General features: G+C 34.3%; 1 protein-coding gene across 1 annotated transcript; it reads right to left on the bottom strand.

The window, feature by feature from the left end:
* Positions 1 to 49,941: 49,941 nt before the first annotated feature.
* On the bottom strand, positions 49,942 to 138,429 carry LOC129233153 (mucin-19-like). The gene is made up of 5 exons (XM_054867222.1): positions 138,248 to 138,429; positions 132,385 to 132,610; positions 60,385 to 62,820; positions 59,169 to 59,906; positions 49,942 to 50,433 (listed from the first exon to the last, which is right to left on the bottom strand). The coding sequence occupies exons 1-5, from the start codon at positions 138,427 to 138,429 to the stop codon at positions 49,942 to 49,944; spliced, it is 4,074 nt and encodes a 1,357-aa protein (XP_054723197.1).
* Between the last annotated feature and the right edge of the window lie 5,750 nt (positions 138,430 to 144,179).

The raw sequence follows: 144,179 nt of genomic DNA, 5'->3' as shown, positions 1-144,179 counted from the left end.
GTCAACTCCATAATGCGAACATTGAAAATTACAAGAAACACACACACACCACATAACTTATTTTATAGAAATTTAATTACAAGATCCAATATTTTATCATATACATGTAAAACACTAAATATTTCCGTTGTAAAGGTGCTATCTTTTGTAGATACAATTTTCCGACTTCTTCCAAAAGTTGAAATGACGATGCCATGCCCAGAAAGTGAGCATGAATACACAAAATTATCTATCGTTAGAAGTCGCCTACAACTATTAACCAAAAATTGCCAAAATATTTGTTACGCCGTAAAAATGGAAGAATTTCGTAATTTAAAAGTTTCTACGAACCTTTTTGTACTATTATAATGTGGCTTGGTGCCCTCACCAAGACTTATCAAGACACCAGATACTTAAAAAAAAAAAAGAAAAGAAAAAGCAAAAATGGCACCCTTCCCAAGTCTCACATTGCCCAGAGAACAGTATCTAAAGTATCTAACGGGATGGTTGAGTTACTCTGTGTGATTAATTATTGATTTAACTGCTACACGTTTCTTTTAGTCTATAAATACAATTTACATAACAAGGCAGTCAAGATTTTTTTCGTCTGTGGATAAATGAAACATAAGAGGGCAGCCGCATTTTTCTTAGTACGTATTTATGCCCATTTGTAATTTCAAATAACCTAAAAAAATATAAAAGAATTATTTCTTACTCGTTGAAAATATTTGAATTACAAATACTAATTCTTCATTCTTAAGTTTCAAGTAAGTTATGTTAATCTTTCAAATCTTGCATGCACACTTAGTTAGCAATCAATATATTTTATTTTTTAATTTGATATTGTTCATATTGTTCAATATTTAAAAATTGGTAAAAAATTAGGAAAATTTCATTTTAAAGAAATCTTTTAGGCTTTTTTTTTTCTTTTTTACACTTATTTAAAAAATGTTTTTTGTTAAACAATTAAAATAATCCTCTCGAAAAATATGTGCATTCATTTTATATAGTTTTTAGAAAATATTCTGCGTTAATTGTGTAAAATATCGTAAAAATTTCTGTAAAAAAGTGTTTTTTAAGAGATAACATGTTCTAAACATTTTAGTAAATTATAAAATGCTTATCCAATGCATTGTTTTGTTACATATAATATTCTGATACCAAAAAAATTTACTTTAAAGCTGTATCATTAATTGAAAACAAAGTCTTAGGGATTTGTATAACATGAAAAAAAAAGATCATCGAGAAAAAGCAATTTTAATATTTTCTCTTGCATAAGAGCACATAGCGAGCATGGCCTAAAACCATTCAGAACGTTTTGAATATTTCAACTAAAGCTTTGAAACTTTTTTCCCAGTGTTTGGAATACGTTTTAGTTTAGAAATAAGCAATAAGAAATTGATTGTTTGGTCATTTTTGAAAAACTGTAACCCTTAACAAAAAAAAAAAAAAAAAAAAAATAAGAACTCATTCATTAAATTTTTCAAGGAAAAAAAAAGCGCCACAATCCTTCAACCTCTGAAAATCAATTTCAACATAACATGCTCCCACAACCGCGTAGACTGCCGTGTATATGTATCAAGTAACAAATTTCTAAATATTCATACACATCAATACACACAAAAAAGGCTTCATTGCTATACGACTAAAATAAGTACCGAAAGTTGTGGGAAGTCTAAGATTTATTTCTCTAAAAAAAAGTTTTAACTTTAAATGCAATAAAAATGAGTTGCGAATTATTAATACTTGGGGGAGATCGAGGATACTTGATCCCTGGGGGTACATAATCCAACAGCCAAAAATGTATCAAAATCATTAAGTATATATTTGAAACCTGACAATTATGTTAAAGTTATACTTGTACATAAAAACTGGCAACACTTAGTTTTTTTCAGCCATCTTGTTTTAGAGTTTTGGTTTTAGCTTGAAGAGCTTTTGCTTTAGCTCAAGAAATGATTGTCTGAATGTGTCAAGGGAAACTTTTTTTAGGAAAGCATTCTGAAGTATACCTTATCCGTTATATACAACTTAAAAAAATTCAAAGTGTAATAATAAAGTATGAGCAGTCTCGAGACATATTTTTAGTAAATTGCCACTGATTGTTGATAATAGAACAAGTATGTTTAAAAAAATCACATGTTAGGGATACTTGATCATTTCGTATAGAGGGATACATGATCCGAGAGATCAAGTATCCATATGACAATATAAAACGAATGAAAACAATATAAATGCCAAATAGGACTGCAATATTTTTCTGAATGGTGATTTTATCGAATCGTAAGAGTAAAATGGCCGATGAAGAAATTTGTTGCTGTGGAAGGTCACAGTGACCTCCCGTGAGAGCGCTTTAGGGCATGATGACATTAAAAGTCCGATCCTGCTGTTTACGCGGGATTTGCCATTGAGTTCCGCCCTAAGAATAGTTGCTTTAGTAGCATGCAATACGAAAAATAACCTACGAACTAATCACCAGATTCAGAAATAATTTGAAATATTCTTCCTTCAAGAAAAAATAGCATTATATCATTTTAATGTAATGATACTTCTAAATGAAAAGGACATATCCTGGCTGCGCATTATGTAGGCCCAACCACTCACAGTTGAGGCTAGAATCATGCGCGGAGCGAACTTTCCCAAAATTCTTCCTAAACCCTTGAAAAAAAAACTTGAATTACAAGGACTCTCTTCTTACAAAAATTGCGATCGCAAAAATTAACTCTTCGTTTAAAAATATGAGCATCACACATTTCTGTTCATAAATTTATTTATAACATTTTCCAACTTTTTTAAATGCTTAATTTTAAAAGAAAAAGAAAAGAACGTGGTAAAATACAGTCTCCCTCTTTTTTTTTTGAAAAGGGTAAGGTAAATTAGTTATCGAATTATATTAATATTTTCGCTCAAGGGGAATGAGAAGAAAAAGAGTGTATAGTCGTTTCTTCACTGAAATAGTCTCCGTTTTTTTTTTTTTTTTTACAAATTATTGCAAAACAGTTGTTTTTAGACGCCAGTGGTGGCCCAGTGTTTATTGAATAAATTTTGAGTCTTAACATTTGTTCAAGAAGAAACTGTTCAGCCAGAAAAACCCAACTCTGACTAAAAATAAGACGTTTAAAGGTTTTCATTTACTATCAAAGCATTTGATTTTCATTTGGTTAAAAAAAATATGAACCTATTTTTTAGGTTTCATGGAATATAGAAAAATGCCTTTTAAGTAAACTATGCAACCCAAGTTTACCTTCTTCTAAAATCTACCACTACATTAGTAATGAGAAAAAAAAGAAAGACCAACGTAAATAATGCATAAATTCTGAAGAAAATATGGCATATAGCTATTTCGTCAGAATTTGCTTTAGTTGGTTGGTTTTTCACTTTTATCATATAGTAGCACAGAGCTTATCTGATCCTTTCTCATTTATATTAGTAATAGCCAGGGTTCGTTGATTTAAATCAAGTGATTCAAAACAAAAATCATTGATTTAAATCAATTGATTTGAATCACGTATAAAAAAAATCATTAAATAAAATCAGTTCATTTTATTTTTATGATAGTTTTTTTAATTTTTAGAATGTGCTGCTCTAAATTTAACTACACTATCTTATACAATCTTAACTTCGACGGGCAAAACTACACTCTTTCTGTGTGAAAACAGATTTTCACTCTTTTAATCTTGCTTTTACTCCAGAATTAAACTTCAAATTAGTACAGAACCAAATAAAAATGTGCAGTTTTTTATACACCATTGTTAATACGGTAAAGAAATTTAATGACTCAACATACCATTTTACACTAAAATTTACATGATGACGGAAACTTTATTTTAAGCAAAGCATAAAACAAAATCACTTCTTATTTAAGTATTAAAACGTACTTATACATCATTCAAATGTATTCAAAAGAAATAACTTTTCTTAGTTTTAAAAATAAACTGAATGGTTTCATCTACTGTATGAAATATATTATGTGAAGATTTGGGTGTTGTGTAAATGTAAAGTAATTAATAACTACAATTTTTTGAAGATTTAAATAAAACTTTGATTTAAATCAAAAAATTTCCATTTAAATCAAAAGAATACGATTTAAATAAAAAGTCAACTTCTTACTTTTTTTTAGAAAAGTCACTAACCCTGGTTGAATAAAGTAGCATGAATAAACACATAAACTACTGTTACTTAATATACGCTTGAAATGAAGTTGCATTAAAAAAAAATCAGTAAGTAAATTTGTTTTAACCGAGAAATTTGTAACTGTAGGTAGGATATTCCTTCCACGGGTATAAACTAAGCGCTGTTTCACTGAATTTAGCTTTAATACTGAAAACATTTTCAAGTTCAGCGGGAAGAAATTAAGATTAAGGAGCTGGATGTGTTTTGAATCATTTTAAATTACAGGTAAAATGAAATTTCTGAAATTTGAAATTTCCATTTCTTTTCTAGAAATTCTTAAAGAAATTGTGATCTAAATGGAGAACATTCAATTGCATATTTACACGCAACACTGCGAGCACAAAACATTCATTTTGACTAGTTTTCGAATTTACTGAAGTCGTACTAAAGTAGTGTCGGAATTGCAAGCGTTTTTCGTAACGAAGCAGATCATTACTGTAAGCAGGGCTGTATTTACGTGTGGACTAATTCGGTTAAATTACTATGCCACAAGTTTGTAAATTAAGTGTTTCGCAATTACGAACTGCGATAGGACCCTACTCGTTGAGTTTGTTTCTACAAATGGAATGGACAAGAAAAATTTTCAGTCGTCCTTTTATGACTGACAATCTTCTAGAATAGGTAATACGAGGGATATCCATAAAAACGAAAATAAGACGAGAATAAAAAAATAATATATTTAATGGCCGATATTTATCAGTATACTTGTCATAAAGACTATTTGCAGCATATAACGTTGTGTATTTTTGTATCTTATAAATTTTAAATAATGGGAGATAGTAAATTGTAAATTTTGTATTGAGATAAAGTTTTGGTGTTTAAGTTAGGGATTTAGGGTTTTTTTCGGGACAAAAATTATTTTAGGCAATAACTTTTTTTTGTGTTACGTCTGCTTCAGTTAAGCATTGGTTTCGATACAAATCAAACCGCAGACAATCTGTAACAATGACGACGAAAATTCCGCTCCCTAAATAGATACTTATGACAACCGTCGTCATGGTAATCTGAAAAATCAGAGCAACATCAACTTTGCTCAGGTGAAAATAAGCCATTTGTGATTTCCGACTTTTTAAATTAAACGATCAATTAAAAAATAGAGCCCCGCTTTTCAATAATTTTCTTTTCTCTTAACTGTTTCGAATGAATGACTCATACAGTCAGCAAGGTAGATTGTACCGGTCAAAAAGTGACGAAATTCGAAATCAAATCACGAAAAGGAGAGAAATTACACCGGATTTGTTTTCACAGAATGCCTTTTCCGATTACTTATCCTATCCCACTTTTTTCTTACTGGTAGCACTGCTTTGTTTGGAAGGGACGAGCTATAAGTATATCAGAGAGCTATAAATCCATTGCAAATACTTAACTACTCGAATGGAACCCAAAATTTCGCCAAATGAATGGGTGGCGGGGAAAACCTAAATTGAAAGCAATAACTTTTCACTACAGCCAAAAAACGAATCTGCTTAGTGCAATGTACTAAACGGGCCACGGAGAGAAACATACAACGTTTTCCCATTCAATTATCTACTTTTGCCTATTGCAAGGAAGCCCCAAACCAGGTTTGGAGCATACAACGTTCGTCCATAAATTTTACTTTATTTACAAGGTCAATTCCAGTTAGCGAATTCTCGGACCATGTAAACGAATTAAAAACACAGGTTATTCATTTTCTAGACTATATTCAACGTTTTTATTCTGCAGAAAGGAAACATACAGCAACATACAATTTTTTCCCTCACCCATTCAAATGATGAAAATTTTGCCGAACAATTATCATTTTGCCGAATCGAACAAAATTCGTCGAGTAAGGAAATTTTTCGAAGGTGACAGTGACCTCCCATTCGGGCGCCCTTGGCGTTTGCCCCTTCATTTGCTTAAACGCAGTTCAAAAAAAAACATATTTTTAAAAACCTGCTTATTTAACGTTTCAGATTTTATCATAAATTATTTAATTCAGATATTATGTTATAATTCTTAGCAAAGAAAACGATCATTTTCAGCATTTCACGTTTCACATATTGACATAATTAGCTCACGCCTTTGATAATGATGTAAATTTGATGCAACTTTGATAAAGATAGTTTGTACTATCAATTTTTTTAGTAGATTGTAGAGAGTTTTTTTTAAAGTACATTTAACAATTTACTCGACTGAATTTGAAACTAATATTCCCGTTGTGTAAATATTAGTAATAACTTGTTGATGCTTTAATCAATATTTTTGTCTCGCTTCTACGTGGGAAAACTAAACTGAAGTTTTGAAAAAACCAATGCACCAGCGGGAAACTTTTGCTTGTATTCCGTGAAAAATGAATAAAAATATAGTTTAACAAACTGAAAATATATGCTAAATATAACTTCACCCATTAAGTTGTGATATGAGAAAAAGATGTCTCCCCAGTTTTGCGGACACGAAATTCCCGCTCCGCCCTATATTTTAGTTGCTATCATACATTTTGAAAATTTGAGGAGGGGGGGGGGATTGGGAATGTAGACGAAACTGGGGATAAACCAAGAAAAATAATTTAACATGCATCTCATTAAAGTTGAAGAATTTGTTTGAATATGCTGTTAGAAGAATTTTAATAAACTTAAAAATCGTCTTTATTATTACAAATAAACAATTTCCAGAACTGCATATTCAAGCTATACAATTCATGAAAAGACAGGGTTCCAGGAAAAACTAGATATTTAAAAAGGTTCCAAGTGTCAAAAAAATAGAGAAATACAGCCCTAGATTTTCAAATTTGGAAAGAAAATTATGAAATTCTAATTCTCTTGCCTTTTTACAGCGACCTCCGCGCGATCCCGACCACACACCGTAACTTTCGTGCATTACAAACTCGGGCGCTTGGGGAAGCAGAGGGCCGCTCAACTGCCACGACAGCCATCAGAGTCACCAATTTTTCTTTAAAAGGTGAATTGATATGTTTGCTCTTTGTGTTACGAAAAAATAACGATCTAAATGAATCCATTTAAATTTAAGGAAATTTCTTAATAGTTCGAAATTCGTATTTAGAATTACTAATGATTTTGACTGTTTCAAAATGTTTCGTTTCAAGCGAAAAGAGAAATAAATCTTCTGCAGTTAATGATTTCAATGGGTCTTACGATTTCAACTTCGTTTTCCCTCCCGTGTGATAGAAATACTTCAAACCAAATAAAAACACTTTTTATTGCGATACATCCGATATGTTCGAGCAGTTTATGTGTTCCTCCCCTTGGCCGTTAGTAAAACTCCCCCTCCCCCCCCCCAAATTAAAAAAGGGGGGATGCTTTTCTACTAAAATCGGTACGTTTAGGAGGAAAACGGAGATCATATTCGGATTCAGGGGGTCAATTAGCAGAAGAATCAGCCGAAATATCCTCAGAAGCATTTGAGAGTTTTTTTGCTGCACAGTGGGCTCGTAGTGGGGGGGGGGGGGTGCCACCCATGGTTCTCCTTTTTGCTAAATATGCACAAGATTTTGAGCTCTAGTCAATCAGAATAATCTTTAAGGTTATTGTAATGCCCTTTTCCCCCTCTGAATGAAACAAATGGCTTTGAATCAGATGAGAGAGGGGGGAGGTTCTAAAAAGAGAACGCAATAGCCAAACTAATGAAAGTCCAAAAATTGCGATCTTCCGTTTGTTAGTGCATTGTATGAAGAATCCTATTTCTCATTTAGACATGTGAACGTAACCCTGGAAAAAAAATACATTGCAGTTATTTATAAGCGTTAAAAGAGCCCAAGTCTCATTACTTATTCACCTGTAAAGTAGCAATTACGTAATTACGTTAGTCCGGCTCTGACGTACAGAATTTTAGTGAAGAATACAACCTCAACGTTTCTTCTGGTAGATATGGAGGCTTTATGTATAGAACTTGGCCGTGGTAGCCTGATCGGTAAGGCATTGGAATAGGGGCCGGAGGGTCTCGGGTTCGATCCTCGCTGGTCGAAGACCCACCGTCGTCATTAAAGGGGACTGGGCGACGTTAAATATGCTCGTGGTCTCAATGTCCTCCAAGTGAAACGATACCTCTGGGGGTGCTAGCACCAGGTAGCTATTAGCTCTTGGACTAGTTCTAAATTCTCATTAACTGTTCGATCCGGTGATGGTGCTGCCATCTATCGGTATATAAAATAATGGAGGCAAGGCACTTAGTATGCAGTCCTCGACATAATTACAGTTGAAGTCAGTTGTGACTCTGAATAGGAATAAAATAGAATGTATATAACTTAACAATATGCACAAACAAATAAACTGCGGAGGCTGTATAAAGAATCTGTTTAAAAATGAAGCCATACTCGATCACAATTTTCTATTCTATTCAAGAGTCACAACTGACTACAACTGCATTTATGTCGAGGACTGCATACTAAGTGCCTTGCCTCCATTGTTTTTTATATACCGATAGATGGCAGCACCATCACCGGATCGAGCAGTTAATGAGAATTTAGAACTAGTCCAAGAGCTAATAGCTACCTGGTTGTCACAATTTTAGATTTCATTCTGGAAGACATTCTCACTCAATGTTTAAGATGGCTGCGTGATGAGTGCTTCGCATCCGCTTATACATGTGATAACGACGACCATTTACGTTTATTAATGACAGGAAAGATAATGCAAGACAGATTTAGATCACAAACGAAGGAAACCACACTCAATGCACTTTTGGGAACCGAACCCACGACCTCCTGCTTCGCACTCTGGCAAACAGGATCGCTCGGCTGCGAATGAACTTTGTTATACACGAATCACACTATTCTGCAGCGATAGGCACTTAATCATAAACAGTTTTTCCTGCCGGACGTGTAATGAGGTCAGGCAAAACTTTGATGACACGGTAAGATCTTTGAACAAACATGACGCATATGAACATTTATGTGTCCTGAAATCTTACTCTAAGAAAAATATATATGGTTCAGTATATTCTGTCCATCAGATCCAGAGGGACGTAATTCCAAAAACTGCTATTTTTTTTTAATAGTGCATTGAATGTAGAAGCCTTTTCCGCATCGAGCTATGTAACGCAATTCTTAAAAAAAAATAAAAAAAAAATTCTTTTCAATTTTTTACAAGTGTTAAAAGAGCTTTGCATTCACCGGCAAAAACTTCCTCCCCTCCTGTAAGATTATCACAGTGTCATTTACGTCCCTCTGGCTCTGAGGTACACAATTGTGGTTTACAATCACATAAGTTGATGAAATTAACGTCCTACGCGTCAAAAGTTGTACTTTGAACTTGTTTATCATGAAATTTCACACAAAAGTTCAGGACAAAATAGAATGAGAAGTCGAATGCGAGTGCAATATCACAAAATGTTCAGAATCAGGAAACGGTTCTAAAAGTAAGGACAGTCCTAACAATTCAGGACAGTTGGGCTCCTAATTCCTAAGTATCGAAGAGGAGAGGCTTTCAAACTCATGTCTCTCGTTTTTTCTGCGCAACTGCGCAAAATCTAATAGAATGATATAAAAGGAGGCAAGCCGGAAATTTGCGCCACCTTTGAACGGTAGTTCTGTGGTACTCTATGATAGAGATTTTTCTTTTGTGCTTTTGGATAATATTTCTAGGAGGATTCGGTACGTAACTTTTAATTTATGAAGCCATTTTGAAATGCTTTGTATTTGTAATTTTGCCATAAGATTTAAAGTAAACTATAGTATCAATCTGCATTTCAAACTTAAAAATATTGTTCCTTTCAGTTGCTCTGTTATTTTAATAACTAGTGGTACTCACATGGTTTGGCCGTAGTAGAGAACTTAAGTCATTTGATTCGCCGGCATATTTACAAACAATGGATGGTGAATTTCGCACCAATTTCTGTGTTAATTTGGTCTCACATGTTACGGTTCCACTTTATGATAATTTGGTAATTTACTCGTCCACGTTATGATAATTTGCTCCGTAAAATGTTATTAAAATTAGAATATAAAAAGAACAAAATCAAATTTTCGAGAAATCGCGTTCAGGTGCACACCCCCATGCTACAAACTCATTTTGTGCCTAATTTCATGAAAATCGGCCGAACGGTCTAGGCGCTATCCGCGCCACAGAGATCCAGATTGACAGAGAGAGATCCGGATATCCAGACAGAGAGACTTTTAGCTTCATTATTAGTAAAGATTAATCGCTATCATAAATATGTTTTGTTTGATTTCATCTTAATACTATAATGTATGCGAAAGTTTGTGAGGATTTTTGTTATTCCTTCACGCAAAAACTGAATGGTTTTTAATGAAATTTTACAATAATATGGCTTATACTTTAGAGTAACACATTGGGAACTTTTCGTCCAAATATGGGGTAAAACCCCTCCCATAGGGGGCAGTTTTCATTAGTATAGGGTGAAAAAATACTTGCATTTATTTAACATTATATGTCCATGGAAAGATCTGGTTTTTCTGATGAAGATGGCACTGTTCGAAGTTTTTTAGTAAAATAATAAACAAGTTATAAACTCTTTAATTCCATGTTCGAAGGCTTTTCTTAATCTAATACAGTATTTAGTGTATGACCTCCCTGGCGATAGCTACACTTGTTTTACAGCTACTTTTTTTATTCGACATAAAAATTGAACTTTTAGAACATCCCTCGCTATCCCACGAGATTGGCTCCTCAAAATCCCGAAGTACCACGGGACTGAGATTGATGCGGGATTGGAAACCCTAGTGCGTGTTTGTGCATGTGTTTTCCTAGATACGGAGACCAGTGGACAGTGCGTTCGCAGCTTTCAGTTTAATGCTTGATTTAATCTCGAATGAAAGCAAACTTTTTATAACCATGATGACGGAAATTTGTTCTCGTTGTTGTCTAAATTGCTGTCCCAAATCAGTTGCTGCATTGGAGTAATTTTGAAATAAGTTTTGGAACTAAAAATTTTATTTAAATATTTTTCCGATTTCGAATTGTTATGCCATTTCAATCAACGTTTGCTTAGCAAGCCCTATGGGTACGAATCATGTTTCAAAAATGCAGGTGCTGCACAACCTAAAGTCACGTTAGAACATTTCCACCAGTAATAGCTAATCTTTCGTACAGCTTAAGAAATTTCCCTGTCATGAAGGGCATAAGGGTTGGTTAAATTAACAGGCTAAGTGTATGAAACTGTTAACTTAAGGGAATTTTCCAAAAGCGCAGTTCCAGGTTTGTTGATGTACGGAGTCTAAGTATGATGGGATTGCTAGGGATAACCTGCATCTAAGATCTGAAAGGGCAAAAATGGCTAGGACTTTTTTTTTTCGGGGTGGGGGGGGGGGGCTTCGTCAAATTTTAAAGGCTTTTAGCCCATTCTGATCATTGGATCGACACGAAAAAAACTTTTAACACTGCGAGAACATTTTATTTATCATGTAAGCAATATTCTAATTGAATATTGCTTTTAAGATTGGTATAAAAAATGATAATGTATTTTAAAAAGCTTTTGAACAGTTTTTAACTAAAGGAAAATATTTTGCCTGTTTTTATTTCCTGAAAGTATTATCTAACATTTAATAGTAGACAAACTACAAAAGAATGAAAAAAAAATAAATATTTAACAATTATAACAGGTGACAAATTCACAAACTGATTAGAGAAAAATCATTATAAATAAACAAACGCATTTTCAAACACTTATAATTAGTTGCACTAATATTAACAATTACGGAGAGGCTGTGAGGACAGTTCACATGTGCCCCTAGGTGTTTTGTTCATTGTCCCATCATCTACCTTAAAATAACTTCGCAAAAAAGAAAAATCTCAATTGAATAGACAAGTTTAAACATAATGATAAATTTACTTGAATGTTCATGTAATGGGTTGCAATAATGGAATCGGTCGTTTTGAAAAGGAGTCAACTCCATATTTTTTCTAAACTCACTTAATGGCGCTTTCTCACCTTCAGCACAGCCGTGGTTAACTTCAGCACACCAGTTCCACGTGAAAACAACTCAAATCAATTTTTCCGATGTAGTCATTCATTTTGAAAGGGAGTCATATTTGGGAGATGACCCTTTTTCGTAAAGGAACTCCTCCACGTTTTCGCCGTGAAGGCCGGATTTACACACCTCAACAGTACGAAGATTGTATTGTATCCTCCTTAAATTCTAAAAAGTTCAATGTAAAGCACGTGGCTCATCAGGATGTAGCCGATTTTAAAAATTGGAGACCAGATTCTTTTTAAAAAGAAAGTCCAGTCTAGTAGAAGTTCCGAAAAATGGATTCACAAGAAGCAAAGATTTTTTTTTTTTTTGCTGTAAACAACTATTACGAGTTTATGTTTACAAATCTTGCAACTGGTGTTGCAAGGGCTAAACCATTCATTAATTAAGATAAATAAATACCTTTTGTGCTGAAAAGAATAAAAATAACGTCAAAAAGCACAAATTAGAGTTTACTTGTCGGATGTCTTTTTATCCATAAGCTAATTACATTTTGCATTGAAAAAGCCGTTCCTTGAAAAGGCGAAACACGTGTCTGCAGTAATCGGATATTTATGCTTTTTGACTTTATTTCTCACCTTACATTCGTTGATTGCTTAGATGAAATGTTTTGCATATTAAAAGATGGATAAAAACCTTATTCGTTTCTATTAGACCCAGCAAACAATCCCGCTTATCAGGACAAAATTCCAATAAATGAAAAAAAAAGATTCAAAAAAAAAAAAAACTTCAATATCACAAGATGCTCATCAAAATTTCTACCAGGAAATTTACGATTGGCCCACTACATCCACCGAAGAAGCAGCTGAAGAATTTTAATTAAAATTATGTTTTATTTTATTTTTTGTCATTTAAATTCCTCCTTTCCGTTTTCACATTAAAATTCAATATTTTGTAAGAAAAAACAATGTTCAATATTTTGCAATAACGTTTATTCTGAAAAGCCTATGTTCATTTTGAAAACGGGTCACCTCCCGTAAAAAAAAAATTGTTTTTAGACAATTATTGGAGCAAAATTTTAGGATCATACAAATTTCAAATACGTTGCATCACACCTTAAAAGAAAAAATAAAGTTAAAAAAAGGATACCTATACATTTTTCTTTTCCCCAGAAAATTTAAAAAAAAGAGGAGTTGACCTCTTTTCAAAATGCCGGATTCAATTAAATTTGCTTAACAATTAGTTTAAGAGCCAATGTCTGTAAGAATCAGGCAGTTTACGGCATTTGTGATTGTTGACATTTTTAATTTTCTTTATTTTCACATCTGTTGTTCCTTATCATGAATGTAATGTTTGTACACAATATGAGCTTTGTCTGCCGTACCGTTTTTGGGAAATTAAATTTTTAAATTTAGGGGGCGTGGCACATTTTTGCGTGTTTTTCAATTTTGCAGATATTAAAGTTCTTGCTGCTTTAAGCGCCCCTATAATGACATGGAATTTTAAATTCTATACTATTATATGGTCTTCTTGGATACTATTACAGCTGTCAAATCAGTGTCACTACGAGGGCGACGGCCACAAACTCCGTTTAAAAATGACCGAAAATGAATTTTTTACTACATTCAATGCCAATTTTCTCAAAGCGCCTTCATGATGACACCAACGTTTTTACATAAATTCCTAGCTACACTTGCATACATCAAAAATACGTAATAAAATTGGTGCCACTATAAGGGCGCCAGAAGATATTGGAACTTTTATGTGATAAATTTCACAAAAATGCAAATGTTTAAAATCTAACTACTATTCTCGCCCTCATAGCAGTTCGTCAACATGTTCGTCTAACATATGAAATAAAAAAATCGGTGTCACTCCTATTACTTTCGGAAATATAATCATTCGAAATTAGCATGTTATAGTTATTTAAAAAAAGACTTTTGTAATTCGAACGGCTTTTTTCATGGTTCGTTTTAAACTTTAATATAAAGTTATAGTAGTGACACCTAAAATAATACGTTTCTAATGCTTTATATAAAAAAAAGCTTTATAAAAAGCATTAGAAACACAGTAAATCGATATAGGTACAGATGGACGTTTTGTTTAATGTGCATTATGGCTAAAATAGTCGTACTAATATTCATATTTTTCCAACCATACTAATTTTTTATCTGTTACTTATATTAAAAATGCAACTATTTATAAGATAATGTCTTAAATAGTAACGAACATAATGTATTATACAGCGAGCATTCAGACTCTGAAACATAATTTGAGGGTGACGTAGACGAAAACAAAGAAAACACAAAAAATCAAATCACCCAGTTTCAGAAAGACGGTCATCTCTTATTGATATCTGGTAATTTTGTAGCACTAAAAGTTGGGAAAACATGGAATCCTGGACCAGAAGTTGACCATTTGCTAATCTGATTACAGCTAGCCCTCTAATAGCAGAGATCTGAAACTAATTAAGTTTGATAACCAACACGTTTGTCTAACATTTGAACTAATAAAACTAGTGTCACTCCTACTACTTAAGGAAATATAATCATTCGAAGTTATTATGTTGTGGTACATTTTTTTCATTTATTATTTTTAATTTATTTTATTTGTTTATTTATGTATTTTGTTAATTTAATCTTATCACACCCAGATAGCGTTTTGACCATATTTTTAATTCATTACAAAGAAGCAACGTTTAACATAAACAGCTTTGGGCAGTAAGAGCGTCTTTATGTTGAATAGAAAATGCTAGTTTTGATATAGGTACAGGTGGATCTATTGTGCATAATATGTTTGGATTATCATACCAATACTCGCCTTTTTTCTGATCAAATAAATTTATTTATTCCTATCCTTCTTGACATGCATTTGACCTTTACTTGCAAATGGTCAACTTCTACTATTTCTCCGGGATACCATGTTTTCCTAAGCTTTAGTGCTACAAAATTACCAGATATAAAATAAAAATGACCGTCTTTCTGAAACTGGGTGATTTGATTTTTTATGTTTTCTTTGTTTTAGTCTACGTCATCCTCAAATTATGTTTCAGATTCTGAATGCTCGCTATATAATACATTATGTTCATCACATTTAAGACATTATGTTATAAATAGTTGAATTTTTAATATAAATAACAGATAAAAAATAGTATGGTTGGAAAAATATGAATATTAGTGCGACTATTTTAGCCATAATGCACATTACACAATACGTCCATCTGTACCTACACTCAAGAGCCAAAACATTATGACCACCCCTAACTTTTTCAAAGAATTCGTCTGGATGACGTGAAGACTACATGATGAAGTGGGGTTGGTATATAACTGAGGCTGGAGAAGGTCATGCTTCATACGAGCACTTTCTTTTGAGAATTATGGGAAAGGATAACGATCTTAGCGAATTTGATCGAGGGCTGATTGTGATGGCCCGAAGACTCAAAACGAGCATCTCAGAAACTGCAAGACTGGTAGGTTGTTCATGATCTGTTGTTGTTAGTATTTATGCGAAGTGGAAAGAAGACGGTGAGAAACCAACAGTAAGCGTAAAAGTGTTGGATGGCAACGCGTCCTCAAAGATAAGGGACGTCGGAAGCTAGGCCGCTTGGTAAAGCAAAATCGGAGGCAGACAGTTGATCAATTGACAGCTCAATTCAATGCAGTTGCGAGTGAAAGTGTTTCCAAACACACAGTTCAGCGGACACTGTTGGATATGGGACTGCGCAGCAGACGTCCTACTCGTGTGCCTCTATTGACCAATCGTCATCGCCAACTACGCCTACAGTGGGACCAAGAGCACAGAGATTGGTCTTCGGATGATTGGAAAAAAGTTGTCCGGTCTGACGAATCACGATTTCTGGTTCATCACATGGATGGTTTTGTCAGGGTTCGCCGTCTTACAGGTGAACAGTTACTCCCGTCTTGTACAGTTGGTCGTAAACAGGCTGATGGTGGCATTATTATGGTCTGGGGGACTTTTTCTGGCAGGCTCTGGGACCCTTAATTGTGGTAGAACATACCGTGAAGGCTGTGGATTGTTTGAACATCGTGGCAGATCAGGTGCTCCCGTACATGGCGTCGGTCTTCACTACTGGAAATGGCATCTTCCAGCATGATAATGCCATATGTCACAGGGCTATAATTGGGTTGAAGTGGACCCAACAGCATGAAGAAGTATTCCAATTAATGCCTTGGCCACAAAATTCACCAGATTTAAATCAAACTTAATTAGTTTCAGATCTCTGCTATGAGGGCGAGAGTAGTAGTTAGATTTTAAACATTTGCATTTTTGTGAAATTTATCACATAAAAGTTCCATTATCTTCTGGCACTCTTATAGTGGCACCAATTTTATTACATATTTTTGATGCATGCAAGTGTAGCTAGGAATTTATGTAAAAACGTTGGCGTCATCATGAAGGCGCTTTGAGAAAATTGCCATTGAATGTAGTAAAAAAATTCATTTTCGGTCATTTTTAAACGGAGTTTGTGGCCGTCGCCCTCGTAGTGACACCGATTTGACAGCTGTAATAGTATCGAAGAAGACCATATAATAGTATAGAATTTAAAAATCCAATGTCATTATAGGGGCGCTTAAAGCAACAAGAACTTGAAAATCTGCAAATTTGAAAAACACGCAAATGTGCCACGCCCCCTAAATTTAAAAATTTAATTTCCCAAAAACGGTAAGGCAGACAAATCTCATATTTTGCACAAACATTACATTCATGATAAGGAACAACCTCTGTGAAAATAAAATTAAAAATGTCATTAATCACAACCTGTCTGATCCTTACAGACAATGGCTCTTAAAATGTGTTTATGAGTAAAAACAGTTATAAAATTACATGCAACAACTGCTCAAAACAGTTTCCACCACAATACATTAAATGAGGAGTTTACTTTCAAAACGGATTCTATCCATATTTAGAAAAATGTTTTTTTTTTTTTCGTTTTCAGAACCTTAAACGTAAGCCCTACAGAGACCCATGAATTTCTTTCTTCTCAAAGTGGTTTATTTCGACTGTTGAAAAATGCGTAAACATTGATTTTACCACCTTAACGATGTCTATTCATCCCCATATTTATCGCCAGGTCTTTCACAGCAAAGTGGAACTTATTCCTTATTTGCCTGTATCCACTCATTCTCTTTCGTATCAAAAGGGCACATATCCAAATTTGAATTTGCCGCTTCTCATTCAAAAATAATTGACAAATAAAATAGCGGAGCGAAGCACTGGCTGAGCATTTCCAATCAAGCAGGATACCTGTCCGTATTACGAGATCGCAGCACCTTGTGCAAGTCTGTTGTCAGTTAGGCTAGTGTGACCTTAAAATGTGATTACTAAATTAATATTACTACTAAACTGTTATTTATTGATTAAACTGTGATTAGTTGTGATAAAAATTGTGATTGTGGTAAAAATTTGAGATTTCTTAATATTAATGCCTACAACGTTGTTATTTGAATTGGCTTGGGTGGTTTCATTGTTCATACTTAATTGGATCGAAGGTCTTTTTTTTATATAGTAATGTTCAATGAAAATATTCACGCAAGTAGGAATGAATAAAGTAGAGTGAATGAAAAAAGAATGTATTAAAAAATGTTAAATATTTTCTTCCAATCGAATAAAGTTTATTTCTGAATAAAATGTGATTTTTTGCAAAAAGGATGATACCCACTGTTTTACACCAAAAGGGAGTAGATCCAAAATAAAGTTACTAAATTAGGTCTGGTTGAATTGAGGAAAAATTCCTAGACTTATGCCAATCGTCACTTGTTATTCTGCCAAATTATTGCAAAAAATTCGAAATTCTAATTGTTTCTGCGTAAAACGGTTTTTTCGTTTTGCCAAAAAATATACAACTGCATGTAATCAGTTTTGAAAGTAAACTCCTCAAGTGTCTAATTGCTCTATAATTGTGGCCAAGAGGTAGAACTGGTACTGCCGATATTTTGCTTGAAATTATCTCAGTAAAACAAACCATGGTCACAAGTGCTGCATGCTCACCTGTGCAAGTCTTCAGCCAACGTCTATTGTTAGCGGAGTTTTGAACGAAGGACTCGTGTATACCAGCATTAGCTTAGTAATTGTCAAAATAACATTTAAATAACCTCATCGAAATTTCTTCACTCCCGTTCCGTAATCTTTAAGTTATGTCATTAAATATGATTGTGCCACTATCATTTGCAAAGAACAACTATGGACATCTTCATCGTATTGAGGGGGAGGAAAAATTAGGAATTTTTACATTATTTCGCAGATTGACACTTAAGGTGGAAATCTCTATACAGGTTATTTTCACGTGCTATTGAGTAATTTTTTTAAAGCTGGACACTTTTGATAGTTGATGTCTTCAATTTTTGTAAAAAATTCAGGATGTGGTAGTGGTGCTATAAGAAAAAATGAAGTTCATTTTTCTAAAAAACTGATTTGTTTGACCTTGAGTAGAGTTCAAAGTTTAAGATTAAATTTGTAAAATTGTAAATTTTAGAATTGCAAATTGTAATTTATGTTTCACAATTAGTGTCATGTAACTCGTGATAAAAGTCGCATGTTTCTTCACACGGCCTCACTACAGATGAAGATTAAAAATTCCAATAGAATGGATTTTGTTTGCTTCAGAGAATCCTTAATTCAAAATTTTCATTATCATTACTCTTAATTATATCTATTTTTAGTACATTCTTTAAGTATAGGTAAAGAAAGTATAAACCTTTGTTTTATGGCCTTTGTTTATCAATGGGTTTTATATTTAATCGTTTGTGAGGGAAATTGCATTAAATTTATTGTTTTACCCTTACCTTTTCCCTAAAGAACAAAGAGGGTAAATCAGATTTGGAATCTAAGTTAGACCACCCCTAAACAAACCACCACTAAACAAAAAAAAAAGCATAAAAACCGGTTCACTAAGACGATATACAAAGTTAATAAAGTATAAATCGATTTAAATCAGAGTATGATATTTGAAGAGTTCTCTCAATTTCGTCAAACCTGACCTTGATTAACATTAGACCGCCGAGGAACTATGCTGTTTCAAACAAAGCCTTTTTCTTATCGGTACAGGCAGGGGTGTGCACAGAAATTTTGGAGCCCATCACAAATGACTTTTTCGGGCCCCTCTCCATATTGTTTACCCCTATATTTCACCGTTAGTTACAAGAATATTGGGCCCCTCCAGGCTCGGGCCGAGCCAACAGGTGTCCCTCTCTCCTCCCTGTGCACGCCCCTAGGTGCAGGTGTTTTCGAGTATTTATGGAACATTGTACAAAGGAAAAACAACTCCGACGAGTTCAGAACCTCTTCCTCCTTTTGTTTGAAGCCTGCTAAATAATATAACCCTAATTTCAAATTGAACTGGCGGCATCGTGAAATAGTAAATCCAAAATATTTGTCAAACTTCAGAAATCATACACAGTTATAATGTATATTATTGAAGAATATAAATTAAATCATGGGGGAGGGGTGTTCTGTATTCAATTCCCCCTCAATTGAACACTTAATACATTTAAAAATTGAAATATTAAATAAAGAGCTTTATATTTTAGTGCCTAAATAAATTTATTTATTAGTAAATAAAATATTAAGGTAATTTATTCAACTGTTAAAGTAGCAAAATATATTTAATTTACTGCTTTGCTACTTAGTAATAAATACATTAGTAACACCTATAATAACAAATTACCATGCAGCGCAGCGTTGAAAAAATGAATCATCCATGTGCCGCGAGAATTAAATATCGTTCAAGAGAAAGCCAAAACCTTAGGTTTGAAAATACACCGATCACAGCAACCCACGTGACCATGACATATTAAATTCTTGGATTTTCTCCGGGATCTCTTATCAGGTCTAGACCAAATTACAATGGGACCATCTGAGAAGTATACCCTTCCAAACAAAAAAAAATCAAATCGGTCCAGTGGTGTTGGAATAATTCGAAAACACATAAAAAGCCGCAATACGAAATCATAACCTCCTTTTTTTAAAGTCTGATAAAAAAAAAATAATTTGACTTCAAGAAGGCCAAGTTAAAATGGATGCTCGAAGCCAGATTCTGTTTTTTTCTTGAATTCAATAGAGATCTTTATTCTTAAGATTCAAATAGTTAGTTCAATCTGAATTTTTTTAGCAGCACAACTAATAGTCAAATTACCTACTTCAGGAGCTGCGAGGGGATATAGCTATCGTTGATCATACCTTTCCATTCTTTCGTAAAGGCTAAAATACAAATTTAAATTCCAAGTCAAAGATTGGGAAAATTTTATTAAATTCTTTTAGCATTGTCATTAAGCGACGATCAAAACTCTAAGCTGATAACGTACAAAATATTCACGGATAATCCTCTTGATTTTGGCTTCAAGTTCTTCAAACCTGGGCGCAGGAAAATATTGGAGACTCTTTAACCTTTCATAATCGAAATTTTACATTGATAAAAGATTGAAAAGATGTTTAAGAATTATTGTTGGATACTGCTCATGAAAATAATCAAAATAAAGGGATTAGGTCTAAATTCGAATTTTTGAGTTGCCCCAACTCGAGATGAAAGAGTGTAGAATAGGTTTCTAACATGTGCTTTAGGGAATGAAACAAGTACTTAGAAAGATTTATTTATTACTAAGCTCGTTTTGGTATAAGATAATTTGAGTTTCAAAATTTCAACGTGCAACAACAAAAGTGTTACACAACATAAACAACAATGAATTGTTATTCCACTAGAGTTAAGGGAAAAAAATAAAACACTATAATTCACCTTTTTGTTAAGTCGTTAGATTATGAATGTGTTTGAAAAAGAAATAATAAACGTGCAGGGAGCATTAAAGTATTCTGGGCCCCCAACAAGTTTTCGCACATTTAACGTTTACCATTTCTATGGACTTCAAAATCGGAGATAAATTTCCTGGAAAATTAAAAATATTGCAAGGTCAGTCGAACCGCAAATGTTGTTTCATGTTCGAGTTTTCACATTTGAACAGAACATTCTGAAACTGTTTAAGTTACCAAAATTCCTACCAATGCATTACCATCCCCCCCCCCAAAAAAAAAAAAAAAAATATGCGCCACGGGACGCTCGGCAGAAATGATAACTTTCATAGGATTAAATTTTTATCATTACTTAATCCTATGAAAGTAACAATTGGCTTATAGTAGCTATAATAAGCAACGAAATTTTTGCGTTGTATGTTATCTAAATATCTTGCAAAGACTGCATCAAGTACAGTTCCGTGACTTGTAGTGGCTTCTTCTGGCTTATTAATCATTTGTAATTGTAATTTGGATTGTAGAAAAGGTAAGATTTTTATTTAAAAATTGAAAAAAAAAAAAAAAAAGAATAGTCTTCAAAATTGCTCTAAATGAAAAAAAATCTTTAATCACCATTCAGACTGCTTTTAGACATAAGTTTTGATGTCGGCGCAAAAACAATAGTTTAAATGACCCGTCGTTTCTAAATATTTCGTTTATCAGAAAAAACACTAAACTTACGAAGAATTTCAGATTTTCCCCTGTGAATAACAAATTAAATGCTTATTTATTTTTGTTTTCTTTGCCGTTCCCTACCCTCGCATTGCGGAGTCTGCGGGGATGTACCGTATTACCCCACATTAGCCGACATGCCGGAAAAAAAAAGGTTGCCCAGTGTACCGGGAAATTCGAATTTACTGTCATGCTTGGATAATTCAAGGTTCATTTTGAAACCACACAAAAGTAAATACTTCCCTGTTTCAACCGCAAATCAAACTCTACAGAGAAAAAATAATAAATTCCCAAGGTGAACTCCTTTTCAAAAATGAACCATTAAATTTCAGGTCGTCGAGACGAAAAAAATTCGTAGTAGTTTGATGCATTATCTTACTATAGATAATACATATTTATACAAAATAAAACTGTTTATTATTACTAATAAACTGATTTGTATTGTCGGGCTAAGCACAAAAATCGAATCTGCAGCTGAGCTCAAAATGAGAAATCTGAAATCACTTTAAATTTTTATGCCTCCATGTATTTTATTTAGATGCTACTTTTTCAGGAATTTTATTTTAATATTTCACATTTACAAATATTCATTAAAAAATGCATTTAGGTAGTATATGTTACAAAGAATCACCTAGTGATAATAATTTGGATAAAAGTGTAGATACGAATTATATTCATGTGCTTAGCACACCAGTATAGAACTTACATTATTTTTTTTAAAAAGTTGAATATATATTTGTTATAGTATTAAATTGTAAGGTTATTTTTAACCTTGTTTTTTTCCGGCATGCCGGAAAGGACCAGAAAAGGTTTGTTAAAAATCTGGCGCGACCCTGCCCCAGACGGAACATTGTAGTGGAAACATACATTTTCAATTGCCATAAACAAGAACGTGATGAGAAATGTAATGAATTTATAACAGATTTACGAAAATTAATCAAGCATTGTGAATATGGAACTTTAGCGGACAGTATATTACGCGACCGTATTGTTTTGGGAATAGCCGATAGAAGCATTCAGGAAAGATTGCTGCGAGAAACTGATTTATCCCTGCAAAAAGCTATAGAGATATGCAGAGCTGCAGAACTAAGCAAACAGCAGTCTGATATTATACAGCGGAATGAAGAAATTAATCTCCTAACGAGAAAAGACTGTACAGAAAAGGAAGGAAGAAATACGAAATTTCAATCCTCACACGCAGTGCTTCGCGAAATAAACGAATCGGCAAAATCTGACTTGCTGAGTAAAATGAGTGACCTTAGTTATTTGTGCAAGAAATGTGGCCCCCAACATTCAAAAGGACAGTGCTTTGCGTAAGGGAAACAGTGTAATTTGTGTAAGGGAGTAAATCATTTCGTGATATGCTGTAAATACGAGTTAAAAGGTATGAATTCGATTCTAGAGAATTTCATTGTTGATGCTGTTTTTATTGAATGTACTCGAAATTCATGTTGGATGCAGGAAATAGAGGTAGGAAATAAAATTTTTATACGTAAGTTAGATACAGGATCTAGTGTAAACGTCATCCAACATGTTTTTAATACTTTGAATTTTACTAATTATGTTACTTACTAATTTTATGTTGGAGGCATTAGGTAGAAGTCAAATTAAGCCAGAGGGCATTGTTAATTTAGAATGTAAAAAGTAGGAAATATCGTTAAATATTTCGAGTTCGTTATTGTGAACGAAGTTCTTGAAAGATGCTTGGGTTGTCCGGCTGTGAGGAATTTGGTTTTGTTAAGACATAATATTAATAGCATTGAATTAAGGAAAAAAAATCCTTTGTTGAAAAAAATAAAGATGGTTTTGAAAGTTTAGGAAAATTCGACTTGTGCAATAAAAATAGATGAAAATGCACAACCTGTAGCTAGACCGCCAAGAAGAGTTCCAGAATCAGTTAAGTTAAAATTAAAGATAAAATAAATGTGCTTGAAAAAGAAGGTATAAGAAGTAAAGTTAAATCCAGATGGTTGGATAAATTTAGTAATTGTTGAAAAAACAGATGGTACTATTAGGGTATGTTTAGTCAGGACTTAAATAAAGTAATAAAAAGAGATAATCACACACACATTTAATATTGACCGTTGAAGAATTAATTTCTAAGTTGTGTAACAAAGCTGTTCATAGTGTACTTGACTTAAAAGATGGGTCTTAACTAATAAAACTTGAAAGCGCATCCAGTACACTTTGTTAGTTTAGTACTCCATTTTGTTGTGTTTATAAATTTAATCGATTACCCTTCGGGATTTCCGTAGCCCTCGAACTGCCTCAAAAATGTAATGAAATTAACGTTGGTGACATTCCAGGTATATTAATATATTTTGATTTGCTAATTTATGCGGAAAATGACGAAATTTTTAGCAGTTATTGCAAGAGCTAGAAAGTTAATTAAATTTAATAAAAAAAATTGCAATTTGGACTAAATGAGGTTAAGTACCTTGGGCATGTGTTTAATAAGTTTGGTAGGAAATCTGATCCCGAACAGGTAAAAGCCGTATTGAATTTGCAAATACCCACTAATAACAGTTACAGCGAATTTAAGGTATGATTGATTACTTAAGAAAATTTATTCCTAATATGTCTAAAACTACTGCCCCTTTAGGAGAATTATTAAAAACAGACAGGTATGTTGCAACGGGCATTTGTCATTGAGTTTGAAAGTGTACACATCTTCCAAGTCCATTCAAAAAGAAAAATAATTGGTGTTGAGTTAATACTGCTATCATTTTAGAGTTACATTGCTTCCAAACCTTGGAGGGAGGGGGGCTGAAAGACAGTCCCCAAATTGTCCAAATTATGGCTCTGCCCAGGAGGACACTGCACTTAAATCTTTGGGAGGAAAAAAAGTCTTCAATTATTTGCCGAATGGAATGCCACAAATATTGTCGCTGAATGAGGATAATTTTACGTAATAGAACTCCTAATTTTGCTGAATCGGCAAAAAAATTTGTCGAATAAGGACAATTTTGGGAGGTCACAACGACTTTGCATTGGGACTGCCCTGGGACTGCCCTCCCCTTCCATGTTGAGATGGTGACACCCTTGTCTGGCCCTGATCAAGGATTGGGCCCACCAGGCTCTGATCTATAAATTTTGGCCCCCCCCCCCAGGCAAAAAGTTAGCAGAGCCCAACTGCCTACTGGAGTTCTATGCCACTGAAAGCCGGGGGCCCCTTTAGTATAGTGAGCCGCCCCGCGCTGCAGGTAAATAGATCTGGGGCTAATTGAGCCCAGGCCCGAGGAGTTTAGAAACCCATCTCTCTTTCAATATCCAATGAATGAAATTTAATTTGTATTTATTAGGCTTTACATATGCAATTACGAAAAGAAAAATAATTGCTAAAATGTTTTTTTCGTGAATTTCTTTCTATTTGTAGTTTGAAAATTAAAACATCATTCAGAACAATTTGCATAACAGATTATCTAATAGTCGATAATATTAATTTCTGTGACTGCCTGTCCCTAACCGCATCTCCTCTGAACTGGAAATGTCTGCCAAATCAATACTGGTACTGTTTAATACATCACACTCTAGGATTTCCCGTACCTACCATTTTTGTTCTAAACTGTTGGATGGAGACCTGAAGACAGCTGTTTTTTTTCTCCAGATCAGAAGACGAGTAATCTCTGGTCTAGCACTCCCAGAGGTATTAATTCTTTGAAGGACTTTGACTGTGACATATTTAACTTGCCCCAGTACCATTAACAAACATGGAAGATCTTTGACTGGCTGGCATCGGACCTGGAACCCTTCGGGTAAGCAGGGGTCCTCCCCCAAGAACAAAACCCTCCCCCAAAAAAATTCCTCTATTTTCTCCCCCTCCCCCCTTTCCCTTAGAAATTCTATTTGCGCAGTCTGTACCATGACCCCTGAGGTGGGCACCCCTGAGTTAAGAGTCTGACACCATACCAATCTCGCCAACACACCCCACCTTTGGATACGGGTTGTTAATCTCTGTATTTATTGCACCCTGTCTCACCCCTCTGAACCTTGAGGGGCCAAATATGCAGTACTGATTATGTCTTCAGGATATCCAAGGATGTCATAATACCCTAAAAAGCATAAAATCTTTGAGGCGGATGGCAAACGGGTTGGCGTGCAAAGCGAGCAGGGGGAGAGGCTCCCTAGTCTAAACTATTTCTGTGTCTATCTTCTCCGGATTGGCCGTGTCTACCTTTACCATTGGATACAGGGCAACTAGGGAAGCCATTTCCACTCTTTAACATCCCTCTAAACCTTTAGGGGGCCTCCATTCCTGAGGATATCCAGGGATGTCTCTACACCCCTAAAATCATTAATAGTCACCTGCTGCAAGTTGTTTTGAGCCCCCACAGGTGGCAACCAGGGGTTGGCTAGCCAAACGAGCAGGGAGCAGAGCTTTCAAAAATTTAATTACAATTATACTGCAGTTTGTACAGAATATGTTTTAATATTCTTTCTTATAATAAAATGACAGCTTAAGTAAAGAATTTTTTTTTTAAATCAGCCGAAGGAATACAAAGTGCATGTTGAAGAAACAATGAACAATAATGTAAATTTGCAATTATTGGTTCCGCAACTGTGTAAAATTTTGTGCGTATTACGGGAATGATGAGATGTATAGTGAAGGAAATGAATTTCAGATCCATCAATTGGGTGGTAAGGGGGACCCTCTGGATTTCAGAATAAATCAAATTTGGCATTATTGTGTACGCATTTTATTGTTTTCTCCATATAAAATGCATCGAGCACAAATCTTTAGCCCCCCCCCCCTTCCATGGAAAATTGTGAAATGAGACCCTATTGTACCTTGAGGGGGTCCTACGGAAGTATAACATGTGTACCTGAGCTTACAGCTATTATGTTACAGCTATCATGTGCAAAGTCTATGATAGCTGCTGAGTGCTGAATTTGCTCCTTTGAGTGTTCAACAAGAAGCAGAAATATTGGAATGCATCAAAAGACAAGTATTTCAGGAGTCTCATACAATGTGCTGAATAGTTTAAATGCAACAAAGTTTGTCACTTTTTTTTTCTGACCAAAAATTTTCAGATTAACCTCACAGCAATGAAACATTGCTTTCCATCAGCAATATTACCAGCTCATTTGCTCCTTCATCATTATGTGATTACCAACTAATTTACCTTATCATTGGGCAAACACATCATTTTTAATTCCTAGCATTCATTTATATTGATTGATAGGAGTGAAGTAAAAGGTATTGCAGGTTGGCCCTAGAAACATTGTTGTTTATTTTATTTGCAAAATTTAATATTATTCGACATGCAAATGGACCATATCAAATCTATAAATAAAATTCTCAACCTGACCATCTCAGATTTTCATGAAAGTTTCGGAAGCCCTACTCTCTGACAACTTAAATGTAACAGTAAAATCCCTCCTAACAGCCACCACTCAGATGTGGACAATGTTTTATTCTCCGATTGCAAGGAAAATAACATTATTAAACCTTTGTCCTGCGGACACCCCTCTTTTGCCGACAAAACTTTTTCTCGGTTAGTGTCCGTATTAGAGGGGTTTTACTGCATATAATTAAAAAAAACTTTCATACTTGATTAGTAATTAGTTTCTGAAAGTTGTTGAAAAGCACTTTTTAACTTGCTGGCAGTGCTTAAAATTTTATAATTCAAGCTTTAAGAGAACTACAGAGCTGTATTATAGCTCACTTAAAGAGAAAGACATGTAATTTAGTTAAATGTGCAATTTAAATACTTTTCGGGAAAAAATTCTCTTTCCCAAAATTTAAAAAAAAAAAAGATAATAGTGTCATTTTATAAAAACGAGTATGATTTTTACTGTATTTTAGTGTATAGGGCCAAAAATTCTCAGAGTGGGACTACAACAAAATTTTAAAAAGTGCCTTTTTTTTTAAATTATTGGAATAAAAAAAATGTTTAACTTGCAAGTAAGAGATGAAAGATCATGAATTATCTTTAAAATGCTCTATTGTACAGCTCTGTAGCTCAAAAGAAAAAAAAAATATAACTAGTGATATGCCGGATCGTTATAAGTTCAGATCTGCGGATAAGGATCACTAGTGTCTAGATCCGTGAGAACTTCTTGTGGGTCGGCACACGCTAGAAACTGAGAGCAGATAAATTTTAAATCGTGGAGCAACAAAGAAATTCTTATTACTCGCAAGCATAAAGATGCAACATTGTACTCAAAATTAACTTTTATGTAAACAAGCTTATAACCCCCACTTGAACATTCCTAACAAATATTAAACGCAGAAAATTTCATTTTTTTTCACCTAGTGCCAATATTTAAACAAACATATAAGATCTCACTATTAAAACTGCGAAAAACACTAAGTTGGTTTTTAATTAATATCGTCATTAATTCATCGGTTTCCACCGAGGGAAGGTCAGACTACGGCATTGAAAATTTTAGGAGGGTTGTTTTCAGGGGTATTTTTCCCTGTTGCATTTGGGGAAGAAGTGGACGCCCCTGGGTAATTAGTGTTACAAAGACACTTTCTAAGCTAAGAACACTTTCGATCAAGTCACCTTTTAAGCGTAAAAAAAAAAAAAATTAACAAAATCGTTTCATCTGTTCGGGGGCTGCGATTCCACAAACACACACAAATATGCATGTCGAACTTATCTCTTTCCTAATAGAGTCGGGGTTTAAAAATTAACTTTTTTAATTTCTGAAATGATTCCTTATTTAACCAAATCAAAACACCTAAATTACATAGAATTTAAGAGTGTTTCATACCTATCTATATTTAGAATTCAAATATGTGTTGAAATTAAAGAATGAGAGATTTGTTTAAGATCCGTAAAAAACAGATAAGGATACAAATCTTTATCTTCTCTCGGATATCCGGCATATCTCTTGTCAGGATTTTTTAAAGCCATTTTTTTGCAAAAATTATCCTGCAATATTTGTTGCAACTGTTCCGAGCCCACTCTGAACATTTGGGATGCATTCATTATAATAAATTACGGAAAAAAAACCTGAATTTTTGAGACAATGTCAAAATTTAAAATTGTGAAAAAATATTTTTACTTGAAATATTTGTGTTACATATCAAAGCAAGGCACATGCAGTTATTTTTTAATGAGCTATTATGCAACTCTGAAGCTCCCATAGAACTTGAGTTAGGTATAAAATATTTCAAAACACTGCCGGGAAAATAGTGTTCAACAAATTCAGACATTAATTACTTATCAATGGTGTACTACGATAGATTTTCAAAAAAAATTATATACATTTGAGGTGTCAGAGATTAGTAGGGTTTCGAAAAGTTTCTTGAAAATCTGAAACGATCAGCTTCAGAATTTTGTTTATTTTATTGCTTGGTTTATGACCCACTTACCTGTCAAAATAATAAATCTGTACGAACAAAATTAACAGCAGATTTCGTAGGGCCATAGTGCAAGATCTTTTACAATCAATAAATATAAATGAACGCTAAGAATAAAAAATGATGTTGTGTTTGTAGAATGACGAAGAATGTACTCGCAAATTAGCTGGTAATCCTCTATACAGGAGGGAAAGCAATGTTTCACTTCTGTGGCGTTAATCACTTAACTTTTGATCTATTTATAAAGTTTAACTAACCCTGCATCAAAAATATCCAACGCGTGTGATGATCCGTCTACACTTACCTTTCGATGAGTTCCAATAGTTCAGAAAGGTTTACAAAACTCAATGCGCGGCGAATACAGCAGCCATCTTTGTTTTGACTGGTTAACGTATGTACGAAAGGTTTACGCCAGAAAAATCATGGCGTTAATTTACCGCACGTTCGCGTTTTGGCAACTGCCTTTTGCGTCCGGTAAGAAAGGGCAGAGACTAGCGAGTTTTGTTGCTTACGTAAAAGTGAAGTCATGGGTGGGCGTTGCATGCGTTAAATTTTTACGTATTGGGCAGAGACTAGGCCTCTAAAACAGCTGTCAACATAAATCTCTATAGGGAAAGTTTACGCATTTTTTCAATAACTTGAAAAGTATTTTGCGTATGGTAATAAATAAGATATGAAATTGTTCAGAATTTATGCATAACATATTTTTTTCCAAAAAGCCAAAGTTCAAAGGTTAAGGGTCCTTAGACCCCTTAAGTATCGTATTTGTGACTAAAAAGTTCAATAATTTTATATATGGTAGGAAAAAAATGTGCATAATAATCATAAACCTCTTGTATCAATTCATAATAAAAAACATTATTAATGTATTATGTAGACTGCAACAAATTAAAAACTAAAATTGCTTAGATATGATCTTGATGTAAAATATGTACCAGACAAATTTATACGTTGCCGATTTATTATCTAGATCTTACATTAATCAGATTGATAATGAGTTCCTAAAAGAGATATTGCATTGTATTAAAGCTACTAGACATTTGCAGGTTAGTGAAAGAAGACGAAAAGAATTTCGAGAATGTACTTTTAAAGATCCAACTTTAAGTAATTTGGTGTCCTTGTGTAAAGATGGCTAGCCTCATAATAAAAATAATGTTCCTGAAAATGTTGGATTTCATTTCAAGTTGAGGCAGGATCTTTTTGAGAAGGACGGGATAGTGTTTTTAAATAACATTATTGTTTCGAATGAGCTTCGAAAAGAAATGCTTGGGAAAATTCACGAAGGACATTTTGGTATGGATAAAAGTAATTCAAGAGCAAGACTTGTTTTATTGGCCAGGTATGAATAATGATAATGAAAACTTAGTTGCTAAATGTTCTATTTGTGAAAAATATAGGTAGAGTAATTGTAAAGAACCTACAGTTGGCAAAAAAAGTAATAGAACAATGTGAAATTTGTAGTTTACAAGGTAATAAAATTAAATATATCTAAAAATTAATTAATACCGGTTAGTATTTATTTTAATAGTGCACTACGTAAGCATAAAAAGAGTTCGAAATAAATACAGTATTTTTAAAATAAAAAAATAACACTATTCACACCGCAAAAAAAGTATTAGGACAAAAAACGAAACTAGCAAATTACAACGTGACGTCATTTGACTTTCAAGGTTTTTCTCACGCATGTCAAGGGCACGTAAAAACAGCTCGTTTCCTTTGCTGGCATTCAGTTCAAAATCGGTTCTGTGAAATTTTCTTGGCATAGCACCGAAAATAAAAGAGGTTCCAATTGCGAAAAGAGAACAGACAGTTTATCTGTATAGAAGTGGGAAAACATTCCGTGAAATAAGAAGCATGTTGAATGTCTTTGTGTGCAATTCATCACATTCTTAAAAAGAAAAAAGAGAATGGTGGTGTTGATATCAAAGACAGATCAGGAAGACCAACCAAGTTGACTGTAAGAGAAAGGCGTCAAGTGGTCAAAGATGCTATAAAAAATCCAACAGGAAGTGCAAAGATGTTATCCGCTGATATTGAATCAACATCAGGAAAGATTGTAACAGCTCAGTCAGTAAGAAATGTTTTGCATAGCGCTGGTATAAAAGGACGACGCCCAAGGAAGAAACCATTTATTTCAGAAATCAACAAAATCAAATGACTCGAGTTTCCTAAAAAAGTATAAAAGTAAAACAATGGATTTCTAGAAAAGTGGTTTTTTCTCCCCGACGAAAGTAAGTTTGAAATTTTCAAACCAAAGAACATGTTCACTGTTTGGAGAAAAAAAAGGTGCTGCTTTAGAATCGCAAAACTTACTGAAAACTGTAAAGCATGGAGGAGGTAATGTCATGGTCTGGGGTGTATGGCGCACAATGGGGTTCGAAATATCCATTTCATTGATGAGAAAATGACAGCTCTGTCATACATCAATGTATTATGACGTAATTTGAAAAGACGTGCCAGAAAATTAGGACTAGAGATTACATTCCTCTTTCAACAAGATCAAGATCCCAAGCATACCGCCAGAAAAAGAGTGGCTATTACATAATGCACCCGAAGACTAATAATTCCACCACAATCACCAGATCTGAACCCAATAGAACATCTGTGGCATTTATTAGATATTAAAATTCAAAAAACTCGATTACAAGCAAATTACAGTTTGAAACAGGCTTTGCAGAAGGCGTGGAACGAAATGTCTTTAAAAGTCACAAATGATTTTGCAGAATCTATTCCGAGACGCTTAGAAGCAGTAATTGCAGCTAAGGGACTCTGCATACTAAGCACTAACTATAAGTTTCAATTAGTTATTTTTTCTATTTGATTAACCATGCAACAAATTGCTGTTCTAATACTTATTTTGCAATAGAAACTTGGTTATTGTAATTTTTAAAAAGTTCCATTTATGTTAAACTTTTATTTGTTACCGAATAGGATATTTTTGTAAGAATTTCACGTAATATAATTTTTTCTATTTTTGTGAATTCATTTTATTACTTTATAAAGTACAAATTTTATATTGTTCTTATATTTTTTGTCACCTGTATATGTCATATCTCAAGAGATTTTGTTATTACCTTTTGAAAAAGTAGGGTGTGACCTTTGTGAATTTGGCAAAAAAGATTACTTAGTGCTTATAGATTATCTAACAAAATGGTAAGAAATCGTTCCAATTGCTAATAAACAAGCGACTGAATTATTAGCTTGAAAGTTTAATTTAGTACTCATGGCATTCGTAGATTCATTGTTGCAGATAATATGCCTTTTGTTTCTAAGAAATTAGAAAAAAAAAATGCATTAGCTTGGGATTTTGAAGTAATCCATAGCTGTATAAGGTATTCTAAATCTAATGGCCAAGCGGAAATTGGAGTTAAGATTGCTAAAAGTATACTTAAAAAATGTTACTAGTCGAATCGGGATATATACATCGCGCTCATGGAATACAGAAATACACCTATTAAAGGTTTAGATTTTTTTCCCCTATCAAGCCCTAATGAGTAGAAGAAATCATACTAAACTGCCAATAAGTAGATAGTTGTTAAATCCAGAATTACAATTTAACGTTCGGGTATTAATAAGCAACAAATAAGTAAGTTATATTATGATAAAACTTCCAAGACACTTGAGGATCTTCATAAAGGTCAAAACGTGTTAATTCATAATGGTAACGTATGGGAAAGAAGTAAATTAGAGCAGATAAAATTCCTCGTAGTTACCGGATGAAACAAGAAAATCGTGTAGTAAGGCGAAATAGGTGCCATTTAAGATCTTCCTATAATGAGCCCAGCTTTTAATTTGATTACGATGTAGATGGTTCTATAAATGCTAAAAATATGGCATGTGATTCAAATATCGATTCAGGTGCTAAAAATGCAAACAATTGCTCTAGAATGAACTCAACACATTATGTAACAAGATGTGAAAGAACTGATAGACCACCAGATAGGCATGATGAACCGGTAAAACAGTTTCAACTGTAAATACTTCAGTTGGTATATTGCTTGTGTGTATAGTTTTAGTGTTTAAATTCTGAAAAAGGAAGGTGTTTTATGCGATTTGATTATCAGTCTTATCTGTAATTTGATGATTGTGTGTAATGTATTAATAGTATCTCCTATGGTTTAACTGCGGATTCTTGCTAAGACTTGTATTTTTTTATGTTGTGCTTTTAATAAACGTTCATAGAATAAAACAGAAATCCGGATTCCTTTTACCCTGACTGTATGAAAAAGTCATTAAAATAGCTTTGTATTGACTATCTTTTAATATGTTCTTTTTGCAATGAAAGCAGTTAATTTTGAGCTCCAAAAGATGCTAGTGCAACGATAGTAACATGCCTATTTTAAACGCTTTAGTTGTTAATTGATATTATCATGCATAGCAGTCCATTTTTCTAGGAAGTTACTGATGTTGTAGACATGAAGTATTTCGGTATGGCTGAATTCTGCAAAAAATCAAACTAATGTGTCTCTCCTGATGTTTTGCTCTACAAACTATGTATGCTTAAAATTGCAATGCAAATTCAAACTTGGGAAACCTTGTAGAAAATAGCTATTGATGCTACGAAAATCGCCTATTCTTAAAGTTAGTTTATTTAAATATTCGGATGCGTTTACTGCACCTTACCCTGTATTAAAAGAACAAGAATTATCGTCATAAGATTTTCAGTGCTCTTTTACCGAATTTTACGAAGATTTGGCTCCAGTTTCTCTTTTAAGTCAGTGTTAATTCTACGTGAAAGGTTTTGCTAGAAGCTCAGTCAAGTCCATCAGCATGCAAATGCTTTGAATTAAACGCTTAGTGGTGCCACGGAGAGATGGTGAATAACCCGGGAGAGGGAACATAATACTTCATTTTGTAGATAAAGGGTTCAGCCCCTGCTCCCTTGTCTCCCCAACCCCCTTTGCCAGCTGTGACGGCTTGCCGCCTGCGGTGGGTGACAGTTGATAATTTTCATGCTTTTACCACGATTACAAATATTCAATAATCAAAATTATTCAAAATAGATTGTAAAAAGGTCTATTTCTGTATATACCGAATACATGACATAAAATATTTTTTGAACAACTAATTAGTAATTCCTGAAAAAACATTCAGTACCCATTAGAAGCATTTTATATGGCCTTTATTAATCCCTTATTGACTTAGAAATATTTTCCAACATCTTTTTCTGTAGAGGAGAGTTGGAGGAAATGACACTGCTGCATTCATGCCGAAATAAAATGTGAAAAAAATATTTCAAGCTCTTCCAGCAAAAGTACCAGCTTCAGGCTTTCACTTCTACAGTTACTGGATAGGCTGGAAAAGCTTTTGCACATTTTGTTTTGGAATGTCACACTCCTCCCGACTCTCATGTTCTATCATTTCCCAACGGAACTTTTATTGGAGTTTCTTATCCTTAATTTCTAATGAAACAAAAAACATAAAATGTAATGATTTTTAAATTATAAGTTTAAAAGACATATTCAACTCTAACAAAATTCAATACGATCACTGATGTCTACCAATAGCGCAGGCAGAAATCGCCTTCATTCCACCTAGAAATTAAATTCTCGGAACGCTTTTGGTTAAAGGAATTTCATTGAATGGAACACTATCGAGTAGAAAATGACCCTTAGATACAGTAATTTAATTACACAATGGTACTAAACATTTAAACTATTGATATTACATGTTTCCTAATATGGGTGAAAATTGGACATTCGCAGAATATAAATACATACATTGTCATAGTGAACTTAAACATACCCTGTAGTATTTGTTTTATTAAAAAAGTTAGCCAGTTGTCGCCGGCCACATTTTATATTCTCGCGGGCCATAGTTTGGAGATTCTTGATATAGGCGATTAAAATGTAGAACAAACTCTACAAACTTAAAATAACCTTCTCAGTTCAGAAATGTTTTATTAATGAAATTGTCAATGGCTTTAACGGAATGGCAAATTCAACTATAAGTAGTTTGAGAAAAGCAATTTGACAAATTTTAAATATGATATATAATTCAGAATGGTATCAATTTCTGAGTGTTTTAAGAAGCATAATTCAACACAAAACTATGCACCTGTAGGCCTTCTGAAGGAGTTAAATTCGAACTGTGGAATGAAAAAACCCTACCTTGAATTCGCAATCTGTATTCGCAGCGACTTATATCTAAATAAACAGCTATAAAACCTCATGGGTATTCACACTGTAATTTTTATTCTTTATCTTCTTCGAAACTGTTTTTGGTTCGAAAAATGCAATTGGACTTATTATCTATATATATAAAATTAAAACATAACCGATTCTTTTTCCAGACAGTATGGCGACCATAGAAGACGCTTTAAATCAAATCGCTGAATTCAACAGATGGAGGACTGTTCACACCAGAAAAGTGACAATTCTGGAGAACAATGAGAGGATTTATAAGGAGAGGATAAAGACTCTGGAGTACAAGGTGCTCTGCCTCGAGCACAGTAAGTATTCAACGTTTTTGTAATAAGTGTTACAATTACTAACAGAATTACGTAAATTCTTTAACTATATTATCCAATTTCGTTTTGCTGAAAATTAAATAGCGATACAATCAAAAGTGTCGCGTAGTGGTTGGGCGCTGGTATCTTACATATTTGGTCGTGGGCTCTGAAAACGTTGTACATGCTCCGACGTGTCCAAAATATGTCGGTGCTTTTTTGACATGAACAAAATCCTCATCAATCCATGTCACGTAACTATGTGACGTGTTCAAGATCCCTCGAACCGTTGTTTGGCAGAGGCAATTTTTGTCCAATTGAAGCTCATAGAGCCAATTATCGTAAATAATCGAAAAAAAAACAAGAATGAGAAAAAAGTAAAACATTATGTAATCTAAATTTTTTCGAAGATTTACGAACAAATAAGAATAGCCTTTTATTTTCACTCTTTTAAAATAGAAACTCTGTTATTGAACCGCGTGACATTTTCAAAACATAATGTAAAAATCAAGTTGCATATTTACTAAGATAAAACTTTTAAATGGGATACATAGCCATCAGTGTCGCTTCTTAAAATCTTTTTCCGGAATATTGGAACTTCCATGTAGCAAGCAGTCTCTTGACCGAAAACCTGTTTTAATTGCCAATAGTTCACGTGATAACTGCGATTTGGTGGACATTTTCATACAGGAGAGCATAAACTAGACTAAATTGCTGAACTTTTCGAAAGAGCAAAGAACAGTGATACACTAGTGCTTCGGTACTAGTTTGATCTACCTTGGCGAAACTTAAAAAATATTGTACACACCACAATATTTTTTAATGTTGTGTAATCCAGTCTGCCTCTCATGCTTTAAAAATTTCAAACACAAATATTTTTTAATGAATTTACATAGTATAGGAATAAATTTGCCTTTTAAAAGAACTGTTTAGTATTTTATTTGGTTGATACATTCATATGCATTTTAACCCCATTTCTGACTCTGGCGTATATGGGAAACTAGGGAGACTTGACCCATGAGGATTTTTTCCACGAAAATGATATTTAGGGACAATTTTAGTCCTATCATTGGTTGACCAGTCGCACAAAAGTATTTTGCAGAGCTAAGCTATTTCAGAATTATGATCGGTTTTTAAGAACTTCAGTGTTAAATGATACTACCCCCCCCCCCCCCAAAAAAAAAAAAAATTTGAAGATTTTGTCATTCTTTTATATTATTTTTCGAAATGAATTTTAAAAGTATATATGTTTTAGTCACTTTTCTAGCATCTATCGATGTACAGTAGTTTTATATAACATTAATCTAAGTTGCTAAAAATTTAAAGTAAACAAAAGAAAGCTAGCTAGGGAGCTTTGACCCAAAGCTAATGAGGAAATCTTGACCCTAAGACAAATTTGATATTTTTCAATGTACTTTCGTTTATGAATATAGAAAATACTAGCTGTACCCGACGCGCGTTGCTACGCCAACAAAAAAATACATCATTATACTGTTTTTCATGACAATCGGTTGAACGGGGCAGAAGTTGCTACTCTACAGTGCCACCTGGTGGCGAGTGGCTTCAATGAGCATATTATGCACTTTCTCCGGGGAAAAACACATATATATAGCAATTTTTATAATAATCGGTCCAGGTATCAAGTGAAGCCGTGACTATACTCAAACTTTGTAGTCACGCAGTTTGCAAGATCAATCCATCGCTAAAAATATCAAATAGAAAAAGTTTTATATCCCCCCGTTGCATGAAAAGCCATAAAACAATAAGGAAAGAATTTATTTGTTCAGACTCGAGAAAAATGGCAACAGCTCACTTCTTATCAATGAGATCTTTCACGCGAATTAATTTCTGCAGCCGATCATTTTATTCGTATTTATCCAATGAATTGTGACTTAAATTGGAATAAAAAAAGAACTATCGATCGGATTTTGTTCGAACTGGTCTATAAACATTCCCAGTACCAAAAATAACAAACGGTGAAAGTTTCAGCCAAATCTGCCGTTTAGTTTTTGAGTTCATGGATGACATACAAACATTCATTTTTATTTATAAAGATTGTGTATTAAACCTTAATGATTTGCTTTTACTTAAGCAACAACTTTGACATTTTGAATGCGAAGGGGGATTTTAAGGTTTAACTAAAATATTTTGGTGTAATTTGCATTTATATTGCTTTGACAAATAACTAAAATACTAATGATCTTTAAGCCCCCTTATTTATTTCTTAATAGAATAACTGAAATACTATTTCGGTCTTAGCTGATAAAGTTTTGATTTAGACTTCTGCTTTTTCTTCCAATGTGCAATAAGATTAATTTTTATAAAATCTATAACACTTCACCTAAAGATTGTACATTCACTTTCCAAGTATCACTTATCAAAGCAAAAACACCATCAAACCTTCGTTTTTGATTTCAATATCCAATGAGTCTTCTTACATTCATGAAGGGGGTCATGGCTCCCGAGGTGTTGGAAAGTCTCCCCAGCTCTAGGGACGCTTGGCCCATTTACATACGTGATGAATATAATTTTTTTTACCATTTCTATTTAGAAGTATGCTATTATTTTCAGCCATATTAATGGGCAAAATGGCTTTTTATTTCGTTCGAACTATTCTACAAAACAAACAGGAAATAAAAACCAAAAATTGGGTCAAGTCTCCATAGTTTGCCTACGCATTTTCGAAATACTGTAATATGCATCGCGGTTATGACAGTAAAATTACTCTCAAAACAATACAATACTTTGTAGTTTAATGTTTATTTTTTCTGCGAAAGTATAGATTAGAATTTTGACAGTACTACCATAGAATGGAAAATTGCAGTAGTTGCAGAAATGAGTTTTCCAGATATTTGAAAGAAACAAGTTTTGTATTCCACACCAACAATTGGGAAATGCTGAAACTTGAAGTTCATTTCGTGCTTAATTTTCGTCGGAAACTAATTAAACTAGCTTGCACATTACAGCTTAAGTACAATACATGTCTAAGAGTGAAAGCACTAAATATGAACGTTTAAAGGAATTAATTTTTTACCGCCCATGCGAGAAAGATTTAAAGTTATGAAGCTTAAAAGTTGCAAAGACAAATAAATTTCAAAAATCACAAAGACCATTCATTTGAATAAAAAAAAAAAAAAAAAAAAAAAAAAATTAGAGATATCAGCGATCTAATGAGCTGTATTTTTATTCCTCTTTAAAACGCACTGAATCACAGTGGACTATTTTCAAATATTGTTTTACTATGAGTAGCACTATTGAAACTCTACGTTGTATTACCCTAAACCCTTCAAATAAAATTCCGTTTTTTATAAATGCTTATACCTTTGTGAATGTAACACTTTTATGAAAACAGGTAAAATGTATGCTCATTAGGGTGTTTCGAAAAAAAGTTGGAATCTCAATTTGCAATACCCCCCCCCCCCCCCAAAAAAAAAAGTTGTGTATTTATGGTACAAAGTAGATATAAACTTATCCATTTAGAACAACTCCTTGGGGGTTCCAACGAGGCTTGAATCTGAAAAAAATAATAAATTTTAAATCTTTTATGAAAATTAAAATTTTTTTAGTACCATTCAATTGCTTCTTTTTACCTTTTTTTACGTATCTTTGAAATTGTTGACTCTTTACAGTTTTTATCTCGTACGTAAGCCTTAAAATTTTGCGAAATGAAAAAAAATGACATTTTAAAGGGTTTTTTTTCACATTGACATTTCTTTTATAGTCCAGTTGTTTTTTTTTTTTTTCAAGGAATGTACACATGTTTGAAATTACTATATGGTTTCACTTTTGAATTAAGGTTAAAAAATTGGACTTGTGACTCAGTTTTGGTGATCGCAAGTATGTTTCCTTATCAAGTCATATCTAGCGTATACCTTAAATACTAATCTATACTCATTAACCTGTGGGAAAATCCTTTCACCTGTCAGATAGTGAAGGAAAATTTTTTTATTAATTATCGTTAAACTTTTAACTGTTTTTGAAAAATCTAACACTATTAACTGTGCCAGAAGTTTTAAAACCTAACTTAAACATAAAGAAAACGTAATTGATGCATATTGTCTATGTAATTCAGAAACGAAAATGTGACCCTGAACTTGTCGTCAAGGATAAGACCTTTCAGTCATTGTTGTTCTGTAATGTGTGCTAATGGTGCTGTTGAGTTGTATATTTTTTCAAGCTGAACTACTACAAATGATATGAAGATACTCTTTAGTCATAGCTTAAAAAAAAATGCGTCAGTGTGATTTCAAGAATAAAAATTTTAAAACAGAAAATAAAAACATGCTAGTTGCTCTCATAATGTTCTAAACCTCGTGGATCCAGTGATTCAATGAAATACCTTCTTTGTCGATTTTGAGAACTTGTTATTGGCCATTGCTGTGGATGAAAGTCGAAATACAAATAAGTTGAATTACAGAAGGGCATACTAGGCGAAATAATATCAATCGGAAACTGCTTCTGTAACTTTTAAAGAATTCCTTCCTCCATATTAAGTTGTAACGTTTTTAACTAAAAGTTAAATGACCGGTCAGTGTTTGCTTTTCTCTGTTTTCATGGCTAAAAGAGGGGGATGGTTTTTCATTTCTAAAAGCCATACAACGTTCTTGAAATGCACAAAATATCTCTATTTTATTTGTATTTTTTATTCTATTTAAATCTCTTTTCTGAAACCTAAGTGAAACATTTTTTAAAGATATAACTTGAGTTTCTTCAAGTTATAGCAGTTCAGTTTAAAAAACATAGTTCCATGACTCAATTAGCACAAACGCTAAATAACGAACGCTAATGACTGAAAGTTCATGGATTTTTGATAGCAAACTCACGCACATTTTACTTTTTGTATAACATTTACTATATGCATCAAATACTTTTTATCACTTTGAAAGTCAGTTTTTAAAACTTCGGTATCCTCCGATCAATTTCTGGCAAAGTTAACAGTTTATTTTCAAAAACAGTGTGATATTTACCAATAATGCCTTAAACTTTCCTCTTTCACAGTTCAGCTGCGGAAAGTGTTATAAAACAAGTGAGTGAGTCATTAGATTAGTATTAATAGAAAAAGCAAGTTATGGACTTATTAGAAAACTTATACTCGCGATCATCAGTGGCAAAACTGAGTCTTAACTTCAACTTCAAACCTTGATTTAAAAATTTAAATCTGTTTAAAATCATTTAGAAGTATATCTCATCAAAAACAACCCTGTTGTAAAAATTTCCCCGCCAAGAAAACCTTTAACTTTTTCGAACAGAAAAAAAGGACTTCATCCTAAACCCCAAAACCCTCCGTCTTAAAGTTTTGATATCTAGTTTGCCCGCTAAGTATCTGCCAAACTATCATCCTCCTTGTTCTCCTCTTTCATCACATCTACTTCCATTAGAACCTCCCACCTTCAATTTTTAAGAAATATGAATAGATCCTTTAAATTGTTTATCCTGTTTGGCGGGAAGCTTTTCAAAGTGAAGTGGTTGCTTGATGAGCAAAAAGCTTCTCGCCAAACAGGTTAAACAATTTATAGGATCTATCACTTTTTCGGAAGAGTTGAAGGTGGGAGGAGGTTCTAACGGAAGTAGATGTGATGAAAGAGAACAGGGAGGATGATAGTTTGGCAGATACTTGGCGGGCAAACTAGATATCATAACTTTTTAAGGCTGAGGGTTTTTGAGTTTAGGATGCAGGTTTTATTTTTTGTGCGGAAAAGGTTTTCTTCGCTGGGAAATTTTTACAACAGGGTTGTTTTTGATGAGATATCACATCTTTTTGCATTGATATTATTACTTTGTCTGTATTTTTAGAATTCAGAACGTCAAGTCAGAAAATGTTCAATTCAAACAACCCTGTTTTTTGTTTTTAAGGAACAATAATGGCAAGCCTAATTTTACGTCAAGTTGTTTTCTGACCATTTAGATTCTATGTTCGTTTTGCGAGAATTGGGCTGTTAAAATTTTATTGCAATAATTGTATCCTCTCTGTTGCACAGAATTTCTTGGATAATAAAATACTATATTTTAAAGTATATTGTTTTCGAGTAATTTACAACTTTACAATAAATTCCATTAGTTTCTTTATTTGACGGATTATTCAGCATTTTTATGAAGGTTTTTTTAAATGTTTTACAGCTTGCAGGCTATTTTAATCTAGCTTTTCACCTTCTATTTTATTTTTTTTTTTCTTAAATCGAATTTACGTTTTAAGAAAAAACGTCGTATTTACGTTTTAAGTTCTTTTACGTGTTTTGGGATAATTTTAATTGTTTGGAGATTATCTTTCTTTTGATGAAGGTCTTTGTCTTGTTTAGAGCCTAGTTTTGTTTAAAAGTTCATTAAGAAGACGAAATAACGCATGGTATTACCAAGCAAAAAAAAAAAAAAAAAAAACCAAGCCATTACTGCAAAATACGCAAATCCACACGCGTATTTCATATATTTTCAGTTCTTAATGTGTTACATTTGTGAAAAATGCATTAATTTAGAAAATAAGCAAACCAATAAAGAGCTATTTTTAGCTTTCGATTATAAAGTTAGATGTATCATATTCATATGCGTATAGTTTCATATAATATATCACGTAAAATATTCTAATGGCTTAAACCTAGTTTCGCACCGACATTTAACCCCCCCCCCCCTTAAATATATCATAACTCAAAAACATGGGAAAGGAAACTTCGTACCGGCAAAACTTGGGGGAGAGGGGAACAGCATTCTAATCGCATTTATTAATTTGTTTCTCTGCTTAAATATAAACAAACATGGACTCTTAGCTCATTGGGCTTTCTGTTTTTAGTCCGCGCGCATGTGCAGTCGCTGTGGCAAATTTGAGATATCCGCGATTTAAAGTCTAGTTGCAACTGTTGGATCTGTTTTATTAGTTTTGATTGGGAGAATTTCCTTTCCAAAGTCAACTTTTGAATAATTGTAAGATCTTAGATCTGTTCTAGCCTTGCATTTGCAGTCGGAGATTAACAAACCCTATAAGCTGAGAGTAAGTATACAAGAATCTAGGGAAAATTAGTGATTTTCAAACTTTAATTACTGCGGCCCATGATGTCCCTGGGGGCTAAATTTTCCTATATGTACTCAATGCTCCCCTCCACAAGAATATGTATACCAAAAATCGCTACCATAGCCCCCCGGGGGGCTGTAACAGAGCCCCAGGAAAGTACAATTTGGGGGGTAAAACGATAGGGGAGGGGGGTAAAAAGGCACATCAGTAGGGCACAAGGAATGTGTGTGAGAAATTTCAGCTTGATTCGTCTGGGCAGTAGCCCTGTTAAAGAAAGCGAAAACTTTTTTGAACAGCGATTTTCTAACTTAAATTCCACCTCCCCCTGATTGTCCTGGGGATTGTATTTTGGTTTCTGTCGTCAGGGGCCACTAGAGATTGAGTATACCAAAATCTACTCCGGGATTCTTCATGAGACTGAGATACAGAGGCGCGAAAACCCCAACTTCTGTCGTGTAAACTGTTCCTTAGTCACATTTCTTTCGTCTTTCTTGGCGGTGGATTTGCTTTTGTTGGCTGCTGACGTTTGGTTCTCTTGGCAACCGGGACGCTCCAGCGTCCCGTGATATTTTAATAACGTGGCTTAGTGGGTAGGAAGGACAAAATGGAACACAAATTGCAGCCACTTTTTGTGCTAAGTGCTGGACTGTTTCCTTGATAAATTTTAATTGCATTTTAACTAAAAACTGCACTGTTCACATTCATTGCAAAAAGTAAAGAATAACTGGAGTACAAAGGAAGTAATATGGCAATGTGCAAAAAAGCTGTAAAAAGGTCGCTTTTTGGTTAATTTCGCGAAATATTAAGGCCTACGTGCGAATTAGACTTTAAAGAACATAAATAATTTTAAAGATATGCGAAAAGAGTTAAAAGGAAGCATTTGAATGGTATTCTTTACTAATAATAAAGCTGAAAGTCTCTCTGTCCGGAGGATGTCTGGATGTCTGTAGGATGTCTGTGACGCGCATAGCGCGTAGACCGTTCGGCCGATTTTCATGAAATTTGGCACAAAGTTAGTATGTAGCATGGGGGTGTGCATCTCGAAGCGATTTTTAAAAAATTCTATTTTGTTCTTTTTCTATTCCAATTTTAAGAAAAAATATCATAAGATGGACGAATAAATTACGAAATTATCATGACGTGGAACCGTAACATGGGCACAAGCCAATTGGCGAGATACGAAATTATCATAACGTGGAACCGTAACGTGGGCACAAGCCAATTGGCGAGAAAATTCACTACACATCATTTGTAAATATACAGGCGAACCAAAAGACCTTTTAATTTGCTATTACGGGCGAAGCCGTGCGGGTACCACTAGTAGAAAAATAATTAAATATTTATTATAAAATTGTTTTGAAAATTGCCCATTTTTCCCTGTTGTTGGAGAAATTCTAGCTTGGGTAGAACCCCAAGGAGTTGTTCAAACTAGATATTTTATATAGGTTTTGTACTAATAAATACGCAACTTTTGGGGGGTATTGCAAATAGAGATTCGAATCTTTTTTTCGGGACACCCTAATGCACATAGTACGTAAACTTGTATTGATCTTTATAACTTAGGCTTAGCTTTTTAGAATGAAAGATGATCAAAAACCTTTTTCCTTCCCTTAATTCGTAACTGGTCACCTAAATGTATGGATGGTTTTATTTTTTCTTGAAAATGACTGTAGTATGATACATTTTATGCGGAAAACGTTACAGCACATCTGGTCTCTTATTACTCGAGAAATAAAAAAATCTACACATTTTTGAAGCTTTCTCACTATTTTTGGTTATATAGTGTGTAAAGACCTAAAGTCTGAAATTCTAAGAAAACTCCATACTCTTCAAGACTTTGCAAGAAATTCATGGTAGGACATGATTCCACCATCTGCATGTGGTAGGACATTCATGTTCAAAGCGAGTGAAATGTCTTCCGGGGTCAAAACTCTCAAACTTGAGGGAGTTTTCTTAAAGATTTTGCCGAGTTTGAAACCTTATTTTTCGTATGCGCGGACGCGAGGGCAAAATGAGTTTTTCTTCCAGAAACATATTTTACTATGCTCGTCCAGCTACTTTTAACTGCTTTTAATTCATTACTGTGTTGTAGTAAGGCTTCCTAGAAAGCTTTAAAACTAAAATGCCGTAAAATTGAATCCTCAATTTGCAGCATTAAAGATTATTTTTAAATTATATTTTAAGTGAAGCAATGTATAGCGGATCTAGTCGATGTGTTTGAAAAAGGCTTTTTGTTTGGGGGCTTTAGACCGATATCTGACGCCGTCGCCATTTTGTTCAATGACTAATTTTAAAAAAAACTGCATTTTGTCATTTCATCTTTTTGATTCCTTTTCCCCTTACACTTCTCGTAACATTTAGTTAAATACGAAGAGTTTTCTGTTGAAAGAGATTACAAAGCAACGGAATGTAAAAGATATCCCAAATACCTCAAAATCAATCAGGCCTCAAAATGAGGAAATACTTCTTTACCCTCAACTCAAAAGCACTGCTTATAACTGAAATTTATTTTTTTTTTCTTGATTTTCTCATAACAACGTTTTTTAAAGTTTTTATATACTCCAACAGCTCTAGCGAAAAAAATATTTACTTCAAAGATTTGAATCTTTGCAAAAAAGGTAATTGTAAAACTGCAATCGACATTTCGAATATACATAAGGTTTTGAAATAATGATCAATTATGTTTTTCGGGGAAATTATTTCCAAATTGGAGGGTCATATCATTCTCTGGTATATAACAAAGGGATACAAAACAAATTTTTAAAAATGATGAAAAAATGATTGCATTGGAGGTGTTAAGAAAATAAGTTTTATGCTGAAAATGTGGCTTTTTTGTTAAACCTGTAGGAAAGTTTTTAAACAAATTAAACTGTCAAAATGTGTTATTTATGTGATTTAATAATCGTATCAAGTTTTAGACAAGCACAATGAATATTGAAGAAAAAAATGTGTTCGCCTACCTTAAGGATTTTTAACGACGATATTTCTTTCTCGAATTCAAACTATGCAAACTAAATATTTGCGTTATCGTTCTACTCCCTGCTGATCTTATAATTAATAGTTCAGATTAGTTTTTTTAATCAGACAAAAAATTAAATTTAATACGTACATTCAAGTACCATTCTAAAATTTAACACAAATGAAACAACGTCAAGTATGTGATTTTGTCAGCAACGAAACCCATTCATAGGAAGAAATTTAAACTTTTCTTCTGATTAAAAATTGTGTTAAAAGTTGCAATAAGTATTCTTTTGTGTATCGAAACAGACTTTATCTTTTTTTTTTTTTGCAGAAACTGAATACGTAGGTGAGGTAGCGGCTTCGACTCATCGGGCGGTCTTTGATGCAGGTTAGTATTCAAGTACTTTAATTACGGCGGAAGATGACCTTCTGGCTATCGGTCCAATTTTTCTTCACCTTTCAAGTTGCATTTAGCTTGAGAGCCAGTTTTTATAATAACCAGGCAGAAGTGGAGTGTTACGATATACACCATCTTTGATTTCGCTCATATTTTTATGGTGGATTCTTTTAAAGATTTTAGAAGATACATATTTTTCCTTTCGTCCGAAAAATTTTGGAGACCTAAAAATTCAGAAGGTGGAGCCCGAGTAGAGGTTTTTCCGAATCAGTGTCTTTATAATTCGAGTATTTCTGTGTATTGAGCATCAACCAAAAAAAAAATCTTTTGTTGACAATATAACATTTAGTAATTAAATTTAAATGCATCTTAAATTTTGTGGTTGACCTTCAGTACAGCCTTTCAAGGTCAGCCAGGGTAGTCAAACTTTGTAGGATCAACCACGGTTTTTGCCCGTAATTTGTGTAATAATATATATATAAATTATTCCAAACCCTCATTAGTTGCATGGCTCGCCCTCTGCGCTGCCAAAAAATGGTAGTTTTTGTGTTGGAAAAATGCTAAAAAGTGCAGTATTCGTAAGCCTTTATCTCGGTGCACTGAGGGTCAGTGTAAAACTGGATACTTTCATTTCAGATTGGAGTACGTGTATTTTCACAAACAAGTGATAGAACTGTGGTCAAATTCTTTTCAAAAAAACAATACTTATCTCAAAACAGTAAAATGAACTATTCAGCTTTCAGTTCAATCAACATATCTGGGTTTAAACTTTCCCCCAGGGTTTGCACTATGGTGATTATTGAGATTTAATTTGTGTATTTTATTATAACCCTCTCAAAGTTCATTTAAATTTGATTTTTTAAATTTTATTTTATTTCAGAAGTGGTTGTACAAGTCGTTGATTAGACTTATTTTATACAATTTTTCAGTTAGTCAGTTTTTCATTCCTTATTAGCAGATTTTGTGATCTTATAAGTAAATTAAAACAAGAAAAAAGACTGATTCAATATTTAAAAAAATGCTCCGTGTAAACCCCCGGGTCTGAAGTACTTTTGAACTGACTTTCATGGTTGTAGTTACTGTTGGCTAATGAAACTCTTTGTCGAAATAGCGTTAAATAGGCACTCAGTTTTTCAACATTTTCCCTTAATCCATTGAGATTAAACAAAATAATTTCTAACAGAACCGAAGGTAGTGTTCACTCATGAGTTCTTTAGACACCACAACCTAGTTAATTGCTTTATGCCTAAAACTGCAAATATTAAATGTCAGTGCAAATAACATGCCGAGATTTCAACGTTAGTTCATTTGATTTTATGTAAATGGATCGGATATATGCGTAAACGGTTCAGATAGAGATGTAACACTGCAATAATTTTCCAAAATTAGTTTTATTTATTACTAAGTGAAATCGGTACCCTGTATTATTCAATCATTAAACTTTGTTCCTTTTCTTAAATTTTTATTAATAGAAATTTAAAATGTTCGGTGTTTTTAAGAGATGTGCCTAAAAAAGTGGAATTTTAAGACAAATATGTTTATTTCATAAATGTTTTCAAATTTTAACCAAAAGAATCTTTTCAAATGAAAAAAAAAATAGTTTGGGGGTAGTGAGTGATAAGGCAAAATGTTCCCCTTTTTAACTAACATGTTGAAATTTTCACCACATTCTATATACATAATGTTAAGTACTTTGTTTAGCAAAAAAGACATGGGTTTAAAAATTGAAGTTTTGAGAAAATCGCTAATGAAATTAAAATTCTACGTACACTTTAAAGCATTGCTGCAATATTAATATTTAAACTGAGTTGATTATATTCCACATAGAATCATAAGTTCAGTATCGCTTGAAAATTCTAGATTTAAATATGTAGAATATATTATAAAAACTGAAATTTTTTAAAGAGTTTATTCCCCTTAACTCAAATTTTTAGATAACGATTGCAGTGTTTTCAAAATTAGTGCTCTTTTTAAACTCTTTTTTATTTTCGCTAATGTTTAAATTTTGATATCTCGATAACATGAAAAAAATAATGTATTTTTATTTCAAAATTTATTAAAATTCTTGAATTTTGGATAAATGTCCTATGATCCTTAAAAAAAAAAAAAAAAAAAAAAAAAACTGATAGAACCTGTAATTACCCATTTGAAGTGCATTTTACACAAAACCTGTTCTTGTGCACTCATAAGATGAACATTTTCTACACCCTAACCCAAGTGACGCTGCTGATAGGATCCCTACGTATTAGTATTCGAAAAAAGACGTGAGAAATTTCTTTACATAGTTAATAACGCTTTTTCCTCTTGCATATCTCTTGAAAATTTTATTAATTGCTTGTGGTCATCACATCTATTGAATTCCATTTTTATGCTTCGAGCTTTTGTGTGTATGAAATATGTGTAAGTGAAATGTGGTAAAGCATTGTTTTATCAAGTTATTAAAATATATATATAAATTTGTAGATACACTGTATATTGTAATGAAAACATTGCATTTTATTCGGGTCAAACTATCCCGCGCACAGTAAAGTGGTTGAAAATTCTGCAAGTGCAGACCGCCCTATATAACGCAGCCGGAGCAAGTTTATTTGCTCATGAATTATCTGTTTTTTGGTCCAAATAAAGGACGACGATCTAGGAAAGTTCTACTGCATGTTAAAAATGCACTTCCAAAAAAGAATATAGGGGAGTTTGGGGCAAAGTGAAATGATTAAGATGACTGGGTTTATTTATAATAAACAAATCGGAAATTTGTTTTGAAAATTTCAGTACATAAAGAAGATTGTATTTTAAAATAATACTTGCGTTTTTTTATTGTTGGAAGTAAATTTGAGAATCAAAAAAGGGAAATTTTCATTTTTTAAGGGGCAAAGTGAAATACGATATATTTTTCTAATGAAATATTTTCAGTTAGATTATGACACTTATTTTTGATCAGAAGAGTCGGTAAAAAAAAGGTTGAATAAATAAATGAAAAAACAATGAGACAGCATAATTGCATGAATAAATCAATATATGAAGAAATAAATGAGCGAGTAAAACAATGAATACATAAGAAAATAAGTCAATGAATAAGTAAGTGAATTATTAAATGAAGGAATGTAAATGAACTAATAAATGAAAACATAAGTGATTTATATTATATGATTGAATGAGTAAACGAAGCAAACTATTTCACTTTGCCCTGTATGCACTTGACTAATTGTAAAATTTATTTAAAGTACAAATAAGTCTCATATCAACTAAATGTATATTGCATTGAATATTAGGAGGTAACAAGAACTTGATCATTTGACAGTAACAAATAAATTTTGACCTACAACAAAATATTATAATAAGGTTATCATTTTTTTAGAACTGCCTGTATTACCAAATGCTTCAATCTTTGACGGTACTTTTTTTCCTTACTGGAATACTCACATTGTTAAAATCTATACTAAAAATATCAAGCTGTAGAGTTTGTTTGAACGCGTTTGTTTTCAGTTGCGATTGTTCTTTATAACGTTCTTATATCATTGCTTATTTGACAAAACACTTTAAATTGCATGGGAAAAACCACTTCACTCGCTAAAGGGAACTGTTACGGTAGCATGGTTGCTTGGCGCGTAAAGGGATGAACTATGTAGATGAAGGATTATTTAAAGTTTTAGAGATACTTTTTTTTTTGTTTTGGCGAATAGTTTTAAATTCCAAAGATACTGTAATAAATCTTTTGAAAAGGTGTGTGGGCATTTTAGTTAAAGAAAAATGATCATTTCACATCAGAAAGGGGGGGGGGTTGTTCAACGGGCTTCCTTCGACTTAGCACGGGCATCGCCGAGCGGGAACTGCTACTCATACTATATAGGTAAAGCTAAAAGCAAATTAAATATTTAACCATTTAACTTTGCCCTCTGCTATTTCACTTTTACCCATGTTCCCCTACTTTGTAAAGGGTGTTGACTTTTTAAGTATTTCATTTTCGGCAAATGTCTTTATTGCACAAATCTTCAAAATGCACAAGTAATTCTTTCTTATCGTAAGTGAGCACAAAGATAGTTTCATTTTTTAATAAGTTTCTGTAATTATTTCATGCGCAACAACTTACAACTAAATTTACTTCGACAGACCCGGAAGCATACGAAGCGCCTGCACTTCCACCTAGAGTTGACCCTGACGTGGTCAACATCAGAAGCAGAAGGCAGAGGGCCAGGGCTGCCGCTCGTCGAAGGAGTGACGAGCGGTTGGAGCAATTGAGGACGGCCACGAATGGGGCCCAAGTGGTAACGACCGAAGTCCGAGCGGCCACTACTGAAGCGAGAGAGGCGAAGGTGGAGCTAGTTAAGGCCACCTCTGATGGGCAGGCAACAAAAACTCAGATGGAAGCTGCCGCAACTAATCTTCGAGATTTGATGGAACGCATTCCAGTCAGGGAGGAAGTCGCTGAGTCGGCTCCATACGTAGATCCGACTCCTCCTGGAGAGGCCAACATCGATGCCACCAGGAGGCGACTACAGTTCGGGGATCCATCGGTGTCGGGGGAGTCCGTGGCACCGTCAGACACAGACTCGACGCCGAAAGACGACACAACTCCCGCAGCGACAGCATCAATCCTCCCCTCGAGTGGCTCCCTGGTTCCATCCGACACAGATTCGACGCCAATTGCCTGCTCATCGTTTGCGGCAACCGCCTCCACCACGTTAGTAACTGCACCGATGCTCTCCATCAGTGGCTCAGCCGTGTTGTCGGTCATGGATTCAACTCCATCGGTCAGCAGCACATCGGCTTCGGATCTTCTAGTGATGTCTCCAAGAGTCGGCTCGGGCTCCCAAGGTATGCCCTTTCCCTTATTTTTCAAATATTCTTTCTAAAGTCACATCCACATTACTTTAGTTTCAAATTATTCCACCCAAACTCTACTATATTCGTGTTTGATATTTTTTGACAAATGGATTTTTTTCCTCGACCGAACATAATCTAATGAAATTTAGAAATTGACTGGGTTCGAATAAGTAGAGAATATTTCAAATGCAATTTCCGCTCGACTTCTGACAAATTGTGCATTCATTCAGCGACGCACAGTGATTCAAGGGCGGAAAAATAGCCATTTTTAAGTTTTAAGATAAAAAATATTTCATGCCGTAGTTACTTACTCCAAAAGTTTTTTTGGAGAAAAAAATCGTTTCTACAAAAATATGCCGAGATCATTGAACAAATGTGTTTGCTTTTTTCGAACGTACGCCTTATACTTCAGTTTTAATTTATTCGTTCAATAAGGAAGACTAAAATTTAATAAAAGTCATTTCTGATTAGTTTTTCACTTATAGGATGCATTTAAAAATTAAAAATTCATCAAAATTGAAAACTACCTGAAATTAAAAAAACATTATTTTCTTAAATATAATGAAAATTAGTGTGGAATATACTTTTATCGGCGGCTTCCGGTGGGCTAAAATTTACATATATCAATCCTTCCTGTAAATAAACATTTTAGCTGCGACTGCAGTCATGGCAGATGTTTTTGTTTTATTTTCGCTATTTACGAATACCAATATAGTAAGTTGGAAAATAGCTCGTAACGGTATGACGTTGGTAAATTGCTTTTTTATCAAAGAAATTGGTCATCAAATTTGACATGCTCCAGACTAGCGTATGGTCACAGCTTCACTACTTTGTAGGAGAGCCTAAAAACATTTGTTTACTGTTTCCGAAAGTTGGGGCTTTTCAAACATTCATCAATAAAAAAAGAGGATTTTTTAAAAGCACATTTACGTTGCTATGGCTTAATGCGGAGCATTATTCTACATGCAATGCAATAGTAACCTGAAAATAGCAATTTTCGAACCCGTTTGGCTTTAAAAAAGATACATATGAGAAAGAAATTTTTAAATCTCATAGAGAATTCTATATAAAAAGTTAAATAGTAATTCTGTTCATAAAACAATGAAATTAGAAAATCATTAAATGTTTGAAATTTCTGATTTCCTTTTCGAAATCATTCTAGTATAAAACTGTTCTCAGTTTGTCAAAATTGCCAGAAAATATTGTTCGAGGGTACCAATTGCAATAAATAAACAGTGCGTGTGTCATACGACTGATTAAATTTATATTTTTTACTAAAAACGGAAACGAATTTGAACTACAGAGAAAACCCGATTTCACGTTTCTCAGAGGCCTAAATCAAACATAAAATACATAAAATATGCGAAAACGTAAATTCAAATCCAAAGACATAAAATATGGGAAAACGTAAAATACGAGAAATGTATAAAAAGCAAAAATCACATAATGCAACAAAAATAGTAATATAGGTTGCTACGATGACGCTTATAAAATGTAAAAATGCGATATTTTACGAAAATAACATTATTTTACGCACCAGTTTAAATCATTCTAACACATTAAGTAACGAATTCGGGCGTTTAGGTTGAAAAAAGTCAGTAATAAAAAGTTACTGAATCCGAAGTAAATACAGCATCTTCCAGGATTGGGACACTTTGCAAAGTTTTTTTCTGGTTTTTATGATAAAAACATAGTCTTTCACTATTACTAAGCTATTAAATGCAGTACTAAAAGAAGAGAAGAGTGGTTTCCTCTTGCTCATCTTCATTGGGATCCGGAAAGTCCATAAGGTCAGCTACGGATGGAGCAGAAGCGTTTTTGTTTTCATGGATTAACTTTCAACAGAGTGGATTATGTTTAAAAATGCACAGAGGGAAACACTTTTCTTAACTTTAAAGCATTTTTTTCTCTTTTTTTTAACTGCCAAGAGAACGTAAAATGTGGAAAATTCACAAATAACAAACTTTTCATCCGGGTTAAATAAATATTAGTGTACGGAAAAACTGGGAACTGATGATAAAAAACGTAAAATGTGGGGAAAACGTTGATACGAGGGACGTAAAATCGGGGTTTCGGAGAGAATACGATCATCAAGCATGAAGATAAATATTATGTAAAAATTTTCCAAAGCACTTTTTGAGAATATTCAAAGTTATTGAATTTTTTCCGCTTTTTTGTCCTTTTGAACCACTGCGACGGTTGAACTGAGCAAGTTTCCTGTTAAGTAAATATTAAAAAAAATTACTTTTCTCGTAGTATATAGTAATATACTTGTAGAACTGTTCAATATTTACTCGTAGATTTCCAGAAATTTAACGTAGTTTTTTTTTTCTTTTTTTTCAAACTACAATACTTTTGTTTACTATTTAAAAGGAAGTAAAAACAGTATGGTTGAATTACTATTTGTTCTTTTGATTATTATAAAACTTCTTAATTGCTTGTTCTGTCGATCATAGTTTGATTCATAATGCCTATTGTTCCACCTCGTTTCTTTTTTTTTTAAATTTTAATAACTCCGAAACACGTCATATTTTATGTTGAAATTAAGAGACAATATTGTTTCAGCGACTTCTGAGCATTCAATATACGTTTTAGAATACTATGAACATTTTAATCACTACGGTGGAGACTGGAATTGAGTTTGCAGTACTGAAATCAATGTTATTCATTTCTACTGCTTCTTAATTTAATAAATCTCATGTATTTTTTCCCCCTCTAGCAGGTGGTTCTGCTTCTCCACGCAGATCTCCAAGATTAAGAGAAAAAGCGGCTAAGTCGCCTGAAGTGACTCCTATCAAATCTCCCGCAGGAAGGAGAAAAAGCCAAGACGTAAGTTGTTTTAGCGAACGTACTCCTATGCATTTTGTACTCGTGATCCAATTAGAACTTTTGAAGTCTGTAACATCTGGGGCTTATACCGACCACCTTTAGGAATATGTAACGCTTAAGTAATTCCTTTAATAAAACATAACCAACTCTTAATTCCGTCCCATAGATGTATGTGCTGTTGCCCCAAATTTATTTATTGTTCTGGTTTGTCTTTAGTAAATCCCAAAATGCAGTTTCTTGTAAATAAGCTTTTTACGTTGTAAGCAGTATACGAAGGCACCAAATAAGTGATTAAGCTTTTCAGTATACATATTAAGTATAAATGAACGCAATCGCGAGAATTTTCAGCTTTCAGTTCGGATTGTTTCTATATAACTGGGTCTCATTTGCAAATTATAGTAAAAGGAAATAGCTGTTAGCTTGTAGAAGTTAAAAGTGTTTCGTAAAAGAATAATATAGCACCTTTGTGGTTTTATTCTCAAATCGCTCTAAGTGTATTTTATCTTCCTTTCTGCGGCACTCGGTTAGCAAATTGCTCACAAAGATCTCAGCTAAGAACTTAATGTGGTTTCATTTTCTTCTAAATGACATCTTTGAGCACTATGACTTTGTTAGAGACACCAAGAAAAAACATAACTCGCACTAGAAATCACAAAGTCACTCTGAAAGGCATAATTTAGTTATTAAGCTTAGTTTTCTGTAATTTTGTTCAGTTATTTTAGGAAAATCGCAAAGGTGTATCCGTAGCTTAAAGCAGCTGAATCTTGTTGCATTTCTATTACTGCTTTCTGCTGTTAAAAAACAGTGATATAATTTAAAAAAATATTACGTACTATCAGGAATTTGTAACGAATTTTCAGTAGATAAATTCCACGAAGTTTTAAAGAAAATAAGAATTACCAGCCGTTTAGTAAAATATAAAATTACAGTGAGGTGGATTTAAAATTTGACAGCTACTTTAAAGCAGAAGTTCAGAAACTTCTACTGTTCCATTAATTGGAGTTAATGCGTCCTAAATTAAGAAACACAAGTTTTAAAATTCATGCAATAGAAGGAGAAATTTAGGCGGTTTTATTTTTTGACTTGATTTTTTTTATATATTAAAGTAGGTCTCAAATTTTATGCCTTCTAAAATGTTTTGTTTGCTCTGTATAATTTCCCAAAGTTTTGAGGTTTTGCAGCTCCGTTTTGGCAAAACGGTTAAAAGGGAAATTACAGAGCGCTATTAATTTTCTTCAGCACTGCTCTTAATGCTGAGCTCTCTTATTAACTAACTTTGAATGTGGATTATAAGTATACGTGTGTAGCTTTTGGTGGTCTTCTCGATATTTAGGGGTTGTTCTGCCTTTGTGCACCCCCTAAATATCCCAAATGTATTAATCAATATTTGTCGTATCTCAAATTTTGAATAAATGATCCTCTGAAGCAAAACAGGATTTGCTATTGCTCGAGTAGTGTTTTGATCTTTATGTATGCAACATCACAGTAGATAGATACTATGTTTCTAGAGTGGTGTTGATCTTTAATGGGCAAAGTAAAGATAAATGTGACTTTTAATAAGAGTTACGTGACACGTTTTATTGTGAAATGTAAATTAGCCGAGGAAACATTTAAGATTTAAACGGTTCTAATTAAATTAGCACTCAAATGAATCCTAGATCGGAAAAAGAGTTAGTTTTTAGTGCCAAGAAATTTTAGTTTAGAAAATTTTAGTAAGTCAAGGAAAAATTGTTTTTTAGTGCCAAATGTATAAAATTTTATGCGCATTCAGAATTTCTTTTTTTAACCGACTTCAAAGAATTACGTTCTCAGTTCGTCGGAATCTGTGTCTCTCCGATAACTTGAACACGCGTAGACCAATTTGGAAAATTCTTTTATTTTCTGAAAGGCATACTTCCCAGGTGATCCCATGGTCATCAAGTCACTATCTGAAGATGGAATTTTTGAAAAATCAACGGAACTCTTCAAAATTCTATGGCAAAGTTAAAGCGATTTCTGTTGTTTTTTAGTGACTTATGCATTTGCTTTCGGAAAGCATACTTTAAATAAAGTCGAACTGATTATTGACAATTTTCTTAGTAAATAATAATTCATTTGAAACATCCCTTCGGTCCTCAGAAATCTCTGAGAAGCTCCGCACTATTTCTCCATTTTGCTTTAACAATAGCGGTAATAATTTTTTATTTCTAGGGAGGCTCGGATAAGGAGGGCTCTCCAAAGAAAAGGAGAAAAACCTAAAGGTTTTTTTTCCAAGGTAAGCTTCCATTCATTTCCTTGTCACTGTTTCGTAAGGAAAACACACTGGTTAAATACATGTCCCGATTGTGACTTACTAGTTACATATTTTAAGATTTAAGTAGATATGGTTACTACCCATAATCTAGTGAAAAATTAATTGGCGATTCACAGCGCACCTCCAAAAAGACCAAAAGACCAAAAAGTCTCACAAATTACGGGTAGTCTACTCTCTACACCATGCATGGGTTTTGTACATATGAAACTAATCGTGTCGGAAAAATACCGTAAGCATTATGCATTTATTGCTTTTGGCCTTTCTTAGAGCTCAGCATTATCCCATAGAGAGCCGAATATAAAGCATGTCTTGTCTATGCGTAACATTTATATCAATTCATGAAATGTTTAAATCGAAGCTTGAAATGAGCTTGAGTAAAATCTAGCAGTCATATAAATGCAACAACTAAAATTACTCAAAAGGTATGGAAACTGAAAACGTGACTGCACACTTAGGTTTGAACTAATGGATTCATCTAGGATACTAACTGGCTTAAGTTCTCCTGACAGGTTTTAAAAAACGGATTTTTATTTGTAGTTTTGAAAATATTATTCCTTGTATCAGCCTTTTTCCTCATTAGTTACAATTGAAGTAGTTATTTTACTTAAAGCTGCTCTAAGAGTTAATTTCATACTTTACTACTTTTGAAACTAGTTTTTAAGGTTGGCTTGAAAGTATAAATTACACACAGCTGTTAATATATTGGCAAGCTGTTCGTAACTGATAACAAGTGTATGCTGCGTAGTTTCAGAACTAGTTGTTGCTGTATTTGTAGATACTTCTCAGTTTATGTGCATTATTGCCACCAATGCATTTAAGCAATTAATTTCGTATGTAAAAGTGCATACAATATAAAAAATCTTTCTGACGGAGAAAACAAATTAAATTTTGAGTCATAATTTAGTTCAAAGGAACAAACAAGTTTAAAGGAGTGAAGCCTATGTTAGATCCCCCACGATCAACTAAAAATATCATAAATGTCAATTTACGCAATAAGAGTTTTTTTTTTTTTTGTCTAAAAGATAAACAAAAATTCGGTATCGCTATTTAATTTTCCTAGTGAAAAGACATATTGACTACGAGGACCTGCAGAATGCGCTTAAAATAACGCCTTTTCAATATGAAACTCGCATAGAAAAAAAGAAACGGAGAACCTAGATGTAATTGGGTGAAGGTTTTGTTAAAATTTGGATTATTTTTGAACTGTGGTGTTGTGTTTCTAGTTCATGGGGGAAATGTTTTTTTACGGTATTATAAAATAAAAATTGCAATTTTATAGTTGTAATCTTTCCATCATTAATTTTTAACTGATTTATATATTTTTTTCACATAAAATGAATACTCTGATATGACCAGTTATGGTCTCAATTGCTTTGTTATGACACATATTAAACACTATTAACAGTCTTGCTAGTTAAATTCAGCGGTTTTCAAAACATATTCAAGAGAAAGTATTTAACCGCATTGAAACGCTCTTTTTATTATAATATAAGAGACGTTTAATTTACCAATTCCAGCATCATTAAATTACAAAATCGATACGTAAGAAATCGTCTTTGAAAGATTCATGTAAACAAAAATAGTAAAAATAAATATAATTATTCTGCTGATTTTTTTAAGTTATCGTCAGCCAAATACAGCTTATGTTTTGTCATCAATTAAAAATCACCAATTGAAATTTTTAAAATTAGATACATGCTCTAAAGCTTTACCACGTATAGATGGCGGATGACCATGAAGCAAAAACATTTTGTATCATTTGAAATAAGTAGAATTAGCCAGAAAGCGCAGATTAGTCACAGACTATCTCGCTTATCCTATCTATTATAAAATAACAAACAACTTACTACTAATGCAACAAATTGTTTCACGTTTAAGATCATCCGCCTTCTCTCCGTGGTCAAGCTGTAGATGAATATATTTTTTTCCCCATGGGTGCGTGTCTCGTAATTTCCTTCCGCTAATTTTTAAATGTATATACTACTCAAATTCAAAATAATAGAATACTTCCCACGTTTTGGAAAAAAGTTTATTCTATCCAAATACAAGTGCAAATTAGGTATTTAAATGAACGTGCCTCCTTTCTTAGGCCTTAAAGTGTGCATTTCATTTCAAATATACCCAATTAAAAATAATCTCAGACAGAATAATCCAAAAGTTTATAGTGATGAAGATTTTCATTAAGTCAAAAAATTAGAATATTCAAATTAAAGGGGGAAAAACACTTTCAAAAGAAAAAATATCAATACTAGAATGCGTCCTTTTTTGCTGAATTCAATGCGTTAACCCTTTCTCACTCGGATTCTTCCACATGTTTACATTAATCGCTTCTGACACTGTTTCCATACTCTCTTAAATGCTGCATTGAGCTGAACTTTGTTGGCGGGCACCAGGTCCCGAACCGCTTTCTTTAGATTTGACGGTACCACAAATTCTTGATCGTATTGAGATTGGTAGATTTGCTTCATCAGTTTAAAACTGAAATTCCTCTTTCTGTTTAAAATCTGAGTCGTTTTAGAGATGTGACACTTGCTGAAAGATAAAATATCACTAAATTTGTAACTACTGTGCCTCAGATGAAGCATCATGCAATATTATTGATAAACAGCGGAAGTCGCGCATTGTTTTAAGATATATATAATTTCCGAATTCCAGCAGCCCTCATGCACGCACAAACTAAGAAGGAGGAAAAAGATTTATCACTGAATAAAATATTTTTCCAACCTTGTTGCCCCTGTTAGAGCTTCTCTTTGCTCCAGAGAGTTGTGCACGTTTCTGCTTCATGTTTATGTTTGGTCTTCGTAGATCCGCAATTTCAACTGCAGTTTATACAACCGTCCTAGTGTAGTTGGCGTGGATAAGAAACAGTAACTACATTCTATCCTAAACTTATGGACGTAAGAAGCATTTTAAACGATTATTTTGGACATTTTACTTTAATCTGGGTTCCTCTCTGCCATGTGTTACAATTTTTCTACCTCGTTCACTTCAATTACTGTTTAGATGGCCATTCCTCCTATTTTCCTTTAAAATCCTACATACCAGAAATTGAAAAACGTTCATTTGACTTTAGTTGGACAGTTTTTGTTTTCTAACTTAAATGATACAATATGTAACTTTGTTATTTCTCTATTTATCGTCTCGAAGACCATTTTGAGCAATAAGACCTTTAAAAGAGCGTAAAACTATCAGAGCCCCAACCTCCGTACTTGTGACAAACGTAAGGGTAACAGGTATGCAAATATTTTCGCTACCTTTTAAAATTCACATTGAATGAATAAATTATTCTAATCTTTTTACTCATATGAAAAATCTCTTTTTCCAATGTGTTAGTGATACATCAAGTGTTAAAATAATATATGAAAAGTTGTTTCAATTGATTTACCCATTCATGAATAACGAGATAGTCTTCTTAACTTGCATACGTTCATTTTTCTCGAATCGGACAAGTTTTGTTCAAACAGTTCTGATATTCTATTTTGAATTTCGGTTGCATTTTTCAAAAATTGAATTATTAAATGTTCACAAATTGTGTTTTCGCACTTTTCATAGCGTTGACTTGAGTGGAGTTCGCCTGGATCTCGGGCGTTGACTGTGTATCGCCTGCACCTGGGGCGTTGACTGTGTATCGCCTGCACCTGGGGCGTTGACTGTGTATCGCCTGCACCTGGGGCGTTCGTTGACTGGAGATCGCCTGCACCTGGGGCGTTCGTTGACTGGAGATCGCCTGCACCTGGGGCGTTCGTTGACTGGAGATCGCCTGCACCTGGGGCGTTCGTTGACTGGAGATCGCCTGCACCTGGGGCGTTCGTTGACTGGAGATCGCCTGCACCTGGGGCGTTCGTTGACTGGAGATCGCCTGCACCTGGGGCGTTCGTTGACTGGAGATCGCCTGCACCTGGGGCGTTCGTTGACTGGAGATCGCCTGCACCTGGGGCGTTCGTTGACTGGAGATCGCCTGCACCTGGGGCGTTCGTTGACTGGAGATCGCCTGCACCTGGGGCGTTCGTTGACTGGAGATCGCCTGCACCTGGGGCGTTCGTTGACTGGAGATCGCCTGCACCTGGGGCGTTCGTTGACTGGAGATCGCCTGCACCTGGGGCGTTCGTTGACTGGAGATCGCCTGCACCTGGGGCGTTCGTTGACTGGAGATCGCCTGCACCTGGGGCGTTCGTTGACTGGAGATCGCCTGCACCTGGGGCGTTCGTTGACTGGAGATCGCCTGCACCTGGGGCGTTCGTTGACTGGAGATCGCCTGCACCTGGGGCGTTCGTTGACTGGAGATCGCCTGCACCTGGGGCGTTCGTTGACTGGAGATCGCCTGCACCTGGGGCGTTCGTTGACTGGAGATCGCCTGCACCTGGGGCGTTCGTTGACTGGAGATCGCCTGGGGCGTTCGTTGACTGGAGATCGCCTGGGGCGTTCGTTGACTGGAGATCGCCTGGGGCGTTCGTTGACTGGAGATCGCCTGGGGCGTTCGTTGACTGGAGATCGCCTGGGGCGTTCGTTGACTGGAGATCGCCTGGGGCGTTCGTTGACTGGAGATCGCCTGGGGCGTTCGTTGACTGGAGATCGCCTGGGGCGTTCGTTGACTGGAGATCGCCTGGGGCGTTCGTTGACTGGAGATCGCCTGGGGCGTTCGTTGACTGGAGATCGCCTGGGGCGTTCGTTGACTGGAGATCGCCTGGGGCGTTCGTTGACTGGAGATCGCCTGGGGCGTTCGTTGACTGGAGATCGCCTGGGGCGTTCGTTGACTGGAGATCGCCTGGGGCGTTCGTTGACTGGAGATCGCCTGGGGCGTTCGTTGACTGGAGATCGCCTGCACCTGGGGCGTTGACTGGAGAGCGCCTGCACCTGGGGCGTTGACTGGAGAGCGCCTGCACCTGGGGCGTTGACTGGAGAGCGCCTGCACCTGGGGCGTTGACTGGAGAGCGCCTGCACCTGGGGCGTTGACTGGAGAGCGCCTGCACCTGGGGCGTTGACTGGAGAGCGCCTGCACCTGGGGCGTTGACTGGAGAGCGCCTGCACCTGGGGCGTTGACTGGAGAGCGCCTGCACCTGGGGCGTTGACTGGAGAGCGCCTGCACCTGGGGCGTTGACTGGAGAGCGCCTGCACCTGGGGAGTTGACTGGAGAGCGCCTGCACCTGGGGCGTTGACTGGAGAGCGCCTGCACCTGGGGCGTTGACTGGAGAGCGCCTGCACCTGGGGCGTTGACTGGAGAGCGCCTGCACCTGGGGCGTTGACTGGAGAGCGCCTGCACCTGGGGCGTTGACTGGAGAGCGCCTGCACCTGGGGCGTTGACTGGAGAGCGCCTGCACCTGGGGCGTTGACTGGAGAGCGCCTGCACCTGGGGCGTTGACTGGAGAGCGCCTGCACCTGGGGCGTTGACTGGAGAGCGCCTGCACCTGGGGCGTTGACTGGAGAGCGCCTGCACCTGGGGCGTTGACTGGAGAGCGCCTGCACCTGGGGCGTTGACTGGAGAGCGCCTGCACCTGGGGCGTTGACTGGAGAGCGCCTGCACCTGGGGCGTTGACTGGAGAGCGCCTGCACCTGGGGCGTTGACTGGAGAGCGCCTGCACCTGGGGCGTTGACTGGAGAGCGCCTGCACCTGGGGCGTTGACTGGAGAGCGCCTGCACCTGGGGCGTTGACTGGAGAGCGCCTGCACCTGGGGCGTTGACTGGAGAGCGCCTGCACCTGGGGCGTTGACTGGAGAGCGCCTGCACCTGGGGCGTTGACTGGAGAGCGCCTGCACCTGGGGCGTTGACTGGAGAGCGCCTGCAACTGGGGCGTTGACTGGAGAGCGCCTGCAACTGGGGCGTTGACTGGAGAGCGCCTGCAACTGGGGCGTTGACTGGAGAGCGCCTGCAACTGGGGCGTTGACTGGAGAGCGCCTGCAACTGGGGCGTTGACTGGAGAGCGCCTGCAACTGGGGCGTTGACTGGAGAGCGCCTGCAACTGGGGCGTTGACTGGAGAGCGCCTGCAACTGGGGCGTTGACTGGAGAGCGCCTGCAACTGGTGCGTTCGTTGACTGGAGAGCGCCTGCGCCGGGGCGTTCGTTGACTGGGGAGCGCCTGCGCCGGGGCGTTCGTTGACTGGGGAGCGCCTGCGCCGGGGCGTTCGTTGACTGGAGAGCGCCTGCGCCGGGGCGTTCGTTGACTGGAGAGCGCCTGCGCCGGGGCGTTCGTTGACTGGAGATCGCCTGCGCCGGGGCGTTCGTTGACTGGAGATCGCCTGCGCCGGGGCGTTCGTTGACTGGAGATCGCCTGCGCCGGGGCGTTCGTTGACTGGAGAGCGCCTGCGCCGGGGCGTTCGTTGACTGGAGAGCGCCTGCGCCGGGGCGTTCGTTGACTGGAGAGCGCCTGCGCCGGGGCGTTCGTTGACTGGAGAGCGCCTGCGCCGGGGCGTTCGTTGACTGGAGAGCGCCTGCGCCGGGGCGTTCGTTGACTGGAGAGCGCCTGCGCCGGGGCGTTCGTTGACTGGAGAGCGCCTGCGCCGGGGCGTTCGTTGACTGGAGAGCGCCTGCGCCGGGGCGTTCGTTGACTGGAGAGCGCCTGCGCCGGGGCGTTCGTTGACTGGAGAGCGCCTGCGCCGGGGCGTTCGTTGACTGGAGAGCGCCTGCGCCGGGGCGTTCGTTGACTGGAGAGCGCCTGCGCCGGGGCGTTCGTTGACTGGAGAGCGCCTGCGCCGGGGCGTTCGTTGACTGGAGAGCGCCTGCGCCGGGGCGTTCGTTGACTGGAGAGCGCCTGCGCCGGGGCGTTCGTTGACTGGAGAGCGCCTGCGCCGGGGCGTTCGTTGACTGGAGAGCGCCTGCGCCGGGGCGTTCGTTGACTGGAGAGCGCCTGCGCCGGGGCGTTCGTTGACTGGAGAGCGCCTGCGCCGGGGCGTTCGTTGACTGGAGAGCGCCTGCGCCTGGGGCGTTCGCTGACTGGAGAGCGCCTGCGCCTGGGGCGTTCGCTGACTGGAGAGCGCCTGCACCTGGGGCGTTCGCTGACTGGAGAGCGCCTGCACCTGGGGCGTTCGCTGACTGGAGAGCGCCTGCACCTGGGGCGTTCGCTGACTGGAGAGCGCCTGCACCTGGGGCGTTCGCTGACTGGAGAGCGCCTGCACCTGGGGCGTTCGCTGACTGGAGAGCGCCTGCACCTGGGGCGTTCGCTGACTGGAGAGCGCCTGCACCTGGGGCGTTCGCTGACTGGAGAGCGCCTGCACCCGGGGCGTTCGCTGACTGGAGAGCGCCTGCACCCGGGGCGTTCGCTGACTGGAGAGCGCCTGCACCCGGGGCGTTCGTTGACTGGAGATTGCTTGCACTGGAAGGAGGACGCTTTCTAACCGCAGTGCAGCAATGTTTATCACAGGTGATGGCAATGATATATTAATAATAAAATTTTTGTAATTTTTTAAGAATTTTGACAGGCACTACAAAACTTTTAATTGCATAAATGAATAATACTTATATAGTATATTTTCCTCTTTCAATTTAAATTTATAAAGACTGCCCACTGGAATGCCACCTTGTAGATCTAGCAGTCTATGTGTGCTGACTCAAAAGGAAGCATTTTCAAGCATTACAACTTGTGCTTGTTCTTTGTTCAGGTTTTACTTTCAATATAAATATTAAGGAATAAAAATGAGTTAGATTGTTTTTCTTGGCATTAAAAACTTAGTTCTTAGTTCATTTCAAAAGTCTAATCAGTTAAGCTATTTTGTTAAAAATCAAAACTTATTTCACTCATATAAGCAACACTAAACAATTTACCTTTTAAGCAGATTGTTTTAACTTTTTACTTGAAACTGAACGAGAATTAAATATTATTACCTGATTCTGGTATAAAGCTGATATTTATTCCGGTTTGCTCCGAAAACATTTTCTTAACAATATTTACCTTACTGTGCAAATTAATTGAAAAAATAGTATAGTTCGTTTCATCTATTGGCATAAAGCAAACTCCTACAGAATTATGCAGTAATTAAATGTCGGTTTAATTTATATTTATATCTTAAACTGTGTCAAAATTAGCCTGACATCCAGCATAACTGAGCCACGTGAAAAAATGCGCAGAAAAAAAAAACATGCTGCGGATCAAATGATTTATAAAAAATACAAAATCTCCATTTTTGTCCATAAAATATTAAATGAATGAAAATGATTAAACTCAACGCTGAACCTCAAATTAATCAGCTCTATACTATTAATCTAAATATATCCATTACTTGCGTTACACATAGTTACGGTTGAATTTTTCAATGAGTTAAAGTTTTGTAATCCTAAATGTTCGTTTGGGTGAAGAATATATCCATAATAGGTTAGCTATAAATAAGGAAGCATGGAATAATGCTCAAAATTAGTCTGAAACCAAAAGTATGTCATAATTTTTGTCATTTCACTGAATATTTCTAAAACTCTTAGATACTAAACAATTCAGCATGTATGGGAAATGAATACCTGATAAGTTAATTTAAAAGATAAATAGGATTTTAATTATTTTCAAATAGACATTCCAAAATAGTTTTTAAACACTAGCAGCGTATTTATTGCGTTTTACAGTTTGTTGTACACAGTTCTGCGAACATTTTTCCTAAAATAAAAAATAAGAAGCTAATTTTATAACATAAACAGCCAACTACAGCAGTTCTCTGTCCAACGTTCTACTCGTTTCATTTTGTTGTATCAGTTTGTCTGTTATGCTATTTTGTAAATGAGAACTGTTTTCTGAGTCACCCTTCAAGAGGGTATAATATATAATAAGCTATCCATTTAATCTTTCCCCCATTTCCTTTGAAATGTGTGGGACATGATGTGAAGGCTGCTTTAACCGCTTTGATATGTTTTCCGAGCTAATTGGTCAGCAAGTAATTGTATGGTAAAATCTAAAGCAACTAAAATTCCTTAGCTTAAAATAAACGATTACACATAAATGATCGGTTTCTTTTGCTACCGGAACTGACTTTACAACTTACTGAAATAAATGTTTTCTGCTTTTATTTTTTGCTAGTGATGAGTTTTGATTTGAAATTATATTTTGAATTACTGTATAGCACTTGTAGATTTTCCGAGTCAAAACTATAGTTTCTTTTCAGTTTTTTTTTGGCTGCAGTGTTTTCTTTCTTATTCACTTGTCCGCATACTATACAGTTCACTCAACTAACTGTTTTAAAGTTGACTGTTGTTGCTTGATCGAGAACGTTGCTAGACTTGCTACATAATTGATCACAGATCAATTATTGCAACCTTTTCAATATAAATTCCTTGAAATGGAGTAACAAAATAAAAATCCTTCAAATTTAGAAAAAGAAAATTAATACAATCACACTAAATACTAATGTCTGTGTACTATCGATGAAGTAATTTGATTGGAACTAACTATCTGAGGTAATCTAGTAATTGATTCAAAGCTCAGCGAGAACAAATTTAAAAATATTGATGTAGGGCTGCGTGCTTTTTCAGAAAACGAAATACGTCGATGAAATTATCTCGTTGTTTCTCGGTCAAGTGCAGCTTTAACTTAAAGTTCTTAAAATCAAACATTTACTAAAATGTAACAGATTTCTAATTCCTCGCGTAAGACTTTTATTTTACTACACGTTTTCTTCAGGTAACTTTTAACTGTTATCAAGCACAGCTTGATCTACTTTTATTGCTTTCAAGATAGTGTTGTTTTTTATTAGATTTATAGAGAAAGTTTCATACAAAAGTTTTTCTGAACTTTACGCAAGTTTCGTTGTTTGCTTATATACCAGCGCACTAACTTCTGAGAGGTAGAGAGCTTGAGAAATATTGATAGTGACATGTATTCAGTTCTGTGGAGACTACTTTGAAAGTTGCAGGCATTCTTTATTTCAAAATGGTTTCAAGAGTTCCTTATTTAAGAGATACTTTTTTTGAAAGGAAACTATGTGTATTCAATCGTTAATAATATAAAAATGGCGTTTTAAATCATTATGCTTTAAATTAAATTGCTGTAAATATTATTTTCCTAGCGTTTTTAAGCATTTCTTTTTTCTAGTGCCCAAATGTATGTTTTAAAAAGCGTTCTTAAAGATTACTTCCTTTCAAAATTTGGTTCCTGAAAATGTCGTGTAAGAGCCCCACAAATAAAACAAATCTATATTTATGATCCTTTGTTTGGTGTTTTAAATATGAGAATACATTTATTTAACAACATAATGCTTAGAATTCTTAGATATATTTATATTTGAATTTCTGCATGTTTAAAACTTCATTTCTTTAGAAAAAAAAAAGCTGCAGCAAAACTTATTTGCTGAGGCAAAAAACGGGGTAGAATGATTGCGGTTGAGTTAAAATCGCCTTTCTTTGGCTCTGATCTTTGTTTAAAAAAATAAAAAAAAAAAAAAAAACTTAAAATGAGGTTGTGTCGGGGTGAACTCCGAAACTACCGGATGGAAGATTTGTGGAAATTTTATTAAAAAAAAAATAAAAATTTACTAAATAGTGTTTTTTCCCAACTTGAGAAAATGTTCACGTATATTCCCCATTGTGCAAGTAATTTTTCACATCCATAATATAATATTATATAATTATTAAAATAACAGAAAATTTGGCAAGAGGTGGAATTGTTCTAACTCTCGAAACTAATTACGACGGATGTTAATCACTGATTTTACCAAAGAGAAAATGTGTTTGCTTGCATGGTCCCTGCTAAAATCTAGTTTACTTTGCATCTTGACCGAATTTGAATCGAAGGTACTTTTGAATCCGGAAAGTTTCAAAATGTTTTTTTTTCTGTAATTCCTAAAACTACTGAAGCAATGTAACTTTAATTTTTAGACTGAAAAACGTTACTAAATGATTTTGATACTCGAAATAGTTATCGTATCAAAATATATTTTTGTCTCATTAGAAAGTTCGCAAAAAAAAATCCCTTAGCGTATTAAATTTGATATTTATAGCCTGTTTATTACAAACTAGCATAAAGAAATCGTAGAGAAGAAATAGCTAAAAAAATATCTGCCATTTTTTTCTTCAATGTTAAGAAATAAAATTCTTCTTTCACGCATCTTCTATTGCGAGTATTTAAATTTTTCCCATTTTGCTCAGTTTTTGGTGAGAGTTTTAAGGACTATTATCAAGGAGTTTTCGGGGACTAATGTCAAGATTCTACTGGGGATTTTCGGATATAAATTGTCCTAATTTCAGTGAGGATTTAGAGAGTATGTTGACACGATTCTGGAACTGTTGCTTTGATTAAAATTAACATTTTATTCAATGTATCTAGCATATCTAATGCACCTTCCAAAAAACACATTTTATTAGGAGAAAACGACTTGCCTTATGGTTCATTTATCCTCAGTTGTTTTTCTTACCCGAGATCGATGCAACAATAAAAGTACGTATCTCACGAAACGCCAGACATAATCTGATTGGAATTCAGAGTTTTAGGGAAGTACCAGTTTTATTAGCGGAGTTTTCATATTCAAATAGGATTTGTTGGTGACTCATGTCCAAATTTTGGCAGTAATGTTTTGGAATTGTTGTCATTATTCTGATGTGAAATCTTGAGCTATATTTTCTGCATTTTGAGCCTAAATTCTAAACATGTGCAACTCCTATTTTCGAAGTAGACCATGTAACGACTAGAGACAGAGTTAGTTCTGAATAAAAAAAAAAGAAAAGCATTGTCTAATTCAACGTGCTGAAAAATCCACGGCAAAATTTCTTAGTTTCTAGATTTTATGATGTAGCTGTTAGTTAATTCGAGCATGCTCATTTACTTGTATTTAGCTTGTAGACATTGTCGTGTTTTCTTCAGCATTTCGAACTTCAGCATTTCGAATAGAGAAAACAGTTGGTATGGCATTAGTGATTTAATGTGTTTTGCCGCATTCTCGTGGTAGTTGTATAATACATAACAATTAATGTATCATTTTTTTTCATAACTAACAACCCCTACTGCAGGAATGCAGCAAACTTTTGAAAAAGCTTTGTTTTCTAAATTATTTGGTCTTCCTCGAAAATTAAAGCAGTGTCAATCGACACACAATCAGTAATAATGCTTGAATGAAACGGAACAAAGGTGTAAAATTTCTGATCAGAATAACAAGTCCTTAAAAAATCTATAAATTAAAAGTAGATTACTAATCCTATTTGAATAATAAAACTTCGTGACTAAAGATAACACGCCCTTAAAAATCCTAATTTCCGATCGATTATTTTGAATATTGCGTGAGCTAACTCAATTGCTGCATGGATACCTGACGAGAAGACCTGAGAGTACGTGAGCCATGATGCATGCCTTTTTCTCCTGAATAAATCATAAAACAGAAAGGATTATTAAAATAAAGGCAACAGTTCCTAAATAGCGAAACACTCTTTAAATAGTCACTAGAATTAGAAATCCCAAAAGTCCCTAATAGTGTTGGCTCGAGTTCAAGAGTAGTTTTAAATCCATATCAGAGTGAAAATTGCATTTAACTCATCAATTGAAAAAGCTTCAAAAAGTTTCATTTCATCCAGTTTAATAATTTGAGTCCCTATTTCAGTAACTACGTCAGTCCCTTAAAATCCACATCTGCATATTTCAGTAGTGGGAAACCTAAAATTCCTAAATAGCTTCAAGTCGAGTGTAACAACCACCATTAATGTTATCAACTGACTCCTCGCGTGTATTCGTAGGTTGTGCCTCGAGAATGTACTCCATTGTTTTTGAGACTGACAGTGGTACGTGGACGTGATACATTACGCAGGGGAAGGTCCTGCACTGGGCGCCAGTCATATTTGGAGTTAACCCCTTAAACTGTTAAACTGACGCATCGGGAATTATGTTACGGACCATACCTTGCTGTTGTGCAGTGGTTTTCTTTCCATTAATAAAAATCGAATCCATTGAAAAGAACTGCCAGCAGTACAAAAAATAGTCACCAAATAAGCAAAAGGGGAAGTTTTAAACCCCTCGTTGCAGAAAAAATCTGAAAAAAACATGTTTATTTACTCCTAGGCAGAAACTTCCTGCAATTACCTTTACTGGAGCAAACGATAAATATTCAATTTACAGATAAACAAAAAAAAAAAAAAAACAGCCTTTTTAATTTAGGGCGTTAGTACTTCCAAACTGTAGGAAAAAAAAAAATCAGTGTTTTTGAGTGCTTCTCAATAAGACTAAAATAGAAACCATACGATAACTATTTCGAGTAGCAAGAGATGTTATACAATTTTTAGGTCTTAAAATTAAAATTCGAATGGTTCAGAACGTTTTTAGTGTTTGGAAAACCCCACTATGAACCTTTCCGGGTGCAAAAGTACCTACGGGGCAAACTTGGTCTAGATCTGACATATATTGTGCATTTAATAGTATCATACTCTTATATTCTCTATCTGCTGAAAACGCTTTTAACTTCCGTCGAAAGGAGTTTTGAGAACTGGGACAAAATCGATCTTTTGCGGAAATGTTGGTTCTTTTGTGTGATTTCTATGCAATTGAAATAGTATAGGATTAAAATTCTGTGCACTTCTCGGTATGTCTCACATCTTTGCCTCCAAACTGTTGATATCTGCTGGGGGTTAGCAAGCAGGAGGTTGGACCCCCTAGTAAAATATTCTTGTTGTGAGAGCAATTTATCACCTTCATATTAGCGAACATATGTGAAAAAATTAAATTGAAATAATTTTTTTTTTCCGAAAAGGTCTCAACCTCAACAGAGCTAACCAACGCAATCTGAATATTTTAGCGAATTTGATCCGGTAGTTTTCCAAGTTCATCACGAACACACGGACAACGAACATTTATTCATGTTGAGAAATGAATTAGTGTGTGTAAAAGCATTTGACCACTTCTCGTGACAGTTTTTTTTTTGTTAAATATGTGTATTTAGACTTTTTAATTTGAGTAAATTTTGTAAAAGAAGTAAGCTTTTGCTTGAACAAGGAGCATTTAACTCATTGATTCAGTTATTTTAATACATTTCATGGTTTTACTTTGAAATGGAATGTCCCAGTGCACAAATCATTTTTGCAAAAATATTTATCGTTAATCTTACGCCAGAGGTTACGGTAATATATCCCCTAGTATTAAAGGCTTTTAAACCAATCTGCTTTTGGAAGAGAAAATACAATTACGATGTCATATTCTTTTGCAAATAAAAAAAATTAAAACGAAATTTCTGAGAAGAATTAAATTCAAGGGTGGAAATCAGCACGTTCGTGATATATTACGAAAAAATATAACATATCGAAACATGCAGCTGCTCATTGGCAGTATAATTTAAGATGTTTCTGCTATACTTTGGTTAATAATAATCCTTGAAACGGATCAACTAACTTTATAATTAACCTATTTCTTAAAAAAAAAAAAAAAAAAAAACGGAAAATAAAAGTGCTGGTATTGAAAATGTGTATAAGTGCAAGTATTGAATACTTGATAAGTTTTGGCTGCAGATTAAAAGTATTCGTTGGTTTGAATTCAAAATTGTCCATCAAGTTAACTTTCTTCACAATATAAAAGGAAAAAACACTGAAGTGTTCCGATGCACTTTTGCATAATCCCTTTGGTAATTGTTGCTGTAGAGTCACTAAATTACATAACTGTTTGAAAGGCAAGTCTCGTAAGTCTGGATAAAATAATATCGCCTCAAAAAATGAATTTCTATTTATTTTATACTCAAAAATGGAATTCTCTAGTTAGAGTAAACATAGCTAGACAGCGTCGTAATACTGTGATTAGGATCTGCGTAGCCTTTACGGTACCAGGTTAGATTCGACCCAATTTCAGTTGTCTTTATTGAGTCTTTGAATTTTCTTGTGTTTTCTGTTCTTGCTGCTGAAGAAAAACATAATTTACTTTGGCCATCCAATGCTTTGTGCAAAGCTCCTGGTATATTGAGCTTTAGTTCAAGTCAACCAAAAAAGGGAATGCCCTGGATTCTTTGAAACACACCTGTGCTAGTTGCAGTAATGTATACTATATTGGAAGAAGCTGTATCACGTGTTTCCCTCATAAACATACATGATGGAACTGGCAGTAAGATTTATTTTACTTGATTCTGATTTTTTACTTTGGCTTTTTATGTTTTACAGCTGTCAATATCTTTGTTATTCATTTTGTTCCCACAATTTTTTTTTAAATGATCCAAAAATTTCCTAAATTTAGCTTTATCTCGGATGATCGAAGTAAAGATTTTTGTACTTTATTAATTTTTAATACATAACTTTTAACTGCTAGGTTAAAGGTAGTTTTTATTTTACAAATGCCAAAAATTGGCACTGAAGCCATTACAATTCACACGTTCTGCAACATTTTTTGACAATGTCCTTATATTGAGATAATACAAAACTACTTTCCACTTGTTCAAAAGTCACAGGTTGTTTGGAATCGCATATGAAACGATCTTTAAATGCCATCACTCTTATTTTACAGAAATTTTCTCTTAAACAGTCATTTCCAGTGAGACACCTAATGCGTCACTGTCTTCTTTCTTGGATAAATGGGAATCGTTTTCAATCAGAACATTCCATCATATCTTGTTTGAGAATTTTTATGAGAGGCAGGTTAACGAATAATTTAGTTGGATGGATGGCATGTGGACAATCCATGAGTTGGTCTACCAAATATCTTTCTTTGAAGGTTGTCTCGGCTTTTTCATTGTCCACGATTTCGCAGTCGTCGGGAACCCAAAGCCCTACCTCTTAAATGCTTTGGGAACTGTTTTTGCTATTCTAAAAGGTCTGTAGCCTGACTCATAGAATCTAACGCTAGTGAGTTTGATCGACAGTTGTTGTCTGGTTTTCATGAGAAATTCCACCGGTATTCAACTGGAGGATTCTCAATCGTTGGATGCCCATAAAATGGCAGTTTGTATTAGTGTTTGGCACCGTCATCAAAAATAAGTTAGGAAACCAAGTGGAGCGGTAGCAGCTTTTGCGTAACTCGAGGTGCAACACGAAGAGGCCTCATATACATTTTAAAATTGTTTCCTCTAAACGATAGTATTTGGAGCAGACCTTGGACTAAGGAGCATAATTTTTAATTTTGCATTGACAAAGTTAAATTTTTCAGTGATATAAAACAGCTCTATGCATAAAAATGACTAGTTATGAAGACTAATATTTTCATCACATGAGTTTAGGTCCGAGTTTTTTATTCAGAATCTTAATAAAAAAATAAAACAAAATTGAAATTTTAAAAGTGGAAACTAGTCTTAAAATGCTTTTCATAAGTCAAAATCTATAAGCATCAGTTGCAGTCAGTTTCTGCGTGATTTTTGCAGTTACTTTACTTTAGCTAAATTTAATAATTCAGATTGAAGACATGAAATCAGTAACGTCATTTAATAAGTTACGATACAGTATCTTTTTCACGCACACACATCGTTATAAATTTGCCTAGAATGTTAAGAAAATAAAAACTACAAAATTGGACGATATAATCTAAAAATTTGAATTTTTGTGAAAAATATTTATGGCATTTTTTTTCTTTTGTAAAAATTGAAAACTATATTTTAGACAGGGCTCAAAAGTTAAATTCTAAAGTGAAGTTGACACTCTTTTTTTTTTTTTTGACAATATTTAACAATATATTAAAATTGACATTAACTATTTTTCTAAATGGTAATTTTCTGATGAAAACATTAAAATCATGTAAAAATATTTTCGATTCCTTTTGAGTCACAAAATATGAGATTTAGTAAATTGCTGTATAAATTATGTATAATTGTCGTTTCACGACAGTACTGGTTGATTTGCTTTTTAACATATTTCCCTTTCTTGTTAACTAGGGACAATGTTTTACTGTATCTTGAATCACTTTTTGAAGTTTCCTAATCTAAACCTCACATAGGCTTGCATGGTTTACTAATGTGTTACGTATGTAGAAAAAGCATTTGTTTTTTGTTTTTAGGTACTGTTTTTCTAAAAGATTCCCTTATGAAGTATATCATTAACTCGTAATTTATGTACACAAATCTACTCCATGTTCTATCCCACTTAAGCTCTAAACATGACATTTATGGTCGCTTTTGAAACTTGTTTATGTGTTAGATATGTAGAAACAGCAATTCGTTATGTTTCTAGGTATTCCTTATGTTCTTGGATTGTCTTATGAATTTATCTACGAAATGTCATTTGTTTGTCCTACTTGTCATTCTAAGTTGTCATATGCAAATATTTAGGTTATACGTATTGTGAAATAAACTCATTTTTAGTTTGAGTAGAAATTTAAAAAAATGCATTTTTGAAACTTTTTTTCTGTGTATAATAATGCAAGTTTTAATGTTTAGAAATATGTTTAGGTTTAAAATATTTTGAAAAGAAAAAAAAATTGGATTTTAGATTTTGAACTATCGTCTCATCTTTTGCTCTGAATACTATGTAATATATTTTGGTGACCGGAAAAACAGCTTTAATGTGAAAAATTATTTGGAGTACCTTCATTGAACATTTTGTCAGTTAAATCTTAAACTTTGGCACAAAAACTTAGTAGAATAAAGCATTACAGTTATGTTTGCTTAATGTGGTCACGTTCGAGATAATATTTGAAAAAGAAATTGACAATTTTTAATTTTGTATTCTTTCGAAATTTTCGTCAGTTGAAATGTTTTTAGTTCATTTAAGACTGAAAATTTATCACAAAGCATTTCTGGTCCAGGATACTCGTAAACGTTTAAAGCAAATTCCGACTTTTTACTCGAATTGTCATTGTAAAAAATAATTTTGTATCACTGTCAAATTTTGTTTCAACAAAGTTACAAAGAGTTTTTTTTATTTTAAAGCTCCAAAGTGTAATCCAAATATTTTAGATCTAAAAACTATTTACGCACGTATTTCTCGAAGTCGATCTGATTTAATTTATTTGAAAAGAAATCTGATTTGTTCACGGTGTGAACCTTTGAAATCCACCTTCAAATGTATTTATTCGTGTTGTTGTTCATAAAATGACTCGGTTTTTGAATCCATTTTACTCGAAATGCAATTCCAGAACTATTCCCATGAATTAATTCATTTTTCACAAATAGTATATATTCTGCAAAAGTATGTACCTTTAACGATGTACGGAAAATGTCATTAAATGATTGACATGTTGCATCAAATACAAGCTGTTACCTAGCTGCAAATTTAGGTTTATATCTCAATGAGGGGAGAAAGTTTTTCCCGCTTATCGTTTTTTCCTCTTGATGTGGTGCAAAGTTTTGCGTAACTCAAGCAAGCTTTATCAGAAACGCTAACAATTCATACAACTAGCTTATTTAATTTTGTTTGGATTGCGTTTAATAACTTAAACATCCTAATTATAGAAACAAATTTTGTGTTAATCTCGAACTGTCTTTTGTTTTCAGTTTAGTAGTTTCCACTGCATTCAGCTAACACATTCCGCCTTCGGTTTTAAAAATAATAAAACCTAGAAGCGCAATTTCAAAGTTATTTCGTGAATACAGAAACTTTTAAAATATAAATTTCCTGGATAAATGCTGTATGCATTAAAGGAACTCAAAATTGGGTAATTATGATAATGATAAAACGCCATTAATAGCAATTTTCTGGTTCCGATAGAAAGCCCTCTTCCTTAGAAGTTTCAGACAGTATGCCCGTTGTGTAGGATTTAAAGCGAACGTTACAGATGTGTTTTCGTGAGTAGTCCAAAGGAAAATTCTATGTTTATCTGAAAGGTGTTGGCCGCTCCTCTTAGATAACCATGGTTGTGGAACTGAGAAAATCTGGCCAATTTTCTCAGTTTCACATTTTTTTTCAGGACTGAGTCAGTAACCACACAAAATCTGAACTACTTTACTCTTAAAGAAAATTTAGACAAAAATGATAATTTAAGTGCTTTTTCTCCCTCCCTCCACCCTCCTTAATATTATTTAAAAGTTTCTGTATTGCGTAGAAATTGTCTCCTGTGTCAGTCGTACAAATTAAGTAATGTAACCAAATGCGATAAATTTGTTGGATTAATTCTTTAAGCTTACGAAATACCATGTGTAGGTAAAAAAAACTTAGTAGCACACCGTAATGCAAAAACCTTTTTAATTGCGTTTTGGGTTTATTTTCTTTCACTTCTAATGCAATGCTTCTTCAGAAGAACAGCCTTTTGCATGCAAATACTGACTCGCTGATCCACCTCCAGTTGACCCTATTTGTCAATACAGCCCTCCATTGGTTGACTCCAATTTGCTTCAGTTCCTTTTTAAAATCGTCCAACCATCGTGTAAGTGGTTTTCTACGTGTAATTCCTTCAATATACGACAAAGTCGCTCTGTTTTGTAGAGAAAATATCGCAGTATCTATACAGATGGCCTTGCCACCTAATAATTGAGGCTTTTTTCTTTGTAAACTTCATGGTTGTAAAAAACTCTCCAACTATTGCTTCTTGAATAGGTCCAAAAAACGTCAAACTTTTTCTTTCAAACATTAGCAGCTCAAACATTTGCAAAATAATAACAATAACAACAATTGTGTTTAACCAAGAGTCTCGAAGCTATGTTAGACAGTCAACGAGAAAGGGAACACCCCCGTCGAAAGATTTTTACTGAAAAAAAAGTTCTGGGTGATTAAAAAAAATTCTAATTTTAAAGGAAACTCTTTTCAGAGTCATTCTTGCGAAATTGACAAGCTTCTTAGGGATGTTAAATTCGAAAAAAGCTTCCAAAAATTTTTCGTGGTTGGCAGTCATAGTTCGATTTAAAGTCAATAAAAAGGTGGTAGTTATTAATATTATGCTCTTTGGTTTTTCTCAGTCTTCTAAACGGTTCATTAAAGATAATGGAGAATAACTTGTGAGCAGTGTTTAAGTAATAAAAATCCCCTGTAATTACCACATTGTAACTTGTCGCTCTTCTTGTAAATAGGGCAATCAGATCCTTCTTCCCACTCAGTGGTCTTTTGTTCAAGTGTCCAAATACAGCAAATCAAATCTCGGAATGCCTTGTTCAGAGTCCTTTCATTAGCTTTTGAGTTTAGCCTTGATGTTGTTGTGTCCAGTCGACCTATTGCTGTTAAGCTTCTCCATTTCTTCGTAAGTTGGAGTTCTGCTGCAACGACCTTTAGTTTTATCTAACCTACAAAAAATGGTGGAACAAATGGCAAACTGAAGTGGTTTGCGCACTTTCACTTGAAATCTATATTTTCGTGGTTAAAAAACGGTATTTGAATGTGATCACATCAAGCTTATCACTAAAAGTTTTTAGAGAGTTATCAATCTTTTAAAAAAAAGAGGACATTTTGCATTTATTCTGAGGGAAAAAAATAGGATTAAGAAAGTTTTGTAAATGTTAAAATTACCATGAAAGTGGCTGTCTGCATTATGTTTGTGATATATAAGTTGTCCTTGTAATGATGCACTATGGTTATTTGGTATACATCAAATTTATGCAGAATAATGAGTTTGTGCTTTAAAGTATCCTTTTCGTACGCAAAAAGAAAGTGTTTACAGTAAAAATATTAAATGTGACATGTTTAGTGTATAAAAAGTTACTGTGAAATGACAGTTTTTGCAATCCTGAAATGATCCTGGTAATTTTCAGCAGTTTTTATGCTATAGTAAAACTGGTTTAAAATTTTTGACATGGCAGATGCAATTTTTAAAATGTCGTAAGTATGTGCAAGATAAGCCATGTATAATTATGTCAAGATAACTTAAAATGTACAGTTAATTTATGTTTGAATTGTTTTATATTTTCATCATACATTTATGTCTATGCAATATACTAGCCGTACTGGTGTGTTTAATAGTTATCGCATCAATTCATTATGTGTGTTGGATTGTATTCGTTACCCCTTAGAAATTAAACTGTATCATCCAGCATTGTTTAAATATTTTAGTTTCTAATGGATTTCATTTTTCTTTGGCTATTACGAACTCCACAGCGACTCAAATTTTCTGAAATAGCCGTGGTTTTTGGGTACTAAAATATAATTTTTTAAAAAAATATTTGTTTATCCTGTTAGAACACTAGTTGAAACTGCTTATCAAAACACAGAATTATCCACGAAAAATGAATTTCGCAAGCAGGTACTAAAAATTTTTGAATGGAGCTCGGAATAGATAAGTAGTCTGAAAACAAAATTTTATTATCACTTGATAAAAATGCATTTTCTTCACATTGAACTTTGATGCAAATGAGTCCACGTGTTGGCAATGTACCTTTTAAAGAAATCCTGTTTCGACTGAGTGAAATAAATATGAAAAACACTGTATTCAGCCAACATATGAAAGCGTTGAGTGCATTGGTAATTCAAAGTCTATGCAAAATTAAGTTTACATAATTTTCCATGATGCCCTGACTAATTATTGAAGTTACGTTAATTTTAAAAACTACCGCAAAACTGGCTATTATATTGGATATAAAAGTTGTCCATGGAATGATGCACTATGCTGATTCTGTCAATTTTTACTCTTGTGAAAAAGTGAAATAATATTTTGAAATATTCTTTAGTACACTACGGAACTGTTAAATGTACAATGATTAAAAAATGTGACATTTATACTGCAATATAAGTTGCGTTGAAGTGAAAGTTTTTACAATTTAGAAATGACCCAAGTAATTTCCTATTTTTATGTTATAGCAAAAACTGCTTTGAAATTTTTGACACTGGAAATGCAATTTAGAACTTTTTAACTTTGTAAGCTATGTCTAAGATAAGTCATGTATGATAATATGCACCATAACTTAAAATGTACAGTTAATGTATGTTTAAATTGTTTTAGATTTTCATTGTACAATTAGTATCATACACTTATGTCCATGCAATATACTAGATGTTTTAAACGTCAAATTAGAGTGTTTAGTATTTATCTCATCATTTAAATAATTATGTACGGTGTCTTGTATTCCTCACCTCTTAAAAATTAAAACTGTTTCATCAAACATTTTTAACTGGTCCGATTTCTCTTGGACTGTTCTGAACTCCACAGCTTCTCAAAATGTTCGAAAAAGCCATGTTTTTTAGGTACTGAAATATATGTAAAAAATATTTTTAAAAAAGTTATCCCGTTAGAAATCTCTAGATGAAACTACTCATCAAAACAAAGAAATGTCAACGAAAAATGGATTTTTCCTCACTGAAATAAAATTTTGCGAACAGGCACTAAAATTTATGAATGGAGCACAGACTAGATAAGTGATCTAAAAACAAAATTAAAATATCACTTAATGTAAATACATTTTGTTCACTTTATCCTATGCTGCAAATGAGTCCACGCGTTAGCAATGTGCGTGTTAAGAAGATTCTAATGCGCGTGTGAGAAATAAGTCTGAAAACTATATTTAGCCAACATATGAAAGCGTTGAGTGGTTTAATAATTCAATATCAGAGCAAAATTAAGAGTAAGATATTGTCCATGATGTTGCCTGACTATGAGTTACGTAAATTTTATTTCAATGAAAATGCCTGTTCAGATTGTTTGAGATATAAAAATTGTCCTTGGTGATGATGCAATAAGATTTTATAAATTTTAACCCATGTGTAAAAATGATATAATATTTTAAAATATCATTTATGTACACAAAGGAACTGTTCAATGTACGATGATTAAAAATGTGACATTTTTACTGTACTAAAAATTACGGTAAAGTGAAATTATAACAATTTGGAAATGGGCGGAGTTATATGCTGCTGTTTAGCTATTATAAAATGGTCCTAAAATCAGATGACCAACTCATAGTTGTAAGAAGCTTTTTAAGGTTTTATGTGGTGGGGGTTTAAACTATCTGACATGCAAACATTTCAATACATTTTGTCAAATTTAATCTGTGTTGAAAAACAAATCTACTTGTTAAAATTGTACGTGTTAGAAAAATTCTAATGTGTACAAGTTTTAAATATGACAGCAAATCTCTAGAATAAATGCTAATATTACACATGCAGCTAGGACATTAAAAGGTTTTTTTTTTTTTAATTCAAACTCGAAACAAAATTTAAGAAGGCGTAGTCGATTATGTTGACTGATTGTGAAAACTTTAAATTTTAAAGTTCATGCGAAACTTGCTGTCCGACTATGTTTGGGATAATTAAATTGTCCTCGTAATGATGGACGTACTATGATTTTGTACATTTGAACCCATGTTAAAAATTAAGTTGTGTTTCAAAATGCATTTTACGTACACAAAGACTTTATAGAAGTATTTAAAATGTGAAAATGTTATTGTGTTAAATGTTGCCGCAAAAAGTAAATATTTACAATCCAGAAACGATCGTAGTTAATTATCGCTGAAGTTTTGCTGTAGTAAAAATGCCTTGTAATTTGACATTGGTGAATTCTGTTACGTGCTAAGCTAAGTCATGTATGATAACATGGACGATAACTCTATGTACAGTTATTTTCCGTTTTATTTTTCAGTATTTTTATTATACATTTATGTTTATGTAATGTACGAGATGGTATAATCTCCATACCTCAGTGTTTCATACCAATCACATCATTTAAAGCCTATTGTGCGTTGAATTGTATTACGTATGCTTTAGAAATTAAAATGTATCCTCCAGACATTGTTAAATATATTTGTCTCTAATTGATTCGCTTTTCTTGGACTATATTCAAACGTCACATAGATTCAAAATTTCTGAAATAAATACGTCCTTTAGAAACTGAAAATGTGTTAAATATTTAAACTGATTTCTCCCATTGGAACAGTTTTCTCGAAAACTGCCAACCAAAAAACAGCATTGTAATGAAATATAGAAGGTTAGACCAGAATCAAAATATCATTCCGCTTTTAAAGTGATTTATCTCCAATTTGAACTTTTTAGCACTACATGCCAGCTACCTTGTTATGGATGGCATCCATTTAGCTGTGAGTTGTTTGTTTCGCAGGGAAGGGAATAGTTTGCACTGGTGGTACACATGGTGGCAATAAAGAGTCGTGCATTGTAATATTCGGTCGGTTAAGCCGTATTGAAAGGTAATTCGAGAATGTAAAAATTTATTCTAAAATTGGATACCCGATAAATAGCTGTAAGTTATTTTTTGAAGTCTTAATTTGATGGGGAATATAAACTATTTGAAATGCAAATGTACCGTATGTTTTGCTCTCGACTTTATCATGATTGTTGGGGATTCTTTGAAGTAGTAACTGGCCATGATGACTGAAGGTATGATAAAATGTAAATCAACTGCCTTAGTATCTAAATACATTTTGATTGTGTCAGATATCTAATAAAATAATGCAAACTTGTTCACAAAGCTGTGTTAAGACTATAGAGTAAAAATGGTCTTGTTTCACGAACTGTAAATGAAATATATGGCCTCAGGTGGTTGCTATGTGATTTTTTTTTAACTGTTAGTATTTGACACTTGTTTTGCAACGCATGTCCATGTTATTTGAATTTAATTATCTGCGCTATTTAAACTCCATATCACAGTGTTTAATAAATATTCATATTGTTTTAAATCATATGTGTTGGATTGTATTTCTTATGCTTTAGAAATTAAAATTTATTTTCCTAACATTGTAAAAATCTTTTTGGTTCTCATTGGTTTGCTTCTTCATGTAAATCATGGCTCTTAGGCTCTGAAATATGTGCTTGTTATTTGTAAGTAACTGGTTTGTTCTAATGGAGAAGTTTTCGTTAAAACATTCAAAGCAAAAGCGGTTACGATTATGCAGTCTAAAACATTGAACTCTTATCAAAAGTCCCTTTTGCTTTTAAATTGATTAAGCTACAAGTTGAGTTCTCTACATCGCATGTTATGTGCATTAAAAATTTAGGCACTATAGAAATATCCTGGTTGGTGCAGACTTACTGAAAGGTAATTCGTGAATGTAATTTTATTTAAAGTATGTCCTGGTGAAATAATTTTATGGCATTATTTGAAGGGGATGTAAATTGCGTTTACAATTCTAAAATATCTCATTTTGCGTTTGACTTTATCATGATTGTCCGTGGCTCTTTGATGCAGCTGCTGACATGTTGATTGAAACGGAGATGTTTTTAAATACATTTGTATCTATATTAAAGCACTAGAATTACGGCGGTCTTCGTATAACTAGAAATACAGCGGGCATCATTTTGACCCCTGAAAAAGAATCTAGTTCACTACCTAATGCTATAACTTCAGTAAGTTATCACTATATGGCTGGTAACTTACTGAATATACCTGCCTTGCCTTCAATATTAGAGTTGAACCAAACTATTTTTTCGGTCACTCGTCTGGTCAGTGCTAATTCTGCCTTAGTTAACAGTTTGTTTGGCACTCCAGGTTTTCGCCTCCAGCTCAGTCACTCCTATGCCGGGCTGATGAGTGCTAATACGCACGAAACTGCAGTCCTCGGCTGGAATTGACTGAACTGGCGTTGTATTTCATAATGCTTTACACTAGTAAAACTAGCTAAAATAACATTTATATTAAATGCAGTTTATTTCAAGGACTCAAGAGCTTTTTAAGGGGTCTAAGGACCTTTAAACTTCAAAATTTTCGATTTTCTGGAAAAAATATGTTATGCACAGTTTAATTCTGAACAATTTGATACCTTATTTATTACTATACGCCAAAAACTTTTCGAGTTATTGCAAAAATGCCTAAACTTTCCCCATAGAGATTTATGTTAACAGTAGCTGTTTTAGCCTCTTTTTCTCAGGTGCCTGTTTCTTCGGTTTTCTCGTTTTGCGCGCATGATATCTCAGAAAGTTTGTTATATATGTCCATAAAACTTTTAATGTATGTTTACCTTGTTTATATTTATGACCTGAACCTAAATTTATTTATTTTTTTAAATTATTTATTTATTTTTTTGAAATTTGGTAAGTTAATATCGAAAATTTCCAAAATTTTGGGTAAAAAAAATATTTATTTTTAAATGTTAACTTTAATTTTTTAGTTGAAATTTAGGTTCAGATCGTTAAGATGTATCAGACAAACATGCATGAAAAGTTTTACGGAGATATCTAAGAAACCTTGTGAAATATCATGCGCGCAAAACGAGAAAACCGAAGAAATCGGCACCTGAGAAAAAGAGGCTTAAACAGCTGCTATTAACATAAATCTCTACGGGGAAAGTTTACGCATTTTTACAATAACTCGAAAAGTTTTTGGCGTATGGTAATAAATAAGGTATCAAATTGTTCAGAATAAAATTATGCATAACATACATTTTTTCCAGAAAATCGAAAATTCTGAAGATTAAAGGTCCTTAGACCCCTTAAGTATGCATAGTGATGCGTTTTAAAGAAGTTTCAATTACTCTTAAAATAACCAGCACTGCTTCAGTTGCATTTCTGAAACTAGCAACTGATGCCCTATTTCATTTACAAAACCTCTATAAACACTTCAAATTCTTGCAATGCTATGTTCAAAGAGGCATTTTTGAATTTCTGACGTGTTTCAGCAACAGTAAATGTATTTTCATTTATTTTCTCAAAGGGGTTAAAAGGACACCTGCCCACACTTCTTTTTACAACCCTTTTGTTTGGGTTAAAACCAAAATACTATTCTTGAAAAATTTATATTATTACAATTCACTATGGTTTAGGAAAAGTCAAGGAAGTATTAAGATTTTTATAAATATGCAGAGGAGTGGTTAGCAAAAACAGTTTGCTGGATGGGGTCAAAACAACTCCTCCCGTAATTCTAGCGTTATTGAGTTTTTATTAGATTTACGACACATTGATGCTTAAATTGTTTTCTGAATCAAATGGTTCACGAAACGTTGATGAAACATGTTTCTTTTGCTGACCTAAAAATGAAATTTGTGGCCTCAGGTGGTTGCCGAGTGCGATTTTTTAAAGCTATGTAAATATTTAATTCGCAAAGCATGAACGTCGTAAAATCAAGGATCTGCTTAATTTTGTAAAGTTTTTGAACTTTTCAGTTTCAATACCATGCATAGTTTTTTTTTTCTGTCTGTGACATAATGTTTCTACAAATAATTTTTTTTTTATCTCTCTGTATTTATCTGGACTGTTTATGTTTTAATTTTTCTTAAATAACGGTTTGCACTAGTTTAATTGTTTTTTTTTTTTCGAAGTCGGATCGAAAACATGTTTTGTTTTCCTCTCTAAGAGACAAATGGGGACAGTTTTAATTGCAAGTCTCTAAGAATAAAAGTAAATGACTAGTGAGCTTTTGTGTTATTTCATCATGTCAACCCTTCTTGAGGTAAAATACCCTTATTTTTAGTATTAATACTAAGTGAAAGTTTTTAATTTAAGAGTTTTCAATTTAACTTAATATATACATGTTGTTATAAGTATAATTAGTTTTTGATGCGACATTAAAAAAAAAGTGATCTACTGATACAAAAATTTGGCTTCAAACGTTTCAATTATTAGAATATCAATAAATAAAAAAGCTGCAGAAATACACAATGATGCTTTTATCAGTTGGTGTAATAAATTGCATTTTCATGCATTTATGTGCACCATGCTTTTAATTCTTCCACTTCCTTCGTCACTCACTGAGATTTTTGTAAAAAATGATTGATAGTATCGATTATAAATGTTATCAAGCTATGCTTTATTCCAATCATCAATTGCAGAAACACTTAGTTGTTTTTCAAACATGGCTCTCAACTCTACTGAATTTCAAGACAAACTTTTTCTATTAGTATAACCAGTATAATTTTGTTTTCACCGGTATTTGTGTATTGTCCTGTCTTGTTACATAGTTGCATACTTGGCGAAATTATATTTAGCATTTACCTTGTGGTTGAAGCTTTTTATAGTGTTGTGAAACTATACCATAGTGAACTATAGAATGTTTTCAGGTGCTAAACATGATTATGACTAGTTCTAAAAGAAAATGGAACAAAACAAATAGGCTAAATTTTTGTATTTGTTGGTTTATTGTAATCCTCAAACCAAAGTGGTCATAAAAAGCAATTGCAAACCTATCATCGTAAAAATCAATCGTCCTATCATCGTAGTTGAAAATTATGTTCATGTTTTGAAAAAAAAATCGTCATTCGAAGAGAAATTACAAATAGATTTAAATACAAAAAATCTAAACAGTATTTCGGAATATTGGAAATTCATGCACTAAGGAGTTATGTTAAAAATCATTTATATATTGTATATACGTATGAAAATATAAGTAGTTCGATGGCTAAGTATATGTTCTAGTATATGTTCAAACTTTGTATCTTAGTCCAGTCACATTAGACTTTAAAATCGCGAAACAAGATGTAGTTCTGATGTTTTAATATGCTGTTTGGTCAGTTAGGATAGTGTAAATCTAAGTTTGTAGTTTTCAAAAACCTTTGCTTGCTGCCTAATTCTCGAAAAACTGAAAAATTTTCGGATTTTTTTTTTTTTTTTAGTTTTTTCTTTAACTCCTAAACTATCCAACTTTTGATGCTAAATGTTATTACCAGTTTTAAAGCACATTCAAGTTTGAACAATCACTGGCTCGTACGACCAATTGTTTAGGAGACATCATACTTCAAAAACTGGCCATTTTTGGCGAAAATGGAAAAAATTTCATCTAACATAATATAAAATTTCCTATTAAAAAATAAGAAAATTGCTTAAGACAGGTACGAGTTAGGAAAATTAAATCCTCAATTTCCGTATTAGTGAAATTAAATTCAGAAAGTCTTCAACGAAGGCATAATAATGAACCCTCGATGAGAACGTTCGTAAATAAAGTGTTCACAACGAAAGAAACCATAAAAGAATTATTTGGAACGAAACTATGAATTTTTTTAAGAAACTCAACAGAATTTTTAGTGGTAAATAAATTGCGACTCCTAAGAGGAGAAAACACCGAGACCTTTCAGGCCGATTGTTTCCAATATCGGTACGGCTTCGTATAAACTTGCAAAATTATTAGTCTCTGTGTTTTCTCCTCTTAGGAGTCACAATTTATTTACTAAATAAAATTATGTTGATTTAGTTGAAAAAATTCATAGTTTCGTTCCAAATCATTCTTTTATGGCTTCTTTCGATGTTAACTTTTTATTTACGAACGTTGCCGTCGAGGGTTCATTGTTACGCCTTCGTAGAAGACTTTTAGAATTTCATTTCACTAATACGGAAATTGAGGATTTAATTTTCCTATCTCGTACCTGTCTTAAGGAATGTTTTTTTTTTTTAAATGAGAAATTTTATATTATGTTAGATGGTCAGGCTAAAGAAACCCACTTAGCTCCATTCTTTGTGATATTTTACATGCATTATTTTGAAGTTAAGCTATTCCAAAAACTGCAGTTTCAATTTTATGTTCGGTATGTTGATGATTGTTTTGTTCTAATAAACCAGAATGAGTTTGAGAGTGATGAGGTTTTATCTACTTTTAACTCCATTGATCCTCATATTCAGTATTCTTGTGAGAAAGAACGGAATTATTTCATTTCTTGATGTACTTGTTTCTCGTGATGAAATTGCTTTTGAAACTACTGTTTATCGCAAACCTTTTGCTGTTTCTTTACCTGCTCATAGACTATCGTCTCATCTCCAAATCAAAAATATTCTGCTTTTAATTCTTCTGTGTATCGTGCAATTAATATTTGTTCTTCATCGGAACTTCTTAAAGTGGAACTTAATTATCTTAAAGCTGTGGCAATTGATAGACTATCCGCCAACTTCGATTCCATTAAAAAAAACTTTCAAATAAATCCCAAACTAATGTTCTTAACCGAACCTTCAGCAGAAAGAATTTTGGTTGTTTTGCCATTCTTTCCAACTGTAAGCTATCAGGTTACTAAGATTCTAAAACGGTTCCAATTCCAGGTGGTGTTCTCTCCTATTAATAAACTTTCCTTCTCTCCTCTTAAAGATCCCATTCACCATCTTAATTGTTGTGGAATTTATAAATTAATTGTAGTTGTAAACTTGCCTACATTGCACTGACTGGGCATGCTTTAAAATTTCGCTTGAAAGTGCATCAAAATTACGTGAAAAAAGGAAATAACTCTAGTATTGCTCAACATTGTTGTGATTCGAACCACTGTTTTGATATTAATTCTTATCAGATAATCCAAAAAATGCCCCAATTCATCAGATCTTGACTTTTGGGAATCTTTCCATATTTTGAGGAACAGTTCTAATTTAATGATTTTAAAGCAGTTCCGTATTTTTCCAATGTCTGGCTCCCATATCTTTAACACTGTCCTATCCCCATCCATTTTTTTCCATTCATTTTTATCTATCTTGCTTTTTTTATTAACTTTTTTTTGCCTTGGTTGACATTTTCCCTCCTTTTCGTACACATGTTGTGTCTATGAATAGTAAATTTAGCGTATGTATATGTTTATTGGATGGCATTTTCCGATAAATTACCCTTCTTTATCCCCCGAAAACTCAAAAGTTTTAAAAGATCGGCTGTAGCCTTGGTTGGAGAGACATTTTTAAGATCTCTCATTTCTTTCGCTGAATATCACTTTAAGTATTATTATTATAATTTGAGTTGTTCGCAAATGATGTGTAGCTTTTAGGAGGGAGAGTGTGACATCCCACATTTTAGTTGAAATAAATCTCTTTTGTAACAATATGATTTTGAAATGCAGTGACATGTGACAGATGAGGGGGGGGGGGGGGTAAGGTGAAGTATGAAAATGTGTTAAAGGCGTTAGGGGGCCAAAAATAAAAGGCCTCAATATGAGGGTGTGCTTTTACTTTAAAGATAAGATTACTATTAAAGGCATTCTTATTTTCTTCCAGACAATAGTTGCTTATATTTAGTCAAACGCAGGGACGGATTGTTTAGCAGTCATTGGTTGTTTTTTCTACTGGTAGTATGTTTTTCTATTGTAAATATGTTTTTTCTATTGTATTGTCGATAAGACCCGCTTACATGCCAAACCTGTAGTTCACCAATTCCACTTTCAAGCGCTCTTTCCCCTGTTAGAAGTTGGTTAAAAATAATCCTTTTTTTATTGGACGTAAGTTTTTTTTTTTTTTTTAATGAGTTTTGAAATGACTTTTAGCTCAATGTAAATGATCCCTAGAATTATTGAGAACTTAGAAATGAAAATGCGGCAGAGAGCTTGTCGACAGAGGCTAGGAGGTAACACCTGTAGTTACGTCATGGCTGACTAACTCCAGCTGAATATAATAGAACATTTGTTTTTTTATCCGGAGAGGTTATTCCAGAGCCCCCCCCCCCCCAAAGGGCGATGACGTGCACCGCTGAAATCCAATGTAACACTCAGCGTAGAATGCGTGTTTCCCCGAAATCAGAAAACTATGAAATCCCCCCCCCCCCGCCCGCCCCGCAAATATCAATGACACAGCTGCGCCATAGACCTCCTCTATTTGTGGGCACCCCTCAAAATTCTAGGGCATTTTATTTCTGTTCTCAATGCTCAGCTGCGTGGTTTTGAGAATTTTCAGTCTTTGGTTCAAAACAATCTTGTGATCTGAAGTATTGAATAATTTCAAATCTAATTACTTCACTTACTGTAAAAGTTACTTATCTTAGAGCGTAGTATTTGAGTTTAACAAAATAAAATATTAGTAAACATAAAGAAATTAAATTAGTAGTAAGCAGTAGTTACTACATCTCGCTTGCATAGAACTGTGTTTTTCAAGAAGTCTACTAATGTGAAATTTAGGGTGTAGGATTTAGTCAAAAAATTACTGGGCAACTAAGTCAGCCGCTTAGTCTGATAGAACTGCTAGGCATCAAATAAATTAAAAAGCATTTGAAGGTTATAACTTAATAAAACCAACATAGCTGGTTGATACAATCAAAAAAGTTCAGTCTGCAGAAGAGTGCATTTTATTTGACCATGCTTACCAGAAAACAGTTTTAAATAACTAGCTGGCCATATACGTATGCTGGCTAGCATACGTGCTTGATAGTGGCATTTAAAAATCTGTTTTTTTTAGAGGCAAATTTTTGAGAAACAATTAAAAATGAATTGTTTTTTTTTTTTTACCGATCGTGGTGAAAAGAAAATTAAAAACGAATCCAATCTCCACCCTGAAAAAACCAGGTCGGTCTTTTAGATTTGTTTGGTCATGAACGGCACAACTCAAGAATCGAAAGCAACCAAGTTTACGCAAAATGTCGAACACAAAGAAAAACTTTTTTCTGGTATTCTAATACCAAGCACTATGGAAGTAAAAACTGAGGCATATCAACTCTACTGGCTAAATTCCACATAGAAGCAAAAGTAAATGCATTGGATAATTATAACAGTTTCGATGCGGATGAATAATTTTAGTTAGTGGGGATGAAAAGGGGTGGGGAATTTCAGTTTCGATAGTTAAGTCGGAATTAAAACTTAATTCTAAATTGGCATTCGAATGTCGCCAAGAGAGCGATAAAAAGTTTGAGTCTCGGTGGCGAATTTGGAAAAATAAGAAATAAATGTGGTGTTAGAAAGGATTCTTTTAAATTTTTCGATGCTGTAGATTCGAAAACGGAGTTATAAACGATCTTTCATAGTGTTACTAAGAAGAGAGGATCGAGGACTTTCACCCGGTAAATAATCGAAACTTCGGAAAGAGAAATTAGAGGAGTAATATTTAATGCGGAAAGATGAGGTTAGTGGACAATGGAAGATGTAAAGGTCTGGTGTACCTGTGAGTCCATGACCCCATGACGTGGACTTTTACATGATACAGAATCTGAAAGAGAGAAACGAAGTAGATCGATAGGGAAAGAACTATGGCCAGTTTACAAAAATTGCTTGGTGTGTAGTGTTTAGATTTAAATTTGAGGTTTTAATTTACTTTTTGGAAATAGGTCAAAAAATCTCGTATCAGGATGTTATGGAAAAAGTGGGGATTTTGGGATTTCCTCCCCTTTTTTTTTTGAAATTGAAGCCCAAAAAAGACAATTTTAGAAGATTTTCGATGATATTATAGGAAGGAGATGCTTAAGGTGCCCCCCAATTTTTTTCGACACTGACTTCTGACGCTCTTTAATGATGGGGTGGAGAAGTTTCTAAGTCGATTGTGGCGGAAATACTCTCCTCGAAGTTTTTCGAAGCTGAAATAACAAATATGCTGGTGTAGGCCATCTTTAATGATGTTAAACTAAGGAATGGGGTTCGGGAGTTTTTCACAAGAATTCCTTAAAAAGCTATAAGTTTCAAAAACGAACTTTAGGCAAGCTTTGGTGACTAAAAAGGAATCTTTTGGGTACATAAGCTTTTGGATTCTCTCTTCCCCCTTTTGGCTACGTCCCAATCTTCTTTTATTTATTTTATTGATAAAAAATATGAAACACCCTCCAACAGTGTTCTCCTTCCAAACCATTTACATTTAGATTTTCCATAATAAAATTTTCAATTTGCAGCCTAGTATTTTTATTTACTTGAAATGCAAGCTATCTGAGGCCCCAGGTAAAAAAAAAAAAAACTTTTCTTGAACTGATCTGGTGCTTTGGTGACCTTAAATAACTTTAATGTGGTCTTTGGTCTTTTTTTTTTCACTCTATTTTATTTTAAATTTCATTCCTTCTTTACCTCTTCGTAAAGTTTTGTTTCAATTTTCAATTCATACACGAGTTTTACATTCAAACACTTAGAACTACTAGTGTGATTATTATTTTCAATCTCTCTCGCTTTATTTTAATTTTTCTCGTAGTGAAACCATATTTCTGGGGCCTGTACATTTTTCTATATACATTTTTCTGATTTTCAGGATGATATTTTTCATTTTAAAAAATATGAAAGGTAAATGGTAGAAAAAGTCGGTGTGTTGGCAGCCCCTGAGAATCAAAGTTTTTGATATAATCATTTTTAAACTTAAGGGTCATCAACCGTGGGTTTGAACCTTTCGAGAGATATTGAGTGAGAGAAACGAAATATTTTATTTTTTACAAAAAAAAAAAAAAAAAATGTTAGAAACGCACATTTAGAAGGTCTTTACTTAAATAATCTTTATAATACAGAATTTTGGATGCTCTAAATTGTGTTTTAAGATTATACTTTCTGTTATTGAAAAAATACTTTTTGTCACTTTTATTGCAATTGTTATGAACTACAATTCACAACAATTGTGAATTGTCATTCATAAGTGAAGTAAATGTGAATTGCAATTCATAGATGAGACTGAAAAATCGACAAAAGTATTTTAACTTTTAAATACTGCCCTTGTTTTTCTGTTTTTTATTGCATTACTAAAATGAAATTGGCGGCCCCATTTCTGAAAAACTGGGCTGGTGTAGCACCCCCACGGCCCCCTTAGCGACGGCCTTGCACCCTCCATTCGCGGGCTTGAGCCTATGCGCAAAGAGGGATTGAGGCTAGAGAATTTACGTAGCGGTATTTACATTTTACTGTTTGTAGACAGGGCAACTGATCGGCCCGAAACATAACCGGCCCACCGGGTGTATCCGCCACTGTCCTCGTCAAGCATACGGAAGAATCAGAATTATAAGAAAGATATAGAAAAAAATTTCGTGATGACCACAACATACTAGTTTAAAGTAGGGCGTGATTCGGATTCATAGAACGTAAGTTTTACAGAATAGCGTTCATTTACAAGAATCTTGTAAGCAAATATTCTTAAATTGATATTTGATTTATAATTTCAAAGCAGCATTGACGTTTTTATTCTTGCTGCAGTTCAAAATATACTTTTCGGGATTTTTTTATAAAGACATATTGCCGTAACGTCAATTCACGGCTGTACTCGAAGTTATTGTTTTGACAAATTTATCATAGGACGTTTTCTTTCTATTCTCAATGCTCAGCACATGTTTTTTAGAGTTGTCAGTCCTTGAGTCAAATGAATATTGATCTTTCGTATTTAATAAACTTAAATTTATTTAATTCACTAACTATTTGTTTCAGAGCGTTATTTTTTAATTTGACCAAGCAAAATCGTAGTAAGCATAAAAGAAAACACATTACTATTGAGCATTAGTTAAAATTTCGCTACTCTTGAGGTGTACTTTTTGAGTAATGTTTTTTTATCTGAAATTTACAGTTTCTCCTGCGCTCAGTAAAATTACTGGGTAACAAAATCAGCCGCTTAGTTTGACAGAACAGCTAGGTATGAAATCAATAGGAAAACGTTTGAAAGTTGCTGCTTAAGAAAATCAACATGGCTGGTTAATACAATCAAAAAAGTTCAATGTGCAGAAATGTGCGTTTTATTCGACCACGCATGCTAAAAAATGATTTCACAGGACTAGGTGACCCGTGTGAAAATTTGCCCTTGATAGTGGTAATTTAAATTTCTGATTTTTTTACAGCAACAAATTATTGAAAAATAGTTGAAGCTTGACCACGGAGAGATGGCTGATGACCTTGAAGAGGAAACATCATTTGTAATAGGTTGTTTGTTATTATTTTGCCATGGATACAATCAGAGAGAACGCGCCGCGAACGACTAGGCATTTTCTCACCGATTTTACCGATTACAAGTCTTGCAAATGATGTTTCCGCTCTAAAGTCATCCGCCATCTTTCCGTGGTCAATGATCCAGTTTTACAATGTAAAGTATTGAAATAAGCGAGCTTGTACAGTAAAGCAAATGTACAACAAATGAAAAAAATGCAAAAAAAAAAAAAGAAAAAGAAAAAGTGAAAAATTTGCTGTTACTGCCCTTTACCTGTCCCCGGCAGAAGTTATAACTTAATCCTTAATTGGCATTCGTAATTTTCTAAGGAAATGTTAAGGAAATATTATTTTACGGACGTATTTGAAGTAATTGTTTAAGTAATGGGGGAAAACCTGTAAAACATTAAAAAGAAGTATAAGTTAAAGTAGCCGTGAAAACTAAAGCGTAGTTTTTTTTTTTTTTTTTTTTTTTTTTATTAAGCAATCGCGAATTGTTTATTTTCACCTGTCCAGAGTTGATGTTTCTCTGATTTTTCAGATTGTCATAACGACGAGAATAAGCTAACTCGTTGCTCAGATATTTATTAATACAAATTTTCGTCGCCATGGTTACAAATCGAGTGCTTACAGGCTTAACTTAAGCACATCTTACTTAGGGGCGGAGGTGTAACATTACATTTTTTCAGAAAAAATCAAAAACAAAAACGTAGATGAACTTATGAATTAACAATGCATCGAAATACAAAATTTCCAGAACTGCTAGCCATCATTAAAGTTCGATAAAAAATAAAAATACATAACACTATACGCTATTAATAATCTTTATGACAAGTGATATCGGCCATGAAATCTTTATTTTCGCATCCTAATCACCTTTTTTTTTTCCTGATATGCATCATACTACCTAATCCAGAAAATCCCCCGTCATAATATGACGGGTGCAAATTTTTGGCCATTTCCATTCCATTCTATTTGCAAAATGAAGAAACTCGACGAGGAGGGTCTTACCGCAATTCGAGATTGCAAAAAACATAAGTTGCATTCAAAACGCCAAAATTCAAATGAATGCTGAGTGCAAATCATTTTTGATTGACGGATGTTCATTTTTTGCAGCTACTGTGTTTTAGCTTTATTATGCAAGTTTGCTTAGTATGCTTACGTCGGATATAAAGTATGAAAAAAGTTACAATTCCAACATTTTTCCATTGTTAGAATTGAATACAAAACGCGTTTCTTAAAACAGCTCGAAAACCCATTTCTGCAGATACTGCGCTTTACTTTCCCTCGGTAGTACTAGTCTCATCCCTCATACACTGAAAAGCGTTACGCGTTTCGTTTGAAATGAATGTTGTGTTGGAGCAGTTTTAATTTCAAGCAAATAAGAAAGTTCTAAAGCGTTTTTCCTTTTTGAACTACCTTCTAACATCCATAAATAGTTTCTAGAAGATGTGACCTCTTGCATGAAATGTTTTAAACTTTTTTGTAAATATAACACCAAATAACGTTATTCCAAACATGACGTATGATAAAGTGATACTTTCGGCCTACAGCAGCTGTGTTAATTCACGAACAGCGTTTGGTATGATAGTTTTGTTGCGCTATTTTGAATTTGAGACACAGTGGACAAGCAGTTCACTCTCCGCTGGTCTTCTGAGATTTAAAAAAAAAAAAAAAACCGCTCCTTCCGTGGTTGCATTTTATTTGAAGTTTCATTGCCATTCGCTGTCGTTTTTCCTCTTGATACAGGAAACGACCATTGATAGTTTATTTTAATTGAACAGCAAAGCAAAATTTCGCAGAAGTCACAAAACACTGACTTTGTGTCGAACTATTCGAATGATTTAAGTAGTTTTTTTTTTTTTGTAACTTTATCGAAAATAGTGTACGCATTAACGGAGTAAAATAGTACATTTGAAGGAAAATTTGAGACGAAAAATGATCATTATAGTTTTTTTACACGAGTCCTCGAAATTCATTTAAAATGTGCTTGATTTTAGTTCAAGAACGGCAATATTTTACGTCGAACGTTTTGAAATGGAACAAAAATGCAGGTTTTCTTTTACCTTTCACTATTTTGTTACTCATTGAGATTAAATGGTTATACAAAAGCACAAAAATATCCCCCCGCCCCGTTTACTGTTTTCATTAAAAATCTTCCATGTCAATCTATGATGCCCTAACTGGCGATCACGGCAAGATGCCTTCATGGAAGACTTCAAAAGTCTCATGTGGATGATATAAGACCTTTCGAAAAAAATTCCAGAAGGTCTATTGTTTTAGGTTTAGGTTAGGTCTTAGGTGTTTTATCAAAATGGAAACCGTCTAACAATCTTTCTCGTTAAAAAACTATAGAGACCAATATGAGTAAATAAAGAAAAGTGGGGAAAAGTAGGTCGAATATTCTTGAGACTGACTCTTTTCGCATTCAGTTGTCCGATGATTGAAAACTGAGAATGGCGTCTTGCAAGAAAAAAAAGAAAAAAAAAAAAAAAAACAGGGGCGCAACGAGAAGAAGCGGGTTCAAGTGTTATTCCCCAGACCTTTGGTTTTAACACATATTGCTAATACTGTTAAAATTGCGTATCTGAATAGGGACTTTGATTCCGAAATCTCACCCAGAAGTTAATTTTGGGCTGGGCTAGTGACTGGAACGGAGTTCGTCTAAAAGCGGAAAATCGTCTAAAACTTCTCAAAACTAGGATAAGTGCACAATCAAAAGTCTATTAACATTGTGAAAAAAGCGAATTGAAATGAGGATAAAAAAATCAAAATAAAAGAGTCATGATAAACCAGCCATTCACCGACCCCCGTGTAAGGGTACGTAAGATTTTTCACGCCCCCCCCCCCAATTCTTACGTTCAATTTCATTTTGTTTTCCAAAACAATAAAATGTTACACAAGGCTAAGTTACACTAAAACTCCCAGTTTTACGTAAATCAAAGATTTTTTGTTTCAACAGATAAGTTATGTTATTTTACTACTATCAACTATAAATTACCATTATATTATTAGACACAGTCTTTGGAATACCATTTATTAGTAGTTATAAGTAAGTTTTTAAATAATCTTAGACATAAATGAGTTAAACAATGTTCAAGCAAATAACAATTTTAAAATAATGATCAACTAGTTTTTAGGACTCGACCGATGCATCGGCCTGGCCGATGCATCGGCGCCGATGGTTCAACAATTTAGCCATCGGCATCGGCATCAGCGGCCGATGCTAACTTGCAGGAAACATCGGTCCATCGGCCTTAAAAAACATCGAAAAGCCGATGGAACTGGCCGATGTTTTCGAAAAAAAAAAGACCTTTGCTGATTTACTTTTTAACACGAAGTAAAGGGAGTTACTGCTTTTATATAAAATTATTTACTTAAATTTCAGTATGAATTTCTATTTTATTTACCCTTGAAAGAGTTTTCAATACTGCATTCAGGTACCAAACAAGTTAATTATTGCGTTGCTTCTTGCGGCTGGATGTACGTATATATCTCTCATAAGTCATAACTGAAAAATGTTAAGCTGTTGAAGGTTAAATTTTCGCATGTGGGATGTGAGTACGTTCCTGTTGTGCACTTCCCTTTTTGTTTTCGATCGGGTGTTCTAAAATGCCCATTTGCTCATTTTTTGTGGCTATTAATTACTTCTTTCAATGCAAAACTAATATAGCGAATGAGACTTACGATGATTTGGTGATATATTGCCGAAATAGAGGCTATGGAAACAAATATGAGATGGCAAAACCGGTTTTTGTGTCATTTTGTTAGATTCCAGTTGAATTGGAGGTAATTTTTAAATTTCCGATATTTGTAATATGAATCACAGTAATACAGTCTTTTCTGTATCGCTTCGGCGGAGTTACAAGTTTAAGGTGTCGAAATACATTTTGGGGTCCTATTTCTCTATCACGGAAGTTGTAAAACATTTATCATAAGCATTTTTGTAACTCCTACGGTGCCCCTATGGTTATGGGGCCTCTCGCACAATGGGGTGGTTTCCTTCAGTCAAAAGTACTACTTTTAGTCATTGAAATGGATAGAATGCACAAATAAATAAATAAATAAAATAAAATAAATAAAATGGACCCAGAAAATGCGTTCATTTTCCCAGCAGTTTTTTTTTTTTTTTCAATTAATTTTTTTAAATGTTCGATTTTTCAAACAAGGTGTTGATGATGTCACTAATGATGCACTTTGGCGCATCTTTCTACCACGTTTCCACGTTATGATAATCAAGAAGCGAATTAAATATTGCGCTCTACGCTTGCTATCAACCATATCGTTGCCAATACACGTGAGTAAAGATGTGAATTAAATATTTTGCACTGTGAATGGCAACACAGAAAGGCATTTCATCATTTGTGATGTCATCGGCAGAAGCCGTAAGCAATGAAAGCACTGCGATTTAAGTATTTAAAAAAAAAAAAAAAACTTAAACAAATCATTTAAAAAATGGTCAGATTCTATGTTTTTAAGCATGCTCTTTCAGAAAAAAATACTTTTAAAATTTTGGAAACGGCCCCTTTGCAACATTAACTATATTTTAAATCCGCCACTGCACATCAAAGCAAACTCGGATGCAAGTTTTAAAAGGGTTTTTCTGCTCAATGTTTATGATTATTTTGAACTCAATTTTGTACGGCTATTTTTAATATTTCCGAGAACACTTGCGTGCCCCCCCTTCCCCTCCCCGTATTTCTGAAATTAAACTCTACTTGTACTTCCGAGTTGTTTAAAACCAACACCATTCATAAAATTAGAGGGTTTTTTTTCAAACTTTTATCTATTGTTTAGGAAGAATTTAGAGCATTGATGTAATAAATTGATTAAAGACATTTTGAATGGTGACATAATTCGGAAATCAAAGGGACTTTTGAATTTTTTCTTCGGAAGTGCTGCGGTAGACTCAGAAACTCTTCTGAGGCGTTGGTGGTAGCGATTCTGTATTAAAAAAAATGAGGCCGAAGTTGGGGGCGAAGTTTAATGTTGTGAGTTACTCCAAAATCAGAAGGTGACCCCTCGCGCCTCCCTCGTCCTTTCAAGCATTTCTTAAATATTTAGCGATTATTTATTTTGCTCAAGAAATATCATTTTGCGTATTTCTCATACTTGTTTCACCTATATTTCGTAATGCGCCATCTTTTTTGCATCATTTATAGCGATCGATTGTTTTCTATTGTAAGTAACTACTTATTTTTATGTATGTTTATAAAATCAACGTGAACAAGTTATTTTCGTTTTCATCATTCTTAATAATATGTTATAGAAAAATATCATGGATTTTGTATTAAGCATTTTTTTAAACTTCCTAAAATTATCATTAAATTGAAAAAATTAATTTGAACGTGTTTGTAGTGCTTCATAAAAGATTAAACAATCAAATTGTTCAATATTATGAGTGCAAACATCAGATCAAGTAGTATATGTATTCAGTTATTATTAACTTGGAGTAAATATCGAGTTTGATTATTGTAGCTGCGTTTTAAGAACCTCACTCTTTTCATGGCTATTTCTTTTTTGAGCAAAATTTATGTCACTGTTTTAACTTTTATGAAAAATGTAAAATTTTCTATACATAAATTTTAAATCAGTATAAAAATAGTCCTAGTATGATTTAATATTGTAGTTTATCTGGTACCTTTTTTGTTCAATTTTAATGACTAAAAAATGTCTACGTGCAATCTTTCCACTTTAATTGCGTAATTTGTTGACAGTTTCATATCTTTATTCTTAAATTATTATTTTTTTTTTCTTTGGAGTGATTAAACAACATAATTTAAAGTTTTTTAACTATGTATAGTGTGCCTAAAGCCATACATTATTACAATGTTACTGAAATCTTAGTTATATGTTCAATTAAAAAACAAATCAATTGGTTATTAAAGAGTGTCTTTGTTTTTCTTCCTTTCTTTTTTACTTTCTTCTATATCTAATATATAGAAGAAAATATTGGATTCGTGCAAATTTTCGAATTTCGAATTTTGACGGATTCGAACGTTTTGAGGTGTGCTGAGTCCATTTCGACCATTTTTGGAAAATGTCTGTCTGTGTGTGTGTGTGTGTGTGTGTGTATGTATGTATGTGTGTGTGTGTATGTATGTGTGTCACGTCTGTGTGTGACCAGTTTTTTGTGGTCGCTCTACAACAAAAACTACCGCATGAAATCGAACGAAATTTAGTACACATATGTGCCCCTATGTGAACTTGTGCCCATTAGTTTTTGGCGCGAATTCCTCCAAGGGGGGTGGAGCAATGGGACGTTTTTCGAGTTACGCGTGCTTGCTATTCCTCAGGAAGTAACTGGCGAAATCAAACAAAATTTGGTCCATATGTTGGTATTAACAGGAACAGGTGCTGATTCAATTTTGGTGTCAATAACTCAAACGGGGGTTGAGCTATAGAACGTTTCTTGTCGTCAATGAAGACTGCTGTATCTCAAAAAATAATGAACGGAATGAAAGAAAAATTTATCGGCAAGTAGCCCTTAGTGGGTATAAGAACTGATTTTATTTTTGTGTCAACAGCTAAAAAGGGGGTAGCGCAATCACCCGTTCTTTTTTTCTATTTTGAGTGGCCTATCTCAAGAAGTAATGCTACGTTCTGGTTGAAATTTGGAATATATGTGAATCCATATGTAAACAGGCTTTGGTTCAATTTTGACGCCGATCGCTCCAAGAGGTGTTGATTTTTTTTTTTTTTTTTTTTTTTTTTTTTTTGCGAATAAAAATGTTTTTATTAATGCAACAATAAGAAAGATAAATCGTAATAGATTGTCGTCTGCGTATTTCTCGTGATTTTAATTGTATGGAAATGATAGGAAATTCAGAACTCCAGCGCTCGAATACGCTACCTTGCGGTGATTTATAAAACTGCGAATGCAACTAAAACATTGCCACGTTGCGCTCCACGTGTATCTGTTGACGTAAACGCGGTCAGTTTGTTCTGAGTAACGCATTCAACATGTCTAAGAACGCCTTCAACAACAGAAATTAATTCGTCCCTTAGTAGTATTCTCGAGCTTCTCAAAATAATGTTAGTTTTCCTTATTTCTTTCAAAAAAGTATTAAATGGTGGAAGCGTAAACAAGAAAACTCTGGATTAACAAAATTGGATAACGTTATACCAGGTAAAATTTTTTATTGTTTTGTATGAATTTGTAAGAATATGAGTTTTTTTTAATCTTAAATTAATTTAACTAATCATATTTTACAGCAGCATTTAGTTGGAATGGACAGTATGCAAAATATTTTCTTGAATTTATTATCGTAGAACAAAATGAATAATGTTTAACCGAGAAAGAATTTACTTTATTCCTTTTATTCTCAGCTGAAAGGTTTCGCCAAATTTGTTTAGGGTTATAGTTTTGGAATTGTGCGAGCAAAGTAGCCTTGGCGAGATTTCGCGTTTTTAGTTAAACCATTTTTAATTTTTATCATGAGTGGAATAAAATGATAGTAAGATTACAGAATTCGATAAGTAAAAAGAAATAATGGTCAATCAACTGAAAAGAAAACTACCACCATATATAAACTGTGAGTACACATTTTATTTATTTTGTTCTGAGTGAATTTGAATAAATATCAGTTTTCCAATTCGATGAAGAAAAAAAAAAACGAACTTAACAACATTGACTGGACACTTTTCCTTAACCTAATTCCACATAAATGATTTAAATAACCTTTGTTACTACAGTATCCTACTGAAATAGAAAGTATGCAAATAAATTTTCTTGAAAATATTTATCGCACAACAGATTGAAAAATCCAGAAAGAACGTTAAGAATTTGAACAATAAAAAATAAAAGTTCGCCAAAAATCTGTTTATAAGGTTATGGTTTCAAAGTTGTGTGAAAGAATAATGTATCTTGACAAGATTTCGCATATCAGGTAAATCATTTCCATGACGAATGAATTAAATGCATGATTTCTTTAGATATCCAATCATATAGTCACAGAAATAAATTATCTAGAGTTAAACGTTACTCTTGACAGTCTGCCACGTATGTGCACTGTGACAAAAATGTCAACAAATGCCGGAAATGTCACGAAACTGAACTTAATATGTACTAATGTATAGAAAAAACGATACAAGATGAAAATGCCGTTCGAAGCGAACCAAAAATTTATGAATTCCGAATTCAACATCGTGAAAATGGCTGCTTCAGAACAACTTACTGTGTGTTCTGCATTAATTGTCTACTTTCGTAATATTTTTTGGTTTCTAATCGCTTTCTATATGGGTCAGAATAACCAAAAGACTTTGAAAAATCTTTTCAAATGAATAAAGCGAAAAAATCATACATAACAACAAAAATCACAACACTTTTAGCATTTTCTTCGTTACCACATGCGTTTGTTTTAGTTTTTAATTCCGCCATTAGACAGTGATTGCAGTGCCCCCTATAGTTTGTTGGAGTTGCGAATATTATCTCAATGATTTAAAATTTTTAACTGTTGCCATCTTATGTTTGTTAACAAATAAAATATTTGTACTTAATTCAAGCAAGGCTTTTAAAATAACTTTCAATTTTCGCTCTTTGCTTTGCTTTTGCAATGATGCAGACATTGGGATGGTCGTCAAGTTTTTTCATGTGTAATTTTGTTTTTGTTGGGAATATTGCTTCCTCGTCAAGCATGGGGAGGGATCAGAAAAAAAAAGAAAAAAAAAAAAAAAGAAAAATATAGAAGAAAGTTTCGTGATGGTCACAACATACTAGTTTTTTTTTTAGTTGTTGTTCTTTCTCTATCATCATACAACAGTCAAAAAAGGAGAAGCATAACTACACCATATACAGATTGTACGTAGTACGACCCAAAAGTTCGGGGACAAGCTGTATAAAACCTTACCCAGGATAGTTCACATTTCTTAAGCACATCGACCTTCAAACTGTCACCTTGAGGGACTATGTACTTCTTCCAGTGTTCATATAACTTTTGGAAACACTCCTGGAAGCCATTTTTCGCACCCTTCTGTGATGCAGCTTTATCTTCTACTGACGGAAGAAAGCGGCGTCCATGCAAAAAAATTTTTTTTTGCTGTAAACAGGTAAAAGTCACACGGAGCGACGTCCGACGAAACATTGTTATTTGTTTGTCATATCAGGGTATTGACCAATCAAACCGTGCATCCTCAATATGAAAGTCGCCTTCTTCCTCACGATGAAGTTAAAGCAACAGCGCAAGAGGCGTTACAGGAGGTTGCGAAAAATGGCTGCCAGGAGTTCTATAGCTTCTAAGAGCTATACGAACGTTGGCAGAAGTACATAGTAGTTCAAATTGACTATTTTGTAGATAGATGTGTTTCGGTAATGTTAATTATTCAGGGTAAGGTTTCGTACAGCTTGTCCTCGAACTTTTAGATCATACTACGTACGTTTGAGTTTTCAACTTACTATTTCATAACGTTTTTGAGTGACGCAAGTTTACGCGCATGAAGACGTCACAAGAGAACTTGCGATAATTAACTGAGGAGGTGTTCAAAATGGATATTTCGATCATGTATATGTTCTTAGGTATATATGCATGTAGAGATGTGCCGAAAAAACGTGTGAAGTTTAAATTGGGTAATCGTAAAATAGAAATTTAGGTCGAAATCTGATTTTTTTTTTTGTGATTTCAATTCCTTATTCGTAGAAAATAAGTTAAGTGAAATGAATAAATGATCCTTTAAATCCCTGACAATCTTATCAATTTATTTCTGTTAGATTTTTTTGAGCAATCACGATTGCTTATTGTTCTCATTTGACTGTTCTTGACGTTACGCTGATTTTACTCCCCCCCCCCCGCCTCGCTCTGCAGCACTCCCGCCCACCGTCCTCCGCAGGCACGGCTCCTCCGGTCCTGAAGCAATGTCCCCCGAAATCCCCTTCTCCTGGTCGGTGGCGTCCATATCCTACACACGCTCATACACACACACGCCTATGTGCATACACAAGTCTATGCACACACAAGCATACACATGCACAAGCACCTACACACACAGAGAGACATACACACCTACGTGTATGCACAGGTCTACGCACACACACGCCTACACATGCATGCGCGCCTACACACACACAAACAACTATACACACGTAACCGCCCAGGAGAAGGGCAAGTTTGGGGGGACAGGAGCAGTTTCTAGAAACAATAACTCCAATGAGTAGGGTCTCGTGACTGCAAAAACATAATTTGAATTTAAAATATCAGAATTCAAATTAATTTGTTGTTACTTTTTTTTTTGCCATCGGCCAACGGCATCGGCCATCGGCAATCGGCCATTTGGAGGAAAACTATCGGCCATCGGCCATCGGCCATCTTTGAACAATCGGCCAACAATCGGCATCGGCCCATCGGCCAAAAAATGCATCGGTCGAGCCCTACTAGTTTTTAATTCACTTCAAAGAATATAGATTACAAAAGTACAATTGAGATCAATTCAGATCATCTAGACTGAATGTTTGTTTATATATATATATATATATATATATATATATATATATATATATATATATATGATGCGATACTAATTAAAAATAAAACAAGCCATTTATAGTGCGATTATTTCATTATATTTTAAACTTTTCGTTTTTAGTGTTACAAGTAAACCGCAATGCTTTAAGCACCGCTGAGTGCCAGCAATGCTAAGATGCACTTTAAAAGAGTGGATTTGAATTGGGTAGACTTGAGACATGTATTCCTAAATTAAAAGATAAGAATGCAGTGTTTTCATTATGAAGTACTGCTGTGAAAATAGCATTCAAAATTATAAGTTTTATTTAGTTCTGCAAGACTTGAATCAACTAAATAAAAACTTAAATTTACTTAAATTAATCACATGGATAAATAACTGTCGAAATTTGGCTGACGTTGCATTAAGCTTTCTGCAGAAGGCACCAGTGATCTCTGGAAAAGTGACTGCGAGCATGTTGGATTGGTCAAACATTAATGATTGAAAAGGCTAAATTTTTAGGCCAGGAACTATTAACTGGTATGCTCTGCTTTTTAATTTTTTTTCATGTATTCGGTATATTATCAATATTTTAATAGTTTTGATTGTCATTGTTTGTGTCATTTAATTAATAGGGAAAGTGATTTAGAGTTTTTGTTAGATGTGTAATTATGTATTCAGGTGTTAAAGTGGTGACTCTTTTAAGAATTTATTTTAACATAAAATAGGAGGTCTTGTGATCTGAACATATATACTAGTAATGTACAGTTGAACCTTCGTAATACGATCACGTTTAATACGAAATCACTGTTAAAACGAACATCTTGTTTGTTAGGTTTGGTTTGCTATCTAATTACATTAAAAATGTGTTATAGGATACGTACATTAAATTGAAAGTATCGGCTACACCGAAGAAATGATTCTGACTTTTTTACTTAAAATGTAAATGAATACTGTAGTTTTCTTTTTTTTTTAAATTTTCATCATTTTGTTAGGTAGTAGAAGTCATATTCTGTATCAAGAAGAAAAAATTAATTCTTTTAGATAGAAAAAAAAACAGTAGATTTGTTGACACGTGAACATTTCAATTAACTAGGAGATAAAATTATTCATCTTCCGTTGTGGATTACAACCTATTCCACGCTTGTCGCTTCCTTTTGCAATATATTCCAAAACATTCATTTATAAGAAATAAATATTTTTTTCTGAATGTACTAACAGTTAGATTACAATGTGTGTATTAGTGGTAGTATTTTTTAAATATAGGTAAGCATTTCTTCGTTTCTTCACAGTATCACTCATTCACGGTTGTTACGAATATTGCTAAATAGGAACAATTTTCTGGATTTTTGACACTTCGTATTAACCGAGTTCAACTGTATTTGAATAGCGAGTGAAGTTTTAAGCACTTTTTTCCGAATATTTAATTGGATTTGAAATTAAAATTACAACAAACATTTAACCATACCACCTCTGATAAACAAAGCTATTTCTTTCTGTAAAGAATTTTGTCGCTAATTGTTCTGAGTTATTGTTCGGGATGCTTCTTGTACTGTGCATTAAGCAGTACTACCGTGTGGTTCTTATTTTGACCAGCGCATACGTCACTGAAAGCGTCAAGTTTCTTTAGTTTTAAAAGCGATGTAATCAAATCCATGATTAATTTGCAAGTTTCAGTCCGATACCTTTTGGCCTTACCGGCACCCGGGCCCGTCTATTCTAAATTTTCCAGGGAGAGGTGGTGGTGGGAGGGTATTTTCGATACAATTTTTATCGAAAAGCAACAAAATCACGAGCGTTGCATTAATATGTAAAATAATTACTTTTTCAAAAATAGGAGAGTGGGACAAAGGAGCCCCTGTCCCCTCTAATTGACGGGGTGACAGGATAATGCTGGAGTAAAGACGTTTCATGTTTTTACTTCGATGAACCAAAAAATATAGTTTTCCTTTCAATAACAAATATCATTTAAATTTCATCATATAGAATAATAAATTTTAACACCACCCTTTAGACCACAAAAAATTAACTAGGAAGCTTGACATCATAAATGTTTTGTGTATATTACATTACACTCCTAGGTCCCCCATTTTTATTACTACACTACTACACGTGATTTAATCTGTGGAATGGGGCTCTGAAAACGGCTTTCCCCCAGGTATTGCTTTAGAATGCTATTTGGATGACTTTGCGATCGCGGCATATTTAACGTGCTCTACTCACCGTTAGAGAACTCGAGGGATCTTCGACTGGATGGCATAGAGCCCGGACGCTCCAGTCACGAGTCTGACGCCGTGTTGATCAGGCCCCTTGTGATTGTGTCAGATATAAAATATGTGATGATATAAAATACATCAGTTAAAAGTAGTATTCCGTTAAACATTGATTTTCTGGAATGCTGGATACTTTTTTGAGCAATCACGATTGCTTATTGCCTTCATTTGACTGTTTTAGTGTCCTATGATTTTATTTCCCTCCCCCTCCCGCCTCCCTCTGCAGCACCACCGTCGACCGGCCTCACGATGCTGCTCCTCTAGCGAAAACCGTCCCCAGGTTACGTCAATATCCTACACTTACACGCATACATACACGCACCTGCATACACACATATACATGCATACACCTACACACATATACATACATACACCTACACACACAAACACATACACACACATACATACACCGACACATACATACACAAACAAATACATACACACAAACACATACACACACACAAACACATACACACACATACATACACCTACGCATACATACACAAACAAATACACACACAAACACATACACACGCATGCTTACACACACCTACACACATGCACACACATACATACACCTACGCATACATACACAAACAAATACACACACAAACACATACACACGCATGCTTACACACACCTACACACATGCACACATCTACACACACACATACATACACACACCTACACACACACCTACACACATACATACACGCACATACATACCAACATACACACACTCATGCCTGCACACAGACACAAACACACACACGCCTACACACACATACACACACACATATACACATGCGTACCCACACACATATACACACACACACTCGAGACTGCGAAAGACGTAATTTGAATTCAAAATGTCAAAATTCAATTATTTTTTTTCTTTTTTTTATTGGGTCACTTCTGTTGCTGGCGGATGCGATAGGAATGTTTCGTATTTATTATAGTAGAGTTACTTTTATGCTACGAGAACTTATATTTAAAACCTTTTTAATGTAACAAAACACGTGTTTCGTTTCAAAACATATGAAGGGCTCGGGACAGGATTGTGATATACTACGTGATCTGAATTTTTCATTAAGCAAATTTTCCAACTTATAAAAAATATTTATGCAATTTTTCAAAGGAATACATTTTTTTTCTGCAGTACTAAAACCAGATACGTTTTTATTCCGATGACGTCACCCTTTATCATGTTCATTTTAGTTATGCGAGACGAAAACTTTGATTAAAGAGTCACCCCTTGTTGCTTGTCACATTTCTTCCCCGTGCTCCTCATATATTGGTTACATTATTTATTTTTGAATGACCGCTGTCAAGCGCGAATGCATCCCTACCTTACTGAAAGGGCTGGAATAATACTGAATAAGGGTTGGGCTTATCTATGAGCTAAAAAAAGCGATAGCTTAGAAGTTAAGGGCCAGTGGAAAATAAATTTTATTTCCAAATGCCCGAAAACCTTGAATATTTTGAAAAATCTAGTTTCAACCTCAAATCGGGATCTATATAAGCGAAAGAGACACATAATGAAATTATATTAGCTTTACTACCTACAAAGTTGTTTGGACTACAAAAGGGGCCCCATACCTAAAATACCTTTGGATCCTGTTAAGTTTTCCGACCCCGACTGTTATGATAAACTGTAACACAGCAGATCCTCGTTTTTCTCGATATCATTTTACGCGGTTTCGAGTACACGCGGTTTAAGAGTTGACACCTTTATTTTATTTTACGCGGATGAGTTTCGGTTTTACGCGGATTCGGCAATGCAATGAGAAAAATATTTCCCCTCTTTCAAAATTCACTACTCCTAAGGTTGCAGATTACACGTAATAAACTGCATCTGTGCGTGCTAAAAATTGAGCTTGGGGCCGCTGGTGTTACTTTATACAATTGGATTTATAGCTCTTCCCTGAAGTAAAGTTATTGAACTCACCCAGTTCGGAACTCACTGGAAGAAGTGCTTTTAGGAGTGGAAAAAGGAAGCCAAAACCAACTAGGGTTCCGACATCGGTGACACACAACCAAAAACATTCACATTGAAAATTTCGAATCATTCTTAGACAATAGAAATGATCTTTCTGCTTTGTTAGTAAAGGAAGATTCTGTCATGGAAATGACGCAAGTGATCATGGATGCGTAAATGCTCTGCAAAGAATGACAGAGAAAAACTCTTAATGACTGCCAAAAGACTTTTATAGCCAGCTCCTCTTTATAAAACCCCAAAACACGAAATTAATTTGATTTCCTTATGTATGTTGTTCATAAAAATCGGTATAGGTGCACATTAAACTTCTTATACAAGTAGTCATCACTAAAATGTTTTTTTTTTTTTTACCTACGGAACTTAACCCTTATTTTAACGCTACTATTAGGTCTCAATTTACGCTGTTTCGTTTTACGCAGTAGTTCCGTGGAACGTAACCCCGCGTAAAACGAGGGTCTACTGTACTTTACATGTGTAGTCATATGAGGTTAGGATTTGAAAACCAAATTTATAAGTAATTTAGCAAAGAAAGCTTACATGATGAAAATGAAAGAATTGAAAATTCATATTCAGCTCGTCATTGCATGAAATCTTTTTCCCCTTATCATGCAAACAAAACGTTTAAAATCGCAACTTATTGTACTTTTTATTACCGTAAATGAAGATTTAGCTTTTAATCAGCATTTACACCAAATCGGAATGGGCTGGAAATGACTTCGGAGCTCGGTGGTCATAGAGTTGGGGAATGCTGCTTGGATAAACGCAAACGTCGCCAAAAGAGCGATAAAAAATTGGAGTCTCCGTGGCGAATGCGAGAAGGTAAGAAATGGCGCCTGACAGAAAAGATAGTAATTAGTTAAAATCTGTGCTCGGGATAAAATTGATGATTTAAATTGGATAGCGGGATCATCCCGAAGTGTTTGTCTGTGGAATGTCTCGTAAGTAGCATTTTCTTCTATTTTTTAACTCTCATTTGTAGTATAAAATTATGTAAGATAGTTCCGAGTCAAATACTGTGGAACAACCTAGCGATAAAACGTTGTTGAAATTACTTAAATGTAAGAAAGGGCGAAGTTTTCCCTGCGGAATGGAGACGATGCAAAATGATTAGGACCTGTGAATTGCGAATTGAAACAAGAAATGAAACATTGAAATGGGCATTTTTCAACTCAAGAACTGTTTCGATGTCTCTTCTTGATTTGATTTTAGGGGTGGAATTAACGGGACTAAAAGGAAATGTTGCATGCAAAACTGGACTTCTTAAAAACCTGAGTGAAAATCGAACCGAGTAGTGTTAATGTCGCTTCACAAAGCGCCCAATCATTATTGGAAGACTAGAAAGTGTATTTTAAAAGTATGTAAACAGATTAAGCTATTGCGATAAAAAGAAGAAATGCTTTTATGTTAGAAAGGATTAATGTAAAATCCGCAATGACAGTTACCATTGGCATGTTTCAAGGTCAGTTCAATGACATGAAAAGCAGTAGAACTGCCCCGAATGAGACGACATAATTACGTATTTGGGTGAATATAACGTCATTTGAATTTCAGTGTCGCATAGAAAAGTTTTAGGAAAAACTAACTGCATTATTATTATCGTACGCTTAATTATTAAAGAAGATTGTCTTTTATTTCACCCACACCGTCAATTCTCGATAACTGTTTCATTTTAGCATTAGTTGCGGAAAATAGCTATAAATGTACACTCCCCTGGCTAGCCTTTTTTCGCCTTTTTATACAAAGACATTCAACGTTCTTTTAAAAATAACCTGGCACAATGAATTTCACCATAATCATAAACCTAAATACATAAAACATAATTCATCAAAATTCATTGAAAGAGTATTTATGAATGCACAGAAAAATATTTATTTTAACGTCACTTAGTGAAACAAGAATGTCACCCTCACACGGCAAAATGAAAACACATCCAGTAACAGTGAAGTTGTAATTGCTTTTCACTAAGTAGTAAAGAGTCATTTTATTTTAAATGGTGTGCCCATCACATCCTAGTTTGCTATTCTGCATTTTTTTCTTTCTTTCTTTCTTTATTTATTTATATATATATATATATATATATATATATATATATATATATATATATATATATATATATATATATATTTTGTTAAGAAGACATCTTTAAATGTTAAAAACCCTTCTTTTTTTCGTTCTACTGTAAATCAGCTTTTACTTATGCTTTAATGAATTATATAACATAACCTTTAAATTAAAAAATAAACTTCTTCTTAGACTCAATTGTTTTCAGAGAAGTGGCAGACCACTGGGTACTGAACTCTTATGCACTTCCAATAGTCGACCATGGCAGATTGACCACTGGTTTTATACTGTTTGGTTGATGTACCCAGTAGTCGACTACGTATTTAATATGGATTTTCTAAAGTTCATCAAGTAGTAATTAAAATAAAGTATTGACGCAGTGACAATTTAGCTGTTTTGAGTAAAAATTTCCTTTTCAAACGTTATTTCTTAAGGCACTAAATTTAAGCATTTTCTTTTTAACTTTTTTTGACAAATAGAGTCGTATCATCATTTTACTGCTTTTAGTCCGGGACACAAAAATCGTCAAATTTTGCAATTTTTTTTAATCATTTAAAAAATTACTCTTTTTTCTGCTTAAAAGGACGTTTGAATCCTGTCTTTATCTTTATTAGAGCAAAAGATATAATTATTTTGTTGCCCGCACCTAACTAATGTGTACTTAACTTTAAAACTTTAAACGCGTTTTTCTCCTTGATGCAATTTTTCCCGATTTCTTGCATTTAAACTCTTATAAGTCAGGAACCAATGAAGATAAAGTAATGAAATTTGGAGCATGCCTTTTTCAAACAGTTTACTTCAATTTTTATTCTGCGATTTTGAAAAAAAAAAAAAACGTTTACTGCAAAAAATGTGATTTTTTTTTTAAAAAACGTGTTTTCGAATTTTCCAAAATTTTTCTTCAAATATTTTTTATTAAATCAATATTTTTAAAATCACCGAATAAAAATTAAAGCTTAGATATTTGTGCATACTTTTTTGAAAAAAAATTGAAAATTGACCAATAATATTTTGAGTTATATCAATTTAAAGCAACCCCATAAAAAAAACATATTAAACTTAAATACAATTTTTTTATTCATATTTAAGTTGTAATTTTGGTTATTAATTAGATGGTGAATCAGTGTAAAAAAAATAAAAACTCTAAAGTATATAATGAAAAAAAATTTCAAAATGTGTCCCGGACCCCCTTACTGTAAATTTTATTGAAGATTTCTCGAAAACATGGTTGAAAACAGGTTGCAAATTCAGTCCGTCGTTGCGTTTGGAATATGAGTTCTAATACTCAACTTGCCATTATCAAATGGTAATTTATCGTTTTCCTTTTTAAATCAAATCATGACGCGTTGTTGAAAGTGATAAAACAAGTGATCCGACTTCAATCAGTATTTAATTGGCAATAAATAAACATTCCCACTGTAAGGAATTAAGAGGTAATACTGCAATGGTTACGTTAGCTTAAATTGTTTCAATGAGCGTTATAACTGTGATTATTCTTTCTATTGCTCATTTTGCTATACAATTTGCTTCACCAAAAGTTCAAGAAATCTGTTTTCTATTCACACTAATTATTGCAAATGTTGATACCACTTCTTATTACTGCTTCTTACCAAATATTTTATTCATTTGGTTTACCTCACAAGAAAATCAAAATTTATTTCTTGTTTTAAAGTATGCCGAATTTGTTTTACAATAACATGGTTTCAAAGTTGCATTACGTTGCTACCCACTGCACTTTAGTTTATTCATTGTTCACTAATGTTCTTGTCGAAAACTGTAAGATTATCTTCATGACAACTCACATTTCTCAATTTCAGTTTACCCACATACAGGCCCGTCATCTAGGCAATGAGTCGGTGGGGGGGGGGGGGGGGCAATTGACCCTCTGTATTTTCAAAACATAGTTTAAATGTGCATTTTTGCTCGCATTTTGATGCTTTCTTCCTGTAAATGCTACCCTTCCCTCCCCCTTTAGAAAAACTTTCAAAATACGGACCTGCCAACATAATTCGTCTTGCTCCAGTTCATTCACAATAAAAATGCCTTTTTTGTGATAAATTTCGCTTTAGATGTGCCTGAGATCGCCAATCTTGTAAGTGTGTTTCGAACAGATTTTTTACTTTCTTTGTTTTGAGATGAGATTGTTTCCAAAACTACAACTTTAATTTTACGTACCGCATGTTGAAGTTTCGTTCTAATGAATGTGGACCAGTCAAGTGTCAATAGTATTGATCATCAATTCACTCATTATCAATCATGAATTCTATCAATCCTTTTATTCAGTCTGTACCTTAGCAAACACAGTTTAAGCTTTGCGCCAAAGGCGGGAGGGGGGGGGATCTAAGTGCTCATATTTTCAAAATTCCTTTTTAAAAAATCAGAGTCTTTTCCATTCTTTAATTTCTATCTTAGTAGTACATGATACTACTTTAGTAAGTGATACAGAAGATAAATAATAAAAAAAAATATTGCATGTGATGCATATAAAAACTGATTGCAAATTAAAAAACAACGTAAAGATAGATGTTACGAGTCAACAAAAGTATAGATTTCATTCGTAATTATTGATATAACTAATTTCGTAAGTACTATGCTGGGCAATATGTTTAGCATCAAATCTGGTTTAAACTCGTTCGCTCACACCCCAAAAGAGAAATGAAAATGAAACAGCCGATCACTGGATCTCTGTGGCCGACTATTGGAGAATTTTCCAGTGTTAACAATAGGCTAGTTTTCAAAATAAAAATGTTTTTATTTCTCAAACAATTTTGTGAATCATTATGAGAAAGGTGTTATCCATTTTCCACGAGAAGGCACTGGACTCCGCCTTCGTCACGTGGTATCCGATGATTCTATTTCGCTGTTTTCGGCAGAAGGCATATTCGGATCATAGCATTTTGTCGCAAAAGCAGTAATTTTTAAAATTTAAGAATGACAAAAGTAGAAAAAGACAAGTAATGCAAGTGGTGTTCAGGATTCTGGCCTTTTTTGGACATTAAAATGCACAACAAAGTTAAGGATGCCTGGATGTCTCATTAACTAGTGAGGGGATATGTTTACCGATCACCCCCGCGTGAAATGGAACTCTGGGTTACAAAAAGCGGGGCGAAGTGCCTTCTCGTGGAAAAAGAACAATATAGCCTCAAGCCTTACAATGTTTTTTTCTTTGTTGTATTGATTGCTGAAATTTTTAGGTTAACGAAAAACAGTAATCGCTGTCTTAACTGACCGACTACTGGAGCTCTTACCCAGTAGCTTAACTATGAAGTCTAGCGTCCCCGGCGAACTAAAGAAATCCCCCCCCCTTTCCCAGAGTTGCCCGCATGGGAAGTCACCAGAGGTCATTGTCAGCTCCAAAAAAAAAAAATATTTTTGAACATTTTGACTGATTGGTTCGACTCGTAGGAGGCAGCATTGTATTTTTTCCATTATTTTCTTTTTTAGAATTGTTTTCAATGATGCCCAATGTTCCTTCTCAGACGTTATGTATGCGTGTGTGTGTATATATATGTATATATATATGTATATATATATATATATATATGCATATATATATGTATATATATATATATATGCATATATATATGTATATATATATATGTATGTATATATATATATATGTATATATATATATATATATATATATATATATATATATATATATATATGTATATATATATATATATATATATATATATATATATATATACCTTTGGTTGCATGGTATTTTGGTTGCAAGTAGCACGTTATTGTAGTAGCTACATTTTTTAGTAGTTTGTAGTGTAGCGCACTACTTTTCGAAAAAAGTAGAGTAGCGAGTAATTCGTTGCAAAAAAATTAGTTCGAAGTCTTTTAAAAAATTAAAAAAAAAAAAGAAAGAAAGGAGTTTTCAAACGAATGTGACTGGTGCAAGTCTCATTCGAGTAAAACTTGTACCAAACAGATTCTTAAGAGTCTGGAAAATGCGAGCTGACCTCAGATTGACGCTGTACGTATATGACGCCATTAGTTTGTCTGCCATTGAAATTTTCATAGTTCCTCAATATGACAAAAAAAAAGAAGGAATTTAGAAGAAGGAAGAAACGAGGTTATAAACGAATATCTAACTGGTTCGAATCTTACGCGAGTAAAATTAGCATCAATGAGATTCGGAAGACTCTGAAAATTACGAGCTGACCTCAGATTGACGCCATACATTTCATCTGTTTGACGCCATTAATTGGTTTGTCATCGAAATTTTCACAAATATTCACCTTGAACTAAGCATGGCTGATAAAAAAAGAATAAGCGATAACTGTTAATGTAGTACCGCGTTTCAAAGGCACCCATGGGGGGGGGCAAGGGGGGCTCAACGCCCCCTTCCCACCGCTTTAGAAATTACCACTTGCTTTAGTCCTTTTTTCTTCGCAAAGATGTAAAAACATTTCTTCTCCAGCCATTAATAAATAAGCCATTAAAAATGTCAAATTTTGTTAATTCTAATCTGTACTGAAATCGGTTTCAATGTGAAAATATCCTGCTAAACCGTGAGGAAAATATCTGAGCACCCGCTCCCTCCCCTAAACTTGATATGGGTGCCCATACCGCGTTTGTGTTTTCTGGCAGCTGAGAATGTCCCGTGGATGAACATTTTAGAAGTCAATCAGGTTATTGTGTTAAAATATTTACCTAATACGGAAACTACGCTTAACGTTATGGAAGAGGATGATATTTAACTGCCTCTTTTTTGGACGGCTAACAACATTAGTGTTATAGAAATGTATGATTACGGAAATTTTTCTGTTTCGCGTTGTGGACAAGGGTATCTATTCGATTTTTTATGAACATACGAACCTTTTTATACATTTGAAAACATCCCTTAAACTGTTTTCATCCATTTCTTAACTTATTATTACTGAATTTATACATAAGGAACAGAAATTTTACTGTATTTAAATTGAATAAGAATTGTTTATTGAATAAAAATTAGGTTAAAGTGCACAAAATCAATGGGGAGAAAGACATAAAATGAAACTGTACGGTACACATTGTATGTAGCAATAATAAAAGGAACTAAAACACTACAATAGTACTGTACAGTAGATACAGTAATTATATTTAACGCACTTTTTAGTTGCTCAAGCATACAGAAAATCTTTATATTCTTTACTTGTCAGAAACTTTCTATTTTTCCTTCATTTTCAAACATTAGGTGAACAGCTGCTTATATGAAATTATGTTTCATCAACTTTACATTTAGAATGAAAAAGATGCTGTGAATGGCGATTTGTAAAGTAACAAAGCTAGTACGGTGTGGGGAGATGCTAAAGGGAAAGTCCTATCACGAAACTAATATTTAGCACCCACTAAATAAGATGATACTTAAACCCCACGATTCCCTTTCGAAAATTTTCGTGTTGCGGGGAGAGGAATTCGCGTTAGCTCCAAAATTCGTTACTCGAGAAAAGCTCGCTATAAAGGCATTTCGCGTTAATCGAATCACGTTGTAGCGCAAGTCCACTATAGTTAAAAATGGCACATAAGCGTTCTTAGTTATGTTTCATGTTTCGGATATTAAAAAATATTTAATTATAAATACTAGTACCTCAAACGGTACGCTTGGGATATTTCTCCTATTTCTTTTTTTTTTTTTTTTTACTGATTTAGTGTTTAGTTTATATATTATTATAATAAAAGACAATCAATTAAATACCATTAGTTTTTGAGGTTATTCTGTAACATTGAAAAATGCTTTTATTTCATTTTATCAGCAGCGTAAGAAAGGAGATGGCGTCCAGGTTCGGACTCCTCGTTTGATTCTTAAAATTAATCAATTAGAACCTGCAAAATATCAGTTCCTATAAAATTAACTGATCTAATGAAAATTAAAGTCTTTCTCTTTTGTTTAAAAAGGGTGCTTTTCATCATATAAATCTATTTTATGCGTATGTATGTCTATATAAAGTTTAAATCAAATTATGACTGCATCTATTAACAGTTTCAAGTAACCAAGTTTCACTTCTTGAATGAAATATTCACTGTCAGGAAAGGATTAAAAACTTGAAGGTTGAATTAATTCAACTTTTAAATCCTTTCTTGCTTGAAATATTCGTAAAAATCGCAAAAGAATATTTGTAATGACAAATTGACTCAGCAAACAAGAAAAAATAAGTAATTCTTACTTAGTAATATTCCATGTTCAAATCATTCAAATTAATAATCTAAACCATTTTTTAATATTTTTTTTTTCGTTCAATACTCAAGCGATGTGTATGATTTTTATTTATTTCATTTTAAAAAGTAGCAAAAGTTTTCAAAAGTAGTTTGTGGTGCTGTTTGCTACGAAAAAAAAGTAGTTTTCCCGACCATTACATACCCTCTCTAGCTCTTTTTCTTGCGAGATTTTTTCAAAAAAACTTTAAAGCATTTTCCAAATTCTATAATCAAAAAAAAAAAAAACTCTAATTTTTTTTTATCAGTCTAAATGCCACCCCCCAGGCACGTAGCTAGAACTTTGTTAAGGGGGGGGGGGGTCCAAGGTTTCACGAACTTCAAAAGAGGAGGCATGCTAAAGCAAAATTAGTAGCTCATATTTACGTTAAAAAATAAATCCAATTAAAACTAATTATTAAAATATGATAATTAACTAAAATTAATTAAATAATTGAAATTGATAGAGCATTTATTTAAAAATTATTTAACAAAAATTTTACATTAAGTGGCAAAAAAATTATTGTCAGTTTATAAAATTAACATTAAACTAAAAGTTTTCCCATACTAAGTTTTCATACATGGATAGAAAAATTCCATCACATAAGCTTCCTCTGTTCTGATGCTTTGAAAATGAGTGATATAATTCCTATTAATAAAAAGTTCACAATAAAAGAAAATCGGAAAACGAAAACTGTTCTATGGATTACTTGGAAAACGCAGGTAATAGTTTAATAAAATATTAAAGCTTTGTAATATATTTAAACAAAATATGTACAAGTCATTTTATTTGAAAAAAAATAAAGAAATCTATATCTATCGAGTCGAATGTATAACTATGAATGCAATATAACGTAATTCCGCCACCCTGTCCGATTTGAACAAGATTTCTGGCAAAATTCAACCACCCTCTCGACAAAAATATTAGCAAGGTTTCATTTAAAAAGCTTGAACTAGTTCTTTATTTATCTATTTTATAACATTCTTTTGATTATACGAAATTGAATGAAGTTTCTAATTTTATCCGTTTTCTAATTATCATTTCTAACCATCATTTAAAAACTTGAACAAACTATTAACTCTTTGATGCATGGAGACTTCCTTTGTTGCAATCATTAAAAAAAAGAAATGCGTATTGCCGTTTATTTTAAATCGTTATTATTATTTTTTTGCAAAACGAATTGGTAAAATAAGCTATCTTAGGATCCGTTATGGTATTTTTTTTTCTTTGTAATGGAGCTTCGTTAGAGGCTTTAGCCTTTTCGGACCCAGTGCGAACCACCGATATGGCATCTAGTCTTTCAAATGCTACCATTAAGGCGCGGATGTGACTGCACAGGAAATTTCGATGCCGAGTTTTCACCAGATGGAGACACTTGAGCTCTCTTCGGTGCGAAACTGCACTAGGGGTTTAATTTTGTCAAGCCAAACGAATACCTGAGAGATCTTTTACCTGTCGAGTAATGGAATGTATGGTGAATGAAATTAAGCATCTATGTATTATTTTAACAAAATTTTGGAAAAAATGCAAATGATTGCTTTTTATAAATGTTTTTTATAAGGTCATGAATGATTTAAACATTATTGGTGATTTTCCTCTGATGTTTTCAATTTGATGTTTCATTTAAAAGATCAAGAGGAGGCGTCGCACCCACCTATCTCACCACCAAACACGAGTTCAGTTTATTCTGCCAATACAAAAAAAACTTCTGTACAAATCAGTCTTTTTCAAATTAAAAATATAATTGTAAACAACTACAGGGAAAATGGCAATATACGCTATTACGAATTATCGTGTCAATATTTGATTATAACCTGGTTACTTTACTGTCTTTATTAGCAGTAAGCAAGTGTTCGACTCGAAAATTTCATGATTTGGAGTCAAACGTCAAATTTTGATCATTAAGGTAATCTTCGTCCCGTTTGCGATTGCGATAATACAGTAGCATTAAATTAGATACATTTTCAACAATATGTAATATGCATAAAGCTAGCCAATTTTTGAAATCAAAACTTATAGGTTTCTTATAGCCTCAGTTTATAAATTTTTTGCTCAACAGTCATCTGATGTTCAAAAGCCTAAAGACAATCTTTTGTAAAAAAAATCTTAGAATGATTGTGGGTAAAAATCCAGTAATGATTTAAATCTAAATTCCAAAATTCATCTAACAATAATAACACTTCTGATTCTTTCATTTTCAAATTGGTATAACTTCCATTCTAGGAGCGATTTTGTAATCATCCTGTATTCTCGAAAGCATATCATATTTTATAACGTAGGTATTGACTTTTTTTATTCTTTCTTTTATGTGATGTTAGTAAAAGATATTCTATTGCAAGAAATAGCAAATAATTTTAACTTGAAGAAATTAAGAGTTAAAAAAAAAATCTAATATAGACGTGAAAAACACAAGAAAATGTACCTCGCATTGACCTTTTTTTAATTATATGCGCAGTAAATAGCAGAAACTTTCACCTAGTAATTTTATAGTTAAATGCACATGTCCGTTTTTTGTTACGTTTAATGCTACCTTCGCAATTTACTAATGATGGATGCATAGACGCTTATTAAATAATTCCTCAGTAAAAAGGCGGTAAATACTAATCAGAAAATTTATTCCAATGAAACAAATACAAATATGCTTTTCTTGAAAAACAGAACAACATCGAAGAAAGATTTTTTATCTTCAGTTAAAAATGACTAGCTGCTCTTCTCTTGGGTCCATAGACTCACATTTCAGTAAGATTTAAAAGTACGAATTTCTAATAATTACTTTTAAATTACATCAGTTAATATGACCGAACTTGCAATTTCATAAGCTGATTACAGTAAAATATTCAAGTAATCAATTTCATTCTTCGCTTCATAAAACTTTGATACAGCGAAAAGTAATTTCGATGCATCAACTTCAAATTTATTTCTTCACTTATGTTCAAAAAAAACGAACTTTTCAGGATTACAGTTTAAAAGTTGTAAGCTTCCGGGGAGATAAGTAATCTATTATTGTTAAAAATAAACTAAAAGTTTAAATAAGATTATTAATCAAAATATAAAATGAATCTGAAATAAATCATACCAAAAGTATAAAGTTCAAAAATAAATTAATAATTAATATTTATTTTTTCTCATCCTCAATCACACGAAATGTGTAGAAATTTTTTTTTTTTCGTTGCTGTCGGAGCTTAGTTTTTAAATGGGAAAACATATTAACACATAAATTGCTCGTATTGTTAAGAAAACTTTAAAAGAAACACTACAACTTACCTAGTTTATATACACTTAATTTTCTTCTGATTACAATTTTGTTCAAGACATGTTTCCTATAAGTGCTTGGTAGAAAAAAACTGTGTGTTAAAAGAGAAAATAATAGGAATTTCAATTACTAATTCACCAGGGATGCATCTCACTCTGGCTGTCCTTCGTGCAGCATGTGTCTAGGAAATCAAGTCCAAACGGGAAACGAGTCAAAACGAAAAGAAGAAAGAAAGAAAACTACCCCAATGAGACTGGGGAATGTTTGTTTTCAATTACTTTGCCGATGGCAATTTGGTGGGCTGAGGGAGAGGGGACGAATTTCAAGGTCACAACCCAGTTTGGTTGAATTGGAAATTCGTCGTTTTCGGACGGATTCTTCGCGACACAGGAAGAGAGCTGCGGCAACTGGGAACCCGCAGATATTTCACGAGGTTCTCGTGTTCTGAATTGACTCGGACGCGGGAAAATTGTCGATAAATGGGAATATTTAAGGGGAAAATACCGGGTTTCATAAAATTTCTCTCTTTGGAAAATTTTTGTTGTCGTGAGGTGCAACAACCGAGAAAAGGCAGACAGTGGTCTTTCGGGAAGGGGGGTCCGGACCCCATGGACCCCCCCCCCTTGGCTACGTCCTTGCACCCCCCCCCTGGCTGCTGCGCCTCAAGCAAGACCCAATCCTGCCAATCCCTAGGTACGCTACTGCATCTTACCCTATAGGTTTTTAAATTTCCTCACGTTTGTACAAAGTAATGATCATTGTGTGTAGACACCATGGATTACGTTCAAGTTCTGATCAGAAGAACGCCTGATTTTTTGATAGGTCATGTGTGATTTTGTCACTTTTCTAGCATCACTTCGTTGGCAGTTTTTTGCAAATAATTTCACTCCCTGAAAACACATTTTTTCTTGGTTCCTATAAAACTCAAAAAAGTTCAAACATCTTCAAGTCTTCACAAGGAACACAAAATAACGGCAACTAGTTTAATAGTAAATATTAAACTAAATAGATAACTTTTTCTTTGTGAATCAAAAAAAAAAAAAATCATTTACCGTATATTCATCCATTTATGGGCTAAAGTTCATTGCGAAGCATTGAGACAAAAATTCACAAACGAATCTTTAGTTTATAATTTTGTAGCGGATAGCTGCGTAAGCATTTTTAACTTCGCCACCGCTCAAAATGAGCTTATGCGTTTTTTTACTTCCTTTTACAAAAAAGGAAGTATTGTATTGACGAAAAAATTTTCGTCCCAAAAATCGGCCTTAATTTCCATTTTAATCCCCCCCAAATGAATGTTGAGTTTTTTTTTTTTTTTTTTTTTTTTCAACCCGACCACACGTGAATGTGCCTAGGAACGAACAGACACCCGAAATATCCATTTTAATGATCCCCGAGTTAGTTACAACGAGTTTTCTCGTGACGTCTGTATGTACGTAATGTATATGCGCATGTGCGTGTGTATGTCGCATAACTCAAGAACGGAGTGTCCTAGAAAGTTGAAATTTGGTACGTAGACTCCTAGATGGGTCTAGTTGTGCACCTTCCTTTTTGGTTGCATTCGGATGCTCTAAAGAGGGTCTTTTGCCTCTTTTTGGGGGTAAATCATTGTTAATTTCGATGTAAACTCCAGTGTGTTATAATTTGGCGGACACTTGGCGATATATCGCCCTCTTTTGGTCGCCAAGTTTTGTCGCTAACTTGGTGACAAATTTGGCGATTTTTTTTTTTTTTTTTTTTTTTTTAATTTTTAAATTTGATTTCAATTTGGCCACTGTTGGTGATATTTGGAGAGTAAACTATTGAATCATATTAAAACTGTCAATAATGAGAAAATGACATTAAATTGGAGTGAAAGGAAGTCATGTGATGCACACATCAGCGCGTTTTATAAGAAAACAGGGCCATAAGATTATTTCACGACAATATTCGGAATAATATTTAAAAGTGATCGTGAAAACCACAAATCATCAAAAAGGTCTATAAATGACTGGAGTTTAGAGTCTTGCCCTTTTCATCAGTACTGCCATTTGCAAAAGAAGGGCTTTTTCATTTGAAAAAGCGTTGTGAATAGGGTTTCCAATCCCGTGCCGAATTCAGTCCCGCGGGATTTCGGGACTGTAAGGAGCCAATCCCGAGGAATCTCGGGATCCCGCTGGATTAACTTGATTAATTAAATTTTAATGTCAAATGGAAAAAGTTGTGCTTTGTAGAAAATATTACTTTTGGTAATTGAATATGTAGTTTTCTCGAAACCCGTGCATCAATTGTTTCACTTTCCAAATTCCATTTCTAATTAGCAATTATCATTCAGTACGCAAAAGTGTTCGCTAAAAATGTCCAATGCATCTTAACAATGCTCGTATGGAATGGGAAATAATTTTTGCTTAAAAAATGATGCGCTTGATGCAGGCCCGGATGTATAAATTTTTGGCCCCCTGCAACGAAAGCTGTTGGGCAACTCCCCAAGGACCAACAGTGTATTTTTGCAACGTTAACAAGTCTTTGAGCTAGTTTTTTTCATCTTTTCTTTTCAATTTCTTGTGCCATTGGGTCCTTTATGCACGCGGCATGCTCCGCACTGCGGCTACGCAGATCCGGGCCTGGCTTGATAAAAACACGTGCTGCGGCTTCACAGCAGTTGGTTTTTCTGAGACTAAATTTAAATTATTGTGGACCATTTAGCAAAAGATCCCCATTAACTTCATCACCTTTTGAAATGGATTTTTCTTTTCTTATGCTGGTTTTTGCTCAAGAACGACAAATTTCGATCAAAAACGGTGCCAATTGAATAGGTGTTTTGCTCTATCCAATTTAACTTCTATTAAGAATACCATTTTTTTTCATTAATGTTGGTGTTTGTATAAGTGCATTCAATTCATTACAGGGGTGAATGCTTGTCTGGTTATACCGAGTCGCAATCTCAGTAAAAGTTTTTGGACGGCTTCATTGATTTCATCTCTCACTTTAAAGAAACATTCAAAAACTTGAGCAGTTAAACTTACTGCACTGTCCTGCGAGTCATCATGAGTATCATCCAAATCTCTGTCGCGTCTTTTAGAGTCATGCCGAATATATAAACAAGGTCAGGCTTTTCATTGCTTTCTTCTTTGAAGAAAAATATTGTGAACTTTTAGTAAGTTTAAGGTATTGAGTAAAGTCCTTAAACTTACAGAAGTGCTCCAACACTGCATCCTGGCTACAGAGCTTTGCAATCTGTAACACAATTTTTCCAGTTTTTAAAGCGTAATTTTATGGATTTCAAATTTTAGCAATAGTTTTTGAAAATGTTTATAAATTTTACGCATTTTCCCAATTTCTATAAACTTACGGAAACTGAGACCTTGAATGAGAATACAAATTCAATCTCAAAAAAAAAAAAAAAAAAAAAAAAAAAATCACACTGAAGATATACGAGGTGATTTAAATTTCAGTTGAGGTCGTTTTATGAGCGGCAAATTTTGGAAAACGTTACCATGGAACAAAAGCGGGATTTAGCTCTCAATCCGGCGGGATTAGTCCCGCTGAATATCATGCGAGATCCCTTGAGATCGGGATATCGGGATTGGAAACCCTAGTTGCGAACATCACACGTTCTCAACCCGTTTTTTCATGTCTACATACGCGTACCCCCAACAAAAAACTTCCAGCTTTTTTAAATGTATCAAACTGGTGAAAGTTAAACTATTAAACCGTTCAAGTTTAATAAAGAATCGACATTTTAGTTTAAAGACGAGCCTTTTTATTTCAAGGGATATTTTATCAATTTTGAGCAATCAGGCATAAAATTTAAAAAATCTCCGTAAATAATTAAAAGAAAAGCGAGTTTACTATTATTTATCCCTTAGAACTTGCGATATGAGCTAAATGTGATCATACCAAGAAAAATTAATGTCTGGTATTCTACGCCATAGGGGCTGGTTCGGCTCTCTCTAGCTTCTCCTTGAATCCACCCTCTTACTATTTGATGTGTTCCTCAATGATTATCGTTGTGAGTTGGTATGCTAATCGGAGCAGTCGAAGTGTAAGTGTTTTGCTCGAGGTGCACTGCTAGACCCCAGTAGGAGTCTACGTACCAAATTTCAACTTTCTAGGACATACCGTTCTTGAGTTATGCGACATACATACGTACATACACACACATACATACGTACATACAGACGTCACGAGAAAACTCGTAATTAACTCGGGAAAGGTCAAAATGGATATTTCGGGCATCTATACGTTCTTAGGTACATATGTACGTGTGGTCGGTTCGAAAAAAAAACTCAACATTCATTCGGGGGTGAGCAAAATAGAGATTAAGGCCGATTTTTGAGTGAAAATTTTTTCGCGAATACAATACTTCCTTTTTTGTAAAAGGAAGTAAAAATGATTTGATTCTTCCACGCAAGGTATCAAACACTAAGAAAGTAAAATTTCAAGCATAAACGTTTTCAAACATTATCCACTCCTTACATAAGCAGGAATAAGTACAAGAGATAATAGTAATAATAACAATTGTTTCACTGTGGAGACATACGTTTAGGAAACGTACATGAAAGATATCAGTTTCGATAGTCTTAGTCTATTTCTATTTTCTATTCAAGAGTCACAACTGACTACAACTGTATTTATGTCGAGGTCTGCATACTAGTGCCTTGCCTCCATTATTTTATATACCGATAGATGGCAGCACCATCACCGGATCGAACAGTTAATGAGAATTTAGAACTAGTTCAAGAGCTAATAGCTACCTGGTACTAGCACCCCCAGAGGTATCGTTTCACTAGGAGGACATTGAGACCACGAGCCTATTTAGCGTCGCCCAGTCCCCTTTAATGACGACGGTGGGTCTTCGACCAGCGGGGATCGAACCCGAGCCCCTCCGGCCCCGAGTCCAATGCCCTACCGATCAGGCTACCACGGCCCCATAGTCTTAGTCGGGAAGTAAAATTTAATTCTCAATTGGCAAGCGAATGTTGCCAAGAGAGCGATGAAAAATTCGAGTCTCGGTGAAGAATTTGGGAAGGCAAAAAAGGAGCGCGCTTGATTTAAAAAAAAAAAAAAAATGCGATCGTGGTTGAAGTCTGTTGGGAGTAAAACTAGATTACTGTAAAATAAAGAGATGATGAAATGCTTCAATAACAAGAGGGGTTCGAAAGTTCTTCCGCAACAGAATCTGATGGGGACCATTAAATTGCTGACTGAGACTGAAAAAGATTGAGATTGTTTTTTAAATTAAGGACGATATACAATGGTTATAGGTTTTAGGGGGGAGAGGCTTTTCCAATTTACGGAATTGAAAGCAAATGTTGCCTAGATAACGGGAGCACGTGAAAATCTGAGATAAGCTACTAAAACTGAGAAACCTTGATTAGTAAAGAGCATTACTAACGGATAATTTAAAAAGCGTATTTAAACATGAGATGTGAAGCTAAGTAAAATAATTGTAGAGCAAAAAGGGGGACTGCTTCTTGTGTTAGAAACGGGTAATACAAGATTCGCAGACGTATTTATATTGTCTTTCATTCCAAGGTAGTGTGTGATCCTGGTTTAGAGGTCTAAGGTGTGACCAGGAAAATGATCATTGCGAAGAAATCTTTGAAGCAAATATTTGCAGATGAAACTTTGATTTATAATTTTGTAGCCGATAGTTGTATTAGCGTTTTTATGCTTGCTACCGTTCAAATGACACTTTTGCGGAATTTTTATAAGAACGCATGGCCGTAAAATTATTTACGGCCGTATTTGAAGTGAATGAAGGCGCAGTATCGCAAAATTTCCATTTTTTCGCATTTCTTGTCAGCTATTGTACTCTAGCTTTATTGCACACGCTTGCTTATTTAATTATAGTTTTACCACGAAAAGAAGGCGAATGACCTTGAAGCAAAAACATCATTTGTATCGGTTGTAATGGGTTGTTTGCTATTATTTTGGAATAGATAGGATTAGCGAGACCGTACCTCTTACAATTCGGTGTTTTCTGGCAGATTCCACCCATTACAAATGATACAAATGATGTTTCGCTTCACGGTCATCCGCCTTCTTTTCCTGGTCAAGGTTTACCGTCGAGGGGGGGGGGAGGACAGCCCACGTTTTTTCAGAGAACAAAAGTACAATATATATATCTCATGTAAATATTTTTTATTGATTATAATATTGATATTGCTTGCTCATTCAAAAAATATCCCCCGTAATGTTTTTATTGAAAATCTTCTTCGACGTCCATCTGTGATGCTCAATCTGTTGAGCACTGCTAGATACCTTCATGGAAGACTTTAAAAGTCTTCACAAAGGGCCCGTATAAAATGTTAAATTTTGTATTTTTTGACTTATTTTTATTTTTACTTCAAACTTTCAATATCTTAATTCTGCATCTGATTTTGAACATATTTGCAGTTGGAAGTATACTTCTAGGAACTAACGGTAGCGAAAAAAAAGGGTCTTGCAGGGTAAAACGGAATACCCTGTATTTTTAGATACATGTGAATATCTACAAACAAAATGACCCTTTCAATACAGATATCTGTAACAACATATAACAAATGCGGCCAAGTTTAGCTGCAAAAAAATAAACAAATAAAATTGAAGAGGTCAGAGCGATAGTTAGTCAAATCATTTATTTATTTAAGACCGAAATTTTGCAAGAAAGATTCCACAATCCACACACAAGCTTCTAATGATAGAGACCGAAAAGCATGTGTATGTTTGCGACTTTAAAATGTCGTCTGCCGAGTGAATCGGGTTGAAATCAGTCGTCTGAAATTGTTGCAAGAATGAAAAAAATATATATATTAATCTTAAATGTAAGGAGGAGACGTATTTCAAAGTTTTTTTGAAACTATATACACAATTTGAAATGAACTTGAAACGATTTTAACGTCAGATACACTTTTATTAATCTATGTTTTACGTAAATGTTTATTTAAAACTTTTTTGCGCGGAAACATGACAGCCTACTTTAGAATATGTTATTATTATGTTTACTACCGATAAGTTGCATGAAGCTTTACTTCAGAAATAGTCTAACCCCCCCCCCCATCAACAGCACAATCAAATAAAATAAAATGATCTCTAGGATTTGAAAAGAAACGAAAATTAGACACTGAAAATGATAGAATGAGCAAAAAAATAATCATGGAGAGAAAAAAAATCTTTTATTTTCAAAACGTTTAATTTTTAATTAATTTTTTTAAATGTCCGATTTTTCAAGCAAGGCGTGGTGACGTCACATGTGATGTTCTTAGCCGCGGGGAATGTTTACGCTTGCCGTCTACCGCGTTTCCTGGTTATGATAATTCAGAAGCGAGTTAAATATTGCGCTCTACGCTTGCTATCAACTGTAATGTTGCCACTACATATGAGTAAAGTAGCGAATTAAATATTATGCTCTGCGCTAATGGCATCAGTGAATAGAATTTCATCACTTGTGATGTCATGCGCAGAAGCGTTAAAAATGAAATTGAATCTGTACACCGGTTAAAATAATTGTTAAAAAATGCTAAACTTTGTCAAATTATTTTAAAAAATGGTCAAATCCTATGTTTTTAAGCATACTATTTCTGAAAAAAATACTTTTAAAATTTCGGAAAGGACTCCATTAAATATTAAAGAGTCTCTATATTCTTCGAAGTTTGATTCAAATGAAAGTATTTTTTATCTCAAAAGAGCTATCAAACGGACTCCATTTTCAACCGATAGCTTTATTAATAACTAACTGCGTTGCCCAGTGTGGCACGGTCTACCACGAAAAAAAAAATGTGCCAAGTGGCGTATGTTCAACAATCAGGCTCAAATAAAAGAAACAAAATGGTGTAACATTTCCCGTCAATTGTAGAAAAGAGGAATTTTGGGACTAAAAATTTTAACTTAGACCTCTTTGGGTTCAAAATTGCTGCAAGTTAACCATCAGTACTAATAGGCGTAAACATTTCGTTTCGTGGATTTTCAAAAAAAAAAAAAAAATCGCAGAGGGAAAAAGAATCCTATGGGGTAGTGAAAGCTCCCTATGTGAGTTCCTGAGCATCGAAGGACCTGTGTCCCAATTTTGGTGAAGATGCCACGGAAACTGTAGATTTGTATGAGGCAAATCCCTCTGTTTACTCCTGAGCACCAAAGGACCTCTGGGCCAAATATGAAAAAAAAAAAAAAAATCCGACATAAACTGGATTTGTGTATGGAACTACAATCACACACACACACGCACGCGCAATGTCGTTGCCTCAAAGCTAGTCATCTTCGCCTAAAAATAGGGGCTGTCCATAAATATCACAATTTTATTAAAACATGTTGACCCCCCTCCCCCCATTATCACCAAGCGTCACACTTTACCTTAACCCCCCCCCCCCCCACCTTCGTCACATGTAACGCTTACATATTCTTATGAAAAATGCGGGATGACACACTTTTTGTTTCCCCTACCTCCCCCCTGTCACAAACAGTTGCAATTTCATGACCCCCCCCCCCTCTCGAAGCGTGACAACATCGGCGGACAGCCCCTAAGATATACTACTGTTGTTCTAAGGTGACGATAAATTAATGCATAAATAAAGAAATAAAAAGTACTAGTAATAAATGATTCAAAAGTAGCTCAAATCGAGACTGCGGAGTCGGAGTCAGACAGATATTGGGGTAAAGAGTCGGAGTCAAAAATAGTAGGTTTAAAAATCCAAGAGTCGCAGTCGGTTATTTTTCCTCCGACGCCGCAGGGCTTGTTTAAGTGCGTATTGATGATGCGGATTTGTATTTGCAACGGATGAATGAATAAACAAACAAATAAATAAATAAAAATGCGTCATTGTGCGAAAAGTGAAGTTTGCTCCTTCGTCTCATTTTTTCACCTGCATTAATAAGGCGTCAGAAAAGAAATACCTTTCTGTTTTTAAACTGAAGAGGAAATAGAAATGCGAATCCTGAAAAGCGTGCGAAGTCTATTCTATTCTATTCAAGAGTCACAACTGACTACAACTGTATTTATGTCGAGGTCTGCATACTAGTGCCTTGCCTCCATTATTTTATATACCGATAGATGGCAGCACCATCACCGGATCGAACAGTTAATGAGAATTTAGAACTAGCTACCTGGTACTAACACCCCCAGAGGTATCGTTTCACTTGGAGGACATTGAGACCACGATCATATTTAACGTCGCCCAGTCCCCTTTAATGACGACGGTGGGTCTTCGACCAGCGGGGATCGAACCCGAGCCCCTCCGGCCCCGAGTCCAATGCCCTACCGATCAGGCTACCACGGCCCTGCGTGCGAAGTCATTTTTTGCATTCCCCGCCGATTTGCGTTGGCTGTTTATTTCGCGGACTTCTTCCCTCTTCTCGAGCACATAAAAGTTTCTTATCTCCACCACTTCGAATTTCCAATCGCATCCTTTCCACTAAAAAGCTGCGAAGTAATTAACATAAGACACCAGAGACCAACCGCAGAGCTCCGAAGTACGCGCATGCGTGCATCATGTTTCTGGCTTCGAAGCGAAATTCAATTTTCATTCGACGATTCTCCGGTAAGCTAGAACGTCGGGATCTCAAGTAATTGCGGCGAATGGTTTCATCAAAAATGCGGTAAGAAATACCATTTAAGAATTTTATCCTTTGGTTTGGCATTTTCGTACTTTAAAAGAACTTATCTTCGCTAACCCGTCGTAAGCGTGAAAAATTAAGCCTCTCGAAATATTTCAATATTATGTATGTATCGACTTGTGGCTCCGTTTATTTAAAATTCTCAAAATCACAAATTTCTTCATTTCGTAAAAATAAGTACTTTTACAGTAGTCTTGATGGGAGCGAACTCTTTTTTTTTTTCTTAAATGCCTTTCAGGGCAATGAGGGGCAGCTGTCCCCTTATTTTTGAGAAATATTCGTTTGTTTTTTTACTGTTTTAATGCCACGCACATTCGCATCCCGGCGAGGTATAAGGGACCGAACTCAAAGCACTGGCGTTGGAGGAAACGCAATAGCATTTTTAAGCAATTTTGTCTCAAATAATAAATACGCTTCAAAAATTTGTTTTATGATGTTTACTTGTTATTTCTTGTTATCTAAATTAGTATTGCATTTTATTTTTCTTAATTACAAAATGTTGATAGTGTGTCACTATTGATTACAGCAAAGTCCCGATTTTCGCCGGTCGGATTATTCACGGGTCTTTTCAGATTTTTTTTTTTTTTTTTTTTTTGAACTTATGATTGTGTTTAAAATGTCAGTAATCCAACGTTATTAAGCACAAAACTTGCAAATGATTGCAGACACGTGTTTCGGTGTTACAAGGAACACCTTTTTCAATGCAAAGAAGTGTGAGCTTTTGGATGAAAAGTCATCCGAGAACCCCTTTTCTCGGATGACTTTTCATCCAAAAGCTCACACTTCTTTGCATTGAAAAAGGTGTTCCTTGTAACACCGAAACACGTGTCTGCAATCATTTGCAAGTTTTGTGCTTAATAACGTTGGATTACTGACATTTTAAATTTTTCAGCACAAAGGTATTTATTCTTTATTTATGATTGTGTTATTTTTTGCTTTTAGATTTCAGGGGTGCCCACCCAAGGGGGGGGGGGGTCATGGCGCAGACTGCGCCATTGAAATTTTAGCGGGATTTGTTCTGAGGGGTATTTTTTTCCTTTGGGGGGAGGACACTTGCTTTTGGGGGACGAGGACTTTGCAGTATATAGGGGGGTACGCCATTGTTCTTAAAGGGGTGAGCAGCTCTTTAGATTTTATACACATTTTGTTTTATATTCAATGTTAATAGATGAAATGTTTTTAGTAATAATTTAAATGTATGTGTGAGTGGTAATCATATTCTTTAGCTATTGTATACAGTAGTATTTTTAACCTATTATTCGGATTATCTACGATTCTCGCATAACCCTCTGCACGGTTAGGGGTCGATCATTAATTACGTAATAGTCCAGAGGGGGGCGGGAATCTATACATACCCTTACTTGGGGAGGGGGGGGGAGAATTTTATTTATTTGCATTTTATGGATTTGAATCTATGGTTGTTTATGGCTTTTTTTAAGCGTGCATTAGGGTGGTTCAAAAACTTTTTTTCATGTAGAGTCCAGGACACCCTCTATTTTTAGTACACTTACTAAAAGTATTATTCTTTAAAAATTTTAGCTTCTTACTCACATTTTAAGACGGTGCTCAGGGGCGCCGACTTGCAAAAATTATTGAGGGGGCTAGACATCACCGGGGGTTTAGGTGGTTATGCAGTCCCACGGAGATTCCCCCCCCCCTCCTCCCAAATAAAGGTCAGACCTTGAAAATGCCAATTTACATATTTTCTGGTGTTTAATTTAAACAAATAAATGTGACATGGCGTTTTTAACTTAAAACAATCTAAAAAATGGTATACAAATTTTCTGGTTCAACTAGATCATGTCACTTGTCTTAGAAAGAGACAGTTTTTTGTTCTTTTCTACGGGGAGCCGTGCAGTGCCGTAGCGAGGCATTAAAAAAGGTAGGGCATTTGACTTGCATGGAAGGGCACTCCTAGAGATGTCGACTTAAAAAAAAAAAATATTATAAAGGGGGGGGGGGGGTCTTGCCGCGGGAACTTTTCTAAATTTGAGATAAAAAATAGTGAGCTTCAAAGATTTTTTTAAGCATTTTAATGTCATTTAATCAACATTAGAACCTTGAAAACTCGACAAGCCTGACACATATTTTTTGGCTTTGAAAAAAGGAAATAAATACAAACACGCACAGTATTTTTGTAAAAAGGTACTTTAATTAAAGCATGTTTTTTAAGACCAGTTGTTTTTTTCATAAGTGATATCGGCTGACATATTCAAGTGTAAATGTGCAGTCTCTCAATGTCTAGGTCATTTTTGAAAAACTCACTTGATTTTTCAAAATTTGTTTCACTTTTGTTTAATAAAAGCAAGCACTCTTGTTCAACTGCAATGACCTATGTGAATCTAGTTGATGTAAACCGCCCAATAATGTAAGACTGTACCATTTCACAAACCTCAATGTATTGCCTTGTAGTACTTAGGGATTTTGAAAGTGTGCAGTGAGCTGGCTTTGTTGTTTTCTTACTTCTTTGGTATACGTCGATTCCGAGGAAGCGAAAGGATCATTATTTTGTGAAGGTTTTCCTTTTAAACACAATTCCCAAAAGCATTCAAAGCTATCACGCCTCCCCTTTAATATACAAATCAATATTTCTAGTGCATATTATAATATGTAGCATTGTTTTTTTCAGTTCGAAGTATTTTTTAACCCTCCCTCCCCATACTATTGAAGTTTGGGGAAGGGGGTTGAGCACCCTCTCTCAGTTGAAACAGGAAGCTAAAATTCTTCCAGTATATTGCTATCCACAAGTCTAAAAATATTGAAAGGTGTCCCAGTATCTTGGAGATTTTTTTTTTTTTACATGCATTTTTGAACCACCCTAGCGTGCATGTAAATCTAAATCTTATGTATTCTTCTTTTAAATTATTTTTAAATAACTTGAAGGCTTTTCCCAAAAGTGTTCGTAACATTTTATTTATTGTTACTTTTTTTAATGCTCGCTAAAACAAAATTTAAAATGTTTTTTAAAAATTAAGTTATCAAGCTTTTAAAGACCATTAGGATATTTTAGACGAAATTATAACCTGCAGTTGGGGCAAACCTAACCTGGCAGCGTTGTAATGCAGTGATTAGGATCTGCGAAGCCTTCACAATGTTGCCAGGTTAGGTTTGCCCCAACAATGGAGACTTTATTTCTCTTGTGAAACATATAAACAGTGAAAGTGGACTTCATTTTGTTCGAAATGAATATATCTTAGTGTCGAACTATTGATTGACAGTTGTCGGATTTAAAAATCCGGATGCAGAGCATATTAATGTTCAATTACTTTCAAACAAGGAGGGGGGGGGGGATTGGAGCAAATTTCTCTAAACTTTGCATCAAATTTTTATATTTTGCGCATCATTGCGAAATGGTGAATTTTATAATATATTTTTATTTTTCTTGTATTTATTCATGATATATAAGCGAAATGCTTCACAAATAAATATTAAAAAATATTTCTACTTTATTATTTTTATTTTAAGTGGTAAAAAATCAGTTACTTTCTATTAATATCTGTGCGCATCTATTTGTTCGTGTGTGTCTGCAACCCTATCGCTTCCGGACTGATAATTTGTACCATCTCAAACACCTGTATTGTTAGATACAGGAAATCCAGGAAAAGTCATTCCGTCCTATCTCATCATTCTAATCCTTAAGATGCGGGTCATCTAAGAAAATTAAAATCATCATTTGTCACCCACTGCAGGTGATGAACGGGGGTTAGCGAACGAAACGAGCTGGGGTCGGAGCTCCCCAGTTTAATATGTAATAACTGCTTGAAATACTTGGCGAGGCAAAGGTTTTCGCTATTACGAGTCTCTCAAAAGTTAAACCCTCACGAAAGAAAGTTTCTTTCCCCCTCTGTATTGAAAATTTTTATGTTAAATCTTTAACGAATAATAAAACTGAAAGTCTGGATGTTTGAATCTCTCTCTGTCAGAATTTCTGTGACGCGCATAGCGCCTAGACCGTGTGACCAATTTTCATGAAATTTGGCCCAGAATTAGTTTATAGGATGGGGGGGTGCACCTCGAAGCGAATTTTCGAAAATTCGATTTTGTTCTTTTTTCTATTGCAATTTTAAGAACATTTTACAGAGCAAATTATTACAACGTGGAAGAGTAAATTACAAAATTATCATAATGTGGAACCATAACATGGGCAAGCCAATTGGCGAAAAATTCATCTATTTTATTTTCTATTTGTGTAGAATGCTTGTTTGGCAAAAAAGTATGTTTAATACAGGAACTATTACATATTACATATTATATTCTTTGAAAACAATTGTCTGGAAAAATTTAGAAGGATATTTGTAAATAGAAATAGTTAAAAAGTGCAGATATGAAATACATCTTTTGGTAAAATTAATTTAACGCAATATTTTGTTGAATAATTATGAAATATACCTACTTATAATGTATAGTATACGACTGCTTAGAATTTTGCTTTGTAATTATTGAGATATAAGAGAATTTTTTTTCAAAAAAATTACTTGGGGTACGTAGGTCCGGTCCAACGTACCCCACGTTCTTGATCTGAAAAAATGATTCATCGTTTTTGTTCTTTATGACAAAAAATATTACTGCAAATAATTGTGAACTAAACATCCTTACTTTAAGAAAGGAGTACAATTTTTTTTCCCTGAAATCTGATGAAACCCATTGAAAAAAATGAAGTTGCAGTTTTTTAAAATTACTCGGCACTGCTAAAATAACACTTTTTGGAATAAAATTTGTTCAATATAACTGTAGAAGGTGATTTTATTGTAGGATTTGTAGGACCATAGATCTATTTGTTAGTCATAAATTAAAGCAAAAATTATAAGTATTAAAATAAGTGAGACCGGTCCAACGTGACCAGCAATAAAACGTACCCCATCTCCCCCTAAAAGATAATACCGAGGCATACAAATGCTTCAAAATATGAACTATTGTACTAGGAATGCTTTTGGTGCCCCTTTAGTTATGGACGCCAGCTGAATCATATGCTGGCGAATGCACCCGCATGTAAATACATAAAATAAACAGAGTTTGCTCCATTTTTAAAATTTTACTTTAAATTTTAGTTTATTAAGTTCATTTTAAACCTAATACTGAGATGTATTTTCATACTTGTTACAATTACTCAATTTATCTGTTTTTTATTTCTCTGTTCACAATATTTTTAAATTTTTATAGTTCGTCTTTTGCTTACAAGAAATTTTATTTTACTTATTTAAAATTTGTTATTAGCGGAAAAAATTTTTTGAAAAAAGACTTAATATGACTTTTTAATTTTATTTTTAAAAGCCGTCGTGTAATGCGCCCCCCCCCCCCTCTTTGTTGGCGACAAAAGGCACTCATGAACATAAAAGCGAAATTAATCTTTTTAGTTGTGTATTTTGTAATTTTTCTTAAGTGTTTTGCAGTTTGTCCTGGTTTAATTTTATTTTAATTTTAAAATTGGAAATACATTTCGCTACCTGTGCTCGGGGACAAAAACACGATATTAATAATTTTTGTGATGTACATCTTAGCTTATGTATTTTGTAACTTGTTCTTTGTAAAAAATAAATTTTTATTTATTGAAATGTATTGCTATTTTTAAATTTAAATAATGTTTGGCTCTATCTTTCTATCGTGGTTCAGTGGATTTGTTCTTTGGGTGCGAAGATACATGCATTGTTCTAAATCAAAACTTGTTGAAGGGTAAGCAATTCTACTCGAAATAATATGGAAAAAAAGCTTTTATTTACAGCGCGAAAAACTTAGCGACTACATTCTACTGTATCCATTTCTAATCTACAGGTGCCAGAAAAAGTTCTGAAAAGTCTTATTTTAAAAGTCTGCGCATGCGCGCGTTGGACACTGAGGTTTCGCTTACGTCAATCACAAACATGCCGGCCCCCGTTGGACGGATGTCCAACCTCTTCTGCAAATGGCAAGGGTGACAATCTAGTAATGGATCTGGTGTATGTCCCTGCTTGAGTCCTCACGTCAGCAACTCTGGCTTTTCCATCCTCACCTAGATACACTTTCTCGATGCGGCACAAGGTCCAGTTCAAAGAGGTGGTACTGCAATTGTCTTTCAGGAGGGCAAGTTGTCCAACCTTGAGATTAGCCGTTGCTTGTCTCCATTTGCCTCGTGTTTGCAAGGAGTTGAGGTACTCTTTCGACCACCTGTTCCAGAAGTCTTTCCTCAACTTCTGGATCATAACCCACCTAGAAGGAAGAGACAAAGAATCCAAAGCAGTATCATTTTCAGGTATCGATAAGAGGGGAGCCCCAACTAAGAAGTGACCAGGTGTGAGTGGTTGCAAATCTGTAGGGTCCGATGAAAGGGGACAGATTGGCCTAGAATTTAAAATGGCCTCTATTTGGACTATGAGTGTATTCAACTCTTCAAATGTCAAAACTGATGATTTAGTTACTTTTAACAGAAGTTTCTTCGTGGATTTTATATTTGCTTCCCATAATCCTCCAAAATGTGGCGAAGCAGGCGGAATGAATTTCCATTCGATATTTTCTTCTGCGCAGAAACGCTGAACATGATCTTTTCTACAAATCTGAAATAATTGATTCAAAACAGAACGAGCACCTTTAAAGTTAGTAGCATTGTCACTCTAAATAGTTGATGGCTTCGAGCGTCTTGCTATGAATCTCTTCAAACATGCCATGAAGGCATCTGTGGTCAAATCCGAAACAATTTCTAAGTGCGTAGCTTTTGTGCTAAAACAGATAAATAAAGCAACATAAGATTTTAATTTTACTCTAGATCTTTTCAAGTTAGGCTTTGTGATAATAGGTCCTGCGAAATCAATTCCTGTTGTTTGGAATGTTCTTGACGGTACGACTCTATCTCGGGGTAAATCTCCCATAATTTGATTGATCGTCTGATTTTTTGTTTTAAAGCAGGTTAAACATTTGTTTATAATACGTCTTACACGCGCTTGCCCTGAGGGTATCCAAAATAATTGTCTAATGACCGAGAGTGTAGTTTGAGTTCCAGAGTGGAAACATTTTTTATGGTAATATTCTATGAGTAAATCTGTAAAATGATGGACTTTGGGCAAAAGCAATTGATGTTTCTGAGAAACTGAAAGTTCTGATTGGTTTAATCTGCCACCTACTCTTAAAAGTTCATCTTTGTCGAGGAAAACGTTCAAATTAAGTAGCTTACTATCTTTGGGAAGAGTCATATTCTTCTTCAAGCATTTGATATCTTTTCCAAATTCATACTGCTGAATTTGTTTAACCAATAACTTTGTTGCATTCTGCAATTCAAATCCACTTAGGTGATTCTTTTTCCTCTCTAAAGGTTGAAGCTTACAATTTTTTAAGAATCTTAGACACCACGCACTAATTCTAATCAGTTCCATGAAGGACGAATATCTTGAAATGAGGTCATTTTCAACTTTATCTTCGGATACGACTGTTTTCACTACAACATTTTTTCTGACTTCTAATTTTTCCAATTCATCATCAGAAGGATTCAATGGTTCTAAACATTTCGGCCAATATGTTTCATCTTGTCTTAACCATGTGGATCCATGCCACCAAAAATCACTGTTCCTTAATTCTTCAGCTGACAAGCCTCTTGAGATACAATCACTTGGATTTTGAGATCCAGGACAATGCGACCACTCACTGGGGTTGCTATACTTCTGTATTTCTCGTACTCGATTTCTTACGAAAACTTTCAGCTTTTCGGGGTTACTGTTGATCCAAAAATAAGAAATAGATGAATCTGTCCAAAAATGACGAGTGAACGGAGTTTCAATAACTTTAGAAATCTTGTCACATAATCTAACAGATAGGAGTGTACTTAGCAGTTCGAGTCTCGGTATCGATAGAGTTTTAAGCGGAGCTACTCTACTTTTGGAAGTTAAAAAATTAGAAATGATTCTTCCATCATTGAGCTGAGCGCGAAGATATACCACAGTCCCGTAAGCTCGTTTAGAGGCGTCAGAAAAGGAATGTAGTTGGATGGAATGTACTTTGGCAGGAAGGGCTTCAGCCAAATAATGTCTGGGTATGCTAATCTCTTTTAAGTGTTGAACTTGATCGCACCATTCATTCCAAATTTTACTTTGTTCTTGCGGAAGACTGTCATCCCAATCTAGTCCCAAACACCATATTTCTTGTATCAAACATTTTATTCGAACAACAAAAGGCCCTAAAAATCCAATCGGATCGAACATGCGACTAGCAGCCTGTAAAAGAAATCGTTTGGTGTTATTCCTTTTAGACAAAAACTTTTCTAAATTTTGTGTGTCAAAATAAAATACATCCTTCTCGGCATCCCATGCAACTCCTAAAACTTTGCTGGGAGTTAAGAATTGATTGTCGGAATGATTTGTGTCTTCTATGTCTAGTCCGGTGTCTTGCCACCGTTTGTTTAGCTGGGCAGAATTTGTCTTCCATTTTCTCAACATCATACCCGCCTCTCTAAAAATATCTCGACTCTCTATACACGTTTTCAATGCTTCTTCTACATTCGTTTGGCCACTGATGAAGTCATCTACATATAATGAACTACTCAAAAGGTTGCATGTTTCTGGGAATTCATCTGTGTATTTTTTCAAATGATGCCTAATAGTTGCTGCTAAGAGAAACGGACTTGAACTAACTCCGAATAGAACTCTCGACATTTTAAATATCTGAAAATTTTCGTCATTCTTATTTCCCTCTGGTTCATCATCCCAAAAGAATCTGGTATAATCGCGATCTTCTTCGTCTATTTCTATCTGCAGGAACGCTTGTCGAATATCCGCAGTGAATGCTATTGGATTGCTTCTAAATTTGTTTATTAAAATAAAAAGATCAGGAGTAAAGTTAAGGCCGGTGTATAAACAGTCATTCAAGGACAATTGGTTTTTGGAATGAGAACTTGCATTGAAAACTATTCTAAGCCTACTTGTGGTTTTATCATTTCGAATAACAGCTCTATGTGGCAAATAAAAGGTATTAGCCTTTTTTTCGATTTCATTCTTTCCCAGGACAGGTTCAATAATATGTTCATTTATGTAGCTGTCCAAAACTGATTTATATTCATAAAAATGAGCGGGATCATTTTTGAAAGTATTTCTCAACCTTAGAAAACTTCTTTTCGCTACGTCTTCATTACTATTCAACAACGGTTTCATGTCAGCTTTCCAGGGAAGCTTAACTTTATAGCGACCATCATTGAAAGTAATCCCCGATTCAAATTTTTTCATTAATTCTTCATCTGAATTGTTTTCTTTTACCGTTTCAGATTCAACACCTAAATTTTCGAGTTCCCAAAATTCCCTTAATTGATCTGAAATATTTTTCTCTTCTACGAAAACCTTCATACTCAACAAATCATTGGTAATATCACTTTTACCAATTAAACACCACCCAAATATAGTTTCACAAGTTACAAGTTTGTCATTTAGCCTTTTTAGCCTTCCCGATACAATATCATAATAATAATCCACTCCAATCAATATTTCAATTTTATTGTTTTTGTCGTCGTAAATATCCGCGAGTTGTAAACCTCTTAATTTTATATGCGACTTTCTAATATTCAAATTAGGAGCAGGCAAATTAGTAGCAGATATTTGATCGGTCACTAAGGCATCAATTTCAATGTTAAGCGAAGGTTCGTTTCTATTTTCTAACTTCATCCTTACCACATCATATTCCCTTTCAATTCCTTGTTTTGACCCGAATGCATATACAGATAAAGTTTCCCTTTTAACAACAGGAAGTTTTAATTTAAATGCAATTTCACGCGTGCAAAAACTCCTCATCGAACCGTTGTCGAGCAATAGTCGAGAAGGCGCGTATGTACCTTTTTCAGAATGTTTTACAAAAACAGAACAAGTTTGTAACAAAATATTATTGCTTGAAGTTATTCCTATCTTCTTATTACCAGAGCTATCATTATTACACTGAGAGACAGCGGAAACAACTTTATTTTCAATCTCTTCCTTTTTCGCATTACGCTTGTTTTCCAACTGATAACAAATAGCTCTGCTATGTTTCAAATTACAAATATCACACATTTCTTTTTTCTTGCATTCACGAATTTTATGAAACGATTTCAAACACAGAAAACATCTGGCTTGTTTTTTAAGTATTTCTTTCTTCTCATTAACACTTAAATTATTACATTTTTCTGAGTCATGTGAATCATTACAGAAAATGCATTTGCTTTCATAAATCGGTGCTAAATATTCATGAGCTCTAGAGTAATTATGACTACGCAATGACAAATTCGGATCAAATGCTTTGCTACAAGTGTTTTGTCTATGATCTGCTGTGGCGCCAGGCTTCGGCAGCTTGTCTGGCTCGCGAGAAAATGATTTCGGTTTTTCTTCTTTTTGCTTATGAAGCAGAAAGCTACTTTCCCTACATTCGATTTCAACCTTCAGAAAGTTTAAAAGTTCTAAAACATCAAAATCAGTCCCATTCGAAAGATTACTCAAACGTTTTCTATTGAAATCTAAAGCTATTTCTTCAGGTATTAATTTTATAAGAATAGGAAGCAATAAATGTCCGTACATACCAGAAGTTACATTTAAAGAATCAAGACTTCTGATTTGCACTTCTACAGTATCATATAACTTTCTAAGAGCAAATGTATTGTTGGAATTTTTTACAGGATGCAAATTTAATAATTTTGACATATGAGCATTAATAACAAGCTCTTCTCTACCAAATCTCTGTTTTAACAATGTCAAAGCTTTCTCATAATTTTCATCTGTTAGTGCAAAACCATTTACAACGTTAAATGCTGCACCTCCTAATAAGGATTTTAAATATGAAAATTTGTCAATTTTTGTCAAACTATCATTCTTATCTATAGAATTTTGAAACTGATTAAAAAATTCCAACCATTGACAAGGATTACCAAAATATTTCTCAATAGACAATTTAGGCAATTTAATATTTCTCGAACAATCAGCAGAAACATTTCTATTCAAATAAACATTGTTATCAATGCTTGAACTTTCAATGTTTTCTTGTGCATTGGAAATTGCTTGTATATTAGAGTCAAATTGTCGCGTGTTTTGCTTCATTTTCAACTGAGCAGAAATTTTAGAAATCAAAACAACTATTTTCTGGCCATATTCAACGGCCGCTACAATTTCTGTGTCAAATTCTTTTTCATCGCTAATTATATCTTGAATTTCTTTATCTATTTCTTTAATTTGTTTCGACATTTCAGTTAAATAATCAAGATGTTCTTGTAATGTTCCTACATTATAAGAATCTAATACTTCAACATCTAATTTGTTCACATATTTAGTAACTATTCCTTTCAGAACAGCTCTCGATCGTTTCTTTTTTGAAAGTTCAAGCTCCATATTATATTTCTACTGAACAATTATTTAAAATGTTCTCAAATATATTGCTTACCTTGCATCTAATGGCAATGATGTTCGTCGCTTCCCGGTCCAGTTGCACCAAAATGTTTGGCTCTATCTTTCTATCGTGGTTCAGTGGATTTGTTCTTTGGGTGCGAAGATACATGCATTGTTCTAAATCAAAACTTGTTGAAGGGTAAGCAATTCTACTCGAAATAATATGGAAAAAAAGCTTTTATTTACAGCGCGAAAAACTTAGCGACTACATTCTACTGTATCCATTTCTAATCTACAGGTGCCAGAAAAAGTTCTGAAAAGTCTTATTTTAAAAGTCTGCGCAGGCGCGCGTTGGACACTGAGGTTTCGCTTACGTCAATCACAAACAAATAATATTTATTAATTTGATGTCTTTTTTTTTCAAATGCGGGGAGGGGGGGCTGAACCCTTCTACCGGTGTCTATGACTTGAGTTAGTGTTTTGTGAGGAGTGTGACCTTTGGTGAATGTAAATTTGATAACTGTACCCATGTGCGATTTCCCCATTTTGTGCCAGCAGTTCTGCTTTTTTCCAGACTGTGGTGGCCTGGTCGGTAAGGCGCTGGACTAGTAACTTCAGACTCCTGGGCTCGATTCCAACCGGAGGAAGATCCTCCGTGTTTGCTAATGGTGCCTGAGACACGCTTAATATATCGCAATGTATATGCATATTTCTAGTGTATATACGTTGCATTGTTTTTCAGTTCGAAATATTTTTTAACCCCCCTCCTCATGCTATTGAAGTTTAGGGGAGGGGGTTGGGCACCCTCTTTCAGTTGAAATAGGAAGCTAAAATTGTTCCAGCATGTGGCTATCCACAAGTCTAAAAATATTGAGGAGTGTCCTGGTATCTAGGAGTTACTTTTTTTTTACATGTATTTTTGAACCATCTAAGTGATGGTGCTGTATTCACATTGTGCTTTACTATTCCTTGATTCGCATTGAGAATAGAAATGGCGTAAGTCCGCTACTCATCCTTTTCTGCACCAAACGAGAATTGTGGCCCCTAAATAAAGTGCTCTTTTATGTAAGAACATACTTCCCTTCTGCACTAGTCGATTTCTCTACACAAAAAATGGTAAAACACAGTTAATTCAATTGTGCAGAAAATAACTTACGCCCTTTCTGAAATAATGGGGTCACTTCCGAAGTTTTAAAAATAACTTTTTCTGAAAGAACATGCTTAAAAATATAGGATTTGACCCTTTTCAAAATAATTTGACAAAGCTTGGTATTTTTTAATAATTATTTTAATCGGTGCGTAGACTCAATTTAATTTTTTACTCTTTTACACATGATATCACAAGTGATGAAAGGCCATTCTCTGATGCTATTAGCACAGAGCGCAATATTTAATTCGTTTCTTTACTCAATGTAGTGGCAACGATAAGATTGATAGCAAGCCTAGAGCGCAATATTTCATTCGCTTCTGATTGATCATAACCTGGAAATGTGGTAGACAGCAAGCGTAAGCATTCAGCGTGACAGTGGATTACGCGCCAAAGTACATCTCTTGTGACATTATGAAGACCACTCCTTGTTTGATAAATCGCGCATTTAAAAACTTAATTAAAAATTAAATGTTGGGAAAATGAAAGTATTTTCCATGTTATTGTTTTTGTTCCTTCTTTCAACTTAAATGACTAGTACTTTTGACTGAAGGAAACAACTCCTTTTTTCAAGTGAATTAAAATAATTTTGTCATAATGCTGATTTTGCGATTGATTCTTTTAAAAAAAAAAATAATTTGAATTTTGACCTTGAATTCAAATTATGTTTTTCGCAATCACGAGTGTGTGTATATGTAGCAAGTCGTTGTGTGTGGGGGGGGGGGGGTATGTGTGTGTAAGCACGTGTGTTTGTCTGTGTGTAGGTATGAGTGTCTGGGTAGTTGTGTGTATGGTGTCTGTATGTATGTGTAGGTGTGTGTATGTATGTGTTTATGTATGTGTGTATAGGTGTATGTATTTGTGTGTGTGTGTGTGGTTGTGTATTAAAAATGAAATGTTGGGAAAATGAAAGTATTTTCAGAGTCCATATTGTTGTTTTTGTTCATTCTTTCAACTAAAATGACTAAAAGTAGTACTTTTGACTGAAGGAAACAACCCCATTGTTTCAAGTGAATTGAAATAATTTTGTCATAATGCTGATTTTGCGATTGGTTCTTTTTGAAAAAAAGAGGGAGGAAGATGAATTTCCCGTTCTAGTTAAGAACAGTCGAGAGTTAAATCTTATGTTTCATTATGACTCGTTGATTGAAATTTGTTTTAATGCGCGCTTATTTATTAAAAGGTACAACAAGGGAAATTCAGCAATGAAAGTGATAAGGTTTTGATGCAGTTTAGTCTTCCAAGAAAGCCTTCTATGAAGAATCGCTCAAGGTAAGTCATTGTTTTCCGAAAATTTTAGCAAAATTTTTTGTTCTTGTAAACAAATTTCTTACATTTAATTCCAATATTGATTTGAAACTGCGATCTTAATTGTTTATTAAGAAATATTATTCTCATAGATACAAACCAATTTTTAAAATATACTATAAATTATAAACTAAGAAATAACAACGTCAAATAGCACAAATTGTAGATTACTACAGACGCGTGTTTCGGCGTTACAAACAACTCCTTTTGAAAAAGGCGTTCCTTGTAACGTGGAAACACGTGGCTTCAATACTCTGCAATTTGTGCTATTTGGCATTGTTATTTCTTATTTTACTTTTTATGCACAAAGGTATTTATTTAACTTACATTATAAATTGGACGCATTGTATATCGTTTGCAAAAGTCCATTATTTCTAGATTTGAGATAGTCAATTTTAACTTGACATCTAATACAGTTTGTGAAGTGATTTTAGTTTTGCTTGAACGTGTTCAACCGATTTGGCGATTGATAAAGCTTGACCACGGAGAAATGGCGCGTGAAATCGAAGCGGAAACGGACCATTTTATTTTGTAATACGTAGGGTCAGAGAAAACGCTCGAGTTTACTGCTTAGTGTTTTCGCCGATTCATATTATAAAAATGAAGTGGTCAGTTTTTGCGTCAAGTTCACCCGCCGTCTCTCCGTAGTCAAGCTTTAGTAGTGGTTAGGTAGGGCAATAATACGGACATGTATGGGTTAAAACTCACAGTTGGTTTCGCAAATGTCTCTCTGATATCTCAGTTAGAAACCAAAAGTCTCGTCAGATATTTTCTTTCCATTATACAACTAGAGATATACGCAATATTTTCATGTATGTTGTCCAAATCAGGGGAGATTTTACACATTGACATGTATTCTGATGTTTTTTAAAACCACTTATACTCATGTTAAAAAATACTTGAAAAATCATATTAGTCTGTTAGGACTTAAAAAAATTTCAAATATAATTGTGTTGTTTTTTATATTTTTTCTACAACTATCGTAGACTGAAATTTTCAACTTTGAATGCTTTACTTTTAAACCGCATTAATTACTATTTCGCAAAATAATTGCCACTATTTTCAAAAAAAATAATAAAATAAAATAAAAATAAAAATGGTTAATATATTTTAAGTTCGCGCTCATTTACTTAATTATTGGTATTATTTTAATTTCTCAACTCAACCCTTAGTTTTTTGCGTTGATGTTAATTGCAAACTTAGAATTGTTATTGGAATTAAGGAATAGTAACGATGCTTGCAATTTCAACAAGAATATCATTTAGAACTAAACAAGCCTATTTTCTCCCATGCCAAAATCAATTTTTAACATTGGATATATTTATTTCATTTAGCATGAGACCAAAGTCATTTCAAATACTTCCATACTGCTACACCAATTTTGCGTAAAGCCATTTTTCCTAGGCAAAAATTATTTGTTTTTTTAAATATTTATTCTTTTCGAGTCGTTTACGTTATACTTCAGTAATTTATCTTATAAATATAGTTGAAAAGCGCATATAATCACGCATTTATTTAGCATAAAGTTGCGTAATCGTAAGAACAATGACGTGCAGCTCAAGCACAGCAAATTTTCTTGTCGATTTTAGGTTTGAAAACTGAATAGGGACAAATGGACATTAAACAAAACCAACAGAATGTTAGAAAGACCAAGGCTCGTTCTTTTTAAGAATGTATTGAAGTTGCTGTTGTATCCATTATAAACTAATTATTTTTTATAGATATTCTCAGTAATAAATGATGTTAAAAATAAAAGCTTTTGCAGCTTTGAGTGAAAAATGATGCGGTTTAAGCTAAAAAGTAGGTTTATCTAAGTTAGATTCTAAACTGCTGCTGGTCTGGAATATTTTTCCCTTAATGCAACAGTTTGACACTTCCATATTTTAAACCTTCTTTCGGTTTCAGAGGAGGGGGGGGGGGTGGGAGGGAATCTGTTAAAATTAATACTTCTTTCTTTGACTTTTTACATTCAGTTTTATTTCGAAGCTGTTTCATATGGATGAATAAAAGTTAATATTGATATCATTTTTTACTCTTTTTGATATTATTGTAGTATTTTAACGGGAGACTTGATAAACGTACTCAACGGAGTAAGACTTCAATGGGACATAGTTTTTTTTTTGCCTGCATACATTTCCAAATATTGTTAAAATATAACCTCGAAATACATCTACTTAACATTTGGCTTCAGTTTTAAAGCATTTCTATTCTTAAAGTAAAATTTCGATTAAAAATAAAAGAAGTTTGAAACAAGGGAGACATGGGAATGACTTTCACAAATATTTAATTTTGTTAAACATTGAAGTTGAAATAACTGCATAGCAAAGTTTATGAAAATAATTGTTGCCAAAAGATTTAGACATTTGTTTGCACTTTTGCCTGACATTAAATTCCGCTGCAATTCTGAGGCCAAATTGTTGTAATATATATGTACGCTGTTCATCTGGAACTAAACGAGCCTATTTTTCCATATGTGACTATCATATTTATAACAACAGCCTTATCTCTCGATTGATTGTCTTAGGTTCCAAGTTATTTCAAATGACTTTTTAAGGGAAGGAAAAAGGAAAAAAATCACTTAAAAGAAAACTATTTAATATAAAATGTTACCACAGTCATAATCTCAAACTCTTAATCATCATACATTAATAAAGGCTAACTATTACTCCTACCGAATAGGAGCAGTTTAAATTCAAACATCCTCCCCCCTATATTTAGTGGGAAGAGGTAGGAAAAAACAAACTCTAAAAGTGAATTTCAAAAATAAATAAATAAATTAAATTAAATAAAACGAAACGAAAAAACAATCCTATTTCCTACTTAAATAAGTAAGAATATCAATGTACAAATAATGCGTGTTTAATGCAATACAAAGGAGTCTTAATTTCAAGAAGTATTGAAAGTTAAGTTCTTGAACACCTAAGCCCCTAAAGATCAATTACATATTTTAATCGTCGCCAAAATGTAAAAAAAAAGATTAAAACTTCAGCTTAATTCTAAAAGAAAGTTTGTATTTGCGTTTTTAAAAAACGTTTAAAACTTTTCATCATGCCGCTTTTCTATTCCTTCAGTATCACGTAGCTATATTCTCATGCGCTATATAGATATAATGACACGTGCCACACTTAAATATGCACAAAAGACTTATTTTTCAGCAAAATTTGTAGCTCGTTTGTACATCTCACACATATATTGACGCATTTCAAATTTTTGAATTTAAGCACACAAGTTAATCACACATTAATAATTCTACCTAACCAAAATGTATATCTGCATACATAACTTCTCATGCATGAAAATCTTGTATGTATCTCTGGTTGCTGCTATCAATTGCGAGTTCTGCTGAAAGAGTACTGAAGCAGCCTGACAGTTAGAAAGTGAAGTATTCTAGCGGAAAAAACTGATTTTTGCCAGTTCAAAGCTGCTTTGCAGCAATGGGATTCGGAGTGACTCTGGCTATGTGATCTGTGGTGCTTGCAAGAGAGTTAGAGGTTACAAGACGGGGTTCCTAAGGACAGAAATGCAGCCGTCGGATTGACTTTCGAGGGGTGTTGGTTCGAGTGGAAAATGGCTATGTCGTGGGGGGGGGGGGGAGGGTTTCCGGAGGATACCTTTCAAAGTGGATGAAAGTTCATGTTATTTGAGGGAAACTGATCATTCAAAAACTAGATGATGCTGAAAATGGAGGGGTGCGATTAGGGGCACTCCGAACCTTAATTTCTGGGATGAGGAAAGTTTAAAGTTTGCAGAATGAAACTTCTAATGTTACCGAATGATAAAATATTAGCGTACACATAGATACCTGCCTCTAATAAAAGATATAAATTATTAAATGCAATTTTTGTAAATAAAAGCATTAACAAATGTAATTTTTTCAATGCTGCCCCCAAATTTGCCTCGTTATCCAGCAAATTTTGCTGAATAATAAATGACAATGACTTCCTATCATACTTAAAATACACCGCCAGCTCAGTTATTCCATCAATATTTAAAGTATTTCTGC

Source organism: Uloborus diversus, unplaced genomic scaffold (genome assembly GCF_026930045.1).
Source record: "Uloborus diversus isolate 005 unplaced genomic scaffold, Udiv.v.3.1 scaffold_214, whole genome shotgun sequence".
In the NCBI taxonomy this organism is placed as follows: Eukaryota; Metazoa; Arthropoda; class Arachnida; order Araneae; family Uloboridae; genus Uloborus; species Uloborus diversus.
Note: the sequence above shows the minus strand (reverse complement) of the source record. Positions and strands in the feature narration are given on the sequence as shown.

What these genes read in the sequence shown, in the direction of transcription:
- LOC129233153 (XM_054867222.1), bottom strand. Translation starts at nt 138,429, where the DNA reads ATGCATATACATTGCGATATATTAAGCGTGTCTCAGGCACCATTAGCA. An exon ending in GAAAAGCCAGAGTTGCTGAC is followed by an intron (nt 62,821 to 132,384) that starts GTGAGGACTCAA and finishes AGCAATCTCCAG; the next exon opens with TCAACGAACGCCCCGGGTGC. An exon ending in ATACACAGTCAACGCCCCAG is followed by an intron (nt 50,434 to 59,168) that starts GTGCAGGCGATA and finishes ATGTGACTTTAG; the next exon opens with AAAGAATATTTGAAAAATAA.